The sequence below is a fragment of the Oryctolagus cuniculus genome, chromosome 5, assembly GCF_964237555.1.
Source record: "Oryctolagus cuniculus chromosome 5, mOryCun1.1, whole genome shotgun sequence".
In the NCBI taxonomy this organism is placed as follows: Eukaryota; Metazoa; Chordata; class Mammalia; order Lagomorpha; family Leporidae; genus Oryctolagus; species Oryctolagus cuniculus.
Window position 1 is genome coordinate 25,031,861 of NC_091436.1, and position 144,179 is coordinate 25,176,039.

The 144,179-nt window shown below is 40.0% G+C and overlaps 3 protein-coding genes across 4 annotated transcripts in view; 2 read left to right on the forward strand and 1 right to left on the reverse strand.

The window, feature by feature from the left end:
* The window catches only part of FUCA2 (alpha-L-fucosidase 2), a 20,316-nt gene extending 7,523 nt beyond the window's left edge, over positions 1–12,793 (forward strand). Inside the window, exons 3-7 of the mRNA XM_002714776.5 lie at positions 214–553; positions 1,906–2,116; positions 2,340–2,530; positions 10,445–10,553; positions 12,411–12,793. Coding sequence (XP_002714822.2) covers positions 214–553; positions 1,906–2,116; positions 2,340–2,530; positions 10,445–10,553; positions 12,411–12,551 — 992 coding nt within the window. The 3' untranslated portion in view covers positions 12,552–12,793. The remainder of the gene's footprint in view (positions 1–213; positions 554–1,905; positions 2,117–2,339; positions 2,531–10,444; positions 10,554–12,410) is intronic.
* A 16,894-nt stretch (positions 12,794–29,687) lies between these two features.
* Positions 29,688–71,686, reverse strand: PEX3 (peroxisomal biogenesis factor 3). Of its 2 annotated transcripts, none has more exons than XM_002714856.5 (12): positions 71,329–71,686; positions 60,242–60,373; positions 55,017–55,098; positions 48,625–48,668; positions 46,003–46,127; positions 45,644–45,710; positions 45,482–45,536; positions 44,775–44,943; positions 42,537–42,607; positions 36,851–36,973; positions 34,413–34,509; positions 29,688–30,598 (listed from the first exon to the last, which is right to left on the reverse strand). In XM_002714856.5, the coding sequence occupies exons 1-12, from the start codon at positions 71,399–71,401 to the stop codon at positions 30,515–30,517; spliced, it is 1,122 nt and encodes a 373-aa protein (XP_002714902.1). In that variant the 5' UTR covers positions 71,402–71,686; the 3' UTR covers positions 29,688–30,514. The 2 variants fall into 2 exon arrangements, with proteins under 2 accessions (XP_002714902.1, XP_051710220.1); XM_051854260.2 differs by lacking the exon at positions 71,329–71,686 and adding an exon at positions 60,659–60,771.
* On the forward strand, positions 71,622–88,117 carry ADAT2 (adenosine deaminase tRNA specific 2). Its single transcript, XM_002714855.5, has 6 exons — positions 71,622–71,865; positions 80,841–80,945; positions 85,221–85,371; positions 86,906–87,012; positions 87,394–87,466; positions 87,578–88,117. The coding sequence occupies exons 1-6, from the start codon at positions 71,767–71,769 to the stop codon at positions 87,619–87,621; spliced, it is 579 nt and encodes a 192-aa protein (XP_002714901.3). The 5' UTR covers positions 71,622–71,766; the 3' UTR covers positions 87,622–88,117.
* The last annotated feature ends 56,062 nt before the right edge of the window (positions 88,118–144,179 follow it).

Here is a 144,179-nt window from a genome sequence, read left to right on the forward strand (position 1 = left end):
CTCTCTTTCTATCATTCTGCCTTTAAAATAAATAAATAGATCTTTAAAACATATATATTTATACATATATATTATGAAAAATATTGCTATGAAATATTCATTTTAGAAGCAATTATTTATATATCACAGATACCAACATATTTGTTTTGGTGTTTGCACCAGTGGAACTTTATTCAAAATTGATATTACAAGAAATTTTATTACATTTTTTAGGCTTCACCTTGTGGGGTTCAGAGTATTCGTGGAACTGGAATGCTGTAGATGAGGGGCCGAAGAGGGACATTGTCAGGGAACTTGAAGTGGCCATTAGGAACAGAACTGACTTGCGTTTTGGACTATACTATTCTCTTTTTGAATGGTTTCATCCGCTCTTCTTAGAAGATCAATCTAGTTCATTTCATAAGCAACAATTTCCAGTTTCTAAGACGTTGCCTGAGATCTTTGAGTTAGTGAGCAAGTATCGGCCTGAGGTCCTATGGTCAGATGGAGATGGAGGGGCTCCAGATTCCTACTGGAACAGCACTGGCTTCTTAGCCTGGCTGTATAATGACAGGTGCGTATGCTATCAGATGGCTGTCATTACCTTCAACACTCTTAGCGTGTATGACTATTTATAACATTCTGATTCCCTTGCTTCTCAAATTACTTCCTTTTGGGCTCATTGGCAATATGTGGGGAAGAAATAATTGTAAATAAGGATTGTTAGGTATATCAGTATTCACTCAACATTATCAAGAATAAATAAATAAGGAGTCAAATAGAACTCAAATTCACAGGATCATGGACTTTAAAGGTGTTCACTCTGTGAGTTTTCCTTTTCATCTCTTACTCTGGTTTCCTGTGGTCCCTGTTCTGGGACAACTGTTCATGCATCATTGTTTCTCACGACGAGCTTTCACATTCCTCTAATTGCTTTTACCCTCGGATAACTTTTGCTGCCCGGTCACTATTGCCCTGCTTGTCTCCTCTTTTCCTTCAGCATCAGCATTCTAACTTCTTCCGATTGCTTCCTCCGGCTTCCTAGCACATTCAAGGTTGCCCCAAGAGAACAGAGATTTCTGACTGAGCTCCTCCACCAGGCTGGAACTGTAAGGACCATGTTTACATTGCTAACTAGAAAGCACTTGGTATGGTGCTGTGAAGCCAGGTAGCTGTCTACTTGTGCTTCCTGGGGCCCACAAAAACCACAAACACAAGTATTCTGGAGAAGTCTTAACACTGAAGACAGCAATGTGTCCATGTACTTCTTCCAAAGAAAAAGACGAGGACCCATTCACTTACCTCTGTGAATCAAAATGTCCCCTCTAAGTGGAATGGGGTCCCCTTGACTGTACCATCTACTATGATGAGTAATGTTGTATGGCTTTCTCACACGATATCAGCACTCATTTTTTCGTTTAGATCCTTCAAAAGTGAGCACAACTGGAAAAGAAAGGGGAAGGCTAAAATATATGTGCAAGATTGTTCAGTTATTGTAGAGAAAAATATTTTTGGTATAAATTCTGTTTTGGCAATTATTTTGAATATGGGGGCTTCAAATATTAGTATTTTACCACTCTTTATATTAGTATTTTATATTAGTGTTTTACCATTCTTTTAAGTGTGGTAAATTCTGGGTACTGAGCTAAGGAATTTATTTCAATTAATTTTTTCTAATAATAGGCCAGAAAATTTATTATTCAGTGGAGCTGGGTAATTAGCTCTAAGTCTGAAAGCTAGAAAGTGACAGAACCAGGACTCCATTTGACTCAGTTCTTGGTGGCTTCAAAACCGTGGGCTTTCTACCATGTTGTGCTATGGTAATTTTTCAGGAGTGGACTTTAGTTAGCCCTCTTTTCGGTAACGTTTTCCTTTTGTGTAAAAATCTTACCTTCCTTGTTTTAAAAATTGTCCTTTTCATTTCAGCCCAGTTCGGGACACAGTGGTCACCAATGATCGTTGGGGAGCTGGTAGCATCTGTAAGCATGGTGGCTACTATACCTGCAGTGATCGTTACAACCCAGGACATCTTTTGCCACATAAATGGGAAAACTGTATGACAATAGACAAATTTTCCTGGGGCTATAGGAGGAATGCTAGAATCAGTGACTATCTTACAATTGAAGAATTGGTGAAGGTACAGTGAACTATCTGGTGGTAATTATCATAACAGTCTTGGTGAGATTGTATTGGAATTATTTCTTCTGACTTGTCTAGCCCACTGGCCTAAAAACACAGGGCTCTATTCCATCCTCAGTGTTTCTCCTTCTAGGTATTGACTGTGTATGAGTATATACATAAAATGCATTAACATGTTGAAAGTGGAATTGCATATCTAAGAATGTTTATTTGCATTTTAGCAACTTGTAGAAACAGTTTCATGTGGTGGAAATCTCTTGATGAATATTGGGCCTACACTAGATGGCACCATCTCCGCAATTTTTGAGGAGCGATTAAGGCAAATGGGGGCCTGGCTGAAGGTCAATGGGGAAGCCATCTACGACAGCCACACCTGGCGATCCCAGAATGACACCATCACCCCAAATGTGTGGTAGGTCATTCTTCTTACCATGTCCTGTTGGATAGAGGGAGGCATTTAAGCATTCTCAGAGCAATAATGAAGAGTAAGATAAAAAGAAAAATTGGATGAATGCCAACCTATGCAAAGCACTTTCCAAACTTCATTTACTCCCCCCCCCAAAAAAAAAAAGGGAAGATGAAAGACGAAATTAGCAGGTTTTTGAACACATATGGGTTATCAAATTGAGCTTAAGTAATTTCTAGTTATTTCTAAGCACTGATAAACTTTAGCTAAAAGTAGCCAGTTCTTACAGACGTTTTATGCCATTCAGATAATTGAAAAGTGATAGGCCAGCGCCACGGCTCAATAGGCTAATCCTCTGCCTTGTGGTGCCAGCACACCGGGTTCTAGTCCCGGTTGGGGCCCAGATTCTGTCCCGGTTGCCCCTCTTCCAGGCCAGCTCTCTGCTGTGGCCCGGGAGTGCAGTGGAGGATGGCCCAAGTGCTTGGGCCCTGCACCCCATGGGAGACCAGGAGAAGCACCTGGCTCCTGCCTTCGGATCAGCGCGCTGTGCTGGCCGCAGCACGCTGGCCCCGGCGGCCATTGGAGGGTGAACCAACGGCAAAGGAAGATCTTTCTGTCTGTCTCTCTTTCTCTCACTGTCCACTCTGCCTGTCAAAAAAAAAAAAAAAAAGTGATAAGTGGTTGATCTAAATTCAGTTCAATAAACTCTACCTTTTGCAGATGTCACACCCATCAAATTAGCAATCAGGAGTCACCCAAGGGCATAGAAAAATATTAGGTTAAAAATTAGTCCAAAATACAGAATTGTGGAGAGATGACTAAATAGGAAGCACCAGGAATCTGTCTCCCAAGCTGGACATGAATTGCACTGGTAGAATGTGTCTGATGGCCAATAAGCACAAGAAAAGATAGTCAACATCGCTAATCATCAGGGAAATAAAAATCAACGGTACAGAGATATTGCTTGATATTCAACAGAATGGCTACTAAGAAAAAAAGAAAATAACAAGTGTTGGTGAGGATGTAGTGATTTAGAACATTTGTGCACTGTTGGTGGGAATGTGACTGGTAGAGCTATTGTGGAAAGCGGCATGGCAGTTCCTCAAACAATTGAAAGTAGAATCACTGTGTGATCCAGCAATCATGCTTCTGGCGTCTACCCAAAAGAATGAAAACAAGGTGTCAAAAAGATGTCTGTATACACATGCACACAGCAGCATTATTCACAGTAGCCAAAATGTAGTGTCCATTGATGGGTGAATGGATAAGCAAAATGCTGTACGAGGCTACTTCAAAAAGTTCTCGGTAAAGGAAATTAAAAAATAAATTTATTTGGATGCAGAATTTTGAAATCCATGCATACAAGGGGTCTTCAAAAGTGTTGTGAAAAATATACAGAAAAACTATGCATGGATTTCAATTTTTTTTCAGTAAAATCAACTTCTTCTATTCCATTTTCCCATGCACTGTTTGAAATACCATTGTACTGGAACATTATTCAATCTTGAAAAGGAAGGCAATTCTGAAATATGTTACAATCTACATGAACTTTCAGGACATTATACTAAGCTAGTCACACAAAGACATACAATATGCTTTTTTTTTTTTTTTTTTTTTTGACAGGCAGAGTGGATAGTGAGAGAGAGACAGAGAGAAAGGTCTTCCTTTTTGCCGTTGGTTCACCCTCCAATGGCCGCCACGGCTGGCACGCTATGGCCAGCGCACCGCGCTGATCCGAAGGCAGGAGCCAGGTGCTTCTCCTGGTCTCCCATGGGGTGCAGGGCCCAAGCACTTGAGCCATCCTCCACTGCACTCCCAGGCCACAGCAGAGAGCTGGCCTGGAAGAGGGGCAACCGGGACAGAATCCGGCGCCCCGACCAGGACTAGAACCCGGTGTGCCAGCGCCGCAAGGCGGAGGATTAGCCTATTGAGCCGCGGCGCCGGCCACAATATGCTTCTACCTACATGAGGTACCTAGTCAGCATCATGGGGACAGAATGTAGACTGGTGATTGCCAGGAGCTGAGGGGAGGGCAGAATGGAGAATTGTTACTTAAAGGATATGGAATTTCAGTCTCACAAGGTGAAGAGAATTATGGAGATGATTGCATAGCATTATGAATTTATTTATTTATTTTTAAAGATTTATTTATTTATTTGAAAGGCAGAGTTACAGAGAGGCAGAGGCAGAGAGAGAGCGAAGTCTTCCATCTGTTGTTTCTTTTTTATTTTTAAATTTTTTTTGCCAGGCAGAGTTAGTGAGAGAGAGAGACAGAGAGAGAGTTATAGATAGTGAGAGAGAGACAGAGAGAAAGGTTTTCCTTCCATTGGTTCACTCCCCTAATGGCCAACATGGCCTGTGCTGCGCCAATCCAAAGCCAGGAGTCAGGTGCTTTCTCCTGGTCTCCCATGTGGGTGCAGGGGCCCAAGCACTTGGGCCATCCTCCACTGCCTTCCCAGGCCACAGCAGAGAGCTGCTGGAAAAGGAGTAACCGGGACTAGAACCCGGGGTGCCAGCGCCATAGGCGGAGTATTAGCCAAGTGAGCCACAGTGCTGGCCCATCTGTTGTTTCATTCCCCAGATGGCCACAATGGCTGGAGCTGAGCCAGTCTGAAGCCAGGAGCCAGGAGCTTCTTCTAGGTCTCCCACATGAAGGCAGGGGTCCAAGGACTTGGATCATCCTCTACCTGCTTTCCCAGGGTATAGGAGAGAGCTGGATAGGAAGTGGAGCAGCCAGGACTTAACTGGCACCCATATGGGATGCTGGCACTGCAGGCAGCAGTTTTACCTGCTAAACCACAGCGCCAGCTCCATGAATGTATTTAATACTACTGAACTGTATATTTAAAAATAGTTAAGATGGTAAATTGTATGGTACGTATATCACACCAAAATAAAATAATTAGAAGAAGTCAGCCCAAAATAGCAGCATTTAAAAACTTATTTAAGGGGCTGGCACCGTGGCTCACTTGGTTAATCCTCCGCCTGCGGTGCCGGCATCCCATATGAACACTGGGTTCTAGGCCTGGTTGCTCCTCTTCCAATCCAGCTCTCTGCTGTGGCCTGGGAAGGCAGTGGAGGATGGCCCAAGTGCTTGGGCCCCTGCACCCACATGGGAGACCAGGAGGAAGCACCTGGCTCCTGGCTTCTGATCGGTGCAGTGCTGGCTGTGGCTGCCATTTGGGGAGTGAACCAACGGAAGGGAGACCTTTCTCTCTCTCACTGTCTGTAACTCTACCTGTCAAATAAAAAAAAAAAAAACTTATTTAAAAAAATTTATTCATACTACTATAATAAATCTCCACCTAGAATTTCTGTACATTATCTTGTTTTCTTTACTACTTCTTTAAAAGTCCTGCTTTGGATCAGTTGTTTGGCACAGCTGTTAAATCACTGCTTAAGTTACTCTCATCTCATGCTGGGGTGTCTGCTTTGATTATCCCTTTGACTTCTGACTCCAGCATTAACATTCCTGCTAATGTGCTCCCTGGGAGGCAGCAGCTGAGGGCTCAGCTACTTGGGTCACTGCCATCCATGTGGGAGAGTTGAATGGAAGTCTAGGCTCCTAGCTTTAGGCTGGCCTAGCTGTGGCTGTTGTAGGCATTTGGGAAGTGATACAGCAGATGGAAGATCCTCTCTCTCTCTCTCTGCTTTTCAGATAAAATGAAAATAAGTAAAAATAAAGTTAAAAAGAGAAAGTTCTCTTACATTAAAAAAAAAACCATGAAAAACTCTTGCCTTAAGCTTTGAGATTGGTAAGGTTCAGTGTTCCAATGTGTACCTGAATTAGAATGCAAATCTGATGGTTTCTGATGCGAGGTTTTAATGATATAAATAAGGGTAATATTAATGAAGCTTTCAAAATTTACTTTGTGTCATTACCTAAACAAGTACTGCCTGATCAAATGTAATTCAGGAGATTAAGGAATATTCTCCATTCTTACTTGACTTATGGCTTAAACCATATTGTGAACTTTTTAAAGAAAATAAAGGCAATCTAGACAGAAGCAAATAATTTCAGAATTATTTTATTAATTTATTGAACTTTAGAAAATTATTTATTTTAACGAGAGTAAACTTGCACTTTCTGGTGTACTTCTCAAATGCCTGCAACAGCTGGAGCTGAGCCAGAAGCTTGGAACTCCAAATGGGTCTCCCACATGGGGGCAGGGACCCAGCTGCTTAAGTCATCACTTCTGCTGCCCATGGTGTGCATTAGAAGGAGACTGGAATCGGAAGTGGAGGTGGGACTCAAACCCAGGCTATGGAAAGCAGGTGGCCCAAGTGGTGTGTTCACTGTTACACCTAGCACCTGCCTTAGTTGTAGAAGTTTAGCACACTAGATGTGGAAGAAGCCATAATGAGTAGTCAGTACCAATCTCTTATGTAACAGTTTGAATCCGGTTTTGCAATGTTTCCGTACTTCTTCTTTTTTTTTTTTTTTTTGGACAGGCAGATTGGACAGTGAGAGAGAGAGACAGAGAGAAAGAAGGTCTTCCTTTTTTCCGTTGGTTCACCCCACAATGGCCTTTACAGCCGGCACACCGCGCTGATCCGAAGTCAGGAGCCAGGTGCTTCTCCTGGTCTCCCATGGGGTGCAGGGCCCAAGCACTTGGGCCATCCTCCACTGCCTTCCCGGGCCACAGCAGAGAGCTGGACTGGAAGAGGAGCAACCGGGACAGAATCCGGCGCCCCGACCAGGACTAGAACCCGGTGTGCCGGCGCTGCAGGCGGAGGATTAGCCTATTGAGCTATGGCGGCGCCGGCGTTTCCGTACGCCTATTTGTATTTGAACTCAAGAGTGTCTGATCTGGGACTTCCAAATAATTATCATAAACACTATTCTATTAATGTGTATTTCAGTAAAGGTAAAAGGCATAGTATTTAAAGTGGCCTGTCAAGCTGGGTGTCTGGCTGCACTACCTACCTTCCTGCCGTGAGTGTCCTGGCTGTCCCTCCCCACTCTAGGGGCTGTCTTCCTCCAAAGGTTCACCTAGCTGCTTCCTCTCCTGCTTACAGTCATCCCAGGTCAATCTTTTGCAGTTTTAGCCCTGGCTCACGATCTCCGTCCCCAGAACTACTTTTAATGTAATTCTTAGTGATTTTTCTATCTCTAGTCATAGTTCTTCTAATTTGCTCTTCTGCGTCTCTTTAGGGACCTTGTCCACTGTACCCTTTGCCTCCCTTTCCTTCCATGATCCCAGTTTGGAGCATTCTACTAACTACCACTGTTCAGATTTCAGCTCACTGCACAGAGCAGCTTAGCTTCCAAGGGGATCTATAATCCAATGATCATATCCTCAGTAAGCCCATCCCCCTTTCCTTGTGCCTAGCCCCTCCCATGTCTTCCTTCTCCCTTGTCCAGGCCAGGTTCTGTGGCCCACCACTGTAACTGATCCTTTGCATATACCCTCAAATCCTTAACCCTCACTCCCTCTGTCATTCTCATCTGACACAGTATCAACCTTGATTAAATTCAGCTCTACTTGTTCCAGGCCTGCTTGTTGTCAGCTAGTTGTGACCAGTAACACACAGACACAATGTCAGATTATCTCCCTCTTGGCTTTAAGGCCAACCCTTGTGTTCTGGATCCCATCCCAAATCACGGACTCAAGGATTCTTAGAACAATTATGTCCTTCCCCTCATCACCTTCCATCTCCTCATTTGCTGCTTCCCCAGCACCATAAAAACATGTGAGTCCTTTCATCTTAAAAAAAAAAAAGTACTCTTGACCTACTTGTTTCCAGCTACGTTTCCATTTCTCGCCTTTACATTATAGAAAAACATCTTAAAAAATTGTTTTTATTTGCTTCTCCAATCTCTGCTCCAGCTTTTCTCTTGAACCCACACTAATCAGGCTTCTAGAGCCCCAGACTCCACACAATTGCTATGATCAAGGTCCATAATAACTTTTACCTCGCCAAATCCCAGTTCTTGTGTGTTTTTTTAAAAAGCTTTATTTATTTGAAAATCAGTTACACAAAGAGAGGAACACACACACACATACACACACACACACACACACACAGAGCGAGCTCACCTCTATCTGCTGGTTCACTCTCCAGATGGCTGCAATGGCTGGGAATGAGTCAGGCGGAAGCCAAGAGATTCATCCCTCCCATGTGGGTGGCAGGGGCCCAAACACATGGGCCATCTTCTGCTGCTTTCCCCAGACCATTAGCAGGGAGCTGGATTGGAAGTAGAGCTGCTGGGACATGATGGGATGCTGCCCCTATGGGATGCTGAAGTCGCAGGCAGTGTTACTCAGTACACCACAACTCTGGCCCCCAGTTCTCATTTTCTGAACTTGACAGCGTCTGCCTCAGTTGATTGCCAAGTCCTGGTTCTCATCATACCTGTTGGCTGCTCCTTAGCATCATTTCTTGATTCTACCCAGTTTTCTTTAAAAATGTTGCTAGAAACTAGTTCCACTTGCAAGCTATCTCTCCCCACATCTTCCCCATCTTAGTTATGGTGTCTTTATTCTTTCAGGTGGTTATTAAGTCAAGAACCCTGGAGCCCTTAACTTCCCTTTTATCTCCACAAAGCATCTGTCGGCAGAGACCATCATCTCTGTCTTTGAAATACAGCCAGAATCTGGGTCACTTCTTATCCTCTGTGTGGCTGCCCACATCCTTTTGTTCTCCCCTTGTGCTAGGATTATTTCAGTAGTTTCTTGACTGATATCTGTTTAATCTATTCTCCCCAAAGCAATCAGAGTAAACTTAAAAAATAAGTCAATTATACCATCACCATACTCCCATTCCTCCAATGGTTTCCAGGAGAGAAAAAGCCAAGGACTTAGAGAGGTTTGCAGAGCCTATCGACTTGGGCTCTGCTGTCTGACCTTGCCTGCTCTCATTCTCCTCGCCCTCCCTCTCCCCAGCACCCTGGCCTCCTGCTGTTATCTCCGAAGGCCAAGTACACTCTTGCATAGGTCCACCTGCACTTGCTATTCATTTTTGCCTGGAAGGCTCCCCCTTGTTTCTCAGGTCTCCTCAATGTTGCCTCCCCAGAGAGGTTTTCCCAGATTATTCTAAACAACTCCTGCCCTATATTTGCCTGGCTTCATTTTTCCCCATAGCATGTCATCATCATCTGACAAGTGTTCGTTCACTCTAATTTCTCCCACCAGAGTGGAAGCTCCATGAAGACAGAAACTTTATTCAATGCTGTACCTCTGGCCCTAAATCAGTGACTAGAATTCTAAGATTTCAATAAACATGGTTGAGTCATTGAGTAAATGAATGCTGTTTCGTCTACTGCATACTTCTTTTATCTTTCCCTTTGTTCTCATTCATCCTTTAGTCTAGATTCAAAGCCATTCTCTTGCAGAAACTTCTTTCTGATGATTTCATCTGAAAAGATCCCTTTGTTATAATTTCTCAGTTTCCTTTTCTTTTACAGTGTATATCAAAACTCATATTATTTGTGTGATTATTTGATGAGTGCTTTCTTATTCTAGTATAAGCTGCATAAGGACAAGAACTACACATGTTTTGTTTTTCTGTTGTATCCCTAACACTAGCACATTGCTGGCCTGAGTGTTGACTTGCGCATAGGTGTGGAATGGTTAATGTAAAGATTTGAATCAGCAGGTGGAAAGCTGTCAGCCTTTGTATCCTACCATCCTACATAACCTCAACTCCCCTTTCAGTCCCATGAGAGCAATCTGATAAGTAGAAATTCCACTCCAAAAAATGTTTCTTTTCCAAGAACTTACTTTTTATGTTGGAGGAATGAGAGGAGATTCTTTCTGTACCACCAAGGACTATTTTTCCTTTACTTCTACTAATAGATATTGGTAAATATTATTACATGGAAGTATCTCCTTTAAATAATTCCAGATCTGATTCATAAATAACAAGAAATATGGGCTGTAACCTGTTATCATGCTTTTTATTTTTTCTCTTAATCAGGTACACATCTAAGCCTAAACAAAACTTGGTCTATGCTATTTTTCTTGAGTGGCCTACCTCAGGATTGCTGATTCTTGGCCAACCCAATGCTACTCTGGGGGCAACAAAGGTAAAAGGGGATTTCTTTCTCTATTGTTTCTTTAAATTGCCTGCCAAGGGGGCCGGTGTTGGGTGCAGTAAACCACCACTTCCAAAACTGACATCCCATAAGGGCACTGGTTCCAGTCCTGGCTGCTCTACTTCCAATTCAGCTTCTGACATGCCTGTTAATGAGGAAGAAAAAGGCCCACCCGGGGCCTCTGCATCCATATGAGAGACTTGGATGGAGCTTCAGGCCCCTGACTTTGGCCTGGCCCAGCTCTGGATATTGTGGCCATTTGGGAGAGTGAACCAGTGGGTAGAAGATCTATTTATCTGTCTCTGCCAATCTCTCTATAACTCTGCCTTTCAAATAAGAAATATTTTTTAAAAAAATCACTGACTAAAATATCCTGATTAAAATATCCTAGTTTTATATGTGTTCCTCTCATACCTCCTAAGAGTAATTTTAGAATGAGAGCTTCATCAATAGCAAATGTTTGATCAAAACCTATGAAAATGTTCATAAGAAAACGAAACTTATAAAACAGCAACATTTTCTCCATGTATGTCAATATAAAATATATTTATTATTCTTCATAGTCATCCTGTGTTCAAGTTCACTGCATGCATCCAGAATGATTCCTTTCATAAACTGGAATTCAGGACACATCTGAATAGATGTCATGACTCTACTAAAATATTTTAGTAAATTTTTTTAAAGATTTATTTATTTATTTGGAAGGCAGAGTGATGGAGAGAGAGGGAGTGACAAAGAGAAACAGAGGGAGATCTTCCATCTGCTGGTTCATACCACAAATGGCTACAATAGCTGGGACTGGGCCAGCCAGAAGTCGGGAACCAGGAACTCCATCAGTCTCCCACAAGGGCGGCAGAGACTCAAGTACTTGAGTCAACATCTGCTGCTTCCCAGGCGCATTAGTAGAGAGCTGGACTGGGAAACGGAGCAGCTGGGACTCCAATATGGGATGTCAGTGTTTCAAGCAGCAGCTTAACGTGCTAAACTACAATACTTGCCCCCCTACTACAATATTTTAATCTGACTGTTGTAACCACCAAGTCTGACATTGAGTTCATTTTGATATGTTCCATAGCATATTCTTTAAGAAATTGATAATCCTTTGCATGGAGATGAATTGTCCAAATGGTGCCCTTTTATCATCTTTCAACATTTCATTTCTAACACTTGTGGTTGATCAGGCAGAAAGAAGGTTGAGTTCACATCTAATCAGAAATGACAGCTTAGTAGCCTGGATATGACATTGATTATATTTTTCTTTTATCCATGTTATTTTTGCTACCTATTAATATCACTATTTAAAAGTTTTTTTTAATTATCTACCTGATAAGCAATGTTTTATGGTTCAAAATAACTCTAGAATATGTATAGAATGACTTACTTGAATTCACTTAGAATAATCAAGACTAAGAATATAAAGTAATTACAGCAAAAATTGATTAACTTGTATTGATGATTGGAGCTTATTGGAAGATTGAGTGAGGAACATTAAGTAGCTGAATAAGACATGGGACACATTCTGTGTTAAGAACTGGGCAGGCCTTAGTTCCAGTTCACTGTCTACTTTTCAGTATTTTCTTCACTCTGACAATCCATTGAAAGTTGACAATTTTCCCCCAACCTTTGCACACTTTTATTTCCTTCTTGAGTAATACAGAAAACAAGAGATGTAGTCACTCAGTTAGATCAATAGTTAAAACATTTGGTAAACCACTAAATAAAGGTAAAAATGAATACCCTAAATACAGCCCTTTTTGAAAACAAATACCAATCACTCCTTCCCAATAGAACATGGGTGAGTCAAAGAGATACATTTGGAGACATGGGTATTTATGTTCTTTATTTCAGATAAAACTACTGGGACATGGACAACCACTTAACTGGATTTCTTCGGAGCAAAAGGGCATTACAGTAGAATTGCCACAGCTGACAGTTCATCAGATGCCCTGTAAATGGGGCTGGACCCTGGCACTGACGAATGTGATCTAATGTGCAGCAGAGAGGCCTGTGCTGCAGTTACCTCTAAAACTAGGAAACATAAGCTTTCTATAATTTTATCTGATGGAGATAGCAAATGTAAAATTGGTAGAGAAAAATCAAGTAATTACTTTGGCAATTTAGCCCCTTTTCCTTCTGTCTCCCTAAATTCCTTCCTAAACTACTCATACAACCATTTTAACTTTTCAGTGTATTTTGTCATTAAAGTCTCTTCACACTGAATGTGTTTCCAAGAGTGACTCAGAGGGAGACTTTGTTTTAGAGTATCTAGGAATTCATGGTGTTATGGACAGAATTGTGTCCTTCCCAGACTCTTACTTTGAAACCCTGGCCCCCAGTGTGAGTGTCTTTAGAAATAGGACCTTTGAGAAGTAATTAAGGCTAAATGAAGTCATAAAGTTGGGGCCCTAATCCAATAGGACTAGAGTCCTTCAAAGAAGGGAAAAAGACACCAGGGATACAAGAGCACAGAGGGAATCCATGTAGACACAGCGAGAAGCAGGCCTGGTTCATGACAATGAGAGAAGCCTCACAAGAAACCAAATCTATCAACACCTTGATCTTGGACTTCAGCCTCTACAATTATGAAACAATACATTTCTGGTGCTTAATCCACTCTGGCTGTGATTTCTGTGTTATTGTGGTCCTAGCCTTCCAGTAGAGGTGGCACATAACAAGTTTGGCCTAACATATATTTCCAATGCATCCAGTAATTGTATTTTTGAAAAAAAATTCTTCTAATTACAAAACTCATATGTTCACTGTATATATAAAATCACCACTCAGATCACCATTATTAATATTTTAGTACATATTTTTCAAGTTTTGGGGGGGAGCTGCTGGAAGGAGGTATGGATTGGAGGTATGGGTGTAATTTTTTATAGATGGGTTAATTTGAGTTCTAACTTAAATTTAGTAATTTGCTCACAATATTTGCCCACATGCAAATTAAAGTTGAAAACCTAGTTGAGAATTAAGAAGTTTACTCAGATCTTAATAATAAGGCAAAAGTGCTATTTATTTCAATGTAATTTTTTAAACTTTTATTGAGTAAATATAAATTTCCAAAGTACAGTTTATGGATTACAATGGCTTTTTCCCCCCATAACTTCCCTCCAGCCCGCAACCCTCCCATCTCCCACTCCCTCTTCCATTCCATTCACTTCAAGATTCATTTTCAATTCTCTTTATATACAGAAGATCAGTTTAGCATATATTAAGTAAAGATTTCATCAGTTTGCACCCACACAGAACATAAACTGTAAAATACTGTTTCAGTACTAGTTATAGCATTAATTCACATTGAACAACACATTAAGGACAGAGATCCTACATGAGGATTAAGTACACAGTGACTCCTGTTGTTGACTTAACAATTTGACACTCTTGTTTATGGCTTCAGTAATCTCCCTAGGCTCTAGTCATGAGTTGCCAAGGCTATGGAAGCCTTTTGAGTTCGTCGACTTCGATCTTATTTAGACAAGGTCATAGTCAAAGTGGAAGTTCTCTCCTCCCTTCAGAGAAAGGTACCTCCTTCTTTGATGGCCCCGTTCTTTCCACTGGGATCTCACTCACAGAGATCCCAGTGTAATTTAAAAGCAAAATTCATAAAAGAACTTACTTCCCTCAATAAAGGATGTTCAATATGGCCAAATCTTTATTTGAAGTACTAACTGGTTCCATATTTTGACAGTCATCAAATATAAACATTTCATTGTTTCAAAAAATCTTTCAAATGTGGACTTCAAATAGAGACTGAAATAAAATAATATTTTATTTATTTCCTAAAATAATGCTCAGGTTGAAATTTTTTTAAAAAAATTAATCACTGTTGAAGTTCCTGACAACTATCAAATATTTGAAAGCGTGACAAAGTATTTACATGGATAAGTACTTTAAAAGTCCTAAATCCCAATTAATACTTTATTAGAAATCCATTATACATAGATTTACATGATCCCACACACTGGACTAAGAAACAATGAAAAAGGAAAAATAAAACCAAGCAGAGATAAAGGGATTTTTAAAAATTTTTTATTTATTTTGAGGCAGAGTTAGACAGTGAGAGAGAGAGAGAGAGAGAAAGGTCTTCCTTTTTCCATTGGTTCACCCCCCAAATGGCCGCTACGGCTGGTGTGCTGCTGCTGGCGCGCTGCGCTGATCCCAGGTGCTTCCTCCTGGTCTCCCATGCTGCTGCAGGGCCCAAACACTTGGGCCATCCTCCACTGCCTTCCCAGGCCACAGCAGAGAGCTGGGACTGAAAGAGGAACAACCGGGACAGAATCCGGCGCCCCGACGGGCTAGAACCCAGTGAGCCGCAGCGCCGGCCCGAGACACACGGATTTTAACACAAAAGTAGAGTCTTCTGTTTGTTTGAAAAAGTATTTTTGATACTAGCACTTGTTAATCATTTAAATCCCTATTCTGACCATTATTATCTTTTAAAACAGAGAATAAAGAGGGAAAATGGAAATATTTAAGCAAATTACATTTAGGTAGAAGGTTTAGTTAATGAGTATCTTAGAGGGAGAAAAATGACAAAATTCAAATCATCATCCAAGGGAGCTGATGAACTACTTCACCAATAATCAGACACTATAAGGGAAAGTATGAGGACCTAAATTTAAATGTATTTAAGATGTAGCTTGCTCACATGTGAAATACAATAAATCTGTGTCTTAACAAAGATTCAAAAACACTCCAGAACTATAGTCAGGATAATTAAAAATCAGACCTTGCATTACCTACTTTAAGCTGATAGCTTTATCCTCCAATCAATTAATCCTTTCCCTAGAGTTACTATCAGGTACAAAATGCCTTGTTTGAATTTCTCTGACTTTCAACGACTACAGAAATATGGAAGGCAAACCAAACTAGACCTTTAGATGGAATAATCTAGGCATTGGTGTTGATTTTTACCATTTTAAACATGGAAATCACTTTGATAAGACTATTTCATTTTTTATAAATGCCTACGAAGCTACAGAATTGCTCTGAAAGGTCAGACTATTCAAATAACTATGAACGAGGACAACAGATGTTTTACTTCTATTCATTTCACTTTTGTAAGAAGACATGGTTAGATAAGAATCTTCCTAATTTCCAGCAAGTAAATAAATGCTGATGTCAAATTTAGTAGCATGTACTTACACAAGTTAGAAAGAGAAAATAAGCTGGCGCCGTGGCTCAATAGGCTAATCCTCTACCTAGCGGTGCCGGCACACCGGGTTCTAGTCCCAGTCGGGGCGCCGGATTCTGTCCCAGTTGCCCCTCTTCCAGGCCAGCTCTCTGCTGTGGCCCGGGAGTGCAGTGGAGGATGGCCCAAGTGCTTGGGCCCTGCACCCCATGGGAGACCAGGAGAAGCAGCTGGCTCCTGCCTTCGGATCAGCGCCGTGCGCCGGCCGCAGCGTGCCAGCTGTAGCGGCCATTGGAGGGTGAACCAACGGCAAAAGGAAGACCTTTCTCTCTGTCTCTCTCTCTCTCTCTCACTATCCACTCTGCCTGTAGAAAAAAAAAAAAGAGAGAGAGAGAGAGAGAGAGAAGCAATTTTAAATAGTTTCTATTTAATGAACTCAGTAGATTAACTGATGCTATTTCCTTGGAAAGCACGGAGATTGACTTCTAGGACAAGCTGTAGGCTTTCAGTTAGTAGGCATACCCTGCACTTCCATCTTTACTTGCTGCAATCTATATTTAGCAAGGTGTAGTTGAGTTTATGGCTGCAGTGAGTTGAATAGTGTTCCCCAACAATTTATGTCCACCTGGAACCTCAGGAGTGTGATCTTGCTTGAAAATAGTATCTTTATAGGTGTAATTAAGGTAAATATTAAGATAAGGTCAGATTATAAGAGAAAAAGACACAAAGACACACATACAAAGGCCATGTGAATACAAGGTAGAGATTGGAGTTAGCATGTATAAATCACAGACAGCCTGGAACCACAAGAAGTTGGAAAAGGCTAGGGAGGTCTGGAAAGTTCTTCCTCAGAGCCTTCAAGAGGGGGCATGTCCCTGTAACACTTGGATTTCTAGTTTTTGGAATGGTAAGCACATAAATTTTTGTTGCTTTAAGCCACCAAGTTAATGGTAATTTGTTACAGCTGCTCTAGGAAATGAATAGTTACCAAGCAAATTGATTACACTGGTTGAACTTCAAAAAAATTTTATTAACACAGAGAGAACAGATTTCACGTATTTCATAGGTACAAGTCTAAGAAGAAAACCAAACTGCCCTCACTCCCTCGTTCGCTCCCTCAACCTCCCTGCTTCCTTCCTTTTTAAATTAAAAATAATTACAGGCTTAATGCATCACTAACCATAATATTCAACAAGTAAAAAAATAGACCACAGTTCCACAGGAATATAAACAAGGGCTAAAAACAACAAATTTCAAGATGTCTGTTTTGTTCCTAAACTTTCTTTTGTATTACATATTAACTACTACACATCAAAGAAAACATATTTGTCTTTTTGGGACTGGCTTATTTCACTAAGCATTATGGTTTCCAATTATATACACTTTGTTGCAAAAGACAGGATTTCATTCTTTTTTGTGCCTGAGTAGTATTCCATAGCTTATATATCACATTCATTTATCCAGTCATCAGACTTTCTTGATTTCCTTTCTCATTTCCTCCATGACTCACTGTTCTTTCAGGAGCATGTTGTTCAGTTTCCATGTGTTTGCATATTTTCTAGAAATTCTTAGGTTGTTGATTTCCAACTCCATTCCATTGTCGTCAGAAAGATACACACACAAACACACAAAGAAAAGTTACACGGTATGATTTCAATTTTTTTGAATTTGCTGACACCTGCTTTATGGCCTAGCATATGGTATATCCTAGAGAAAGTTCCATGGATTAATGAATAGCATACACATTCTTCAGCTATGGGGTGAAATGTTTCGTAGATATTAATTAAGCCCATTTGTTCCATAGTGTAGATTAGCTCTATTGTTTCTTCCATTTTTATGTTTTAAAAATTTTATTCAAAGCCGGCGCCGTGGCTCAATAGGCTAATCCTCCACCTTGCGGCGCCGGCACACCGGGTTCTAGTCCCGGTTGGGGCGCCGGATTCTGTCCCGGTTGCCCCTCTTCCAGGCCAGCTCTCTGCTATGGCCAGGGAGTGCAGTGGAGGATGGCCCAGGTGCTTGGGCCCTGCACCCCATGGGAGACCAGGAAAAGCACCTGGATCCTGGCTCCTGCCATCGGATCAGCGCGGTGCGCCGGCTGCAGCGGCGGCCATTGGAGGGTGAACCAACGGCAAAGGAAGACCTTTCTCTCTCTGTCTCTCTCTCTCACTGTCCACTCTGCCTGTCAAAAAAAAAAAAATTAAAAATTTTATTCAAGTTATACAAATTTAGGAACAAAGTGGTACTTTCCCGCCCTCCCCCTCCATCAGATTCCCATTCTTAATTTTTTTTTATTTTTTTAACTTTTATTTAATGAATATAAATTTCCAAAGTACAGCTTATGGATTACAATAATGGCTTCCCCCCCATAACGTCCCTCCCACCCGCAACCCTCCCCTTTCCCATTCCCTCTCCCCTTCCATTCACATCAAGATTCATTTTCAATTCTCTTTATATACAGAAGATCAGTTTAGCATACATTAAGTAAAGATTTCAACAGTTTGCTCCCACACAGAAACATAAAGTGAAAAATAATAGATGATTTTTTAAATGAGGATGAAATCAGATCAGACCTATTGTCATGTTTAATCCCAGTGAGAGTCAAGTTGGGAATTGATAATTTCTTCTTCTTTTTTTTTTTTTTAACAGAAGATCAGTTTAGTATACATTAAGTAAAGATTTCAACAGTTTGCACCCCCATAGAAACTCAAAGTGAAATATACTGTTTGAGTACTCATTATAGCATTAAATCTCAATGTAGAGCACATTAAGGACAGAGATCCTACATGAGGAGTAAGTGCACAGTGACTCCTGTTGTTGACTTTACAAATTGACACTCCTGTCTATGGCATCAGTAATCTCCCTATGCACCAGTCATGAGTTTCCAAGGCTATGGAAGCCCCTTGAGTTCTCTGACTCTTATCTTGTTTAGACAGGTCATAGTCAAAGTGGAGGTTCTCTCCTCCCTTCAGAGAAAGGTGCCTCCTTCTTTGAAGTCCTGTTCTTTCCACTGGGATCTCGCTCATAGAGATCTTTCATTTAGGTTTTTTTTTTTTTTTTTTTTTTTTTTTTTTTTTTTGCCAGAGTGTCTTGGCTTTCCATGCCTGAAATACTCTCATGGGCTTTTCAGCCAGATTGGAATGCCTTTAGGGCTGATTATGAGGCCAGAGTGCTGTTTAGGACATCTGCCATTCTATGAGTCTGCTGAGTGTCTCACTTCCCATGTTGGATCACTCTCCCCTTTATTTATTCTATCAGTTAGTATTAGCAGGTACTAGACTTGTTTATGTGCTCCCTTTGACTCTTAGTCCTTTCATTATGATCAATTGTGAACTGAAATTGATCACTTGGACTAGTGAGATGGCATTGGTACATGCCACCTTGATGGGATTAAATTGGAGTCCCCTGGTATGTTTCTAACTCTACCATTTGGGGCAAGTCAGCTTGAGCATGTCCCAAATTGTACATCTCTTCCCTCTCTTATTCCCACTCTTATGTTTAACAGGGATCACATTTCAGTTAAATTTCAACACTTAAGAATAACTGTGTATTAATTACAGAATTAAACCAGTCATATTAAGTAGAACAGACAAAAAACACTACTAAGAGAGATAATGTATTAAGTTGTTCATTAACAGTCGGGCTATGCTGATCAAGTCACTGTTTCTCATAGTGTCCATTTCACTTCAACAGGTTTCCCTCTTGGTGTTCAGTCAGTTGTCACTGATCAGGGCGAACATATGGTATTTGTCCCTTTAGGACTGGCTTATTTCACTCAGCATGATGTGTTCCAGATTCCTCCATTTTGTTGCAAATGACTGGATTTCGTTGTTTCTTACTGTGGTATAGTATTCTAAAGAGTACATATCCCATAATTTCTTTATCCAGTCTACCGTTGATGGGCATTTAGGTTGGTTCCAGGTCTTGGCTATTGTGAATTGTGCTGCAATAAACATTAGGGTGCAGACCGCTTTTTTGTTTGCCAATTTAAATTCTTTTGGGTAAATTCCAAGGAGTGGGATGGCTGGGTCGAACGGTAGGGTTATATTCAGGTTTCTGAGGAATCTCCAGACTGACTTCCATAGTGGCTTGACCAGTTTGCATTCCCACCAACAGTGGGTTAGTGTCCCTTTTTCCCCACATCCTCGCCAGCATCTGTTGTTGGTAGATTTCTGTATGTGAGCCATTCTAACCGGGGTGAGGTGAAACCTCATTGTGGTTTTGATTTGCATTTCCCTGATTGCTAGTGACCTTGAACATTTTTTCATGTGCCTGTTGGCCATTTGGATTTCCTCTTTTGAAAAATGTCTATTGAGGTCCTTGGCCCATCTCTTAATTGGGTTGTTTGTTTTGTTGTTGTGGAGTTTCTTGATCACTTTGTAGATTCTGGTTATTAACCCTTTATCTGTTGCATAGTTTGCAAATATTTTTTCCCATTCTGTCGGTTGTCTCTTCACTCTCCTGACTGTTTCTTTTGCAGTACAGAAACTTCTCAATTTGATGCAATCCCAATAGTTGATTTTGGCTTTGACTGCCTGTGCCTCCCGGGTCTTTTCCAGAAATTCTTTGCCTGTGCCAATATCTTGAAGGGTTTCTCCAATGTTCTCTAATAACTTGATGGTGTCAGGTCATAGATTTAGGTCTTTAATCCATGTTGAGTGGATTTTTGTGTAAGGTGTAAGGTAGGGGTCTTGCTTCATGCTTCTGCACGTGGAAATCCAGTTTTCCCAGCACCATTTATTGAATAGACTGTCCTTGCTCCAGGAATTGGTTTTAGATCCTTGATTAAATGTAAGTTGGCTGTAGATGTTTGAATTGATTTCTGGTGTTTCAATTCTGTTCCATTGGTCTATCCATCTGTTTCTGTACCAGTAACATGCTGTTTTGATTACAACTGCGCTGTAATACATCCTGAAATCTGGTATTGTGATGCCTCCGGCTTTGTTTTTGTTGTACAAGATTGCTTTAGCTATTCGAGGTCTCTTGTGCCTCCATATGAATTTCAGCACCATTTTTTCCAGATCTGAGAAGAAGGTCTTCGGTATCTTGATTGGTATTGCATTGAATCTATAAATTGCTTTTGCCATGGCATTGTCTGTGTATACAAAGGCTGTTGATTTTTGTGCATTGATTTTATACCCTGCTACTTTGCCAAACTCCTCTATGAGTTCCAATAGTCTCTTAGTAGAGTTCTTTGGGTCCCCTATATAAAGAATCATATCATCTGCAAAGAGGGATAGTTTGAGTTCTTCCTTCCCAATTTGTATCCCTTTAATTTCTTTTTCTTGCCTAATAGCACTGTCTAGAACTTCCAGAACTATATTGAATAGCAGTGGTGAGAGTGGGCATCCCTGTCTGGTACCAGATCTCAGTGGAAATGCTTCCAACTTTTCCCCATTCAATAGGATGTTGGCCGTGGTTTTTTCATAGATTGCTTTGATTGTATTGAGGAATGTTCCTTCCAAACCCAGTTTGCTTAGAGTTTTCATCATGAACGGGTGTTGTATTTTATCAAATGCTTTCTCGGCGTCTATTGAGATAATCATATGGTTTTTCTTCTGCAGTCTGTTAATGTGGTGTATCACATTGATTGTTTTGCACACATTAAACCATACCTGCATACCAGGGATAAATCCCACTTGGTCTGGGTGGATGATCTTTCTGATGTGTTGTTGCATTCTATTGGTGAGAATTTTATTGAGGATTTTTGCATCTATGTTCATCAGGGATATTGGTCTGTAATTCTCTTTCAATGCTGCATCTTTTTCCGGCTTAGGAATTAAGGTGATGCTGGCTTCATAGAAAGAATTTGGGAGGATTCCCTCTTCTTCGATTGTTCTGAATAGTTTGAGAAGAATTGGAGTTAGTTCTTCTTTAAATGTCTGGTAGAATTCAGCAGTGAATCCATCTGGTCCTGGGCTTTTCTTTGTTGGGAGGGCCTTTATTACTGTTTCAATTTCTCAGTTATGGGTCTATTTAGGTTTTCTATGTCTTCCTGGTTCAATTTAGGTAGGTTGCATGTGTCCAGGAATCTATCCATTTCTGATAGGTTTCCCTGTTTGCTGGCATACAATTCCTTGTAGTAATTTCTGATGATTCTTTTTATTTCTGTGGTGTCTGTTGTTACGTTTCCTTTTTCATCTCAGATTTTATTGATTTGGGTCTTTTCTCTTCTTTTTTTAGTTAGTTGGGCCAATGGGGTGTCAATTTTGTTTATTTTTTCAAAAAACCAGCTCCTCGTTTGGCTGATTTTTGGAATTTTTTTTTGGATTCAATCCTGTTAATTTCTTCTCTGATTTTAATTATTTCTCTTCTCCTACTAGATTTGGGTCTGGTTTGCTGTAGGTTACATTTCCTTTTTCATCTCTGATTTTATTGATTTGGGTCTTTTCTCTTCTTTTTTTAGTTAGTTGCGCCAATGGGGTGTCAATTTTGTTTATTTTTTTCAAAAAACCAGCTCCTCGTTTGGCTGATTTTTGGAATTTTTTTTTGGATTCAATCCTGTTAATTTCTTCTCTGATTTTAATTATTTCTCTTCTCCTACTAGATTTGGGTCTGGTTTGCTGTAGGTTTTCTAGATCCTTGAGGTGAATTGAAAGCTCATCTATTTGGTGCCTTTCCAATTTCTTGATGTAGGCACCTATTGATATAAACTTTCCTCTTAACACTGCTTTTGCTGCGTCCCATAAGTTTTGGTATGTTGTGCTGTTATCCTCATTTACTTCCAGAAAATTTTTGATTTCTCTTTTAATTTCTTCTATGACCCATTGTTCATTCAGGAGCATGTTGTTCAGTCTCCATGTGTTTGTGTATGATCTAGGGATTCCTGAGTTGCTAATTTCCAACTTCATTCCTTTATGGTCTGAGAAGCTGCATGGTATGATTCTAATTCTTTTGAATTTGCTGAGACTTGCTTTATGGCCTAGTATGTGGTCAATCCTAGAGAAGGTTCCATGTACTGCTGAGAAGAATGTAAAATCTTTAGCTGTAGGATTGAAAGTTCTGTATATATCTGTTAGATCCATTTGGGCTATAGTGTCGTTTAAATCTACTGTCTCCTTGTTGATCTTCTGTCCTGTTGATCTGTCTATTTCTGAGAGTGGAGTATTGAAGTCCCCCAGTACTATTGTATTGGGGTCTAAGTCTCCCTTTAAGTCCGTTAACAAATCTTTTAGATAAACCGGTGCCCTGTAGTTAGGTGCATATACATTGATAATTGTTATATCTTCTTGTTGTATTGATCCCTTAATCATTATATAGTGTCCCTCTTTGTCACTCTTAACAGTTTTTGTGGTAAAGTTTATGTTGTCCGATATTAAGATGGCTACGCCTGCTCTTTTTTCATTTCTGTTGGCATGGTATATCTTTTTCCAACCTTTCACTTTCCGTCTGTATGGATCTTTGTTGGAAAGATGCGTTTCTTGTAAGCAGCAAATAGATGGGTTTTGTTCCTTAACCCAATCAGCCAATCGGTGTCTTTTAACTGGACAGTTCAGGCCATTCACGTTCAATGTGACTAATGATAAGTGGTAACTTTGCCCTGCCATTTGCCAAAGATAAGTTCTAATATATGCTTTGAATTCCCTGTGATCTTTTGCTGTGAGGTTTCCTTCCTTTACCTTCTTTCATATTGATGACTGTGTTTCTGTGTGCAACACATCTTTAAGCATCTTTTGCAGGGCTGGACGAGTGGCAACAAATTCTTTCAATTTCTGTTTGCTATGAAAAGTCTTTATTTCCCCTTCATTCACAAATGATAGCTTTGCAGGATATAATATTCTGGGCTGGCAGTTGTTCTCTCTTAGTACCTGGGCTATATCTCGCCATTCCCTCCTAGCTTGTAGGGTTTCTGATGATAAGTCAGCTGTGAGTCTGATTGGAGATCCTCTGAGAGTAATTTGACGTTTCTCTCTTGCACATTTTAGGATCTTTATGTTTCACTGTGGAGAGTTTCATTACAACGTGTCTTGGTGAGGATCTCTTTGGTCGTGTTTATTAGGGGTTCTGTGAGCTTCCTGTACTAGGATTTCTCTGTCCTTCTCCAAACCTGGGAAATTTTCTGCTAATATCTCACTAAAAAGGCCTTCTAATCCTTTCTCCCTCTCCATGCCTTCAGGAACTCCTAGAACCCGAATGTTGGTTTTTTTAATAGTATCCTGAAGATTCCCGACAATATGTTTTAGATTTCTAATTTCCTCTTCTTTTCTTTGATCTGACTGTATCCTTTCCTGTTCTCTGTCTTCTAAGTCCAATATTCTCTCTTCTGCTTCACCCATTCTGTTTGTAAGGCTCTCTATTGTGTTTTTCATTTGATCTATTGAATTCTTCACTTCATTATGATTTCTCGTCACTATCACAGTTTCCTGTTGTACTAGTTGTTTTGTTTTATTTTGATTCCTCCTTAATATTTCATTTTCATGAGAGAGATTTTCTATCTTGTCCATTAAGGATTTCTGTAGTTCAAGAATTTGTTTTTGAGAACTTCTTAATGTTCTTATCAATTTTTTGAGATCTGCTTCTTGCATTTCTTCTATCTCATCATCTTCATAATCTTGAATTGGGGTGTCTTTTTCATTTGGGGGCATCACAGTGACTTCCTTGTTTCTATTATCTCGGTTTTTGCGTTTGTTATTTGGCACATTGAAGATATTTGGTTTCTTCACTGTGGTGCTTTTTCTTGTTATACTATGACTCTAGATTAAGTGGACTGTCTGTTTTTGATGGAGCCTTAGAGGCTTGAGATGTGTGTGGCCTGAGAGCTCTGTTTGGTGTGCCAAAGGTGACACTCCCAGGTTAGGTGTGATAGATCTCTCTTTCTTTCTTTTTTTTGATTCAAAAGGGAAGTAATTCTGCACAGCTGAATGAAGTTGGAGGTAGTTAGCAGGCAAATGATATACCCACAGGAGCCAGAGATCAGAAGCTCTTTCCCAAGGACCACACAGGGAATCTGTTCTGCCCTCAGAGTGGGCTCAAATTCTCCTTCAGTCTCCCACTGGGTTGCCAGTTACGGAATTGTAGCGTCTCTGGAGAGTACTCACATGAATTCTGTGAGTTCTCTCCCCCACCGTCTCTTTTTTCACAGTCTCAGTTCAGTAGCACCACAAATTTACTAGGTCCTAATCTCCTGTTAATTTGCCCCGCCCAGAGTCAGGTTTTTCTGCTAGGCTCAGGGCCGGTGCAGACCTGAGGTCGCTCTGCTTATGACGTAGGTCCAAGATGGCGCCTGCTCTTTGTCTTGCTCGCCCTTGAGAGGTGAGCGGAGAGAGAGAAACCCGTGTCCGTACCAGTCACCTTTTTTTTCTCTCTCTCTCTTCCAGTTAGCCTGGTGAACTTCCTCCCCCCCCCCGGGAGGTTGTTCCCTCTAGTCTCCTCTGTTTGCCTGCCGGTGTCTCGGGCTATTGAGGTTCGGCTCACCTCGTGTTCCAGCGCTGGTGTGTTGAGTCTGCCGCTGGTGTCCCGAACTGTGGGCTCCCACGCTCTCCACGCAGGTCCACTGTGAATCACGTGTTCCGGAAGAGTTTCTTCTGCTGTTTCCTCCCCTACTCTTCCTTGAACCTGCAGTATCTCCACTGTTATTAAACTGTCTCTCCCCGGACTATCAGTGTGCTCCCTTCCTATTCCGCCATCTTGCCTCAAATCCCCCATTCTTAATTTTTACAATGATCTATTATCAGTTTACTTAGTGATCATATAGTTAACCCTACAGTAAGTAAAGGAGTTCAGCAAATAGTATGATGAGAAACAAAACAAAACAAAACAAAACTCTTCCTCAATGGAAGAGACAAGGGCTGTGAACAATCATCTAGTCTCAGAATGTCTGTTTTGCTCTAATACATTATGTTTCAGGTAGTCTAGTAGTCGTATCAGATTAGGAAAAACATGTATCTGTCTTTTTAGGATTGGTTTATTTCACTAAGTATAATGGTTTCCAGTTGTGAGCATCTTGTTGCAAAAGATGGGATTTCATTTTTTTTACAGCTGAGTAGTACTCCATAGCGTACATGTTATTCTCTGTTGATATTTTTTTCTGTCCATTGATGAAAATGGGGTCTTAAAGTCCCCCTATTATTATATTGGAGCTTATATATCCATTCTGATCCATTAACATTTGTTTTAAATAGCCAGGCACCCTTGTATTGGGTGCATATACATTTACTATAGTCACATCTTCCTGTTGAATTGATCCCTTAATCATTACATAATGTTCTTTATATATATCTTTTAACAGCTTTTGTGTTAAAGTCTATTTTGTCTGAAAACAGGATGGCTAGTCCTGCTTGTTTTTGCTTTCTGTTAGCATGGAATATCTTTTTTCATCCTTTCACTTTCAGTCTGTGTATTTCTTCTAGGCAGCAAATAGATAGGCCTTTTTTATCCATTTTGCTGGACTGCATCTTTTAATTGGAAAACTTAGGCCATTTACATTCCAGGTTATTATTGATAGGTAACAACTTGGTTCTGCCATTTTTCTATAAATGTTCCTATTGTCTGTTTTGGATTTCCTTTGTACCTCTACTAGATTTTCTGCCTTCAACATTCTTCCATGATGATGACTATCTTTTTCTGTTTTTCTGTGTTACACATCCTTAAGCACCATTTGTAAAGCTGTATAAGTGGTGACATTCAACTTGTTTGTTTTGGAAGGTCTTTATTTCACCTTCAGTTATTAATGAGAGCTTTGCTGGGTACAGTATTCTGGGTTGGTAGCTTTTTTCTTTTAAGACTTGGACTATATCTTTCCATTTTCTCCCATCCTGTAGGGTTTCTGATGAGAAATCAGCCATGAGTCTAACTGGAGATCCTTTGAAGGAAATCTGGCATTTCTCTTGTGCACATTTTAGAATCTTTTCTTTATGTTTTACTGTTGAAATGTGTTGTGGTGAAGATTTTTTCTGATCATGTCTTTTAGGAATTCTACATGCTTCCTGTACTTGGACAGCCCTCTCTTTCTTCAAATTATGTAATTTTTCTATTATTTCACTGTATAATCCTTCTAATCCATTCTCTCTCTCCACACCTTCAGGAACTCCTAAGACACATATGTTTGTCACTTGATAGTATACCATAAATCTTGAATAATTTTTTGTCTATTTCTAAGAATTTCTTTCTTCTGCTTTATAAAGGCTGTTGCTAAGCCTTTCCATTGTACTTTTTACTTTTTTTTTTTTTTTTGCCAGGCAGAGTTAGACAGTGAGAGAGAGAGACAGAGAGAGTTATAGACAGTGAGAGAGACAGAAAGAAAGGTCTTCCTTCCAATGGTTCACCCCCCAAATGGCACTGCACCGATCTGAAGCAAGGAGCCAGGTGCTTCTTCCTGGTCTCCCATGCGGGTGCAGGGCCCAAGCACTTGGGCCATCCTCCACTGCCTTTCCGGGCCACAGCAGAAAGCTGGACTGGAAGAGGAACAACCAGGACAGAATCTGGCACCCCAACAGGGACTAGAACCTGGGGTGCCAGTGCCGCAGGCAGAGGATTAGTCTAGTGAGCCGCAGTGCCGGCTGAAGTCTTCATTTCTAATATTTCAGGTTTTTTTTTCAGTATCTGTCTCCTGGAAGAATTTTTCATCCATGCTGTGTATGGATTTCTTTAACTTATGTATTTGCTTCTCTGTGTTTTTGAGTAATCTTATGATCATCCTTTTGAATTCCTTATCAGGCAGTTCATCAAACTGTTCATCCTCACATTCTAATATTAAAGTGTTATTGTGTTCCTTTTGGGGAGTTGTATTGTCTTCCTTGTTCATGTATTTTTTACATTTATTTTTATGCACTTGTGGAAACACCTGTTGGCTTTCTTCTCTGTCAGATTTTATCTTTGAACTATGCCCCTGTGGCTTAGTGGAGTATCTGCTCCTTCAGTGGATAACCAGGGGTGTATGTTGGGTGGGGCCAGGGAGCTCTGGCTAGTGCTCAAGGTTGGGACAAGAGTCCAGGCTGATACCCAAGCTGGGCGTAGTAGATCTCTATCATCAGCAGGGGGCAGAGTATGATAGTGTTGGCTGGAGTGATCAGAGCCTCAGCCCCTCTTTACCAAGGAGAACCAACCGCACTGGGTGAGCCCATAGTGTCCAGGCACCTCACCCATGCAGGTGAGGTGATAGTCATGTGGTTCCCAAAGTCAGCTGCCTATCTGATAGGGGTTGGTCAGTGCTCCGTCTTGGCAGATTGAGTCCAGGTGCTGTGATAGAGTGAGGGAAGGGGAGCAATTCATGGGCCCAAGTGGGCTCCCTGCCCCCTGCCAATCCTCTAGGCCAGACTCAAAGTCAGTAGGGACCACCGCCCTGGCTAGGAGGACCTAAGTTGAAAAATGAGAAAAGGCCAGGGCTTTTATTGCAGAAAAATTGACAAAGAATATTTTTGCATTAAAATATCTAAGAATATATATACATACATACATATGTATATATATGTGTGTGTGTGTGTGTGTGTGTATACATATATATATGATATCCTGCTTTAAATGACTTTTTGGATTAACTGAACAACTAAGAGTCCCAGATAAGAGGGCTCTTCCTGTACCATTAGAATGCAAGGTAATGCCTAAGACCAATTAACTTCAAATAGATGTGTTTTTAACTTGCCATCTCTCCAAGTGCCACAACTCCACAGATGCAGAAGATTCCAGGTGATACTTTTCATCCAATCAAACTTGTATCCTTATAAGACCATATTTGTTCATTCTCAAATTTTCCTTGGATGAAATCCTGGATTAACTCTCCTGGAAGAGATGCATGCCCTAATACACCCACACTCCCTAATTTCCAAAATGCAAGTTTCCATTCATCTATTAGAAGTGATAATATAATTATATTCTACCAAATTTTGAAATGAAGCATTTGCTCCCCATTCCAATACATATGTAAAAATTTCTTTCCCTCCTTTCCCTCCCTTCCCTTCAGAGGGAGAAGAGGGAGAGGGGGAGGGGGAAAGAGTGAGAGCAGGCTCTCACTTAATGGTTCACTCCTCAAATGTCCGCAATGGTAGTGGGACACTGAAGGCAGGAGCTGGGCAATCCAGGTTTCACATTCTTCCCTGTGAGTGACAGGAACTCAGTGACATCACCTTTGACTTTGAGGTTCTGCATTAGCAGGAAGGAGTAACTGGGCATTGGAGATACCAGGAATTGAACCTTGCTACTCCTATGTGGGATGTGGGCACTCAGTGTGTCAGTATGTTAATGTATAGGTCTCACGCCTGCCCCTATGCACTTGTTTTTTCTTCTTCTAAACATTCTGCACATAGACTCCCTACCAGGTAGCTCCAGGCATAGCCAGGACTTAGAAGAGACTTAATGATTCATTTTCTATTTTCTACTATTATCTGTAGGTTATGCTGGAGGAACATCGAATGATGTTACTGAAAATATTGGTATAACTGAAAATATATCTAATATGATATATAATTATTTATTTTGCCCTAATTACCTTTCTAAATGTAGAACTACAGATTTAATAGACAATGAATTAAGCTTTTTCAAAGCTTAATTTGTGGGGCTGGCATTGTGGCGTAATGGGTAAAGCTGCTGCCTGCAGTGCTGGCATACCATATCGGTGCTAGTTCGAGTCCCGGCTGCTCCACTTCCCATCCTGCTCTCTGTTATGGCCTGGAAAAGCCGTAAAGATGGCTTGTGTCCTTGGGCCCCTGCACCCACGTTGGAGACCTGGAAGAAGCTCCTGGCTCCTGGCTTCGGATTGGCAGGGCTCCGGCTGTTGTGGCCAACTGGGGAGTGAACCAGCGGATGGAGGACCTCTCCTCTCTCTCTCTCTTTCTCTGCCTCTCCTTCTCTCTCTGTGTACCTCTGCCTTTCAAATAAAAATAAAAAAATCTTTGAAAAAAACTTAATTTTTCAAAAAAAAAAAGGAAAAGAAAGCATCAGTAAATATATTACCAGTTAAAATGAAACCTAAAAACTAGCATTCTTTCTTCTACAATACCAGCAAAAATGTTATGAACAAATACACTAATGGCTGGAAAGTATAAACTCAACGAATCGTATTTTATTAAAATAGTTTATTGCCATAAGATATCCACTGTACTCGAAATCAATACAAAGTAAGTTATTAAGATTATTTACATAAAAATGAATAAGTAATTAAGAGCTGTGAAGAAACAGCACCAACACAATTTTAGCTTCTAAATCAAAATGTAACTTTCAAAGGCTTTTGAACAATGCCTTAGAAAACAGCAAAGAAATAGCAAGGAAAATATAGCAAAAAAAAAAAATACCCAATAATAATGGTTAAAATTCACTGATTTCCATAAGAAAAGTCTTTCACTAAGGTATAATTGAGACAAATAATTTATTTCTTTGAAGGGTAACTAGATAAAAGTCTGATTTACTCCAGGTTACTGCAGTCCAGGGAACCGTTTGATTAGTTAAGTAGCACATTTCTGAAGCTTCACACATCCAAGACCTATTTCTCAAACAGATTTTTTTCTTCAGTAGTAATGTCAAAGCACACTGCATTTTGTATTATGTGTGTGTGCAAGTATATCTATATCTGTACGTATATATATATATATATAAAAGTATCTACATCAGATTATAGTCAGTTTAGAATACCCACAGTGTAACAAACTATTAACAATTTTCATATTTGTACTCTGTGTGCACTCACATATGCACACAAAAACTGGTTTGTTGATGAATTTAAAAAAATATATTAAGATGCCAAATGAATGTATTTTCTTATGAAATGAAGTCTTTGATTAATAATATACTTTTATTAGTTATTTTGGTAACAAACTGTCATTCTCAGTATAGTTGATTTATTCAGTGTATACTTAAATGAATCCCATCATAGTTTTTCTTGAAGGAAAAATCATTTCTCCAGTTGTTGAGGGGTACTAAAGGCTTCGTACACATTAGCAGCAAAATCTTTCACTTGCTCCATCATCAACAGATCCTAGTAAAGGTAACCATATAACATTACAGTTTGTAAGAGGCATAGATAACTTGAATTCAATTCTGCAATCAAGTAATGAATTTGGATTTAGGTTTTGTAGTAGACAAAACCCAAGAGAAAATCATTTACGAAATACTGTTTCTTGTAGTAAACTATAGGGGATACTTATTATTTAGGTTCTTTTATGTAGGGTTATGGTATTACTAGTATTCAAATGTAACTTTTAGAAAAAAAACCTCAGTCTTCAAATAGTTTTTGTTTATGAGAAGTACTAGTCAAGGTCTACTGAATAAATACTTACCACTTTAAAGGTGTAGGATTGAGGGTACTATTGCTGGAAGTTGATCTAACATGGTTGAGGCATAATATTTCTTAGATCTACATATCACATATGATGTGTATATGTACTATGTACATATTATACACACACACACACAACAAATCACAAATAAACATAAATACTTCACAGAAATAGTTTGTGACCACCAAGGGATTTGTAAATGCTAAGATAAGGAAAAGGAATTATTATCCTTTATTTTCATTAGCCTCTAAAATTGAGCATTTTCTTCAAGTATGAATGTAGAAACAAACTGATACTACTAGCAGGATGTGTGACTTGTCTTCAGTAGAAATTACAGACATTTCCAGTTGTAGAAGTTATTAGAATTATCATTGCATATTATTTAATGCTTGACTAAAGAAGCAATATTGCTGCATCACCAATTTAACTTTAAAAGGTATTTTGAAAACTGTCTATAGATGAAGGCCTTAAAAATCTTATGAGTTTTACTATCTGCACTTACAGACATTATTCTTAAAAGGGTTACACATGCTTCATTTGATTGTGAAGGGGTCCATGACAGAAAAGGTTAGAGCCTTTGAGTGTCAGAAGCATGGGCCTGTGAGTCCTCTGTTATTGGAAAACCCAAGTGAGCCTTTGGCATGTCCTGATCTTATCTCATTGTTAATTCTCTCATTAGGGAATCTGGTATATTCAGTTTGAAGTATTCAGTCTGGGTCAATATTTCTCAAGCCAACGCTTACAGATACGCTTGTAGGGGCCCAAAAATTTGAGGGTATATTTTGCATTTTGATTTCTCTGAAAATCTGAAAGAAAACTCAAACACATTCTGTGTAATTTTGAAGATAAACACAGTACCTAATAATGTCCCTTATTTTAGGACATTTGTATTTATGTTTCTGTTCTTGATGGCTCTTAGTGGCATAACTTCAACTGTGTATTATGCTAACAAGACAAGAACAGAGGTAGAAAAATCTTTCATATGAAGGCCAAACTATGTAAATTCAGAATTATACTAGATTGAAGTACCCAGCAAGTCTGGTATTGAAGCAGGTTGAATACCCAACAATGTGAGCAGTAGTAGACAGGTCTACATTCACTTTGGAACAATGAATTCATAGCCATTAGCCATACTGCAGTAAAGAATTATTTTTTAGTTTATATTATATTTAATGATAAATATTTCTGGTTTTTGAGTTAAGAAAAAGTTGTAATCTCAATGAGTTTATAGTTTTTTAATTTATGCATTAATATAAACACCAGCAGACGATGATATTTTTTCCCCATAGTAGAGGTGTATGGATAAGTTTGAGATACACTACCACAGTACAAAAGCAAACATAGACAATTCATAAACCAACTGCATAGATGTCATACAATAAAATTCACTCAGACAGATAGCTGGCCCAATTTGGCTCATAGTCCACAGTTTGCCAATCCCAGCTTTAAAATAAGGAATTTAAATCTATTCAATTACTGTTTACTGATGAAATTTAAAGGATGTTGTCAGTAGATGAAGAAAAATTATGTATCACAGGGTTTGTTCAGACTACAAAAATTTTTTCCTTATGTTATCTGGAAACAACTTAAAAAGAATATTAAAAAATTGCTTCCTCTAGGCAGGCATTGTGCTACAGTAGGTTAATCCTCACCTGCAGCGCCAGCATCCCATATGGGCGCCAGTTCTAGTCCTGGCTGCTCCTTCTCCAATTCAGCTGTCTGCTAGGGCCTGGGAAAGCAGTGGAAGATGGACCAAGTGCTTGGACCCCTGCACCCATGTGGGAGACTCAGAAGAGGCTCCTGGCTCCTGACTTTGGATTGGCACAGCTCTGGCTATTGTGGCCATTTGGGGAGTGAACCAGTGCAGGGAAGACTTTTCTCTCTGTCTGTTCCTCTCATTGTCTATAACTCTACTTCTCAAATAAATAAATAAAATATTTAAAAAATATTTCTGCTTTCTCAGTTGTTTTCTGATTCTGCCATCTACTTTTCCAAGCTATACCATCATGCTAGTATTTGATACCACAGGGGTGAACAAATTACGGCCTGCCAGCCAATTCCTCCACTGCCTGTTTCTGTTGATTGAAACAGCCACACTCATTTGTTTATATATTGTCTATGATAGCTTTCATGCTGCAGGGCATAGTTGAATTATTTTCACACAAAAATGCATAGTGTACAAGTCCTGAAATATTTACCATCTGGACCTTTACAGAATTTGCCAACTCATGTTTGAAAGCATTTCCACGACAGGATCTCCTATATACCTTAGAGGTTGAAGTAGCAGCAGTTATATAAAGGATTAAATTTAAGTTAATTAAAGTATTCTAATCAAGGCAAAAGTATCACAGATTAATGGAAGTAATGGAGCATATGGTAGTTTATTAAGAAGACAACTTGATATTTTAATTCATATAAATTATAGTTTAAAAAATGGAGGGAAGCCTTATCAATTAATGGTCTAGCATATAAATTTAATCTACAGTCACACTAAAAAATTTTACTGAATATTAATACCAATGATGTTTTTACTAGATTGAAACTTCATTGTCAATTATATAGAGTTTAACTACAATGTTATATGTAAAATTACATAATCATTAAGGCTGATGTTGTTTCACACTTGGTTGTATTTCCCACTTATCTGTCAAAAGGAACAGTCAGAGACATCTACAGAAGTGCAGTTATATATAAAACGAAGGCTGGAAGTTACAATCTTTTTTTTTCTCACACAGGTACATATGTGAAGCTTAAAATTCAGTGAAATAGTATCAGCATTACTATTTCTTCTGCAATGTCAATGCCTATCAGTTAGAGGAGAGAATGATGACAGGCTGAAGAGAACAGTGAGGGAAAATACACGTGTGAAGGACAGGCTATTGCCATTAAAGCAAAAGGAAGAAATACAGCCCTCAGTCTCAGCACTCTTCACATTCCCATAAGTACAGTGTCTATAGAGAAGATATACTCAGCTGTCTGAGACAAAAGACACTAAGAAGATGCAATTTTACACAAAGGTCTCAGCGTCTCTTCTCACTGTACATGACTGCAGCAGTCTGCAACTGAAGCATATTGCAAGTAATTTTTTGACTCAGAGTTTCCAAGTTTGTAAATGGCTCAGAAAAAAAAGACTACATAGGGTTAAAGCTATCCTTTTTCATAATAGTTTTACACAAGACAAATCTAAGAAAGAAGATGGATGTACGTACTAGTGCAGTTTAATGCAAAAGATTAAGGCTAGATAAGTTCAACTAATCACTAAAATACATCCAGCCTAAAATGGAGTCCAACAGGTGCTGGACTATAGTATGTGGAAAGATATTCCCAACCTTATAAATTTGCTATGATACATTGTTTCTCTCGTGGGCATTCTACAAGTTCTAAATTTGTTTTTGTTTTTTTTTTTTCAAACAAGTATCACTGCAGGGAATATAATTTTACATAAGAGAAACATGACCACACCCAGAAGACAATTTGTTTCTAATAATTCCCTCTCCCCACTTTTGTTCTTACCTGAACAAAATGACTACGCGTTTCACTGCAAACTGAATGGATTTGTCCGTTTATTATTGGGATTATCTTAGCTAAAGGCAGGCTGACACTGGAAAGACTGGCAAATAATTACAGCAATAATTACTTTATGAAATTACTTCAAAAGATATAACATTTTAATTATAAAATCAATGCAAAGTGACTGAAGAATATATACAGAAATGTATCAAAAAGAAAAAAAAACATAATTTTATCACCTAGATATAAGACTGTAAATGACCTCATGGATAATTTCTTTCAGTAATTTTTATACATGACTATGCTTTATTGCGTTTTTCTTTTGGCACAAAACTCTAACCACACAAGCATACCATTTTGCATTTTTATTATTATAAGCATTCTTCTGTTTTTAAAAAAGTTCTTCTAATGTTTTTATCTGATTGTTTCTTAATGATTATATAGTAATCTATCCTGTAGCTGTGACAATGAATCTCTGCATGATACAAACACAGCTGGTTCAGGGAGTATGAATTTTTTAAAGTTTATAATACATGTCAAAAATCCTCTGCTTCCCTAGCAGTGTGTGAGAACTCCTGCTCCATGAGGACTTCTTTATTGAGCATTATCTTTTTCTTTAATCTTTGTATGTCTGAAACATGAAAACGGCATGTTGTATGCAGTTCTCTTAATTACTATCAATGTTGAATGTTTTCCCTTATACTCTGGTACAGCATTATCCATCTGGTGGTATAAGCAAGAATCCTGGCATTTACCTTGGCATTTTCTTCTGCTGCTTATACCCTCCAAAATTCTACATATTTGTTTAAAAAAGTGTCTACCTCTCCCCATTGCCAAGTCTAGTCTAAGCTAAGCATTTTCTATTGCTTGAACTACAGCAATGACTTTCTAACTTGTCAGTGCTCAGTAAACATTTGTATAGACTTAGTATTTTTACATTAAATATCTCACTTCATTCAATTCAACCTGGGAGTACACTAGAAATTTCTTTTTAAGTATTATGAAAATGCTGAGGCTATGTTGAGATTTGAAGAAATCCTTGAAAATAGGAAGTGGGGAGATTTTTGTATTCCTGAGGATATCAGGAATTATTCTTTTTCATTGTATCTTGGTGGCTTGTTTCAAAATTTTCCCTGATTTTGTACTTATTTTCTGTTATTAAACAGTCAATGAAATTAGGTATCATAATCATCTTACTCATTTAACTATCTCAGCACTTAGCAAAGGACCTGGTGTGCAGTGGATACTTTTTAAGCCTTAAATCAGATACTAAAAATATGAGGAAATTTCAAAAAATTCATGAAAAACAGAATTAAAAGGTAAGTTTAGGGATCAGCCTGTGGTGCAGAGTTAAGTTGCTTGTGTGATGCAGGCACTCCATATGGGTGCCGGTTCACATCCCAGCTGCTCCACTTCTGATCCAGTTCTCTGCTAATGCATCTGGGAAGGCAGCAGAAGATGGCCCGAGGTTTAGATCCTGCCATCCTTGTGGGAGAACCTGGCTGTTGCGGCCATTTGGGGAGTTAACCAGTGGATGGAAAATCAATCTCTCTCTCTCTAACCCTTTCAAATAAGTAAATATATATTTTAAAAAGGTAAGTTTTATTTTGGTGCAAAATTTTCATATTTTATTCAGTTTTTTCATAATATGCATTTTCCATGAACTTTCTGAAGACACAATGCATATCGTATTGCATGCTATTTTCCTAAACTTTAAGGGATGATTTTATAGTCAGTCAACATTGACTTAGAATGCATTATTTACTGAGTATAATATAAAAACATGCAAAACAGACAACCTTAAAGTATATAAATTCTAATATAAGACCAAAGGTGCCCAGGTTGAGGGGATAAAGATATATTAAACTCTTAGGCATCTTCTGTCATCATGAAACCATGACTTAGTAATAATTAGTTTAAAATTAATTTCAACTGTCCTAACTAAAAATTCCCAAGTCTTATACTAAGGACTGAAAAGGGTTACACTTATATTTAGAACTATAAAGAGATAATTAACCAAATGGGAGTCTACAACATGAATGCCTGGTTATTATAATGATCAAAGTACTGAATGATATAGGCCAATAATAGTTTGCAGTACATTACACAACAGAATAAAATGTAAGTACATTGTAAGCTTTGTATTCTAAAGAGTTAAAAAAAAAACAATTGGAATCAGGTTTATAGAAAGGTAGCTTCCCAATTTAAATATTTCAATACGTAATTAGTGGCAAAGCTTTTGGGAAGAATGCAAGTTTTAATATTGAATTTGGAAGGAGTGTATGCTAATGAAGAAGTTACTGGTTTAACAGAGTTTAATTTGTTGAAAGCGAAGCACATTTATTCTCTAAGATTTTTAAAAAACTAGAACAAAAATAAACATATCTGAAGCAATATTTTAAGAGCATTCATGAATATAACATTTTTAGATGTCATCTTACCTATTCATGGAGTTATCGTGTTGCAGATCCTGTTCAGTAGGTCGAAAGAATTCAGCCATATTGTCTAGAAGTCTACTAAAACCTCGATTTAAACAGGTATTCAAAACTGTACTAAAATCAGGACTATAAAAAAAATAAGAAGTTACTTTTCAGATTCCCAATGGAAAAGGAAACAACTTCAGCAATTATGTTTTCCTTTCAGAGTCATCAACATTTTGACTATTCAAAATCTATTTTTTATAGCTTAAAACAGTACAAAAATATCAAAGAGATGCAGTTTAAAATTAAGCATAGGGGCCAGCACTATGGCGTAGTAGGTTAAGCTTCTGCCTGCAGCACTGGCATCCCATATGGATGCTGGTTTGTGTCCCAGCTGCTCCTCTTCCAATCCAGCTCTCTGCTGATGGCCTGGGAAAGCAGTGGAAAATGGCCCAAGTGCTTGGGCTTCTGTTACCCACTTGGGAGACCTGGAAGAAGCCCCTGGCTCCTGGCTTTGGAGTGGCTCAGCTCCAGCCGTTGCAGCCATTTGGGAAGTGAACCAGCAGATGGAAGATCTCTTTGTCCTTCCCTCTCTCTGTCTGTAACTAACTCTCCAATAAATAAATAAATTTTTAAAAAAATTAAGCATAAGAATGAGTTTATTATTTAGCACAACATAATGAGAATATTCACTTACATCACTAGATTTTAATATTAGGGCTTTAACGGTGTATTTTTTTAAATATCAGCACTGGTATTAGTTCTCTTGAGGAAACTCTTGAAACCCTTCATAGTCACAGATTATTGGTTTTACATACTCTATCAGGACACCCAGTGAGATAGAAATTATTACTATCAGTATAGATGAGAAACTAGTTACTTGAGGGATGAAGAAGCTTGCCCATGTAACTAGTAAATGGGCTCAAATATGATCCTAGACCTCTTTGATCTTAAAGTTCAAGCTCCTTTCCTTATACTGTTAGTACTTCGTAAAAACTCTTACAAAAATAATTATAAAAGTACTATGAAAGTTGGAAAATGTCTATTTATGTTCAGCTTTTGAAATCACAATGTGCACATATCTACCTTTTCTGCCATTTTCTCTCCCTTCAGAAGCTTAGATGCTACAAAATTCACACCTTTAAAATGTATGCTAATAGCTTTTAGTAAATTTATGTAGTTGTACAATTATCACTAAAATCTAATTTTATGAATTTTCTTTTTAAAATATTATTTTATTTTACCTTCCGATCCAGCTCTCTGCCATGGCTTGGGAAAGCAGTAGCAGATGGCCCAAGTCCTTGGGCCCCTGCACCCACATGGGAGACCCAGAAGAAGCTACTGGCTCCTGGCTTCAGATCAGTGCAGCTCTGGCTGTTGCAGCCATCTGGGGAGTGAACCAGTGGATGGAAGACCTCTCTCTCTCTGCCTCTCCTCTCTGTGTAACTCCGACGTTCAAATAAATAAATAAATAAATCTAAAAAAAATTTTTTTTTATTTTACTTGAAAGAGTTACACAGAGAGAGAAGTCCGAGAGGCAGAGAGAGAGAGGTCTTCCATCCGCTGGTTCACTCCCCAGATGGCCGCAATGGCCAGAACTGCACTGATCTGAAGCCAGAGACCAGTAGCTTCTTCCTGGTCTCCCATGTGGGTGCAGGGGCCCAAGGACTTGGTCATCTTCTACTGCTTTCGCAGGCCATAACAGAGAGCTGGATAGGAAGTGGAGCAGCAGGGACTCAAACTGGTGCCCAAATGGGATGCCGGCACTGCAGGCGGCAGCTTTACCCGCTATGCCACAGCACCAGCAGGAATTTTCATTACCTTTCATGCCCAGTGGTAGCCAATCCCAATCCCATTCATAATCCTACATAACCACTATTCTATTTTCTGTTGCTATAGTTTTCTGGACATTTCATAGAAAGAATCAAACAACATGTGGTCTTTGACGCCTGACTTTTTTTGCTTAGTATAAGACTTTTAAGGTTTATCAATGCTGTAGCATGTATCAAAGGTTTGTTCCTTTTTATTGCTAACTGTTATCCCATTTTATGAATATATTACAATTTATTATTCATTGAGGATGACGGACACCTGGGTTATTTCCTTTTTGGCTAGTATGAATAATACTATTATGAAATCTCTTATTTTTGTGACATGTATTTTCATTTCTCTTGGTAGATACCTAGGAGTGGAATTGCTAGATTATAGCAATTTCATTCTCTTTTAAAGGGATATGATAAAAGTTCAAGGAAAAACAAAATGATTAGGGGATGGAAACTGAGTAAATATAAACTGAAGAAAAAACGTCATTATAGTACCCATCTAATCAGTAAAAATATAATGCAGTAGAGAACAATGTTTGAAGCCCAAATGCTCAAAAATTTTAATTTCTATTCTCATTAAAGTAAATTCATTTTTAGGCCAATGAAAGAAATGAGGGTAGCTTTTTGAAATAAGTCACCTGGCTTCCTATTTCATATACATATAAAATAAAAGCAATGAGAATTCCCATAAACTTACTTGTCCCCACTGTATTTATTGCCTTACATCTGTACCTATCATTAGCCAATGCTCCCTGACTCCTAAAACCAATCCTTCTTACTGTATATTGAATCTCATTCCTTTCTGGATTCAAGACTCTTTGCTAAAATTATCCTGCTTTTCTACATCAATTTCTCCCTCTTCTGTCAATTTCAGTTAACTCACTAAACACCTACTGAATGTTTACTTCATGCAAGACACTATTCTAAGAGCAAAGGATACATAGATGAACTCAAAAGTGAAAAATTATTAATCTCATGGAGTTTAGTCTACTGAAAGGTGTGTTTTAAAATGCTTAAAAACCAAAACCAAAATCTCGAGGCTGGTGCCGTGGCATAGTGGGTTAATCCTCCCCCTGCGGCGCTGACATCCCATATGGGCGCAGGTTCTAGTCCTAGATGCTCCTCTTCCAATCCAGCTCTCTGCTGTGGCCTGGGAAAGCAGTAGAAGATGGCCCAAGTGCTTGGGCCCCTGCACCAGATTGGGAGACCAGGAAGAAGCACCTGACTCCTGGCTTCGGATCAGTGTAACTCCAGCTGTTGTGGCCATTTGGGGAGTGAACCAAAGGAAGGAAGACCTTTTTCTCTGCCTCTCCATCTCACTGTCTGTAACTCTACCTCTCAAATAAATAAAGGAAATCTTAAAAAAAAAAAAAAAGCCAAAATCTTCTGGATCCCATATTCCCCTTCAAATACTATCCAATTTGTTGCTATCTCTCAAAGCAAAAAAATAGTTTCCTATCCTCATTGTCTCTACTTCAACTCTAATTCTTTCGAATCAGGTTATCTCCATTACTCCTCTGAAACTTCTGAGCAAGATCACCATCTTGACCCATCTTATGTCATTTCTCTGTCCTTATCTGACCTTTCAGAAACATTTGACTCAATTAATCAGTTTGCTCCTTGAAATATTTTTTTCAGTTGTCTCCTAGGACACCTCACTCTTCTGGTGTTCTATTTCACTGGCAGCTCCTGTCAGCTTATTTTGCTGGTTCTTTCTTCCTTTCCTAAACTCTTAATTGTGATATGGTCTATGATTCAGTCTTGTTTAAAGCTTCTATTTCTTTCCATCTCTGTAACTCTGAATACCATATACCAGTTGATTATATCCAAATTTATATCTTTATATCTTCTCAAACTCAACAAGGCCGAAATATAAATGGCAATTCTTACTTCCTCAAATGCTCAGCTTCAATACCTAAGAATCATCTCTGCCTCCTCTTTCACAACTCACATCAAATAATTCCACAAATACTGTTAGTTCAACTTTCAAATGTCAAATGATATCTCCTCAGAGAGGACTTTTCTGATTAACCTGAAAAACAGCACCAGTGGTCATTTTCTCACTCTCTGTGTTTCATCAATGCAGTTATTCTCTGCCATTAAAATATAAGTTCCAGGAAGGCTGAGGAGCTAATATCTACCACAAGTCCTAATACGCAATAGATGGCCAATATATAGTTGATGACTAAATTATTCCATGAGATAAATGAATAATTATATGAACAAATTAGTTTTATTGCTGACATACAGAACATACAGAATCCTCAATCCACACCACTTTCTGAGTACAGGACTGAGGTTGTAAAGTTTGGGAATCTTCGGCTGGCGCCGCGGCTCACTAGGCTAATCCTCCGCCTAGCGGCGCCGGCACACCGGGTTCTAGTCCCGGTCGGGGCGCCGGATTCTGTCCCGGTTGCCCTTCTTCCAGGCCAGCCCTCTGCTGTGGCCAGGGAGTGCAGTGGAGGATGGCCCAGGTGCTTGGGCCCTGCACCCCATGGGAGACCAGGAAAAGCACCTGGCTCCTGGCTCCTGCCATCGGATCAGTGCGGTGCGCCGGCCGCAGCGCGCCGGCCGCGGCGGCCATTGGAGGGTGAACCAACGGCAAAGGAAGACCTTTCTCTCTGTCTGTCTCTCTCACTGTCCACTCTGCCTGTCAAAAAAAAAAAAAAGTTTGGGAATCTTTAGCATACACATAATAGTAAAAGCAGAGTAGATCTAACTGTCTGGGGTAGCTGAAGATGAAATAATAACAAACACTCAGGAAACACTAATGGTTAAAGGAAAGGCAGGGATAGGAATTTGGCACAGTGGCTATGATGATGCTTGGGGACACATGCACCCCATACTGGTGTGCCTGGGTTTGAGTCTTGATTCCATTCTGCTAATGCACACCCTGGGAGGCAACAGCTGATGGCTCAAGTAGTTGGGTCCTTGTCACCCATGTGGAAAACCTGCCTGAGTTTCTGGCTCTTCAGCATCTGGGAAATGAGCTAGCAGATAAGAGATGTGTCTGACTCTCTTTATGTGTCTGCCTTTCAAATAAAAAAAATAAAAATGGAAAGAAGGAAGGAAAAATTGCAGATTTCCTTGATGATCACAAAAAATTATTGGAAGAGGATATCATTTCCTCAGAAAATAGTAATACAGAAAATAGGCTTAAATTATCCCACAAGTGTATATAGTATCATCAATTTAAAAGGGACTTTAATGAATAATCTGGTTTTTCTTCCATTTTAAACAACCTGGCTCTCTTTTAGATGACTTTAAAAAGTAATAATATTCAATTTAGGGAAGATGTGAAAGTTTTACTACTCGAAGTTTTTAGGAACATTATAGTCTTTCCTAAAAGGGCAAACAGTTCTTACGATGCAGTGTACATGTTTGGGTCTGTGCCTGGGTTTGCATGTATATGTATACAGTTGAGCACTTGTAGGCATGCGTGTGTAACTGAAAGTTAGCTGAAGCTGGCTAGTGCTGGCTTGCAAAGATAACTCTTCCCAATTCCCCAATTTGGGATTCAAGGACTTCAAACTGGTAGCCTGAGATCTGCTATGGCAATTTAATTTTTTTTTTCCTTGAAGAGTCGGCTGTTACACATTTACCAGTATATACAGGGTACATCAGAATTACCTCTGAAAGCTTTTTTTCAAAATAGACATGCTAACTACCTTCTGGTTCCTCAACCACAATACCAGAATCTGTAGGTTTGGGAAGTAGATGGGCAAATCATGGGTATAATGAAAAAAATTCCTGCTTCCTTCCAGTTTAGGCAGGAAACTCTATTACATGATATCATATTGAGTATGTTTTAGAAAAACTACAAAACAATGTTAAGTTCATTAGAAACATAAACATATTTTGCATGTTACATGCAGTACACATACCTTTCTAACATGTCTCTAGTTTCATTGAGAAGTTTAATAGTGGTCACATCTCTAGGAGAAAGTCCACAGGCCTGTAAAATTAAAATGCCATCCTTCAGCATTTCAACTATCAGAATAGGGATATGATAATCTTATAGACTCAAGAGTTCAGGAAATCTAAAACTCTTTCAAAAATCAAAAAATGTGAAACTCAAAAGGTTTATGTACATAGGCACCGGTGAATAGTATTTAAAATATGAATCAAAGTGAAATCATGCTTTTCAAGATCTTTGTTTATCTGGCCTTTCTTGGATTGAGTTCCAGCATATATAGACAAAAGCAAAAACAAAAAAACAAAAAAAAAAAACAAACCAAGAACAACAGCAAAAAATATGGGCTTTGAGATTGCAAAGGTTTGGGATTAGTTTTTGTTGTTTTACAACTAAGAAATTTTATGAGGCTATGCATTTTGTCATCAGTCTATCAGAGGCTCTGTGTGTTCTTTCAATCTATTTCAGGTTTTAATTCCGTTCAGTAAGACACAGTTGTTCATTCCTCGCTTCACCTGTTCCTTTGAGTCATTTTTGTTTTTAGTTTCACTATTGAAATTTAAAATTTGGGGAGCTGGCGCTGTGGCGCAGTGGGTTAACACCCTGGCCTGAAGCACCGGCATCCCACATGGGCGCCAGTTCTAGTCCCGGATGCTCCACTTCCAATCCAGCTCTCTGCTATGGCCTGGGAAAGCAGTAGAAGATGGCCCAAGTCCTTGGGCCCCTGCACCCACATGGGAGACCAGGAAGAAGCTACTGGTCCCTGGCTTCAGATCAGTGCAGTTCTGGCCGTTGCGGCCATCTGGGGAGTGAACCAGTGGATGGAAGACCTGTTTCTCTCTCTGCCTCTCCTCTCTCTGTGTAATGCTGACTTTCAAATAAATAAATAAATCTTTAAAAAAAAGAAATTTAAAATTTGGATAATTTAAAATTATTTTATAGCCCCAGAAAGCAATTTTTAAATGTTTTTCTTACTACAGCTCTTTGTGATTCTGTTTCGTAAGTTTTCTCCTATAATTTTTTCCCATTAATTCTGTCTTACATGTTGTCCTTGTTTAGTAGTTTAGACTCTACCCTTCAATCACAGGGACCCCTTAAATGTACTACAGGGCTGCCATACTGAGGCATGGCATAGGGACCTCTATGTTCTGAGGCTTCTCCCAATTACAAAGAATGGGTTTAATCCAGTTTACAAACGAAAAGTGATTAATTTTAAAAAATGAGTTCTATAACCTGTAATCTGTGGCATTTTTACTGTTTTTAAACGATAACATATGTAATAACTGCTTAGGACACACACCACTGTGTTGCAATACCACAGTTGATAATTATTAGACAGGCCTTCTTTGTTTCTCAACTAGATGACTAAAATGTCCTCAGTCCATTATCATACTACAACTATTTATTTTATTTTTATTTATTTATTTATTTTGACAGGCAGAGTGGACAGTGAGAGAGAGAGACAGAGAGAAAGGTCTTCCTTTTGCCGTTGGTTCACCCTCCAATGGCCGCCGCGGCCGGCGCACCGCGCTGATCCGATGGCAGGAGCCAGGAGCCAGGTGCTTTTCCTGGTCTCCCATGGGGTGCAGGGCCCAAGCACCTGGGCCATCCTCCACTGCACTCCCTGGCCACAGCAGAGGGCTGGCCTGGAAGAGGGGCAACCGGGACAGAATCCGGCGCCCCAACCGGGACTAGAACCCGGTGTGCCGGCGCCGCTAGGCGGAGGATTAGCCTAGTGAGCCGCGGCGCCGGCCCTACAACTATTTATTTTAAAAACCAAATGTGATTGTGACTAGTCAGGTTAAATTTATCTTTCTTTGTCTACAGAGTTAAATTCACATTTCTTATCTTGGCATATATAGCTCTTGATAATCTTGCAAAACTGGCTCTTGCTCTGTGCTCTCTATACTTCTCTTATACAAATAAGCAGTATTCACTTTGTCTCTTGAGTCCTAACGTATATTCATTTTATATCCCTTGGCACATATTATAACTACTCAAAAAGCATATAAAATTATCAGTGATTCTAACTAGAAATTAGCAACCACTGCAGTTTGTTTTCTAAATTAATGGAGTTTAATTTCAGTTATTACAACATAAATCTTTCTATCACCTTTCAAGAGAGTCAGAAATTTAAATTTAAAGAGATAGTAACAAATTTCAAAAATATAGAATAATTGGTTTGGTTAAAAGGGTATGAATTAAGCACCTGAACTGCTAATGGAGTTTCTTCATCTGGCATCATATAATGGCATAATAAAGATTTGGATTCATCTTTATTAATCCAAGAAGAAGACTTATGCTGCTCAACAAGATTTCTGATTTCTTCTAGTTTTTGCTCCAAGTCCAAAAGAGATAAAGATTGTTTAAGAGAAACACTAGAAATGGAGAAAAGGGAATCAGAATAAATTGAAACTGTACAACACATCCTATAGACACTCTTCTTAATAGGCTACTATCTGAAATCTTTTTTTATCCAGTCAAACCTGAAAATGCTGACCGGACTAGAATGAATTAAGAAATCAGTGATCAGTTAAGGGTCATTATTACAGAGCCAAGAAAAAGCTTGCTGAAGATTTCATAAGAAAATTTCTATTGAAATTGTATATATTACTAGTATAAGTGGAAGGAAAAAGCCTCCAAAGATTTTAAAGGAGGACTTCTATCTCATGATCCAAATATTTCTAATGTTTGGAAATCAATAAGTAAGCAGGGAAATATTAAAACTTTCCCCGTAGTATCAAAAGGTTGATTCTGATGAAGAAATGGGTTTTACAATGCAATACCCCAAGGTGCTATCTGTATTAGACTACAGAGAGAATTTCATAAGCTACTGTTTGTGAAATCTTAGCTTCACTTGAACAATTCGAACTTATCTTATATTCACCATAATCAAGAAGTCAGAAAACGTCTCACCTTCCTAAAATCTTCTGCACAGCTTGTTTAATAACAGTGATCAATTCTGTCAGGCCTAATAAAGGAAAAACGCATTGAAAAGCTATGCCCACATAAAAAACTCCTCAATCACACAAATAAATGAATTAAAATAAATACACAGGTCACAAATAAAAATCTTACCATCTCCAAGAAGGTGTTGAATACTTGATAAATATTGTTGTTGGACATCTGGAGGAGCAAGAACAGTCTGTATAAAACAGAAATAAGGTTAAATTATCAATGGTTTTGTTAGGAAAGAAGTAACATTTTAACCATAATATGACCTGAGGTTTTCAATGTCTAGAATGATAGGACAAAAAAGTATTCTTTGATATATCAGGGAGTCTGGTATCAAAAGATGAAAAGTATTAATGCTAAAAGTTTACAATCACAGGAAATATAAATATATTTCTTTCATAGAAATTATTATCCAAATAAATAATAAACTTTGAACCTCTTGAAAGGAAGGGCAATATCTGCTTTAAATCTATTAAACTTACAGTGCCATTTTTGCCAACTGCTGCATTATCCAGGTAAATATATCCACCAATTATATTTAACTGGACTCGCAAAAGAACAACCAGCATACAAGTACTGTACACAGCCACGATACTTCTTGTGAAACCTTCATAGAAAAAAGAAAACCATTTGGATTTGGTACTGTTATTAAAACACCAATAACTGTGGAAAAATCATAAAGCATCCTTATGGTGATTTTTTATAAGATTACTCTTAAAATTAATTCATTAATTTTGGTTTATTTGAAAGGCAGAGAAACAGAGGAAAAAAGAGGTAGACAAACGGACAGAAAGAGATCTCTAATCCACTGATTCAGTTCTAAATGCCCATAACAGTCAGGATTGGGCCAGGTTGAAGCCAGGAGCTGGGAACCTAATCTAGGTCTTCCATGTGGGTAGCAAGGACCCAAGTACTTGAGTTATCATCTGCTGCCTCTCAGTGTGTGCATTAGAAGGAAGCTAGAATGGAAAGGGCATTCAGGATTTGAACCCAAGCACTCTGATACAGGATGTGGTTATCCCAAGCAGCTTTTGTCTTTTTTATCCTAACAACTTTTCCAAATGCCTGCCCTATATGATGACTTTTAAAAATATATTTGTAACTGTTTCAAGTACAAAAATATACCAATTGAAAACATTTCATGATCTCTGTGAGTAAGATCCCAGCGGAAAGAACTGGCCATCAAAGAAGGAGGTACTTTCCTGTGAAGGGTGGAGGGAACTTCCACTTTGAATATGGCCTTGTCTAAATAAGGTTGGAGTTTGTGAACTCAAGAGGCTTCCACAGCCTTGGCAGTTCATGTCAAGAGCCTTGGGTAATTACTGACATCATAAATGAGAGTGTCAATTGTTAAATCAACAACAGGAGTCACTGTGCACTTACTCCCCATGTAGGATCTCTGTCCTTAATGTGTTGTACTATGCAAATTAATGGTAAAACTAGTATTCAAACAGTATTTTTTATACCTTGTGTGTCTGTGTGGGTGCAAACTGTTGAAATCTTTACTTAGTATATACTAAGTTGAACTTCTGTATATAAAGATAATTAAAAATGAATCTTAATGAAGAATGGGATGAGAGAGGGAGTAGGAGATGGGATGGTTTCTGGGTGGGAGGGTGGTTATTGAGGGGAACCACTATAATCCAAAAGTTGTACTTTCAAAATTTATATTTATTAAATAAAAGTTTAAAAAATAAAAAAGAAAACATTTCATAATCTATCTCCTTACAACTTGTTTGAAGTAGATTAGGTATCTTCTAATTGAAAAAAATAATATATGGGGCCGACGCCGCAGCTCACTAGGCTAATCCTCCGCCTGTGGCGCTGGCACCCCGGGTTCTAGTCCCGGTTGGGGCACCGGATTCTGTCCCGGTTGCTCCTTTTCCGGTCCAGCTCTCTGCTGCGGCCTGGGAAGGCAGTGGAGGATGGCCCAAGTGCTTGGGCCCTGCACCTGCATGGGAGACCAGGAGGAAGCACCTGGCTCCTGGCTTCAGATCAGCACAGTGTGCCAGCTGTAGTGGCCATTTAGGGGGTGAACAAACGGAAGGAAGACCTTTCTTTTTCTCTGTCTCTCTCTCTCACTGTCTAACTCTGCCTGTCAAAAAATATATAATATATTGGGTAAGAGAGTTCAATGTTATTGGCTTAGAAAAGAAAACAAGGAAGGAATGGAAAGCACAGAAGCTTTGGTTGTAGCCTCAGAACTCTGAGCGGTTTTGATAGCCAGGTTAGAGTAAGAGGAGGAGGCTGAATATAGAACTCCAGCATTCAATGGCAGGCAAAAAAGGATGAATTCACAGGACTGGAGGAAAAAAAGTATAGGAAGACAGGAGAAAATCCATGGATAGATTTCCCAGCAGTACAGAACAGAATGTTCAAGACAGGGAGAGAGAAAAGGTATTGGCTGCTGTCTAGGGATCTAGCAGGAGGAAAATGTGTAATGGATTTAGGAACAAAGAATTACTACTAATCCCAGTGAGATCTGTGTGGGTGAGGATAAAGGAGTGGATGCCAAGCTGTAGTGTGTCAAAGAGAGAGTAGGAGTGAAGAAGTAAGGGAATGTAGAAATCTTTGGTTGTAGGAGTGTGAGAAAGTACAATAGCTGAAAGGAAACACAGGGTACTAGAAGTTTAACTTGTTTTCAGGTAGGTAAGGCATATGCATCATTCAGTTGATAGGACTAGTTGAATGTATAGGAAACTAGGAATAGTTGATGATATGAAGTTTTGAGACACAGGCAGATACACAACCCCCAGAAAGCTCTGTTTCAAATTTTTATCACTAACAAAAGTTTACATATAATATCAAAGCAAAGTTACTATTTGTCTTGTAGTAAAAACTTCTTTTAAAGTATTACATTAGAGAAATCAGTGAAAACATTGGCATGTGTAGTCCAGGAAATTTTACCTATCATTATGACAATAGTAAAATCACCACCATAACTATTTACCAAGTATTTTCTATGGCCAGGCATCAATCTACTTGCATTATAAGTATTATTTTATTTAATTCTGATAACACCACTATGAGGAAGTATATTACAGTACAAAAATTTCTGTTTATAATTATCTTAAGGGATTCCGTCACACAGAATATGTTCTTACTTATTATCTTCAAGTCCTCCCATATTTCTACCTTGTTTGAAGGCCTAAAGAGATCAGAAAATAATAATTTAGTATAATAGAAAACTTGATCTATATTTACTTTCTTAAATTAAAAACAATATAGGATAACTGTAGAAAGCAATGACCATAACATACAATAAAAACAAATATAATTCCACTAACCAATGATAACCATTTTCACTGGTGTATATTCTACCAGTCTCTTCCCTCTTTCTGAGTGCTTGCATACATGTTTTAGAAATTCATATAGGCAAAGCATGAAAAATGTTTATTTCTTTCCTTTATTTACCATTTTACAAATAATGAAGTGGGCTTTGTAATCCTTCAAAAGTAAATGAGGTGTTTTTTTCTTGTTAAAAGTGTCGTTATAAACACATGAATTTAAAATACTTGATGTGTCCCAATGCCCCACAGTTATCCTTAGTCATGTTCAAACTGCACAACTTTGATGACTGGAAGGCTACTTAGGTTGGCTCTTGAACCCTTCTGACATTAACCATTAGTTTTTGGTGGCTTCCTCAATTTCTGACACCAAATCTGTTCCGGGTTCATCCTTTTCAATTCTTACTACAGATCTGAAATTACCTCTTTCTCCAAGAATTCTGGTGTGAAACAGTAGTTAAGTATGTTCCCTGCTACTGGATAGGTCATTATTTCTAATCCTTTTTAGTGGATTAAGCCAGTAAATATGTGTATCTGTATTATTTATACTCCTATGTATTTAAAAATATTAAATTATTACTGATACTTGCAGTTAAAAATTTGGATCACAGAGTTTTTTTTTTTTTTTTAAAGATTTTATTTATTTATTTATTTGAGAGGTAGAGTTATACAGTGAGAGGAAGAGACAGAGAGAAAGGTCTTCCTTCCATTGGTTCACTCCCCAAATGGCCGCAAAGGCCGGAGCTGCACCGATCTGAAGCCAGGAGCCAGGAGTTTCTTTCTAGTATCCTATGCAGGGGTAGGAGTGCAAGCATGTGGCCCATGTTCAACTGCTTTCCCAGACCACAGCAGAGAGCTGGATTGGAAAAGAAGCAACAGGGACTAGAACCGGTGCCCATATGGCATGCTGGCACAGCAGGTGTAGGCTTAACCTACTGCGCCACGGCACTGGTCCTGTATCACAGAGTTTTTTTTTTTTTTTTTTTTTTTTTTTTTAATGACAGGCAGAGTCAGACAGTGAGAGAGACAGAGAGAAAGAAAGGTCTTTCATTCGTTCGCCCCCCAAATGGTTGCCATGGCCGGCGTGCCATGCCAATCTGAAGCCAGGAGCCAGGTGCTTCCTCCTGGTCTCCCATGCGGGTGCAGGGCCCAAGCACTTGGGCCATCCTCCACTGCCTTCCCAGGCCACAGCAGAGAGCTGGACCAGAAAAGGAGCAACCGGGACAGAATCCAGTACCCCAACCGGGACTAGAACCCGGGGTGCCGGCGCCACAGGTGGAGGTTTAGCCTAGTGAGCTGCAGCACTGGCTGGATCACATAGTTTTTAACTTAATCTTGTCGATTTTACATCTGTACTTCATTTTGCCCACACTGCAATCAGTGAAACATAATTACTAATTTGCTTCATTCCTCATTCTATGTACAATAGTCTCAAAACAACAGTATCAGTATTAAAAAGTTCAACGTTTTTGGGCCAGTGCTGCGGTGCAGCGGGTTAAAGCCCTGGCCTGAAGCGTCTGCATCACATATGGGTGCCAGTTCTAGTCCTTGCTTCTCCTCTTCCGATTCAGATCTCTGCTATGGCCTGGGATAACAGTAGAAGATGGCCCAAGTTTTTGGGTCCCTGCACCCACATGGGAAACCCAGAAGAAGCTCCTGGCTCCTGGCTTTGGATCAGCACAGCTCCGGCCATTGTGGCCATCTAGGGAGTGAACCAGCGGATGGAAGACCTCTGTCTCTGTCTCGACCTCTCTCTCTAACTCTTTCAAATAAATAAAACAAATCTTAAAAAAAAAAAGTTTAACATTTTGTCTAAGTTTTTATTTGAAAGGAAGACAGAGAGAAGAGATAAGGGAGGAGGGAAGGTAAGTTTGGGGGAGATTGGAGAGAGAAGAGAAAAGAGAGAAGAGACAGAATTGATTCTTCTAGATAAGAGTCGGAGAACTCAAAAGGCTTCCATAGCCTTGGAAACTCATGACCGGAGCATAGGGAGATTACTGATGCCATAAACAGGAGTGTCAATTTGTAAAGTCAACAACAGGAGTCACTGTGCACTTACTCCTCATGTAGGATCTCTGTCCTTAATGTGCTGTACATTGAGATTCAATGCTATAACGAGTACTCAAACAATATTTTTCACTTTGTGTTTCTATGTGGGTGCAAACTGTTGAAATCTTTACTTAATGTATACTAAACTGATCTTCTGTATATATAGAAAATTGAAAATGAATCTTGATATGAACGGAAGGGGAGAGAGAGCGGGAAAGGGGAGGGTTGCAGGTGGGAGGGAAGTCATCGGGGGGAGGGGGAAGCCAATGTAGTCCATAAGCTGTACTTTGGAAATCTATATTCATTAAATAAAAGTTAAAAAAAAAAGAATTGATTCTTCTACCCATTGGTTCTGGGACTGGTCTAGGCTGAAACTGAGAAAGTGGAACTCAGTCTGGGTCTTCGATGTCGGTGGCAGGAACACAGATACTTGAGCCATCATGTGCTGCCTCCCAGAGAGTGTATTAGCAGGATGCTGGAAGCAGGAAGCACTCAAACTCAGGCACTCCAATATGGGACATGAGCATCCTAACTGGCATCTTAACAGGTCAAATGCCTGCCCCTAGACTCTTTAATGTCACTGAAATATGATTAAATATTATATGAGTTTATCTTAATTCTGTGTTTAAGAATTGAAGATTAATGACTTTAAATCTTTGATAATGTTCTCTCTCTTGTAATGGAATGCATTTAAGACTGCCTTTGAAGCCTTACCAGGCTCCAATAAGAATGCTAAGCATTGCAACCAGTGAGATTTTTTTCTTGCTATTAGGAAATCAACAAAGAAGGCTATCAAAACATTTATTTCAATTAGTTATATGAAATTAGTTTAAAGAGAAAATTAACTGGCTTAATAGGCTTATATGAGCCCAGCACTGACTAAAGTCATGAGACTGGAGACCTTATTTAACTACACTTTACAATGGCCCAGACCCTCTTCAAATGGATATGTTCCCCCCAAATTGCAAATAACTTCAAATCAAAGAAATGCAAGAGAAAATAACATTAATATATTTAAAGAGGAAACAGTGAGTAAGGAGAACTGTGAACCATCTCAGACTCTTTAGAATTTAAGAAATTCTCTTCACATTTTGAATAAGGGAATGATAGCTTTTCTTTAAAATTGTCCAGAATTATTAATTAAAATTAATCCTTTTTGTCTCTATATTCCCACATTTTCTTCCCAAATTTTATTCTTTTTACCATAGCATTAATATAATAGGTCTTGAATTATAAAAAAATTGCTTAGTTTATTTCCTTCTATGGATCACAATGTCTTAAAGGGAAAGGAACCTTTCTTAATTATCTTGAATCTCCAAAACATATGGAACATAGGGCCTTCCAGAAAACACAGCTTCACCAAGAATGAAGAATGATACCATATTTATTATGTTGCTTATTCACTTACTTCCTTTACCTTTTCTCTTCAATAACAATAAAACTTAAGGCAATTAACATCTGTGTCTTTTCTATCTCCTATTTATGTACAGATAGGTGGTAATTAAGTATTAGTTTGATGAAGAGCAATTCCTTTTTTTTTTTTTTTTTTTTTGACAGGCAGAGTTAGAGAGAGAGAGAGAGAGAGAGAGAGAGAGAAAGGTCTTCCTTTCCATTCGTTCACCCCCAAAATGGCCGCTACGGCCGGCACGTTCCGCCAATCTGAAGTCAGGAGCCAGGTGCTTTCTCCTGGTGAAGAGCAACTCCTTTAACTCCTTTATATGTTTCTTCTTTACATAATTATATGAACTATCTATAAATCAAGCCCTACCTACTTCTAAGAATGAGGGAATTTACAGGGGGAAATCCTTCATCACTAGTATCATATTTAAATCAAATAAGAAAAACTCCAAGTACACAAAACCATTGTTATTTTGGCCGTTTGGATTTCCTCTTCTGAAAAATGTCTATTGAGGTCCTTGGCCCATCTCTTAAGTGGGTTGTTTTGTTGTTGTGGAGTTTCTTGATCTGTTTGTAGATTCTGGTTATTAATCCTTTATTGGTTGCATAGTTTGCAAAGATTTTTTCCCATTCTGTTGGTTGCCTCTTCACTTTCCTGACTGTTTCTTTTGCAGTACAGAAACTTCACAATTTGATGTAATCCCAATTGTTAATTTTGGCTTTGACTGCCTGTGCCTCTGGGGTCTTTTCCAAGAAGTCTTTGCCTGTGCCTATTATCTTGCAGGGTTTCTCTGATATTCTCTAATAATTTGATGGTGTCGGGTCATAGATTTAGATCTTTAATCCACGTTGAGTGGATTTTAGTCTCTGGGTGTAGAAAATGTTTGAAAGAAATTTTCTAGCTTGCTATTTAGTTTGTATGAGTGCTAAATGCATATCTGCAAAACATATATAACTGACCCACAAGGATATTTGGAAATGGGAGCATATCTGTATGAAAAGTACCTAGCAACAGACCTGGCAGAGAGAAACACTCTGGGAATAGCACTTCCTTTTCTCCCTTCTTAGAAGGGCAAGTAAATAATTCAGGGGCTCACAATGATTAAACTCTATTTAGGGAAACCATATTGCTTCTTATCATGTTCATTAAAAGAAGCCATTTTCTTCTGAAAGTCTTTTTTTTTTTTTTGACAGGCAGAGTGGACAGTGAGAGAGAGAGAGACAGAGAGAAAGGTCTTCCTTTGCTGTTGGTTCACCCTCCAATGGCCGCTGAGGCCAGCGCACCTTGCTGATCCAATGGCAGGAGCCAGATACTTATCCTGGTCTCCCATGGGGTGCAGGGCCCAAGTACTTGGGCCATCCTCCACTGCACTCCCTGGCCACAGCAGAGAGCTGGCCTGGAAGAGGGGCAACTGGGACAGAATCCAGCACCACGACCGGGACTAGAATCCGGTGTGCTAGCGCTGCAAGGTGGAGGATTAGCCTAGTGAGCCACGGCGCCAGCCCTGAAAGTCTTTTCAAACTAACACAGCATCATACCAATTTATGGTACTCCTGTACATACTGCATGCCACATGTGAGGTAATATATGTGAAAACACTTTGTAAACTGTTATGATAATATAAATTATTAGTGTTAGATTTGTACTTCATGTTAGATTTGTATTTCATTTTGTTAGTAATTTAAAATATAAACTCATTTGCTCTACTTATTTAAAATGTAACTTTATGGAAGAGGCATTTAGTACAGCAGTTAAGATGCTACTTGGGGGCTGGTACTGTGGCTCACTAGGCTAATCCTCCGCCTTGTGGCGCCGGCACACCAGGTTCTAGTCCCGGTTGGGGCGCCGGATTCTGTCCCGGTTGCTCCTCTTCAGTCCAGCTCTCTGCTGTAGCCCGGGAGGGCAGTGGAGGATGGCCCAAGTATTTCAGCCCTGCACCCGCACGGGAGACCAGGAGGAAGCACCTGGCTCCTGGTTTCGGATCATCACAGTGCACCGGCTATAGCGGCCATTTAGGGGGTGAACAAATGGAAGGAAGACCTTTCTCTCTCTCTCTCTCTCTCACTGTCTAACTCTGCCTGTCAAAAAAATAAATAAATAAATAAAAAAAGATGCTACTTGGGACTTCCATCCCAAGTTGGAGTGCTTAGGTTAGAGACTTAGCTACATTTCCAATTCATGCTTCCTGCTAATGTCTACCCCTGGAGGCAGCTCAAGTACTTGGGTCCTGCCACCCACATGGGACACCCAAACTGAATTCTGGATTCCTGGCTTGGTCTGCCCTTTCCTGGCAGTTAAAGACATTTGTGGAGTGAACCAATGCATGTATCTTTCTCTGTGTGTCTCTATCTTTCAAATGAAATGAAAATAAAAATATACATTTTAAAAAACAGATGTTCACATGGTTAACTATTACACTGTAAACTCATTGAGGAGTATAATATTTAACCTAACTCTTGTTAGTATCTGGTTTAGTAATGCATTTCATAGGTACTCAATAATTAAATTCCTGAATAATGTCAAAATGATGTAAAATGCATTTATGAAAAATAATACATACAAATATTGCTATCCTAAATGCTTCGTGTAACAAAGGAGAGCATAAAAAGTGGATTCGATGATTCAGTTATTTTTTCTAACTGAATCTATTGTTATAAGCTTTAATTAGAAAGAAAAATAACAAAGATTTTTGCAAAATATTTGTTTGTTCTGTAAATGTTGAGAATAGTACAAAAACAAAACTGCTGTAACTTGTATTTACCTGTTTTTGAGCAGAGCTGTAAGGCTCTCAGAATTGAGTTGCTGCATCAAAGCCTCTCTCAGTGTAGGAAGCATGGACAGCACTGTGATACAAACAGACAATACAGTAGCTCACAAGTGATATGCCCACCCATACGGAGAAATGCACATTGTTTTAGACTGTATAAAGAGACTAGTGAGAGCAAGGGTTGGGGAAGGTCAGGGAGATTCAAATTATTAATAATAATATAAAACTAGTTATTAGTAAATCATTACTTGCTTACATTCACTGAACAAAACTGCACATATGCTATGCTCACAGCAAGGTGAACAAGCCACACAGAAGAAAGTATGGAAAGAATTACTCCTGCATGTTATTAATGGTGATCTTTGGGATATGAATTATCAGTATTTCTGTTTTTTCTTTTTTTTGCTTTTAAATTTACAATAAATGTTTATTTTTGATATAATGAGAATGATCAAAACCATTTTAATATTTAGTAATTTATTTATTTCTATTTCTAGAAAAAGTTTATTAAATACTACAAAGCAAAAGCACTTACTATAACCTAGACAAAAGTGCATAAGGCTAGGAACTGAAAGCTTCTGAGTATTAGTTTTGGTTATGACAATGGCTGTTGCTTGTTTCTTACTCCTAGAAACAATGTGAAGATAAAATGTTTTATGTGATTTATAGGAGTTATTTTATGGTATAAAAATTTTGGAGAAATACCCATATGTAAGTTTAAAATGAATTTTTAACACTAAATGAGTAATGAAAACTTAGCCGGCGCCGTGGCTCAATAGGCTAATCCTCCACCTTGCGGCGCCGGCACACCGGGTTCTAGTCCCGGTTGGGGCACCGGATTCTGTCCCGGTTGCCCCTCTTCCAGGCCAGCTCTCTGCTATGGCCAGGGAGTGCAGTGGAGGATGGCCCAGGTGCTTGGGCCCTGCACCCCATGTGAGACCAGGAAAAGCACCTGGCTCCTGGCTCCTGCCAGGATCAGCGCGGTGCGCCGGCTGCAGCGGCGGCCATTGGAGGGTGAACCAGAGGCAAAGGAAGACCTTTCTCTCTCTGTCTCTCTCTCTCACTGTCCACTCTGCCTGTCAAAAAAAAAAAAAAAAAAAAAAAAAAAAAAAAAAAAAAAAAAAAGAAAACTAACAAACACCACATTCTGAAGGGGAAAACTTTAGTGTATCATTTTTACTTCTTGACTAGACATGATATATTAATTTTAGAAATCCATATTATTTTTTCTACATAAAATTCAGGTTTTAATCTACTTGACATGTATTTCAGTGCTGTATTTTGTAGATTTAACATATTTCCTCAGGCTGTATATTTAAATCACCTAAGTTTTCAGATTGTTATCTATAGTAGCAGTGTAAAACCAAGGTAAGCTTGTCTCTTGATGTACTACTATATATATCAATTGCATTATAGTATGTAGTATTTAGTCAAAACAGTGTTAATTTTACAAAGAAAAGAGCAATACTAGAGTCCTATCTTCAGAAAATGGAGTTAATGGGAAACTAATTTACAGATTCTGTGGTATAATGAAACAATTTGTGAGATGTCTCATTAATAATTCTTCTGAAAGATAAGAGACTATCATTTTCTAGCCAACTGTATTAACATTACCAAATGTTTCTGTATCTAGTTCAAAACAGCATTCACATCATCCTATCGCTATCTGATCTCCGACATTCTCAGTCCAAACACAAATCACAAGACTGTCTTTTTTTTTTTTTTAATTTTTTGACAGGCAGAGTGGACAGTGAGAGAGAGAGACAGAGAGAAAGGTCTTCCTTTGCCATTGGTTCACCCTCCAATGGCCACCGCGGCCAGCACACTGTGGCCGGCGCACCGCGCTGATCCTTGGCAGGAGCCAGGTACTTATCCTGGTCTCCCATGGGGTGCAGGGCCCAAGCACTTGGGCCATCCTCCACTGCACTCCCTGGCCACAGCAGAGAGCTGGCCTGGAAGAGGGGCAACCGGGACAGAATCCAGCGCCCCGACCGGGACTAGAACCCGGTATGCCGGCACAAGACTGTCTTTTAAACTCAAATCTGTATGCCCTTGAGCAAGTTACTTAACCTCCTTATGTCTCAGTTGCTTGGTCTGTGAATTGAAGATAGCACAGGATCTACCTTAAAGGATTGTTGCAAGAACTAATTGAGACATAGAAAACAATCAGAACGGTGTTTCTTTGCTCATGGAAATATTCTGTAAGTGTTGGCTCTTGCTTTTATTGTCCTTATTTGGTTTCTTGGGATACACTCTATATTGTAAGCATATTCTTTATATATGAAAGGCAGAAATGACCCTGTATTCTGACTATTGAAAGGCAGAGTATGCTGCGACTCTGAGCTGAATCCAGATCTTATTAGTCTAAGAATAAATTAGTATTTCTAGAAGTCACACCACACTGTCTGCTCACAACAAACTTAAAACTCAACTACACTACCCAATCCTTACTCAAACATCCTGCTTTCAAGCAAACTTAGATAATTCTGTATCTATACAATCAGCTCTTAAGGCAGAACAATTCATTTTTCCCAGTATAGCACCTAAATAAATCAGACTATTTTTTATCATGAAACTTTATTTGTGGTGTCACTTATTCATCCAAGCATAATGTCATGTGTAAACCTGACAATCATCCATTCAAAATCTTACGTAATGTCACAAAGACAAAGCTAAACAGCAAAGCAAAGAAGTATTCCATTAGAAGCTATCTTTCAAGTTGGGTCCAACTTCTTTGGTAAGAAAAATAGTTACATTTACTTGTAAGTACTAAATCTTTCTTGTCTACTCATTATATCTTAGCCAAAAGGACAGAACTATAATCCTATTATTTGTAACCCTATTATCAGTGTATATCACACAGAGGTTTGGAAGTTTTTCAGTAAACCTATATTTTTGTCTTGTGATCACCACATTTTTATTTTTAATTTCCTACAGCCTGTTATTTGCTAATCTGAGGGTTATAAAGGTTATAGAAATGTACCACCCATACCTCTTGCTAGGAGAAGCACTGTTAACTGACAACCATTTCTCTGGATCCATTACTATTTTTGCACTGCTCCAAGCAAGGACAGTGCTCAAGTAGGGACACTAAAGTTGCCCATTTTCACTGGACTCCTCTACCAGAGAAGTCTGGCTTGCAAATGCTTCGTTGTGCTGTAGTCTGAGGTTCTTCTTACCTAATCTTCTCTCTTTCCTTCTTTAAAGAATTGTCAGACCTGTAAGTGGTCTAAAGGCTTTCCTTGCCTATTCCTGCTCCCTCCATTTTCCTCTTCACAGGCATTTCCCTCAAGAAATCTCTCCCACACGTAATCCCACCTTAGCATCTGCATCCTGGAGAACCCAAACTAACACAAGGATCCATGTCAAGCTGAAATCACAAGAGTTACCATTTTCTGAAAATCTCAGTAATAATCTGAAATGGACCATTCCATATTCTCTAAAATTCATTAAATTGCCTTTGGCTATATCACTATGTTGAATGCTTAATGTTAATTTAAGGAATTATATAATTTTTAAAAAGTTATCATTTATTAATTTATTATGTGTCAAGCACTTTCTGTGCATTACTTCACCATAGGACATTTCTGAAGTGGGTTTCATGATGCTCATTTTATAGAGGAGACAGTAGAGATTTAGACTAGCCCAAAGACACATTGATATCACAAGGCAAGCTGAGATTTGAAACAGACCTGCTTCAGGTGAGAACCTGTGCTTTTACTCACCGTATCACATCATAGTTGTCACTATATACTATCTTTATGATGATCCTTTGCTTTATAGAATGAAGGTATTTTTCTAGGCATTATTATTTCAAATATTAAAATCGTATTCTAGGTCGGCGCCGCGGCTCACTAGGCTAATCCTCCGCCTTGCGGCACCAGCACACCGGGTTCTAGTCCCGGTCGGGGCGCCGGTTCTGTCCCGGTGCCCCTCTTCCAGGCCAGCTCTCTGCTGTGGCCAGGGAGTGCAGTGGAGGATGGCCCAAGTACTTGGGCCCTGCACCCCATGGGAGACCAGGATAAGTACCTGGCTCCTGCCATTGGATCAGCGCGGTGTGCCGGCCGCAGCGCGCCGGCCGTGGCGGCCACTGGAGGGCGAACCAACGGCAAAAGGAAGACCTTTCTCTCTGTCTCTCTCTCTCACTGTCCACTCTGCCTGTCAAAAAAAAAAAAAAAAAAAAAATCGTATTCTAGCTATAATTTTGGATGTCTATACCCATTTTGATCTCAGCCTCTTCATATGTACAATTGAGGCAAGTGAACTAATTATAAAGTATTTACAATTCTAGAAAAAATTCTAAAGTTGAAGAAGATAATTTACCTTTATAAATTCTTTCCAAATTATTTTTTCTTAAAATAAATGTTCCAGAAAAGATTAAGCTTCAAAGAATGAAAAAGAAAAGCAGGTTTGACATAGACTTGAGAACTAATTCTTTCAGGATGCCAGTTAGAATCTAACACATGGTTTTCTTCAAACGGGCACACTGACTTTGTCATGGCATTCTCACAGTGGGATTCTAGCTCTGGAGACTGAATTATAACCACTAATCAACACTGGTTGTGTGTACATTACTGTGCCAGACTTATAGTCTGTCATTGCCAACTGCAAACTTAACAGACTAGGATGCTCCTGTGATCTACAGGCCACAGGGATCAGGTCTGCCTCCACAGCCCTGCTTCCCACTGCTGCCCACTGTTCCTTCCTCTTTGCTCTACAGCCTTATTGTTGTTTCCCCAAGCTTTTTCATATCTCAGGCATTTTGGATGGCTCCCTCCATCGGACCATTTAGTGTCTCCTCAAGTGTCACCTCAAAGACAGCTGAATCTCTTGATCACCCTGTTTTAAAGAATGCACACACACACACACACCCACACACATACACAGCTTTATTCTTCTATGGTAAATAGTGTGCCTAAGGTTACTTATTTGTTGTTTCTCATCTTGTCCTCTCTATAGAATAAAAAACCTAAAGATCCAGGATATGTGTATTTTTTAAATTGTTCACCGCCTGCTTTTTCAGTGCTGGGCTCTGCAAGTATCTACTGAATGAATAAAAGCAAATGAATGAACACATTTATATTGATTTTTAAAATTCATAATAAAATGATATACTTTAGTTAATGCAAATATTTGCTATATTTATCATTCTTTGGTCCTGGTGACATGCAAGTTAATATGAATCATCAAACAGCTTTATACAATTCTTTTTGCCTTACCTGTCATATTGCAAGTCCTCTGGTTACTTTCAAAATGATACTGACGTCGTGCCTGGGCAATGTATTCTGCAGCTTCCCTTTCTTGTATTTCTCTGATTTTCCTCTGTCCATATTTTCCCAGGATATATACTCCTAAAATCATTTTAATAAATAAGCTAGTATATTAGAGTACTAACAACCCCAAACAAGATTTTAAACCCAGTTTATCAACTTAAAGACTTATATTATTGAAAAGCAAAACATTTTCTTTTAAAAAACCTAAACAAAAGAACTGTAAGATTGACCAAAAGAGAAAGAGCAGCATTTTTAAAAAAAGATGTATTATTTACTTATTTGAAAGTCAGAGTTACAGAGAGAAAGGGAGAGATGAAAGAGATCTTCCATCTGCTGTTTCACTCTCAAGATGGCCACACTGACCTGGGCTGGGCCAAGATGAAGCCAGGAGCCAAGAGCACCATTTGAGCCTCCCATGTGGGTACCAGGAACTCAAGTACTTGGGACTTCGTCTGCTGATTTCCCAGGCCACTAGCAGGGAGTTGGATCAGAAAAGGAGCAGTTGGGACATGGACCGATACCAATATAGGATGTTGGGGTCTCAGGAGGAGGTTTTACCTGCTAAGCCATCAAGCTGGCCCCAAGATTAGCATTTTAACATCCAATGACAGAGGCAGTGATGGATGTGTATGAAGCAGAAAATAATCACATCTAGAAGGGATTAAATCTATCCAGTGCCTTTAATAGTTAGCTAGGGCTACTCTAAAGGTCCAGCAATAGGGAATGGTTTAAATAAGTTGTGGTTTATGTACACGATGTGATTTTTTTTTTATTTGACAGAGTTAGACAGTGAGAGAGAGAGAGAGAGAAACAGAGAGAAAGGTCTTCCCTCCATTGGTTCACTCCCCAAATGGCCGTCATGCCGGTGTTGCACCAATCCAAAGCCAGGAGCCAGGTGCCTCCTCCTGGTCTCCCATGCGGGTACAGGGGCCCAAGCACTTGGGCCAACCTCCACTGTCCTCCCAGGCCACAGCAGAGAGCTGGACTGGAAAAGGAGTAACCGGGACTAGAACCCGGCGCCCATTTGGGACGTCGGTGCCACAGGCAGAGGATTAGCCTAGTGAGCCATGGCGCCGGCCCCACGATGTGATCTTAAGTAGTTATTAAAAACCACACTCCATGGTCTGGCATTGTGGGTAAAACCACTGCAAGCACCACTGGTATCCCACATGGGCGCTGGTTCATCTCCCAGCTGCTCCACTTCTGATCCAGCTCCGTGCTAATGTCCTGGGAAAAGCAGTGGAAGATGGTCCAAGTGTTTGGACCCTTGCCATCCATGTTAGAAACCCCAAAGAAGCTCCTGGTTCCTGGATTTGGACTGGCCCAGTCCTGACTGTTGCAGCTACCTAGAGGAGTGAACCAGTGTATGAAAGATCTCAGTCTCTTTGTCTCTCCCTCTCTCTGTAACTCTAATTTTCAAACAAATAAATAAATCTTAAAAAAAAACCCATACACTCCTAAATATTTAATGATTCAAGGCAATGTCTACATCATATGCTTAGATGATAAAGTAAGTTCTCAGATTTTTTTTAATGTAATAAATAGAAAAATAGATTGGGGGAGGGGAGACAGCACTGTGTCATAGAGGGTAAAGTTGCCACCTGTGATGCTGGCAGCTCTACTTCCAATCCAGCTTCCTGCTAATATGCCTGGGAAAGCAGCAGCAGATGATCCAAGTGCTTGGGTCCCTGCACCTGTGTAGGAGACCGGAAGAAGCTCCTGGCTCTGGGCTTCAGCCTGGCCCAGCCCATGCTGTTGTGGCCACTTGGGAAATGAACCAGCAGATTGAAGATTCTCTCTCTATCTCTAACTCTACCTTTCAAATAAATGAATAAATCTTAAAAAAAAAAAGAAAAATAGATGGAATTAAATTTTAACATATAATAAACAATGATCCTTGTTGAATGGTGGAATAATAGGTGATTTTTTTCTTCTATTTGCTTCTCTATATTTTCCATAATTTCTTCAATGAACACATTCTTTTAAAATATATACATTTTTTATAGAAGAATGAAAGTAAGTAATCAGACAACTATTTACCCACCCACATGTTAGAATAATCTCTGAGGAAAGGAGAGAGGATGAAACTCAAGCCATCTAAAAACTAGTACCTTAATTGGAAGAAAGAAGAGCATATTAAAACAATACAGTAGAAAAACACAAGTGGTATCATGGCCCTGCAATTGAATACATTCCAGCTTAGAGAGTATGGCACAAATATGTATGTTTTGGTCTATACCCAAGGGCCTGTCAGTGGTTCTACTTGAGAATGTGAACACTCCACGGTGTTTACTTAGTACTGGGTCAAAAGCCACACCCCTGAGACTTAAGGGCTTCAATTAACTTTTATCTCTGATCAACACCAAATACTTTAATTAGCACAATGAATATCAGCAATATATATTCCTAGGTCAAATTAATGGTGTTCCAGATATCAGGCTAACTGAAGCATTTTAATAATATTTGTGTTAACTAGAATATAGAATCTAGCAAATACTCTATCCTTAGCAACGGCTTAGCTTGGAATCCTCAGCTGCTAATCTGAAGGATTCTTAGTCAAATGAGTTAACCAGATGGCCAGCTGGATCCTACAGCTCTAATGCTGTTGTACTGGCTTCAGGTAAATCTTTTTATACAGGGTTCTGTGGTAGCACCAAAAAGAACAGAAGCTTGAACCTCAAGGAGCTCATAGAACAGGCTGTGTTTCAGTTTTGTCTCTGCTTGCTAATAAATGTTCTGTGTGCCAGAATTTGGCTGCATTGGAACCTAGCAGCAAGCTTGTAGGGGAGTAACTAATCATCACCTACCCCTATCTGCCTGTGGATCCTACTATCTACCAAAAATAACCTGAGAATTGTGCATTACCTAAATAACTGGATTGGTTTGTTTGTCACAAATGAGAAAAGGGAAAACCTCTAGGAACTGTAAAGCAGAACATTCCCTGAATTATTTTTACTAATACAGATGCTATGGATAAACTGATGCAACATAGTCTTAAAAATAATAGTTCAGTAAAAGGGTATGTGTTACAAATAATTAGAGGACTAGTGTTGTGGTATAGTGGGTAAAGCCACTGTGTGCAATGCTGGCATCTCATATGGGTGCCAGGGCATGTCCCCGCTGCTCCACTTCTAACCCAGATCCCTGATAATGGCCTGGAGAAAAGCAATAGATGATGGCCCAAGTGTTTGGGCCCCTGCTGCCCATGTTGGAGACCAGGATGAAGCTCCTGGCTCCTAGCTTGAGCCTGGCCCTGGCCATTGTCATCATCTTGAGAGTGAACCAATGGATGGAAGATCTGTTGTCTCTCCCTCTCTCTGACTTTCAAATAAATGAATCTTTAAAAATTAATTAGAATAAAGTATGATTGGTATTGCAATGTTTGTATGTGTTATAATCATGCCTAAAGAGTAAATAAATAGGCTGTATAAGGGGCTACATGGCTATCTTTCCTGTAATACATCCTAAATAAACTGATGACGGGGACACAGTATTAAGAGAAACAAGAAACTGACTTATATTTCACAAAGTAACCCTTTCACAGGCAATTTTGACACATTAGTTTTGAAGGAATTTGCATGTATCTTATTTGTGCAACAGATTTCTGAAAGTCATATGTAAAATGATTATCTTTCAAGTTATACTGTAAAATGAAACATTGAAAACACTGAAATGGTACCCACTACATTGGCAAGACTTTTTCTGGAGTAATAGCAAATTAGACTGGTGCATGTTTTTTCCTGAAGAGAAGGTCTATCGTTCTCAAGAAATCTGATGAAGCAAATTTTAGGAACTCCTGTATCAGTTAAGTGCATCTTAACTGAAGCTAAAAAAGAAAATGAATTGTTATGGGTTGAATTGTGTTCACTCCCCTTTTCTACCCAAAATTCGCATGTTCAGCACTAGTGCCTTATAATGTGCTCTTATAGAGGTAAGGTCTCTAAAGAGGTAATCAAATTAAAATGAGGTCATCAGGGTGGTGTCTAATCCAATGACTGGCGTTCATATAAGAGGAAATCTAGACACAGACACATGAAGAGGAAAGATAATGTTTAAACAAATAGAGGAGAAGGCTATCTACAAGCCAAGAAGAGAGGCCTGGTACAGATCCATGCTGACACCTTGATCATGGATTTCTAACCTTCAGAACTCCAAGATAATAATTTACTTTTGTTTAAACCAGTTGGTTTGTGGTATTTCGCTATGGCAGCACTAGCAAATCAATGTGTGGAATTAGGCTAAAATCCCCCAATCTACTTTTTTTTTTTTTTTTTTTAGTTTGCTTGTTTTCATTTAGCACTGAAGTTCCTCCTATACAAGGTCTAATTCACTAAGGCTTTCAATGCCAAATTCATAAATTCTCATGTAGTCAAATTTATCTCCTTAACAAAATAAAAATAAAAATGACAGAGAATTAATTATCTAAAATTTATAACTGAAAACTATTTATTCACTAGTAGCTTGAATTCTGGCATGGAAGAGAGCAGACATGGATGGCACTGGCACCAACAAATTAGATGACTTCTGAGCAAGTTCCTTCCTCTCCCTGGATTTAAATTTCATCATCCATATAGTGAAAGACTGGAATTACATAAGCCTTAAAGTTTATTTGATAGCTATAACTTCATTTATGAATTTAATGTATTTACCAATTACCTCATGAAATAAATGTTAATTTATTTTGAGGTTAGAACATTGGTGGTACAGGAAAATATCAGTTGGGCTTTCCTAATCTAATGTGGTTATCTTTATTTTTAAAATATTTTATTTATTTATTTGAGATGCAGAGTTACAAACAGTGAGAGGGAGAGACAAAGGTCCTCCATCTGCTGGTTCACTCCCTAAATGGTCCCAACGGCTGGAGCTTGAGCCAATCCAAAGCGAGGAGCAGGAGCTTATTCCAGGTCTCTCACATAGGGGCAGGGGCCCAAGTGCTGGGTCATCTTCTACTGCTTTCCCAGGCCATAGCAGAGAGCCAGATCAGAAGAGGAGCAGCCTGGACTCAACTGGCACCCATGTGGGACGCCAGCGCCACAGGCGGAGGATTAACCTACTGCACCACAGCACTGGCCCCTTAATGTAGTTATCTTGAGATCATCTCTTAGCCTTCTCCTGGGGGAGAATTTCTGCAATGCAACTATTTTACTGGGTTAGTAATTTCAATAGCAGTTTGAAAATAATTTATTAACATGATTCCCAGTACAACAGATCCCCACATTCTGTTAATCTGATCTTTAGAAATGATTTTCTAAGTTTTGCTACTTTCCTACAATCCTTTTAGCATTGTCTTTTTTTTTTTTAAGCTTCTATGTAATGAATACAAATTTCATACGTACAGCTTTAGGAATATAGCAGTTCTTCCCCCCATTCCCATCCTCCCATCCCCATTCCCATCCCACCTCCTACTCCCTCTCCCATCTCATTCTTCATTAATATTTGTTTTTAATTAACTTTATATACAGAAGACCAACTCTATACTAAGTAAAGATTTCTACAATTTACACCCATACACAAACACCAAGTATAAAGTACTGTTTGAAAACAAGTTTTACAGTTAATTTTCAAAGTACAAGTCATTAAGGACAGAGGTCCTACATGAGGAGCAAGTGCACAGTGACTCTTGTTGATTTAACAATTGACACTCTTATTTATGTCAGTGATCACCAGAGGCTCTTGCCATGAGCTGCCAAGGCTATAGAAGCCTTTTGTGATCACAAACTCTATCATTATTTATACAGGACCATAAGCAAAGTGGAAGTTTTCTCGTCCCTTCAGAGAAAAGTACAGCCTTCTTTGATAGTCCCTTCTTTCCACTGGTGTCTCACTCTCTTCTTATTAATGCTCTTGAAGTGGTTAAACAGCTTAACTCCTCTTTTGCTTTTGGCTCACACCCTTGTAATTCATTTTTTATATCTAAAGTGATTTCCTAAAACATAAATCCAACTACATCATTCTTGTGTTCAGAATTATTCCACATCCTGCCATCATTTTTTTCTAAATATTTTATTTATTTTAAAGGCAGAATTACAGAATTACAGAGATGGATGTGTATATGTATGTATATATATATATCTCCCATATATATGTATCATATATATCTTATATATATATATATATCATATGTATATATGAGAGAGAGGAGAGAGATGGATCTTCCATCCACTCATTCATTCCCCAAATGTCCGTAACAACCTGGGCTGGGCTGGGTCAAAGCCAGGAGCCAGGGTCCTTATTTTGGGCCCCCAACGTGTATGGAGGAGCCCAAGCACTCAGGCCATCCACCACTGCTTTTCCAGGCCATTAATAAGGAGCTGGATTGGAAGTAGAGCAACCGGGACACAAACCAGCACCCCTATGGGATGTAAGCATTGCTGGTGGAAGCTTTACCTGCTATGCCACAACATCAGCCCTGCTATCATTTCTTAATGCGGAGTCTCTTCCAGAATTACTTGGGGGTACCTGTTAAAAATGTAGACTTTAAGGACATTCCCAATGTCATATCTTGTATGATGCTGCATGCTCAGTACAAAAAACTCTGATACATAATGGGCCCTCAAGAAATAAGTGCTGAATGAATTAAGGAATTCTCAAACTGCACTTCAGTCCCAATTAAAGAATTCTTGAATTGTACCCAAATCAGGATCTGGAAAAACAGATTCAATATTTTATTAAGCTCCTTTTATCTAGAGAAAAATCTGAGAAGCCTTCACACATAGGATAGTGTCCACATTATGAAGAATGATGCAATATCGAAGGCCTTTCACAATTTGCACTCTAGCTACTTGACCCAATTCATGTTTTGCCACTCCCAAGCTTCGCCACACTGAGATACACTTTGATTTATCAAAGACATTGTTTATGAACCTCTTGGGCAGCCACTTTTCTTGTGTTCCATAATCCCCTGTTAGTTTTACAACTTAAGTGAAGTTCTTCCTCTCTGGAGCTTGCCAGAAATCACATGACCCCCTTTCTTCTAAGCTCCCATAGTACCTGTTCTACTTTTATAATATTAAACTATTAGTGTAATATTTTTATTTATTCCATTTCTGTTTTCCAGACTGCACCACGAGTTCCTCAAAGTCAGGAATTATATCTTACTGCTTTGTATCCTCAGAACCTAATATATTCACAGTAGGCAGTCTTATTCAAATATTTGTTGAAAAAGAATAACGGAGACATCTGAAGAGGCAAGAAATTAGAGTTTATCTGTATTTCATAGGTTAGGGTAGGCACGTGGCACAGCAGTTAAGTTGCCATATGAAATGCCCACCTCCCGTATTGGACTTCCACCTACTCAGGTCCCGCCCACTCGGCTTCCAATTCAGCTTTCTGCTAATGTGCACCCTGGGAGGCAGTAGACAATGGCTCAAATATTTGGGTCCCTGCCCCCCATGTGGGAGACATGGACTTAAGTTCTGGGTTTCTGGTTTCAGTCTGGCCAACCACTGGTTGTTGTGAGCATTTGGGAAGTGAACCAGGGATGGAAGATCTGTGTCTCTCTGCCTTTTAAATAAGATAAAAATAAACAAAAAAACCAAAATCATAGGTCAACATTCTATGCTTTTTAAAAAACAAGCAAGCAAAAAATATGAATTTGGTTGCCCTCTGTTCTCCAAGACTTTCTCTAGGGCAAAGGGTCTCAATCTATTGTGAGCAGGTCTGAGGGTCATTGCAGGGGATCTGTAAGGTCAAAAGTATTTTTGTAATAATATTAAAATGTTATTTGCCTTTGTGATTCTCATTCTCTGAGGGTACAATGGAGAATGCTAAAGGCTTCATGATATGGGGAAATCACAACTGATAACAGGCAGAAAGAGATGAGAATCGAGCTTTCTTTAAGTAAGCCAAACATTGTGGGGATCTATTTGCAAAATGTAAAACCATGCCATGCTCTAAATTTTGAAAATATGTTATCTATGTTAATATGCAATGAGCTTATTTTAAAAAATAAATATTTTAGAATTTTTATTATCAAAGATTGTAACTACTAATAGATACAAAATTTAGAAAGCACTTTAGGGTTTCTAATTTTTTTTTTTTTTTTTTTTTTTTTTGACAGGCAGAGTGGACAGTGAGAGAGAGAGACAGAGAGAGAAAGGTCTTCCTTTGCCGTTGGTTCACCCTCCAATGGCCGCCACTGCAGCCGGCGCACCGCGCTAATCCGATGGCAGGAGCCAGGATCCAGGTGCTTCTCCTGGTCTCCCATGGGGTGCAGGGCCCAAGCACCTGGGCCATCCTCCACTGCACTCCCTGGCCATAGCAGAGAGCTGGCCTGGAAGAGGGGCAACCGGGACAGAATCCGGCGCCCCAACCGGGACTAGAACCCGGTGTGCCGGCGCCGCAAGGTGGAGGATTAGCCTATTGAGCCACGGCACCGGCTTGGGTTTCTAATTTTTAAGAGTGTAAAGGAAACTGCATTTCAAAAATTTTGAAAATCACTGTTCTCATCTTTCAACAAACTGATCAAATCATACAAACTGGTCTAATGCAATTAATCATTTAAAATGCAGGGAGAGAAATTCCTACTTCAGAAACTCTGTGATTCAGTGTCACACTTAGCTTACTTCCCACTCCCAAATGGCCAAACTTCTCTGAACATGCATGTTGACATCTTAGTCAGCTTTCAAACCTGAATATGCCACCTCTTCTATAAAATCCTTCCTAAATTTTTACAGCTGCATATGCTATCTGCCAGTTTGACCTGTATAGTATTTTTTCACATCTCTAATGGCCTTTTTTTTTTTTTTTTTTTTTTTTGACAGGCAGAGTGGACAGTGAGAGAGAGAGACAGAGAGAAAGGTCTTCCTTTGCCGTTGGTTCACCCTCCAATGGCCGCCATGGCTGGCACGCTGCGGCCGGCGCACCGTGCTGATCCGATGGCAGGAGCCAGAGGCTTCTCCTGGTCTCCCATGGGGTGCAGGGCCCAAGTACTTGGGCCATCCTCCACTGCCTTCCCGGGCCACAGCAGAGAGCTGGCCTGGAAGAGGGGCACCGGGACAGAACCGGCGCCCCGACCGGGACTAGAACCTGGTGTGCCGGCGCCGCTAGGTGGAGGATTAGCCTATTGAGCTGCGGCGCCGGCCTCTATTGGCTTTTAATTTTAATTATCCATATACTTGTTTTTCCTTCCTATCAGAACATATGAAGGCACAGTGATTTAGTGTGGAAAAAGGCTACACTTTGTGGTCTAACACACCTGAGCTTGAATTCCAGTTTCCCTATTACTGAATCTGAGACCCTAGGAGACTTACTCAAATTCTTAGGGCTCCAGTTCCCATATTTTTTGAATGAGGACAACAATATCTACTCCATTGTCATCCCCACTGAACAGAAAATGTTTAGTACAATGACCAGCAGACAGTGGGCACCAACAAATGGTAGCTGCTACTATTAGATATCTGCAAATCTTACACCTCCAATCATATTATCTTCAGCAGTCAGGCACCATGATAAATCTTTCTTAAATTAGATTAATAGAAGCCTAACGTGTTACAGGACATTCTTTCTGAATCAGAAAAAAAAGTAGTTCAAATGCCAATCACAGTCATCTACTTTTCTGTTTTCAGATTTTTTTGCTAGAAAATACTAGGACTAGTTTCTGTTTCTATTCTTCTGAACTATTTCTTTTCCATTCTCTTAATTTCATAATATAAAGATGTCAATTGATTGTATAAAGCTACATTTTTGTGTACGCTCTTTCTTGCCTCTGACTTTTTCTAATCCACCATTAGGTTGTTCCATAAGCCTGGAAGGGTATGCTATTCCTTCTGAGACTGATAAAGAGATAATTTTCTTTCCATTAGCAGTGGTAACAATATTTTATTTATGCATCTTCCATCATATATATATATCTCTAGCTTTTACAAATAAAATGGACTCTGTGGTTTCAGCATAACTTATACATATTTTAAATACCAGAGGCTTACTTCCCACTGATATTTCTGAAAATATCAGAAAACACATTTACCTATAAAAGATTTCTCAAAGAAGTTGATCCAAACTCACACACGCTGTCAATTTGTGACAGACCTCAGAGACATAAGAACCCCATCTTTGCCTTATTAGCAAAAATGCTAACTTTCAAGAATCATCAAATCTGAATTATTAAAGTTCAGAGTACTGTCAATTTCCCACTGAGCATAGTAAAACATGAACTATTGACAAGAGAAAAGCAACTGAACTCTTTGGAAAACTTCTGTTCTTGATTTTTAAGTACTTCTGTAACCAGAGTGGTAAAAATACTGCTCAAAGACTCAAGTTCCCAAATTTCCCTCTAAAAGTTCCTGGAATTCCTTCTCACTTAATTCACCAGGCTTTTCATTCTTCAAATCCCTGGATATAATGGGCGAGTGGCATACAATGAAAAGGATCTCAAGAGTTCTTTTTTAATCTTATCTGTTTCTAAATCTCCTTTCAGTCTGTGCAACTCGGTTATGCCAATGAGATGGGCAATGATCCCAACCTTGGATCCTGGGAAGATTACACAACATTTCCCAAGCATTTGCTCACCGCATAATCTGCATTCTAAAATGGCAGAACCAGAGCTAAAACATTGCTCCCTTTTGCCTAGTCTATGACTTCCAGACTTTCAGTACCCGTGAATTGCTTTTTTTTCAAGTGAACTCTCAACACCACCTCGAGTGCAGGTTTTAGGGAACTCTACCCGAATGTGATCAAACTCCCGCGAAGGGTGAAAGCCGAAGTGCTGAGAGTTCCAAGTAGAATGGAGAGTCACAGGGACGCAATAGAAGGGAATTAAACAGCACGTGTCGCTAGGAGAACGGTGCCCTGAAACTGAAACTTCATCGTGGTGGGTTCTCCCAACGTCCGCGGGAACAAAGGGTCGGCAAAGAGGCGGTGCGGGGGCAAAGGGCACGGCGACTGCAGGGATGAACACACCTGGGGCCGCCCCGCTCCCCAACCCCAACCCCACGCCGGGCTAGCATCGCCCGGCCTCTCCCTAGTCGAGCAGAGAGCCCTTTCTCTCCCATCCCCTTCTCCCGGTGCTCCTTCCAAGAAACGCTGTCACCCACCTCCGAGGACCGTGCCCAGGAAGATGCATTTCTTTTTGTGACGTTTCAGAAAATTCCACGTAGATCTCAGCATCGTCGGGCCCCGGGTTGTGTGGGCTGGCTCACCGGGCCCCGGTGTTTCTTCGTCCCCCGGCCCGGGCCGCCCAGGTAGGAGATCCCGGGTGTCGCTCAGCGCGCTCCAGAAAGCACGAACGCCGACTTCCCGCAGAGGCTGTCACCGGAGCGGGAAGGGGGCGTGGACTACAGCCGAGCAGCTGCGCTTTCTGTTGCGGCCGCCGTGCCGCCGTCGCCGCTCACTGGGCCGGAGCGCTCAGGTCCGTTCGGAAATCGCTCCCGGGTGCCTTGCCATTCGGCTCCCTCGGAAACGCAGCCCGCGCCCGCCACGTTCCGCCACCAGCGCGCCGCCGCCGCCGCCGCCGCCGGGTCGCCTGGTGCTGAATGGAGGCGAACGCTGCGTCCACGCCCGCGACGGGCGGCGCCACGTGCTGCGTGTCCGCGGAGGAGACGGAAAAGTGGATGGAGGAGGCTATGCGCATGGTGAGGAGCCGGCGAGGGGGCTGCTGCGAGTGGAGACTTTTTCCCGCCCTCAGCCGGGACCTTGGAGCAGACGTCACTTTGTCCTCACCGTGATCTCGGTGACGCTCACGTTTTCTGGGTAGACAGCTGGCTTTGCTACCATGACATTTTCTGTAGCCCGTTCTCACGGTGGCCCAGGGGCAGCGTGGTGGCCCTGGTGTGGCGTGTCAGTCCCGCCGCGCGCCCTCACCCACAGTCATGGCGTGGGTGTGTGGGTCTCCGTGGGCGCAGCCGGGGAGAAGGGAGGACGTGGAGGCTGCCTGGGTGGTCTCTGCACCCTGCAGTGCTTGCCCCACCGTCCGCTCCCCGCCCGTGCTCCGCTTTGGGGCCGCCGGGCAAGGAGGGCTCTGCCGAAGAGGTTGGCGTGAGCCGGGCTGGGCGGCCTCCGCGCGTGCCGGGTGCTCCTGGAGAGGAGCAAAGTTTTTCTGGCGTCGGTGCAGCCCTGGCTGGTGCCTTGTGATTTCAGCCTTGTGGGAACACCAGTGGTCTGGCCTCCTGCGCCTTGAGCCCGTTGCTACAGCCTGGAGACTCTAGGCTGTTGCCGCACCGGGGTACTCGTGTATCTGAACAAACCGGGACGTGGAAATGCTACGGTGGAGGGGATTCAACACGGTGCGCGTATACGGGGTTATCCTAGTCCTGGATGGAGTTTGCAGCCCTGGAGAGTGAGCCGCGAGTCCCTGTGGATGCTCAGCCCCTCCCTGTCCACTGCTGCAGACTTTATACTCACTGCACACTGAGGCTACACTATGCTTGTAAGATTTTTCTTTTATTTTTAAGGTTAATATATCAACCTTAGCTCACTGTAACTTTTTTACTTTATAATCTTTAGGTTTTTTGTTTTTTTTTTTACTCTTTATCTTTTGTAGTGACTCTTGGCTTTATGTTTATAAATACTTTGTGCAGCTGCACAAAAAATCTTCTCTATATATCCTTCTTCTGTGATTTTTTTTTTACTGTTTTACTTTTAAACCTTTTTTGTTGATAACTAAGACACAAGCACACATATTAGCCTCGGCCTACCCTGAGGCAGGATCACCAGCATCTCTGTCTTCCACCTCCACATCCTGTCTCACCAGAAGATCTTCAAGGGCAGTAACATGCACAGAGCTGGCGTCTGAGATAGGAGCATTTTCCTTGAGGGGCCTGCCAGAGGCTGTTTTACAGTTAACTATTATTTTTTTCTTAATAAGCAGAAGGAGTACACTCTAATAAAAAATTTTAGTATATTAAACTCATAAACCAGTGACATTGTCATTATCAAGTATTAGGTACTGCACGGAACTGCATGTGCTATACTTATATGACTGGCAGCACAGTAAATTTGTTTATAACAGATCACCACAAACATGGGAGTAATGTCTTCTATGCTGATATTAAGCAATAGCAGTTTTATTTTTTTATAGCTCCATTGTAATCTTATGGAACCACAGTCTGTCATTGACCAAAATATCATGTGGCACATGACTGAATATGAATATATATGTTATACACATATACATATTACATATGTGCATTTCTATATAAAAATGTATGGGATGGTACTTCAAAAAGTTCGTGAAAAATGGAATTAAAAGGTAAGTTTATTTTTGTTCAAGAAAATTGAAATCCATGTATAGTTATTCATAATATACATTTTTTGTGAATCTTTTGAAGACCCTTTGTATGCATGAATTTCCAAATGTTTTTCCCACCAGAATAAACTTATCTGGCAGTTCCATTTCTGATGAACTTTAAAGAAAATTATTTTGGGAGGCAGAGAGACATGGAGAGAGAGAAAGAGAGGGCTCCCATGCCCTGGCCCACTCACAGATGCCCTCAAGGGCTAGAGCTGCACTGGGCCAAGGCTGGACTGGCCTGAAGGTGGGAAGCAGGAAGTCAATCCAGGTCTCCCACATGGGTAACAGGAACCCAGTTTCTTGAGCCATCACCTCTGCCTCCTGGAGTTTGCATTGGCTTGTAACTTTATTTAAAGTTTAGTAACTTTATCAAAGAATAGCAACAACAAAATAACAAGGACATTACTTTTCACCCATCACATTACCAAATATTATAGAATAATTTCAGGGCTAGTGGGAAGAATAGGACAGAATACTTCTGTATAGTGGGGATGGAACTGTGACCACTACAGAACTGTGCTGTCCAGCAGAACCTTTTGCAGTGATGGAAATGTCCTTGGGTCTGGCTGTCCAATTCAGTAGCCACTGGTGACATGTGGCTTCTGAGTGCCTGAAGTGTGGCTGATACAACTGAGGAACAGAATTTAATTTTATTTCACCTTAGTGCATTTACATTAAATAGCCAGCATGTGGTTAGTGGCTACTGTGTTGGGCAGCACAATGTTAGAGGACAATACAGCAGCAATACCTAAACATTCATATATCCTCTGTCTCACTTATGGGTGTCATTCATTGTAATAAAGTACTATAAAGAAATAATAAGAAACTAAAAAGAAAAGCATTTAAGACTATAAAATAACTAATAATCAAGAAAGAATGTATGATTCCATTTATGCAAAAGTACACAGATATGTGACTTTTCCACATGGACAGACCTATGGAAGGCTGCCCTCAGAGTGTCAATACTGTTATCTCTGATAGTAGGACTGCTAGGTAGTTTTCACATCTTAATAAACATTTTTATAATAGGAATATCATGCAAATATGAATTACAATATCCTGAAAAAAATTAAAATGTTTTCATTTTGAAAAAAAAAAGAAGCCTATTACCAGGTCATTATGTTTTTCCTAGTATCTGTAATGATTTTAATAACAATATACTATTTAAACAATAATGCACCACAATTTAATTAACCATTTCTCTTTAATGAAAGTTTTAAATACTTTCTGATTTTCATGGTTATATATAAAATTGGAATAACAATCATTATCTTTCAGTATCTTAATCTGTTTCCATAAGTAACCATCTTACTGGCTCAAATACTACAAACATTTTTGGAGGCTGTTATTTGTATTATGCTAGTTGCTTTCCAAAAATGTACTGGTTATACTGGTAGAACTGTATTGACCTTTGTCTGCTGTCATTTGCTTTGGATGATATATATCTTAAATGTTTAGTTTTATCTACTTGAAAGGCACAGTAAGAATGAGAGCATGAGCAAGAGAAAGAGAGAGCAAGAGAAAAAAGGATCTTCCATCCACTGATTGACTCCCCAAATTCTAAATGCCAGGACTGGGTTAAGCCAAAGCCAGGAGCCTGGAACCCCTTCAGGGTCTCCTACATGGATGGCAAGGAGCCCAAGAATGTGTTAGTAGAAAGCTGGATCAGAAGTGAAGGTGCTGGGACTTGAACTAGCACTCCAACATGGGATGCAGACCTCCCAAGTGGCCAGCCAACCCACAGTGCCACAATGCCTACCTTTAGGTGACACTATTTTATTAGAATTTGAACTTTCTAAAGAACATTTTCCTTTCTTTTTATGACCTAGCATATGATTTCTTGCTTTTTTAGTAAAATAAAGAGAATAGAAATTTTCTGGTGCAACCCTTTTACTTTAAACACACAAAGTGGGATCCAGAAATTATGTGACTTGGCTGTGTTCACCTGCCTGCCCCATCAGAAGCAGCCATTCTAGTAATTTATACTGGACAAATAAGTATGTCTGCTATGCACCTGTGCCAGCATCCTCCGTAATACACATAACACTGGACATTTCACTTCCAAATTCTCAGGACGAATTAATCAGAGATTACCTTGCTGCCTGAATTTGACACTAGTTATGCTTCTGATCTTTAAATGTTCTCAGAAGACATGATTCTTCAAAGTAAGAGTAACTTAAGATTTGAAGTTTCTTTGAGGGTTGGGGGATCGTTGAACAAAGAACCAGATTTATGATAAGTACTTTTTTCACTTTGTTTGAGACCTAGAAGAAACATGTGCAGGCCAAAACCAAAAAAGCAGGTGGTAAATAAAGGCTTCCTTAACTCTGTGTAGGAGGAAGTAAACTGTCACCACACCTCTAAGGTGTTTATAATTCAACACGGCCGGCGCTGCGGCTCACTAGGCTAATCCTCCACCTTGCAGCGCCGGCACACCGGGTTCTAGTCCCGGTCAGGGCGCCGGATTCTGTCCCAGTTGCCCCTCTTCCAGGCCAGCTCTCTGCTGTGGCCAGGGAGTGCAGTGGAGGATGGCCCAAGTGCTTGGGCCCTGCACCCCATGGGAGACCAGGAGAAACACCTGGCTCCTGCCATCGGATCAGCGCGGTGCACCGGCAGCAGCGCGCTGGCCATGACGGCTATTGGAGGGTGAACCAACGGCAAAAGGAAGACCTTTCTCTCTGTCTCTCTCTCTCACTGTCCACTCTGCCTGTCAAAAAAAAAAAAAAAAAGGTGTTTATAATTCAATTAAGAGACACAAATGTCAAGGCCAGAGGAGTAGAAATTCTCTGAGGCACAATCACCTCACTTTACAGAGTAGAAAGGGAAGCTCTTAGAGGGATGAAGTGATTTGCCCCCAGTCACACCACAAGGCAGTAAAAGCACTTACATAGTTCAGAGTCTACAGGTGTTGCACAAAATATTCCTAGATATTAGTACCCAAAGATGCCTAAAGGGAGTTGTCCAATTAGCCTGGCATTTGAGTCTGGTTAAGACAGGATCCCATATAGGAGTCCCAGAGTTCCATACGTGTTTCCAGCTTCTAACTCCAGCTTCCTGCTACTACAGACCATGGGACATGGTAGTGATGGGTCTCTGTCCCTCTCTGTCTCTTTCTCTCTTCACAAACATAAACAAACAACAAACAAACATCTGGCTTAGCAGTTGAGCTGCCTGTTGAAATGCTCACACTCTATATCACAGTTGCGAGGTCCCCGATTCTAGTTTCCTACTAATGTGCACCCTGAGAGGCAGGGTCCCTGTCACCCATGGAGACGACCTGGGTGGAGATCCTGGCTCCTGGCTTTGGCTTGGCTTTTTCATGTATGTTTCATTGTGAGCATCTGGAGGGTGAACAAGCACGTGCTACCCAACACAGTAGCCACTAACCACATGCTGGCTATTTAATGTAAATGCACTAAGGTGAAATAAAACTAAATTCTGCTCCTCAGTTGTATCAGCCACACTTCAGGCACTCAGAAGCCACATGTCACCAGTGGCTACTGAATTGGACAGCCAGACCCAAGGACATTTCCATCACTGCAAAAGGTTCTGCTGGACAGCACAGTTCTGTAGTGGTCACAGTTCCATCCCCACTATATAGAAGTATTCTGTCCTATTCTTCCCACTAGCCCTGGAATTATTCTATAATATTTGGTAATGTGATGGGTGAAAAGTAATGTCCTTGTTATTTTGTTGTTGCTATTCTTTGATAAAGTTACTAAACTTTAAATGAAGTTATGAGCTTTATTTTTTAATAAAATCACTAGATCTTCATGACAGTTTTATTTTAGAGAGCTAGGCATATAATAAAGTTTATTGTTTTAGTCATCATAGTGTTATAATTAATCACTACAGCATGCTTAGCATAGCATTCTAAAAATACAGGCATGAAAAAATATGGCTAAGTTCACTTGCATTCTGGTTATGTTCTAGACAGTGTTTTGCACAGTGTTTTATGGAGGTTTCATCATTAAGACAAATAACCGCCTTATGAGGTGATTATTATTTTTCCCCATATTCAGATGAGGACACTGAGATTACTAATTAGTAAATTCCACCGTGTTAGAGAGCTACCTAGGATGGAGCTGTTATCATTTGAGCCCAGCCATCTGCTCTTAACCTTGAGCCTCTGCTACCTGCCTGTCTGCCTCTCAGTGCTGAGTTGCTCATGCTTGCCAACATATACCCTCTTCTGTCACTGCTTACTCTGTGTGGAGCATCCTAATATCAGACATTTAGATTTTTTTCTCTTCTGTGAACTGTTTCAGCATATCCTTAGCCTAGTTTTACTGTTTTCTTTCTAAAATCACACTGCAGGAACTCTTTGTGATGTATAACTATTTCTAGGAATAATTCACAAGGAAGTGGTAGAAATAGTTTATGGAGTAGTTCTTCACATTGTATAATGGTGAAAATTTTTGAATCAATGTAAATGCCAAGCAGTAGGGGACTAATAGATAAGTCTGATGTGTTTGTAGAGATTGTAAAGATTACTGTGTAATCTTTCAAGTCATGTGATGAAAAAATGTTACTCAACATATTAAAATACTTATAATATCTAGCATAATGTCAGTGCTATGTAAATAATTGTTATTCTGTGACAATAATGACAAGGGGAAAAAACATGTGCATACTCAATACATATGTAATTTTTGAAAAAAATTTCCATTTCCCTATCAAGATCCTCAACAAGTATTTGTTGCATTCCTGAGTGACTTGTCAGTTATGTGTACCTGGTTTATGTGTAATGATGAATGTACTTTACATCGCACTCTTACTTGTGATGGTTGCTGTAGCTGTGCAGAGGCTTAGCATCTCCCTCTTCCCTATCTGTTTGTTCTCCTCTTGACTCTCCTTTCTGTGATTGCCTCTGGTGCATTGTAAATATTCATCAAATCTTGGGGCTCATCAGGCTTTCAAACTTTACATAAACTGGACATTATCACTATCACAGAAGTGGGGCAGAAGCAGCCTGTGAGGGAATCATAATACTTTCTGGGAGAATGCATTCTCCTGTTGGTGAACACCTGTGCTATGTCCATGTTGTGGCTATTGTGAACATTCTTTTTCCAAGGTTTTTAGACATACATTCCCTTCTCTTAAACAAATACTTAGGAGTGGAATTTGTTCATAAATTATTTGTATGTTTACTTTTTTTTTTTTTTAAAAAAGCATTTAATGCAAAGGATTTGACAGGCATTTTTCAAAAGATGAAATTCAAATGGCCAACATATGAAAAAGTGCTCAGGATCACTAGCAGGCAGGGAAATGCAAACGCAAATAAAAGCCACATTGAGGCTTTACCTCACCCCAGTTAGAATGGCTCTCATACAGAAATCAAACAATAAATGCTGGTGAGGTTGTAGGGAAAAAGGTACCCTAATCCACTGTTAGTGGGAATACAAACTAGTACAGCCATTCTGGAAGACAGTATGGAGATTCCTCAGAAAGCTGAAAATAGATCTACCATATGACCCAGCCATCCTACCCCTGGGAATTTATGCAAATGAAATGAAATCAGCATATGAAAGAGCTATCTATCTCCATGTTTATAGCAGCTCAGTTTATAATAGTTAAGATATGGAATTAACCCAGATGTCCATCAACCAATGAAGGGATAAAGAAAATATATATACACTATGGAATACTACTCAGCCATAACAAGAATGAAATCTTGTCTTTTGCAACTAAATGGATGCAACTGGAAACCACTCTACTTGGTGAAATAAGCCAGTCTCAGAAAGACAAATATCATGTGTTTTCCCTGATCTATGGTAACTAATAGAGTATACAAAACAGTAAGATATATGAGTTAAGATATATGAGTGAAGTTGACATTTTGAGATTTGATTATTGTTTATAGCCCTGTCTCTGCTGTTACAGAACAGTGTTTTGTTGTTTTTTTTTTCTTTTTGTTAAATTCTTTACTTAGTGGAGGGTTAATCTTATGATTATAAAATAAACTGAAAGTATGTCATTGTAGAAATTAGAAAAGAATAAGAAAGGAAAGAGGGAGGGTAGAAAGTATCTTTATGGTTCTAAATCTTTATATATGAAATTTGTTCACTTATATAAATAAAAAACGTTTTAAAAAAAAGTATTTAAGCGGCCAGCGTTGTAGCATACCAGATTAAGCTTCAACCTGCAATGCCAGCATCCCAAATAGGTGCTGGTTCAAGTCATGGCTGCTCCACTTCTGATCCAGTTCCCTGCTAATGCATCTGGGAAAGCAGTGGAAGATGGCCCAAGTGCTTGGACTCCTGGACCCACATGGGAGACCTGAGACATGGCTCAGGCCATGACATTGCAGCCATTTGGAGAGTGAACCAGTGAATGGAAGATCTCTCGCTATGTCTCTCTCTCTCTGTATATATGACTCTATCATTCAAATAAATAAGATAAATCTTCTAAAAAATTTTGAAATTTTTATTTATTAATTTCAAAGGCAGAGAGAGGCAGAGATCTCCCATCTGTTGATTCATTTTCCAAGTGTTGGCAATGGCTGGAATTAGATCAGGCAAAGCCAAGAGCCAGGAATTCAGTCCAGGTCTCCAGCTTGTGTGGCAGGGACCCATGTATGTGAGCCATCACCCACTTGCCTCTCAGGGTGCCCATTAGCAGGAAGCTGCAATGGAGAGCGTGCCGGAACCTGAACCCAGGCACTCTCATATGGGATGTGGGCATCCAAAATGGTGATTTTACCACTGCATCAAGTGCCCACCTCTGTTTACTTTTTAAATAAGCTTCGAAATGATTTTTCAATGTGGTTATGCCATGTTTACATAGAGTATACCTGAATTTTTATTTTCTCATTTTTATTGTATTTTCTGAATTTAGAAATTCTGGGACAGAATTTAGTCACCTTTGTGCTACTGGGACTCTGGGTGGATAATTTCTGTCGGTTTTAGAGAAGCCAAAAAAATAAAATTAAGAAGAAAAAGGCAAGAATTTTGACAACAAAAGGATTCTAATAAATATTCTTTATTCTCCTTCTTCTTTGTGAATATGTGTATCATCTATGAAAGGAGCATTTTTAGAACAGTGGTCAGTTACAGTCCTTTAATCATGGTCTCCGTTTCCAGTGAGAAGAAATCAGGGTCCTTGAAGAGAATTGTTCCCCAATCTCTCTTAACATACGTGTACAAGAGAGAGCATAGGCACTGAAAACTGTAATGCAAAAAAACTGCAGCTATGGAAAGGGGAAACTCAGCTGCATCTCTGTTCTAGTGTTCATGCATGTGTATCCCGTATCCATTTCCTTCCTACAGTCTTCTAAAGTACTGAATATTATATTGTACTGTTTCTGTTGTGTTTCAGGCCAAAGAAGCCCTTGAAAATATTGAAGTTCCAGTTGGTTGCCTTATGGTCTACAACAATGAAGTTGTGGGGAAGGGACGAAATGAAGTTAATCAAACTAAAAATGTATGTGAGTCGAATGGTTTAGTTGCAAAGGTACCGTGGTGCTGGTAGGAGTGGTGTGATGAGACAATGCAACTGAACATAACCCTGCAGCTATCGTGGTAGGGTACTTTTCTTCAATATCTCTTTTTATGAGTGCTGATGTTTTTCTGATTCTAAAAGTGAAATGTTAATTTTTTTCAAATGTGGGAAATTCAGAAAAATTCAATGAAGTAATGAAATTTTATTGGATAGTTTTCTATTACATAGACTTTAACACTTAGCTGAAACCCAGGAGTGGGTTTGATTACATCAGAGTGTCATCACGAATGCAAATCTGATTTGAAAATGCCGTGTTACTACATGATCAGTTTAACTCAATCTGTTCTTTAGTATCTTTAAACAATATTTTCCTCCTATCGAGTTAGAAAACACCCTCCTTTTATTTCAGAGTGAGATATTAGAGAATTTTATAAAGGAAGCTATTTATATATCAGATGATTCAGTGGAATAAGGGCTCCAACACCAGCTGTCTCCATAGCTACATGTCATACTCATGTACACACTTTAATAGCTTGTGTGACTTGTGTTGACATCAGATTAGGAAATGCATGGTTTAAGGCAACACTTCACAACAGGGTGTTATAACAAATGTACTTGGGAAGTATCATTGATGCCATGTTTATTGATTATGAGGATTATTATAAGTGGACTTATAGTAACTTAGAACTGTCACACCATTCACACAGACCTTGATCTTACCATGTGTTCTCAGGAACCAGAGAACAAGCCCATCTCTCTCTCTCTCTCTTTTTTTTTTTTTTTAAGTATTTACTTGAGAGTTAGAGTTACAGAGAGAGGGGGAGACAGAGAAAGGTCTTCTATCTGTTGGTTCACTCTCCAAATGGCATAATGGCTAGAGCTGGGCCAATGTGTAGCCAGGAGTTAGGAGCTTCTTCTGGGTCTCCCACATGAGTGCAGGGAGAGTGCAGGCCATAGCCGAGAGCTAGACTGAAGAGGAGCAACCAGGACATGACTGGAAGCCCATGTGGAATGCTGATGCGGCAGGCGGAGGCTTAGCCTACTATGCCACAGCACCAGCTCCACAAGCCTGTCTTGGTACTAGTGCCAAGGTAACTTTGAAGTTCCTCTCTAACATCTATCAATTAAAAAACAAACCAACCAGGGGCCAGTGCCATGGCTCAGTAGGTTAATCCTCTGCCTGTGGCGCCAGCATCCCGTATGGGTGCCGGTTCTAGTCCTAGCTGCTCCTCTTCCAGTCCAGCTCTCTGCTGTGGCCCGGGAAAGCAGCAGAAGACGGCCCAAGTGCTTGGGACCCTGCACCCACGTGGGAGACCAGGAAGAAGCACTTGGCTCCTGGCTTCGGATTGGCACAGCTCCAGCCCTTGTGGCCATTTGGGGAGTGAGCCAATGGAAGGAAGACCTTTCTCTCTGTCTCTCCCTCTCACTGTCTGTGACTCTGCCTCTCAAATAAATAAATAAATAAAATCTTTAAAAAAAACAACAACCAGATTTAGCAAAACAAAAAGTAGGAGCTCAGATTCATAAAGCAGTTATTATGAGAATATTAAAATGTCTGTGAGATGACTAATAAACATAATATAGAAATTAGTAGATATACAGGTCCTTATTTGGGAGTGGATTTCTCTATTTTAAATAATTGCCATGCTTTCAATTTGTATTTTGTGGTTTAGTATAATATTTTTACAGGAGACCTTTGGATGTCCTAATAATTCCTATGTTTGATATTAAGTTATAGAAGACCCTCCAACCCCTGCCAATACCTAGTTTCTTAAATACCTTGAAATTAACCTGGGTTCATTTTGATACAGGTTGAATCTTCCCTATCTAAAATGCTTGGGAGCAGAAATGTTTTTGATTTTTGATTTTTTGTTTTAAAATTTTGGACTATTTGATATACAGAATAAAATATCCTGGGGATAGGACCCCAAGTCTACATATGAAATTCACTTATATTTCATATACAAGTTACACACACATAGCCTGAAAATTTATATGTTATTTTTCTAATATGTTTTGACCACAACTAATCACCTGAGGTTAGATGTGGAATTTTCCATTTATGACATCATGTTAGTGCTTAAAAAGTTTCTTATTTTGGAGCATTTTGGATTTCCGATTGTGGTGTTCAATGTGTATTTTGTGTCATCTAGATTACTTCATGCATACAGCATAAAAAGGCTTTTGACTACAAGTGAGGAGACTTGAGTTCCACTTTGGGCTCTGAAATCCCCACTACACCACCACCATCTCCTTGTCCCCACTGTGGGTCTTTAATATATGTAAACTTCACTTTGCTTTTCTTATTGCCCCAGTAAAAGAAGAGATTGATGGAGATGTTTCTTTCTTTTTTAAAGATTTATTTACTTATTTGAAAGAGTTACAGAGAGAGAGAGAGAGAGAAGGAGAGGGAGGGGGAAAGGAGAGAGAGATCTTCCATCTGCTGGTTCTGTCCCCAGATGGCTACAACAACCAGCCCTGGGCCAAGCGAAAGCCATGAGCCAGGAGCTTCTTCCAGGTCTCCCATGTGGGTAGCAGGGGCCCAAGCATTTGGGCCATCTTCCACTGCTTTTCCCAGGCCATTAGCAAGGTGCTGGATTGGAAGTGGAGCAGCTGGGACACAAACTGGCACCCGTATGGGATACTAGCATTTCAAGTGGTTGCTTTATCCTCTAGTCCATACTGCCAGTCCCAGTGAAGATATCTGAGTTCAACCAATATTAAGAGCTTTGGGGAGACTTGATTTAGTAATCTAAATCTGATTTTTAAAAAGCACCTAAAATGGGGAAATTTTTTAAAGCTCTCCAGTTGGTTTTGCTGTACAGTTAGATTTGGAGACTGCTTCCCTAAAATATCTTCCACTCTGAGTTCCTAATTCTGGGATTCATTACATGGCTCCCTTGGCATCTTGGCTTGCAGCTGGTTCTCACTTTGCATGGCATCGTGGGCCCCTGTGGCAGCACTTTCACACCCTGCTCTAGATTACAAGTAAATTAGCAACTTTCTGTTGGCCCCACCAGAGGTTATGCTTGTTGAGGGCAGAGACTTTTCATCCTACACATAATTTATTTAGTACAGTGGCTTGTACATCGCGACCAGTATAAATTATTGATAAATGCTTTTGTCTTGAATAGTGTAAGTAATTATTACAAGGGGATCTATGATTCACATGTTATTTTAGTAACAGAAAGTAAAGAGGAAGAGGGCTACCAAAATATATGTAGGAATAAAGTGATGTGCAGTGTGTGGTCATTTTGGTCAGTGGTGAATCACATATATGATGGTGGCTCCTGAAGCTGACAGATCCCTGTCTGCTGGAGCCATTTTAACACTGTAGCCTAATGCATTACTCATACATTTATGGTGCTGAAACCTATTGTGCTGTCAGTTGTGTGAATGTATAGCATATAGGATTGTGCACACCAGCTGTATAGAAGGCTGTATCAACTAGGTTTGTGCAAGCACACTCTGATCACATGACACAATCTGCTAACGATGCACTTCTCAGAGTATATCCTATCATTAGTAACATGACTGTGTAGTAGTACGTGGCACTCTGCATCATGGGACTCAGATTGCCTTGTGAGGTGTATATACAAGTGTACCCCAATTTGCATGTGGGAAAACCAAGACTTAGAGAACTTAGGTAACTTCCTTAGGCCACATAGTTACTGATGTCACCATCAGGATACAGGTATAATATGGTCCATTCTTTATGCTGTGCAATTTCTCCTATACTGCACTCCTCGCTAGAGGTATCTGAGACCAATATCAAGTCTCTGCTTCTCCAGACTCTGCCAGTGTGTAAATTCTTAACACCCAAAAATGTAAATGATGACATCCTAGTACACTAAATGTAGATTTGCTGCCAATGAGGTCACTGACAGTTTTGAAAATATACTTAAAACGGGAGTTCATGCTTGTGAAATTTCAGCTTCCCTTAGAATCTTCAGAAACCATCTTTTCACTCTTTTTGAGACTTGCTGTCTTTATAGCATTTTAATTGAGAGTTTCCTCCCAGACATTACGTATTTAACTAAACATATAGCGTCTCAGACAAGGCATCTTTAGCTGTGAGGTTAACTGCATTGAACTGTGGGGATGTGTTGCCAACTGCTAAGGGTATTCTGAAACCTTATTCATTCAAGTGTTATCAAAAATGTTAAGTACCTTCTTTTGTATTTGTTTTTGGTACATTTACACAAGAGCATTTAGAGGAAGCAAACAATATCATAGCGGACACTTCTCCCTTCTCAGGCTACTCGACATGCAGAAATGGTGGCCATCGACCAGGTCCTAGACTGGTGTCGCCGAAGTGGCAAGAGTTCTGCTGAAGTTTTTGAGCACACCGTGCTGTACGTCACCGTGGAGCCGTGCATCATGTGTGCAGCAGCCCTCCGCCTCTTGAGTATCCTTTCTCTCCCTGGGTTCCTGTCTTGTACAGACATCCTGTTCTCTCGTGTTTGAAAACACAGACTTATGAAACATGGTGTAAAATATGATGTCTCTAGACCAAAGAGACAGAAAGATTTCTAAATAGTAAAAATGCCTATTTCTTTTTATATTAATAAATACAGACCTGTTAAGTAAGCTATAAAAATAAAAGATTAGAAAGAACATAAACTGTTATATGAAGATAAATCATAAATTAGATTAAAGTAGATTATGAAAGAGTGCATCTAGGAGAAGTTCTGAAGAATGTGCACCTAAGTTTTGCCTTTGGATAACAAATTATGTGTGATTTAAATTTTTTCTATTTATCTGTTGTTCTTTATTTTTTTTTATGTTTTTGGCCATGAACACCTCTCAGAATGTCTAAATAATTTTAGTCAAAAGTTAATGAGTAAGATGATGTAAATTATGATACTGTGATTGTAAGCAAGTGGAAAATTAGTAAAGTGACAGCTGTTTGGGATGTATTTAGTGTAGAGTAAGCAAGGTAAACACTGAGTGCAGTCAGTCTCTGAAGACCTTTGCAAAAATCACTTGAAACTTTAAAAACTCAAATTCACACTTGCACACCTTTATATGTATAAATAACTATCACTTTAAAAATAACACAGCAGTTTTTGAGTATGAGAAAATGTTTAATCTCTATAAAAAAGGTAGATAGGGGCATTTTAGAATTCTTTCTTCATCCTGTGCTTTGAAGTGACTTAGCTTCAGCCTGTTTTGTATTGGGGTATAGGGTATATATTTACTTGGGGAAATAATAGGGAACAACCTGTTATTTTTGAAAGGTGAAAATCCCAGGCCGGTGCCTCGGCTCACTTGGCTAATCCTCCACCTGCGGCACCGGCATCCCGGGTTCTAGTCCCGGTTGGGGCGCTGGATTCTGTCCTGGTTGCTCCTCTTCCAGTCCAGCTCTCTTCTGTGGCCCGAGAAGGCAGTGGAGGATGGCCCAAGTGCTTGGGCCCTGCAACCGCATGGGAGACCAGGAGGAAGCACCTGGCTCCTGGCTTCAGATCGACGCAGCGTGCCGGCCATAGCGACCATTCGGAGGGTGAACCAATGGAAAAAGGAAGACCTTTCTCTCTGTCTCTCTCTCACTGTCTAACTCTGCCTGTCCAAAAAAAAAAAAAAAAAAAAAAAAAAGGTAAAAATCCCTGGATTAAATTTCTACCTCCTTTCTGGCTCCAGCTTTCTAACGATTCTGAAAAAGTGATTTAGAAAAGACCACAGTACAAGTACAGAACCATGAATGGTAAACGTTATGCTCAGTTTTCATTCTATTTGCAGTTGTTAGATGTTAATTTCTAAGTACTTTTACCTTTTTATATCCTGTAACTGGATTATATGATTTTTAGTGTTAGCCTTAAATCTGATTATTTTGAAGAGTAGCATGAGCTTTTCCCTCCAGAATAGCTAACAAAATTACCCTAAGTTTGTCGTGATACTGACTTGAACTGCACGTTCTATGCAAGACCTTAATTCGGGCCTATAAATCCCACTGGTTGTCTATGGCTGTCAGAATGAACGGTTTGGTGGTTGTGGCTCTGTTCTAAACATTGCCTCTGCTGACTTACCAAATACTGGGAGACCATTTCAGGTAATATGAACTGCGTATGCTTGTTCTTTCTTAGTTTGATAACCTTACCTCTATAGTATGGAACACTTAATGGGCCACCAGTGCCTAACAGCAGATAAAAACAGCTAATGCTTAATGAGCACTTATATTATGGGAAGTATTATCCAGTAACTTCAGTGACAGTTGGCTGATAAATAATGATCAGTTGATGGGGAGTATTGTTTGGCTGAGGCTATATGTGTATTCTTTTGAAAATGTACTTCCTCACCCATGACACTAGTATTTCCAGAGTGTATTGTTATCTGAAATCGGTTCACATAATTATGTATATGCTGCTGTTTTTGTGGGATAGAACATGCATTTGCATTGGCACATTCATTCTCGACTTCCTCATTTCATCAGTGCCTTCCTGGATATCGGGCTGAGGAAGCAGTGGAAATGTTAAAGACCTTCTACAAACAAGAAAATCCAAATGGTCAGTTTCCCCCTTTTGTATATAAAGTTTCTTCCTTAAATCAAACCTTCAAGAGTCTGACATGAAACTTTTCATTTCATTTTCTCCTTCTCTCTTCCATTATTTTCACAGCGCCCAAATCAAAAGTTCGGAAAAAAGAATGTCAGAAATCTTGAACTTATTCTGATGAAGGACTAATGTCCCAAAGTGACCTGGACAAAATACTTGGACATCATTGAATCAAATGTTTATATATTGTTGTTAATCTCTGGGAAATGGTATATCTCATCACTTATTCTGTTAAGGAAACAAATTGGCACGTTTCGAAAGGCTGACAATTGTAAACATCTGAAAGGACATTTTGAGAAGTGGGAAAATCAACATTGAGGTTTTAGAAGTCAGCAAACAGTGCCTGCCTTTCCAGCCATAGCATGTACAGTCCAGGGGAGGGCTGACTCTCCAAGAGTGTGCATCCAGACCCAGTGACGTGGCATGCGTCTGTATTGGAGTGTGCTGTGCCGTGGACATGTTCCCATGACTGTCATTTCAGAGGCTGGTCTCCATTTGCAGCTGCTATGTTCTCCCAAGGAACTGGGAGCCTGTGACTTCTGTACATATCAGGATTATATATGGTCCTTGATTTTTTAAAATAAAACATTTGAATAAAATGCATATTTTGTGTCCTTCTTAAATTTTAATTTTTTGCTATAATAAACCTACTTATGCCTCCTTTGAATATGTTTATTCTTACACCTAAACACAGAAATGGGACAATTCCTTGTTATTGAGCAACTGTACTATGCTAAGGCCCATTTGTTTCCAGGATCGATGAACAAAACAAAGGATCCTGTCCTTTGTTTATATTGAATATATGGAACATATTTGAATATGTAGAGCTTATATTGTAGTCAAGGGACACAGATAGCAAAAGTAATAGATTATGGTGTTTATTGGAGGGTAATAAGAGTTACAGTAAAACAGAAATGTGCAGGGCAAAGGAGAGGAGTGTGCCAGTTGGAATGCTCATTGTAGAATTAAATAGAATTGCACATTTCATTCCAGTTATTTATTTTTAAAAATGCAGGTAACAGGGGCAGACATTGTGGCTTAATGGGTAAAGCTGACCTGTGATGTCGGCATCCCATATGGGTGCTAGTTTTGTCCAGTTGATCCAGCTCCCTGCTAATGGCCTGGGAAAGCAGTGAAAGATGGTCCAAGTGCTTGGGCCCCAGCCACCTATGTTGGAGACCTAAAATAAGCTCCTGGCTCCTGGGTTTGGCCTGATCTAGCCCTGGCCATTTCAGCCATCTAGGGGGTGAACCACTGGATGGAAGATCTCTCTCACTCATTCTCTCTCCCTCTCTCTCTGTCTCTCTAACTCTTTCAAATAAATAAACTTTAAAAATACAGATAGTAAATTTTTAAATTTAAAATTTAAAAGTGTAAATACAGGAAAAGGTTTCCACAGTCCACGTGCCAGATGTCCACCTCAGTGACTGTGCCAAGGGTCTAGGTGGTGAAGTGAAGCTTTTAGGTTGGGTGCACTGTGCATGTCTTCCCAGAAGGGGGCCTCGCCGTTCCATGAGAAGCCCAGCTCCTCTGCAGCATTTCTTTGGTGTATTCATTTCCTTGATGGAAAGCATCTGTATTTGTTGGTTCTGCCATTTGAGCGATGTCTTTGACTTGTTTGTTTTGAATTACTTTACAAACTGGAACGTAATTGTGGTGGAAGTATTTTTGTATTGCTGAGAGTAGCAGCTAATCACAGTTATATGCTTCAGAAGATTTATATAATTGCTTGGTTTTGTGCTTGTGTTTTTAGCTGCGTTTGAGAAGTTTTATGGAGAGGAGGCATGATTTCAAATCTGCGATGATGTTACAGGCACCTTTTCAATTTCACCTACTTTAAAAATTATCTTCTCATTAAATTTTAGTGCTCTGACTTGTTCCTTTCTGCATTGGTCATAATTCATTTCTGCTCTTTATGCTTTACTGCATACATACTTCACTGTGTTTATTGTCTTCATATCATTTTCTTGGTACTAACTTGTAGGACAAACAACCTGGAGTCTTTCCTCCTTAAAGTACCACCCAGTAAGTCTGACTGCGCATCTTGTGCTCAGTAGGTTCTTGGTAAACATCTGTTAAATAAAATTGTTGATTGAAATTTGGGAGAAAATGAATAATAAGGAGATTCTGAAGGATAAAGAGCTGAAGCCAAAAATGGTATATGGGTATTTTAGCCTAGAGGCATTCCACTGAAAGAATCAAGAAAGTAATAAAATGATAAATAGGAAAGGATAGAAAACTTAGCAATGTATATTGGTTCTGTCTTTGCTGGGTTTCAGAGAATGAGTAAGTAATATTTCTTGATTCCCAAGTATGGCTGAATAGTTGAATTTTAGTTTACTACTTGTTGGAATCTCCAGTAATTGGCTCACAGAAGAGTCTGCTCTCAATATTTGGATTTAGGACAGTTCCTTCTATCACTTGGTGGAAAATCTATGGAGCTGCCTGCAGGTCAGCACTTTCGGCATTGACGCAGAACCCTTGTGGATACTGTGGACACTGAGTCTACAGGACTCCGATACCAATTCCAAAGTGGCAGTGAGGAATTGTGGGTCTAGATGTTATGATAAAGTGATCTCACACTCTGGGCACCCCGTTCTCTAGATACTTAGACTTAGCTTAAAATAGTAAGGCATCCTATCTGGTAGTGCTTGCCTACTAGACCAGCTAAGAGACTTGTGTATGAGACAGTTCTGGAAGTTGTGAGAAACAAAAAGAAAAAAGAAAAAAAAGGTTTTAGCATCATGGCCCTGTTAAGAGAAATTAGGGGGAAGGGATTATTCTAAGCTGCTGGCAGATCTAATGCTTGCTGGTCTGCTGGTCTTTGCCACAAACTTGCTGAGAATGGGTGGTGTGTAATGCTTTGGCAGGCTTCAATCACTGATAAAAGATCATGTTAAAATATCTTTGTGCTTCCTTGTTACTTGGCACAAGCATCTCTTCCTGTGTTGTATTTAGAATAACAGAAAAAGAAAATACATAGCCAAGAGCACCACTGTAGATGAGAACTGTTAATTTTTTATAAAATCTTATCTGAAAAATTGAAACTATCATATGTCGCAGTACTTTACCCTGAAATTTTCATTATTTCATAATAATAAGATATTCTCTTATCTAATCACAGAACAGGTGTTGATTTTAGTAAATTTAACATTGATACACTTCATTGGCTCTACCATTTGCATTCTCAGTTTTGTTAGCTGACTCAACAATGTCCTTTAGAAAATTTCTCCCATCCCACCACCCTTGGCCCACAATCCCAGATCCATTCTAGGGTCAAGTGTTGCAACTGATTGCCTTCTATCTTTAGTTTCTTCTTCTTCTTCTTCTTCTTCTTCTTCTTCTTCTTCTTCTTCTTCTTCTTCTTCTTTTTTTTTTTTTTGACAGGCATAATGGACAGTGAGAGAGAAAGAGAGAGAAAGGTCTTCCTTTGCCGTTGGTTCACCCCCCAATGGTCACTGTGGCCGGCGCACTGCGCTGATCCGAAGCCAGGAGCCAGGTGCTTCTCCTGGTCTCCCATGTGGGTACAGGGCCCAAGCACTTGGGCCATCCTCCACTGCACTCCTGGGCCACAACAGAGAGCTGGACTGGAAGAGGGGCAACTGGGACAGAATCCGGCGCCCAGACCAGGACTAGAACCTGGGGTGCCGGCACCGCAAGTGGAGGATTAGCCTAATGAGCTGCGGCACTGGCCATAGTTACTTTTAATCTATAATATTTCCATAGCTCCCATTTTTTGTCTTTTATGACACTGATTTTTTATTTTTAAATACCTTTAGTTATATAAGCTGAACAAATTTCATGTATTTCATACATACAGATTTATGAGCATAGTGATACTTAACACTCTACTCTCCTGGCTACAATCCCACCCTCCCTTCTGCTTCCTTTCTTATTCTTTCTTTTAATTTTTACAATTGACATACTTTATTTTCTAATCATAAGCTTAGCCGTCCACTAAGTAATTCAACTAAAAGTATGAAGAAAAAAACACTGTTCCTCAACAGTAGAGATAAGGGCTGCAAACAATAATTCTCAAAATGTCAGTTTTGTTCATATGCTTTTTTCTTGTACTCTATTAGTTACTGCAGATCAGGGAAAACATGTTATTTGTCTTTTGGGAGTGGCTATTTCACTAAGTATAATGGTTTCCAGGTGTATCCATTTTGTTGCAAAAGACAGGATTTCATTTTTTTTAATTTACACCTGAGTAGTATTACATAGTGTATATATACCACATTTTGTTTATCCAGTCATTGGTTGATGGGCATCTGGGTTGATTTCATATCTTAGCTTTTGTGAATTGAGCTGCAATAAACATGTGGGTACATATAACACATGCTGATTTCATTTATTTTGAGTAAGTTCCCAGGAGTGGGATGGCTGTGTTATATGGTAGATACATTTTAAGCTTTCTGAGGAATCTCCATACTGTCTTCCACAATGGCTGTATTAGTTTATATTCCCACCAACGATGGAATAGGGTACCTTTTCCCCCACGTCCTCTGTTGCATTTGTTGTTTGTTGATTTCTGTATACGAGCCATTTTAACTGGGGTGAAACTTCCTTGTGGATTTTATTTGTATTTCCCTGATGGCTAGTGATCCTGAGCATCTTTTCATGTGTCTGTTTGCCATTTGTATTTCATCCTTTGAAAAGTACCTGTTCATGTCCTTTCTTAATTAGATTGTTTGTTTTGTTGTTGTTGAGTTTCTTGAGCTCTTTTTAGATTCTGGATATTAGTCCTTTACCTGTTGCATAGTTTGCAAATATTTTCTCCCATTCTGTGTTGGTCGCCTCCTCATTTTGCTGTTTTCTTTGCAATGCAGAAGCGTCTTAGTTTGATTTAATCCCATTAAACTGATTTTGCTTTGATTGCCTGTACTTGTGGTTTTTTTTTTTTACAAGCAGTCTTTGCCTATTCCAATGTCTTACAGAGTTTCCCCAAGGTTCTCCTGTAGTAATTTGATGGTATCAGGTCATAGACTTAGATACTTAATCCATTTTGAGTTGATTTTCCTATAAGATGTAAGGTAGGGGTCTTGTTTCATACTTCTGGATGCAGAGATCCAATTTTCCCAGCATCACTTGTTGAAGAGGCTGTCCTTTCTGCAGGGACTGATTTTAGTTCCTTTGTCAAAGATCAGCTGGTTGTAAATGTGTACATTGATATCTGTGGTTTCTATCCTGTTCCATTGGTCTACGTTTCTATTTTTGTGCCAGTACCAGGCTGTTTTGATTATAACTGCCCTGTAATATGTCTTGAAATCTGGTATTGTGATGCCTCCATCTTTGTGACGTTGATAATTTTTAGTAGTATGATTGTTCTCACTCTATCTGTCATCTATCTATCTATCTATCTATCTGTTTTTGAGATAGAGTTCTCATTTTGAGTTTTCTTATGATTAGATTTTGGATATGCAGGGTCTTACGTTTGGAGGCACACAAACACCATCTGTCTCCTGTGGTGATGTTAATTTTGGTCACCTGATTTCTTTACTGTGTAGTAATTTGTTTTCCTCCATTGCAATGAATCTGCAGTCTGTGAAGAGAAGATCTGTTGTGTTTTTAAAAGAAAATGTATTTGACCATGATGGAAAGGAGGGGAGGAAAATTATGCATTTCAAAGCAGCTGTTAAATTCTTTGATTGTATTCCCTCTCTTTTACTATATCTGCCAAAATTTACAAAATTCTTTTCCTAATAAGAGTATTTTAAATAGCACTTTAATAAAAATTAGAAGAAAGTATCAGAAATAAGTTTTTTCCTTCCTGATTTCCTCTTCATGAAAAGTAAGAATTATATAAAATTTCATGATATCTGATTTTAGAAAAAAAGGTCTAGGATATTTTGATATTGCAAGTAGCCCTTAGTAATAGCCCATGGTAATCCAATAAGATGTACAACTGTAGGTAGGTAGTCATTAGGCCATAAATATGAGGTGTTTGTTTTTCGGTTTCCATAGAGACATCTAGACAAAATGTTTTAAGCACTGTTACTTTCAAAATGAGTGTCAGTAAAAGGTAGCAAAAGCCAAGGTTCTTAAAAAAATCATTTAAATTCTTTAAGAAGTAGTATTGGTTCCCTTTCCTTCCCAGTCATTCTGCATCAACTGGCGTGGAATAGCCCCAGGGAAGAGCGGCATCAGGAACTGGTTTCCCAGTCCTTTGGCAAAGGAATGAGACTACATTGACTTCATCTATGGAGGCAACTGCCAACTATGTCCTTACTTCATAAATTGCTAATTGTCTAGTGAGGAAAGGAGTGATGGATGACGTTATTTTTATGGGTAAGACTGGCATAAGTTCTGGTCAGAGTTTGACATCTTTAAGATCTTAACGTTTTTCTAAGTTGAGCTAATAAAAATAGGCTCATGTGATTATTTCCCACCCTAATGTTTAAGCGGATATGCTGGGCTTAACACCATGTACCCGTGACTACTAAGGAAGCTTTGTGTCGTAGTTTGACAAAGGCTTTGGTCAGGCTCTGTGCCTCTTGACGAGGCCTTTTACCTTGGTCCCCATCCTTGCCGGGTCTGCATAGCCCACTTTCAGCAAGAATCCTGTCAATTTAGAGAGAATTCCCACTCTTGATATAGGATCAAATTTCTCATCCTCGCTGTTTGACCTGTAAGTCCTCAGCCTGCCTTAAGCCAGAATCCTGTTTTGCTTCCCTTGATGTCTCCTCTTAGTAATTTTCCATCCACTGATGCCTCATTCTGCTTGGTATTTAGAAATTTCTACTTGCTCTTGGATTAGGGATCTAGCTCCATCTCTCTCCCGTATTGTGATAGTCTTGACACGAATCTCAGTAGTCTTAAGCAAAGTCTTTTTTTTTTTATATTTATTTGAAAGAATTACACACAGAGAGGAGGAGAAGGAGGGGAAGGGGGAGACGGAGGCAGAAGAGGAGGATGAGGAGAAAGAGAGAGTGAGAGCGAGAGAGAGAGAGAGAAGTATTCCATCCACTGGTTCATTTCCCCAATTGGCTGCAATGGCTAGAACTGTGCTGATCCAAAGCCAGGAGCAGGTCTCCCATGAGGGTGCAGGGGCCTAAGGAATTGGGCTGTCTTCTACTGCTTTCCCAGGCCATAGCAGAGAGCTGGATCAGAAGTGGAGCAGCTGGGACTAGAACCAGCACCCATATGGGATGCCGGCACTGCAGGCAGCGGCTTTACCTGCACTACCACAGCGCTGGCCCCGCAAAGTCTTTCTTATCATTTAAAATAGTGTCAGAATAATTTTTTCTTTAATGAGTTGAAGCATGAAGTTGACAAGCTAAAACCAGGAATCTAGAAAGCAGGAGTGTTATTTAGTGACCCATGAACTTTATACAAATGTCTGATCTTAGTATCTATAAATAAATCTTTTCAAATTACATCCATGCCTACATATTTCCATACTGCCCGTGGCTGCTTTGGTGCTACAAGGCCAGAATTGAGTACTAATGCCAAACCACGTGGCTAACAAAGCTTAAAATATTTAGTGTTTGGCATTAAAAAAAGTTTACTGCCCCCTGGTGTAGAGTGAGTAAAATGATGAAGTTGGATCTCTGAGGTGCTTGTTCAAAATGCTGAGGCTTTGGAACTGAATAATGTGGGTCCTTAAGCAGTTGGGGTGGATTGCTTCAGTATTGTGATTTCTTTTTTCTTCAGTTGGTCTATAAAAATGGAGAGAACCAAGACACTAAAATATTTATTCTGACTTGGAACACTTTATTTCCTTATATGGAGAAAATTTACTACCTGAGCTTAGAATACATGATACATCTTATTGATGTTCATATTAAAATGTTATTAAGTATTTATCATCTTTAAGAACAGTTACTGGGGTGGACATTTGGCCTAGCAGTTAAGATGCCATTTGGGATGCCCACAAACTATAACAGTATATGGGCTATGGGTTCGATAACCTACTTCGGCTCTTAACTCCATTTTACCACTAATGCAGACCCTGGGAAGCAGTATAGATAGCTCAAATACTTAGGTTTCTGTTACTCGCATGGGAGACATGGACTGGGTTCTGAGATATCTATTTTAGCCTTGCCCAGCCTTGGCCAAAGTGAGCATTTGGGGAGTCCATGGGTAAATGTGAGCTCGCTCTCTCTTGCTCTCGTTCTCCCTATCGCTCTCACTCTCTCTCTCTTTCTCTCTCTCTCAAATAAATGAATAATGAAGAACAGTTACTATAATGTAAAAAGTCTGTTGGGCCTCTTTAGAAACCAAGACTTAAAAAATCCATCGCTATACCACCCTCAATATTGTGCATTCCTGCAACAGGTCTAGTCAGCCTTTGGTATTAGAATCACACACAATGGATTTGAAGAAAATCTAATACAATAAAAAAAACCTCATTAGGTTTTTTAGTGTTTTTTTTTTTTTACTCATCCTTGAGTTCAAGACAAAATCTTAATATGTGTGGTAGACAAGTACTGTGTCTAAATTCTAAATTGTATGGTAAGGAAGTGTGGGATTGGGAAGGCAGGTAAGAAGGCAAGGAGTGGGATATGCAATATTAAAGTATTGGGAACAAGCATGGTGTGAAGACACTGGCAAGGGAAGCTTGGCTCTGTTACAATAAAGATCTCCCACTTCTTTTGGATAAAGATCAATTTTTCATTCTCCTTTGATGTGTGATTCCTGGATTGTGTGTGGTTTGGGTGGGGTATTAGCAGGGATGAAGTACGCGACACCACAGTCACAGAGATAAAGAAGCTGAAATTACACATGTTGGGAGGATTTGAGGTGTGGGGAGGGAGTGTGTCGATAATACAAACTAATATTGAGACAGAACTTGCTATGTGCCAGGCTCTGTTCTTGCTAACCAGCATAACAACCCTCCCAGTAAATGCTGTTGTTACTGCCCTCTTCTATCGAGGAAGCTTAGGCATAGGGAGATTAAGTAGTTTGTCTAGGGTCACAGAGGGCTAAATGATAGTCAATCAGAACAGGCCAGGTTATGCCACATCTAGTGGCTTAGAATAAAGGTTTCTCTCACGTGTCACATTTCATTCATCTCAGGCCAGGCCAGGGGCCTAGATTGAAGGGAAACTCTGCCACCTGGAACATAAGCCACTGGGACCAGAGAAGAGAATATGGTAAGTAAAGCTCTGTATCCTAGGGCAGGGCTTTGCAAACTTGAATGTGCCTGTGAACTTCCTGGGGAGTTAATATGAGAGCACATACTCTCACTCAGGAGATTGGGAAAGTCTGGAGTGCTGCGTTTCCAGCAACCTTCCAGGTGGTGCCTATACTGCTGGACCATGGACCATACTGGGAGTAAGGAAGGCATACTGGTTGTTGCTCATACAAGAATTAAAGCAAATCACGTGACCATGCCCAGTTTCAAGGGCAGATGTTATAATTCACCATGTCCATCAGGAGGAGGAATGCTTGTGAACAGCTCCAAAAAGAGTAAAAGATGTGAAGCTATGATTTGAATCCAGGCAGGCTTGCCATGGAGTCTGCTGTTGCTCGTCACTCCACAGTCGCAGGTATTGGTCCATTCTCTATTGAGAAAGAGTCTGATGGCATCTGCCAGTCGGGCAGCTACAGTTCACTTGTGTGACTCTGATGCTGGGTGCTCCAGGCCTCTCAGTGCCTAAGGCACTAATGCCCACAGAGAGCCCTGTTTCATGGCTACAGCAGCCCACTTTGCTCTCAATTCCCAGGCTGAAATGTAGAGGAACTCTTCAGAAAGATGGGATTAAGTGGGGCCTGTGTCTGCCTTCTGGAAAACTTGATCTGCCAATGATTCTTGGAATGAAATGAGATTGTTTTTCCTCATTTAACAAAAAGCCCTCCCCAAAGAAAGAAATAGCAGTATATTTCAGTTTTACATAATAATTAATTTAAAGTAAGATTTCAGAATTAGCCCACTGTACTAGTCGAATCAGTCAGCAGTATAGCTAAATGTAGAGCATAAATGGGCTTTGACTGGTTTCCTTCTGGAAAATCAAGTTTCCTCTGTTGAGAAATGCATTCACCTCTGCCCACTGCTCCTTCCTTCATCGTGAGAAAAGCTGATCAGAGTTGCTTGTCTCTCTAGAGACACTTTTGTTGTTTAATACAACACATTTAAAACATACAGATGAATACAAAGTTAATAATTAAAGGAAAATAATAAAGCAAAGTATTACTTTTTCCATTAGTTACTTAGATTAAAACAAATAAATAAAAAGTAAAAACATGCAAGACATTTAGACATGCAAGATACTTGGAAAACTTCCAATGAGCTGTCTTCCTAATTTTATAAACTTTAAAATAACATTATTATTAGACTATAGAAACCATAGGCATTACCATCATTGTCATGACACAATACTTGCATTGTGAATTTTCCAATTTTAAAATGTATTTGATTGGTCATATCGATAGAATGTTAATTCATCCTCTTAATTTTGATGTCCTATTTTATAATTCTCTGTTCAAAAAAAATAAAATAGGTAAAAACATACTACAATAACACGCAGGCTAGAAATCAAGTGATTTTATTTAATCAAATACCCAAAATATCTTATTTTAGGTGCATTCTATTAAGATAAATAACATGTTGCTTAGTCCTCCCCCCAAGGTGGGGAGGGGAAACATACAGTGTGATTTTAAAATGAATGGAGAAGACAGAATGCTACTGTTTGATGGTTCTAATCCTAATCCTACAAGGTATTACCCAGTTATCTCTCTCGGCTGTTTGTGCCCTTCAGAAAAAGACCTGTCGCTCCAGCAGTCATCCTGACTTCACATAAAAGTGTTCTCAGCTTTTGATCTGCTCTGTGCTGGCATTAGTAGAAAGTCATTTCTTTCAATGACATTTCCGTATTGGAGGTCTAAATAAGTTAAAGAGGTTTGATTTTTATGTTAGAATGTCACCATATAGCGCTAAGTGATTTCATCAAAGACTCAATTTCTCTTGATTTTGGAAGAATCCCATTTTCTCAGTGATGAGCTGCTGTGGCAAGATGCCAAGGGAAACCCACATACCACCTTCCCCTGTGGGCCTCCTCTGCAGGTGAGCCCCATATGCCACACACTGTCCTTTAATCCTAAGCCCATTTGTCAACTTCTCAAACCTCAAACATTATTTTGCTTTTCCCCTCAAAGTTCCACAATCTCTATGAAATCTTCCCAAATGACTCCAACCCACAATGATCGTTTTCTTCAAACTCCTACTTAGTGTCACATAGTTTAATACCCAATTGGTCTCTAATTATAGTAATTAGATTGTAAGGGGCTCAAAAGCAAGGATTTAGCTCAATGCTAGGCCCAGAGGCAGTCTCAGTAAATGCTCACTGAGTGATGGATTTGCAGTTCTGGGTGGGTTCCAGGCAGCAGGACAGACGGTGAATTAGTGCTGCTGGGGAGAATGCCGCGGGGTTACTGAGCAGCCCCTGTGTCACCCGGCACAAAGGCCCTCGCTGCCAGCCAGTTGGACAGCCAAGGTAGCATGACTTGAACTCCAGATGTTTTCCTCCAGCTCATTTCTGCTTATTGGAAACCTACTTAGGCTTGCGATTTACCATTATCACGTCTGGAAATTCACGAAGGACAGGAAGTAGAGAGGCAGAGAGGTAAAATGTGTATATCTGCTTTTGCTAAAAGTTCTAGAAGCTAGCTTTCTTGTAGAGGCATAAAAGTAAAGGGCAGAACACGTTACGTATTTAACAGCAAGTGAGTGCTGTGTGGAGATTTATGTAACTCTTGGTAGATTAGTCCAGAAGCTGGACTAATATTTTAATCATGTTCTCTGGAGAGGAAAAGGCAGCTGGTGAAATTGTTGGAGGTGCCATGCCAATCTACATGGAAACCCAGTGTGGTTTGGAGACCACCATGGAAATAATAACTTCAGCCATTAAGTGGAGAATGAAAGGAAGAAAGAAACCAGATAAGTTTTCCAGGATCAAGAAGTTATTTTTATTATAAACTAATCTTAGGGAGACCGTAGAGTTTTAACATTTAAATTCAAATACTGGTGGCATTATCTCTTCATTGTGATTACTCCTGGCAACAGCAGAATTAGCAATGAATGTCACAGAACACACTTTGTCTTCAAGTTGCCATTGTAATTGTGCACATTAGCTCGGTTGTGCAGGCAAGTGTGGCAAGGAACACAGTTCATGTCTGAATGCACTCTTTCTCTCCTGTGAGCTTGACATCTCAAGGTCTGAATTCTAACAATTGGTACAGATTTATTGGCATCATTCACTGGAGAGAAAATAATTTTCTCCTTGTTTGTTTCCTTGCAGACCTGGGTAACACCAAGTCTCTACTATAGTCTGTAACCGGCATTAGCAGTGGGATCTGGAATATAACATGCATCAGGCCCTGGGCAATGCTATCTTTTGCTTGGGAGCTGCGACCAGATGGAAATCGATGTTTATATTATTAACTGGGAATTTGCGCTTCTGTGTTTTGTGGGATTAAGGCTGATGCTGTGATAGTCTCATGTGTTCTGTCAACTCTTACATATTTTAGAAAAAAGGGAAATGAGAGTCTTAGGATCGAAATAATCAAATGTTGTAGATGCTAAGGCTCTACTCGGATTATATTGGCACATGGCCCAGGGTGCAGCTGCTGAAGGAGCCCAGGTTCCACCTGGATCCCCAAACGTCATCTCTTTCTTCTCCCTGTAGCTGAGCCAGTAAAAGAAAACAGGGTAGGGCAGGACTTTGAACTGAGGTTTCTCTGTGGGAGCAACAGATTGAACTGATAATGGGAGAAAGTTTGTGTTGCTAACTTTTATAAGGTGGCAGTGATTTCAGGAATTTTACAGTGCTGGCATATATTGGGGCTGTATTTTCATTTGGTGCTCATTGTTCACTCTGCATGGTTGGGTAGTGTAGCTGAGCAGAATTCACGATGAGAAAGAGAGCTAGGGCTGACTGGCATTGGAACTAAAGCAATTAACATCCTGTCCTGTTTGAACAGTTTCCAAGGACCACAACACTGAGGCATTCCTGAAAGCCCGAGTGGTGTGTCGTCTCCGTGTCTGTGACATCAGGAGGGCATGGAGGAAGAGAGGTAAGAAATGGGGGGTGGGGGTGGCTCCAAGGAGGAGAGGGAGAGAATTTTGAGGTTTCTCTGCTGATCTTCTTACCTGGAGAGGACAGCACTGGAGACCATAGCTCCTGTTAATTTCCTGTTAATTTCACTGAGACAATAAGAAATAGCCAGAAAAAGAAGAATGCCAGTGTTGGAAGGAGGGAGGATCTGGTCTTGTTATGGGTTGGTCATCAAACGTGGTTGGGTCTGTCTGTGCTGATGGGCAGACATACAGTGTGAGGCTGAAGGTCACTTTGAACTCTGTCTGCTCCTAAGAGCCTTGTGAAATGGCCTGGAAGCAATGCAGAAACATCAATGTTGGCACTCTTCCAGACTCTCCCCTGCTGCTTTCTTGGGTGTGGCTTTTCCTCAGATTGGAGTGTAAAATCTGAGATTCTGTTTTTGATCTGGACTTGCAAAGGCTGTAGGCAGTTAAGTTCTCATGACCTGTTTTGAATTCAGGGCTATCGGACTCACCTGCCTTAGATAGTGGTTTTGCCCGCAGAATCTAACCTAGGTAGAAATCAAGTTGACAAAATGCAGACTCATCTGTTAGAATAAGTAGTAATTGCTAATATTTATTGACTGTTTATTGTGTGTCAGGCATAGCTCTAAGGGCTTTGCAGCTATAATTTTTATATGATCCTTGCAGCCACCTTAGGAGGTTACTATTTTAATTCCCACTTAAAGAGTGAGGTAATAGAGGTTTATAGAGTTTAACTTGCTTAAGATTACAGAGCTAGTAAAGGGCAGAACCAGAATTTAAACTGTAGTGCTCATATTTCTTAACCATCATGCTGCACTGTTTCAAGAAGATAACCCAAATAGGAAAAAGAGAAAAAGGATAATAATGACCATCATTCTCAGCCCAGCCCTCCACAGGAACAAAACTCCATAACTTGGATTTTTTCATGATGCTTTGACTTCTCTCAACAGCCTAGGAATTTGAATATGTTTCTGTACTCTGTGTGTGGGCTTTTTTTTAATTAACAAATTAAATCTAAAAGAAAAAACTGTTTATCTTACAAAAACAGATCTCAGGATATTTATAAGCTTAAAAAACACAGTTGGACCCCCATCTTGATCATTTGCAAAAGCTAGAAATAAAATTGTTTGCTTTTGTAAAAATTTTCAATAATACACTTGTATTATAATAGGCTTCTTCTTCATTCAAAATACACAGATGAATCTCCAGTAATTTTGCGTATTCTGTAATTACTTCTCCAAAAAGAAACCTATATTACATTATATTATTGTTATTATTAGGTACTGAACAAAGTGATTTACAGATGTTTTCCCATTTAAATGGATAGGTTTATGATAGGTATGCCCATCATTGAGTCAGTTATCTATTGGCAAAATATTGTGTAAGAAAAAAAATCCATCAAACCTCCAGGGCTTATAAAAGTAAGTATTCATTGCTTACATGTGTGGCATGATTGGCTAAACAGATCTGCTAATCTTGCCTGGGCTGGCTCCTAACATGTAGAGTTCAGCTCACTGAAGACTGATCAGCCTGACTTTGGTTGGAATGAATGGGACAGTTCAGCTCCTGCATGTTTTTTGTCCTTCAGTGGGGTAGGGGGAGGAGGGCACTCATTATGTCCTCTTGGCAGTTGTGGAGCTACCAGCTGTGATCACAGGCTCTGGACAGATCTACTTGCACACGTCCATCTCAATCTTCCACTCATACTAGATCTCTCTCTCTCAGATTTATTTATTTATTTGAAAGGCAGAGTTGCAGAAAGGGAGAGAGGTCTTCCATCCCATGCTGCACTTCCTATGTGGCCGCAACAGCCAGAGGTGTGCTGATCTGAAGCTAAGAGCCAGGAGCTGCTTCCGGGTCTCCTACATGGGTGCAGGGGCCCAAGCACTTGGACCATCTTCTACTGCTTTCCCAGGCCATAGCAGAGAGCTGGATCAGAAGAAGAGCAGCCAGGTCTTGAATTGGCACACATATGGGATGCCGGCACTGCAGTCTGCGGCTTTACCCATTACACTATAGTGCTGGCCCCCATGCTACATCTCTTAATATCCAGCTGGCCAAAGCAAGTTACATGACTGAGCCAAGGGATATGGCTGAGATCCCTTATGCATGGCAAAAGGCAGGGAATGGTGAGCAGCTGGGCCTCTGTTTACAACTTATGACATGGACTCATGTTAAAGATAGAGAAAAGAGCTCTAGATAGTAAGTGGCTTCCCAAAGCTCACATAGGTATTAAGGGTCTGAGCAAGAATTTGAACCTTGGTTTGTCTTTCCTCAATGCTGTTAGCTCTTAATGATGTGACATAAAAGCATGATTTAGAAACCAGCTTTAGATATTAACAATGTTTTAATTCTCTTTTTATGCATCTTCCCCAGGGAACACAAAATACAGCTGTTGATATTAGGTAACATCGTCAGAAAATTATTATGAGTAGTTAATGTTAGCAGATTCTCAGGAAAAGTGCTAGGTATCATGATCAAAGAAATCATTGCTTGACCTTATTTTATGTTTCATTAATTTTTCAGATCTCTCTCACCTGCCATTGTTTAGATATATTAGGAGTATAAAAATCTCTTAATGCTTTTCACTACCCTCACCAAAAAAATCAAGTCATCCCAAATTTGCCTGAATCTGCCTATGTGAGCAAAACTATAAATGAAAATGCTATCTTGTACAAATTGTTTTGAAAAAATTATTGTGACATCTTTAACACAACACTGGACACAAATGTCCAGAAAGCAGTACATTTAAGTAATTGACAAAGGTACATTATAAGTGGACAGAAAATTCAGTCTTCATATCATCTGCCTTTCAACAGACCTCCTGCTCTCACTTTGCTTTGTAATTGCTTGCCAGTTTTGTAATTCCTTTTGTGAAGCCAGTTTCATGGCACGTGTTTTGAAGAAGGTTAAAAAGCTTCATATACTTTTGTTAATCCCAAAAGCAGAATAGCAGAAGTGGGGGGACACATTCAGACACACTGCTTGCTAAACGTGCATTCCTAAAGAGGACATTCCTTGGTTTGCCCTTTGACTCTTGGCCCTCTGGTCCTGTCCAGGACCACTGACAATGTAACAGAGATGGAGTCCTGCTTTTCAGCAAGGGAAAGTTTTCACGTGCTCTGAGGACCACTGAGGGCCCATCAGAGTGTTTCTGGGTACCCTGTGGATAAGAAATGTGTTGAGGGAATCGCCTTTGAAATATGCCATTAGGAAATACCTTGGAATAAACTTAACCAAGGACATTAAAGATCTCTGCAATGAGAATTACAAAACATTAAAGAAAGAAATAGAAGAAGATACCAAAAATGGAAAAATTTTCCATGCTCGTAGATTGGAAGAAGCAATATCATCAGAATGTCCATTCTCCCAAAAGCAATTTATAGATTCAATGTGATACCAATCAAAATACCAAAGACATTCTTCTCAGATCTGGAAAAAATGATGCTGAAATTCATATGGAGGCACAGGAGACCTCAAATAGCTAAAGCAATCTTACACAACAAAAACAAAGCTGGAGGCATCACAATACCAGATTTCAGAATATACTACAGGGCAGTTATAATCAAAACAGCATGTTACTGGTACAGAAACAGATGGATAGACCAATACAACAGAATACAAACACCAAAAATCAATCCAAACATCTACAGCCAACTTATATTTGATCAAGGATCTAAAACCAATTCCTGGAGCAAGGACAGTCTATTCAATAAATGGTGCTGGGAAAACTGGATTTCCACATGCAGAAGCATGAAGAAAGACTCCTACTTCACACCTTACACAAAAATCCACTCAACATGGATTAAAGATCTAAATCTATGACCCGACACCATCAAATTATTAGAGAACATTGGAGAAACCCTGCAAGATATAGGCACAGGCAAAGACTTCTTGGAAAAGACCCCGGAGGCATAGGCAGTCAAAGTCAAAATTAAGAAATGGGATTACATCAAATTGAGAAGTTTCTGTACTACAAAAGAAACAGTCAGGAAAGTGAAGAGGCAACCAACAGAATGCGAAAAAATATTTGCAAACTATGCAACAGATAAAGGGTTAATAACCAGAATCTACAAACAGATCAAGAAACTCCACAAAAACAAAACAAACAACCCACTTAAGAGATGGGCCAAGGACCTCAATAGACATTTTTCAAAAGAGGAAATCCAAATGGCCAACAGGCACATGAAAAAATGTTCAAGGTCACTAGCAATCAGGGAAATGCAAATCAAAACCACAATGAGGTCTCACCTCACCCCAGTTAGAATGGCTCACATTCAGAAATCTACCAACAACAGATGCTGGAGAGGATGTGGGGAAAAAGGGACACTAACCCACTGTTGGTGGGAATGCAAACTGGTCAAGCCACTATGGAAGTCAGTCTGGAGATTCCTCAGAAACCTGAATATAACCCTACCATTCGACCCAGCCACCCCACTCCTTGGAATTTACCCAAAGGAAATTAAATTGGCAAATAAAAGAGCCGCCTGAACCTTAATGTTTATTGCAGCTCAATTCACAATAGCTAAGAACCTGGAATCAACCTAAATGCCCATCAACCAAAGACTGGATAAAGAAATTATGGGATATGTACTCTATGGAATACTATACAGCAGTAAAAAACAATGAAATCCGGTCATTTGCAACAAAATGGAGGAATCTGGAAAACATCATGATGAGTGAAATAAGCCCGTCCCAAAGGGACAAATATCATATGTTCTCCCTGATCGGTGACAACTAACTGAGCACCAAAAAGGAAACCTGTTGAAGTGAAATGGACATTATGAGAAACAGTGACTTGATCAGCCCTTGTTCTGACTGTTGATGAACAACTAATACTTTATCCCTCTTAGTATTTTTTTTATTCTACTTAATACTATTGGCTGAACTCTTTAATTAACACACAGTTATTCTTAGGTGTTTAAATTTAACTGAAAAGTGATCCCTGTTAAATATAAGAGTGGGAATAAGAGAGGGAGGAGATGTACAGTTTGGCACACGCTTAATCAGACTTGCCCCAAATGGTAGGGTTAGAAACGTGCCAAGGGATTCCAATTCAATCCCATCAAGGTGGCCTGTGCCAATGCCATCTCACTAGTCCAAGTGATGAATTTCAGCTCACAATTGATCATACTGATAGGTCTAAGAGTCAAAGGGATCACACAAACAAGACTAGTGTCTGCTAATACTAACTGATAGACTTAAAAAGGAGAGAACGATCAACATGGGAAGCAGGATACACAGCAGACTCATAGAATGGCAGATGTCCTAAACAGCACTCTGGCCTCAGAATCAGCCCTTAAGGCATTCGGACCTGGCTGAAGGGCCCATGAGAGTATTTCAGGCATGGAAAGCCAAGACACTCTGGCAACAACAACAACAACAACAACAACAAACACCTAAATGAAAGATCTCTGCGAGTGAGATCTCAGTGGAAAGAACAGGCCATCAAAGAAGGAGGTACCTTTCTCTGAAGGGGGGAGAGAACTTCCACTTTGACTATGACCTTTTCTAAATAAGATCAGAGTTGGCGAACTCAAAAGGCTTCCATAGCCTTGGCAACTCATGACAAGATTACTGTCAGTGATTACTGAGGCCATAAACAAGAGTGTCAATTGTTAAATCAACAACAGGAGTCACTGTGCACTTACTCCCCTTGTAGGATCTCTGTCCTTAATGTGTTGTACAATGTGAATTAATGCTATAAGTAGTACTCAAACAGTACCTTACACTTTGTGTTTCTGTGTGGGTGCAAACTGTTGAAATCTTTACTTAATATATACTAAATTGATCTTCAGTATATAAAGATAATTGAAAATGAATCTTGACGGGAATGGAATGGGAGAGGGAGTAGAATATGGGAGGGTTGCAGGTAGGAGGAAAGTTATGGGGGGGAAAGCCACTGTAATCCAAAAGCTGTACTTTGTAAATTTATATTTATTAAATAAAATTTAAAAATAAGAAATGTGGCATTATGGAGGGAGACTGGAGAAAGGGAGCAATTTAGAGAGAAATGGCACCTTGAGGAAGCAGAGGCATTGCCTCTAGAATGAGGGATAAGAATAAGGCTGATAAGTTTCAGCCAGTAGACAAAAGATGGGGACGACTGAATTCAACTCTGATTCTTTGTGAAGGTAAACGTTGCAAGATTCTGAGTATGTGCAATATCTTCATCCTAGCTTACCAATCATTTGGCACGACCTGTTCTCCCACAAGACTACATACTCAGTGAGGACAGGCCTGTGTATGTCCCCAGTGATGTTGCTACAAGGTAGCTCAGTGTGTTGCTCTTAGCGTGTGCTGAATGAATAAGTGTTTGTTGGCTGTATATGCTAGTAACCAAATAGTATTTCTGGTGTTTTCCTCACCCCCAAAATCAAAAACTTCCTTTATCTTCTGTGTCAAGGGAGTAACTCATGCATTGGATGTAATACAGGATTTAAATGAAATGTAATTCTGGTATTTAATTGTGTCCCAAAGGAAGTGTTTATTATTTGATGGAGAGGCAAGGAAGGAACATCCTTGCGCATCAAAGGACCTGTCTTCTGGTTGTAGCTCTGGTTTTGATCTTAGTCACATCTCCCAATAGTAGCACTTTCATGTACACAATAGGAAAAACAAATGATATTTTATAAATGAAAAGGCTTTAGAAATAAAAGTATCAAATTAATACAGGATAAGAAGTTAAACTAAAAAGAGCATGGTCAATAGTTGACATTCAGGATGTGTTTATATAATTAATGAAAGATCCTCAACTGTAACATAGAATCATAAAGACTATATCAGATAATTATTTCAGTCCCTGTGTTATATAGATTAAATTTTTTGCATATGTTTATCATGCAATTACGGGAGCTACATAAAATAAGGAAGTAGTTGAATGGGAAAACAGCTATTTTTGCTGAAACAGTAATGGCAGTAGTGCAACTTGTTGATTCAGTGGAATTTTATAGTGTGATTGTGATGTACATAATTTATGTAAGATATTTAGAGTCATAAGACAGAGTTCTCTTTGTTTTCTAAATTTTTATGTATTTACTTGAGTACGGGAATGGAGGGGGAGAGAGAGGGGGAGAGAGAGAGAGAGAGAGATGCTGTCCACTCTTTTTCAATCTACAACAGCTGGGACTGAGCTGGAGTCAAAGCTAGAAACTTGGGACTCAATCTAGGTCTCCCCCATGGGTGGCATCACCGCTGCCTCCCAGAGTTGGTTTTAGCAGGAAGCTGGAGTGAGGAGTTGGAAGTAGAGTTTGAACCCATGTACTTCCAAATGGGATGTGGGCATTCTAACTTGTATCTTAAATGTTAGGCCAAATGCCTGCCCAAGAATTATTGCTCTTACAAAATTTTCTATCTCATTGGTTCATAAGACATCATTAGCCCCTCCTTGTTCAAGTTAAAAGGTTATAAGGAAAACAATAGAAGAGTCCTAATTCAGTTATTTTTGGATTGTAAGGGACAGACATTGACTCTGACTTGCTTTTGGGGAAAATGCATGGTTCACTGAAATGAAGGAAGCATCAAGATCCTGGGGCCAGTGCTGTGGCACAGTGGATTAAAGCACTGGCCTGCAATGCCAGCATCCCATATGGGTGCCAGTTCGAGTCCCAGCTGCTCCACTTCTGATCCAGATCTCTGCTATGGCTGAGAAATTAGCAAAGGATGGCTGAATTGCTTGGGCCCTGCACCTGGCTCGGAGACCCAGAAGAAGCTCCTGGCTCCTGGCTTTGACCTGGCCCAGCCCCAGGTCATTGTGGCCATTTAGAGAGTGAACAAGTGGATGGCAGACCTGTCTGTATCTGTTTCTACTTCTCTCTGTAACTGTCTTTCAAATAAATAAAATAAATCTTAAAAAAACCGACAAGACCCTGTATACTTGTCAGGATCCAGGAGGTGAGACTAATAGATAGGCTCACCAGGAATTTGAAGCTGGGATGACTTAGATGTAGTTGTTCCCTTCTTGGTCAGCCCAATTCAACATCTATATTCCTGGAAGAGAGGGTCCAGTTGGCATGGCTAGTGACATATACTCACTCCTTGTCCAAGGAAGAATAGATAGGTAGACTGCATAAAAGAGGAACTGTGTGAATTCCCCAAAGCACAGCTGGGGTGCAAATAAGGATGCAATGGATCTTACCAAAAGTTAGCATTCCAAGGGCTCAGAGAAAGGGGATTCTGGTGAGACTTTGCAGGAGAGAAGAGGCTCAAACTGGATCTTGCAGGATGAGGAGGCATGCGGTAAAAGAGGAAGAGGCAAGATTTCTGGTGGTGCTACATGAAGAACAGAGGCCTAGAGTGAGGATGAGCCAGATGTCACCAGAGGTAAAAGTGGCAAAGATACAGAAGATGGGTGTGAATGAAAGCCCTGGAGTTTGTTTCCGTAGAAACGTGGGGATGCTGGGTTTAAAAGATAAACAAATGACTTGTGCAGGGAATAGTGAGTGTAGAGCTAACTGAATAGAAAATGTGCAGGCAAAGCATAAAGGAGACCTGTGTATCTTTGAAAGAAAAACAGAAAAACAAAGGACTTATTGGAAGAAGTTTCTGGACATAAGATTGAGAACCCAAGAGAAAAGGAGAGTCTTTTTTTTTTTTTTATTTGAAAGACAGAGTTACAGAGAGAGGTAGAGATAGAGAGAGGTCTTCTATCTGCTGGTTCACTCCCCAGATGGCCACAATGGCTGGAGCTGAGCCAATCTGAAGCCAGGAGCCAGGAGCTTCCTTCAGGTCTCCCACATGGGTTCAGGGGCCCAAGGACTTGGGCCATCTTACACTGCTTTCCCAGGCCATAGCAGAGAGCTGGATCAGAAGAGGAGTAGCTGGTACAAGAACCGGTCCCCATATGGGATGCCGGCTCTTCAGGCCAGGGCATTAACTCGCTGCACCACAGTGCCAGCCCTGGAAGAGTCTTGAAGAAGGATAGAGTCTTCAGTATTTATTGAGCCCTGTAGATACCAGGCAATGATCAGATGATACTTACTCTAGATACACCAGATCTTAGCAAGATAAAGCAGAAGTCACTGCCGAGTGAAGAAGTGCAGGGTTGGATGAGGACTTGAGGACAGAGTGCACAGGAACAAGCAAAGGAGTCAGAAAAGGATGAGGACTTGAGGACAGAGTGCACAGGAACAAGCAAAGGAGTCAGAAAAGAATTACAAAACAGTATCTCAGCGTAAGTTAAAATTAGCATGAATCTGAAGTGCTTTTCCAAATGACTATATGGAAACTCTTTTTGTTTAATGTCTAAAAGCTAGGGTTTCGGGTACTTTGAAGCAGATTTTAAAGATAAGAGAATTTATTCAGGAATTTGGCCTTTGTTCCTAATAAAAGATTGTTGGAAATATTTGGAAGGAAGAAGAGTGGCATATTTAGCTTTTGATGGTTTGCACCCCTTGTTTATAAATGGAGCAGTTGCCACAGAAGTCTCTTGATCTTATATCCTTTTCATAACACAAATGTATTACTAGAAACACTGGGCATTTTAGTGTTTGACTTAGCACTGAAACAGGATTCTGCTCAGCCATACTCAACTCTTCTTCTGTACTCATGCTTTATTTACCCTGGAGTTATCTCAAAAATGGATTAAAGGAGAATGTATGAACTTACAAGCAATCCTTAACCTCAAATATTTGATCTATGTCATCACATTTAAGTAGTTCTGAATCTGCTTAGAGAAGACAAACCAGGGAATCTGACTTCTTTTTGCTCCTTGGGCAGAGTCAATGTTGTGAAGGCTTAATAGTAAGTCAGATTCTCCCCATGCCCAAGCCACCCAGCAGTGACCCTTTTCCTGTTTCTTTAAGGCAATGCACAATGCTCCATGTCAGAGATCTGCTTCTGCAAAATTAGAAGTAAACCGAATGTTACTTGTTCCAAAACTGTCTTATGGATCATGCTTTAATAAAAATAATTACCAAGCACTTATATTTTTGTAGGTTTATATTTTCATCAATTGGTCTTATGTCCCATGAGGTACATCAAAACTTTAGTAACATGACCTGTGGAGTGTTCATCTCTGTGGTCGTAAAGAGGTCCTTTAGTGCACAGTGTGTAATTTGTTCACAAGGAGTTAGCTAGTCATGGTGTGGTGAATTGTGACAACCACAATAACACCTACTACAAATTGTATTGGTTGAATTTGTGGTAAGTTCTTTACAAATTTTACCTACTGGGTATGGATAATTCTAATATAAATAATTAAAATCAACCATATAAAGCAGGTATTATTATGAAGATGTACTGTACAAGTGAGGAAACCGAGACTTAGGGAGCTTAGGTAACTAGCCTGGCATCACGCAACCAGTAATTAACAAGGGCAGGGTCAAGGCCACATCTATATTGTTGTAATGCCCTTGATTTTACCATGCAATAGTGTCTCCTTATTTAAAAAAATGCTCTCATGTGTGGCATTGATCCAGCTTCTCTCTCTTATTCTCCTTAAAGATCTATTTATTTACTTGAAAGTAAGAGTTACAGAGAAAGAGTGAGAGAGAGAGAGAGGGAGAGAGGTGTTCCATCCACTGGGTGAGAGAGAGAGTGTTCCATCTGCTGGGCCCTCCCAAATGGCTGTAATGGACAGACCTGAGTCAGGCCAACGCCAGGAGCCAGAAGCTTCCTCTGGGTCTTCCTCCTGAATGATTGGCAGGAGCCCAAGCACTTGGGCCATCTTCCACTGCTTTTCCCAGGCTATTAGCAGGTGGCTGCATTGGAAGTGGACGGCGCTGGGACAGAAAAAGACACCCATATGGGATGCCAGCATCACAGGCAGCAGCTTTAACTACTACACTACAATGCCAAATGCTACAGTACAATTATCAAAATCAGGAAATTAACATTGACATAATTCTGTTACATAGTATACAGACCTTATTCAAATTTCATTGATTTTTCCCATTAATGTCAAGGATGACATGCTGCATTTAGTTGTCATTCCTCTTTGGTCTCCTTCAGGGCGAACCCTGTAATGCAAAACCGTAAGAGTGAAGGCCTCCCTAAATCTGCCCCCTTGCTGTTTCATTTGCTTTCTATCAGTTGTTTGAATCTAGAATAGTTATTCAGTGTTTTTTGTCTTTTATGACATTCATAATTTTAAAAAGTACTGGTTAGTTATCTTTGCGAATGTTCCTCAATTTGGATTTATCTGTTTTTTCATGAATTGATATGGGTTTGTATTTTTTGATAAAAATAATATAGAGGTTATATTGTGTTCTCAGTGCATGATACCAGGAGCCACTGATGTTGACTGTTCAATCACTGTCGACATTAATTTTGATCATTTGGTTAAAGTGGTACATGCAGATTTTCCCTCTGTAAAATAACCACTTTACCTTTGTATTTAATAAATATTTTATATAGTAGATATTTTGGGACTATAAATATCCTATTTATTTTTTAAAAAGATTTATTTTATGTATTTGAAAGACAGAGTTACAGAGAAAGGTAGAGACAGAGAGAGAGAGGTCTTCCATCCGTTGGTTCACTCCCCAAATGGCTGCAACATCCGGAGCTGTGCTGATCCAAAGCCAGAGCCAGGAGCCTCCTCCGTGTCTCCCACGTGAGTGCAGGGGCCCAAGGACTTGGGCCATCTTCCACTGCTATCCCAGGCCACAGCAGAGAGCTGGATTGGAAGAGGAGCAGCTGGGACTAGAAACGGCGCCCATTGGGGATTCTGGCGCTTCAGGCCAGGGCGTTAACCTGCTGTGCCACAGCACCGGCCCCTAATATCCTAATCCTTACCCACTAATATTCTCACCTACTAATTTTATCATTTATTGATAATTCTTGCCTAAAGAAATTATTATGTTGTTGGAAAATATTGATGATTTTCCTACATTATTACTTCTATACTTACTGTATGGAATTCCATTGTAAGGAAAAGCTTTCCTTTTCTCCCCATTTTTTGTTCAATTATGTTATGTAATTATGTATTATATAGTATGGACTCATAGATTTTTACATTCTGTAGGTTATAGCTTATTTCTATTATTATTTGTTTTGTTTGTTTAAACTATTCCATATTTGGTCAAGAGTCCTTTAAAGTTGGTTGCAATATGATTTTTTAAATTTAAATTTATTTATTTGAAAGACAGAGGTACAGAGAGGCAGAGGTGGAGGCAGAGAGATCTTCCATCCACTGGTTTACTCCCCAAATGGCCACAACGGTCAGCTGGGCTGACCCGAAGCCAGGAGCCAGGAGTGTCTTCCAGGTCTCCCACATGGGTGCAAGGGCCCAAGGACTTGGGCCATCTATTACTGCTTTCTCAGGCCATATCAGAGAGCTAGATCAGAAGCGGAGCAGCTGGGACTCGAACAGGTGCCCATATGAGATGGTGACACTGCAGGCAGTGGCTTTACCCAGTATGCCACTGTGCCGGCCCCATCCTATATCCTTTTGACATATCCTCATCCTTCCTTTGTTTCTGGCAATGTGAGATGTTCCAGGCTCATCTTGTACTTTTCCTGCCAATTGCTGGAATCAGCCATTTATCCAAAGACCCCTTGTTGTTTTTGTTGGAGAATTGTATTTAGAAACCAAGATCTGGGTACTGGATATAGTTATGGCTACTAGAATGTCTGTGCCTCTAGTCTCCCTTAACAGAGAAAGCTAGGACTATATGTGAATATATACTCATATTTCATATCTATTTGTGTATCTGTCACTCTGAATATGTTCTATGTAATAATACATGGTAATATATTATAATTTCATAGTGATATCTCCACTCAAATCGAACACCAGAGGCTTTGTTCTATATTTTAGTTGTAGCTCCTTTCTCTGAGAGTAAGAAAACTGCATTTCACTTGCCATATGTATTTACTTATTTATTCCAAACTAGAACTCACAGAAAGTGGTTTGTAATACTCCTGTAATATTTGCATATAGTTTAGTATACTGTTAGTGTATGTGTTAAAACACTGTTTTTCAAAGTAACTTAAGTTCACCCCCCCTTTCTGTGTGGTCCTATTATTCCTTTGTTATTATGTAGTTAGGGTTTTGTGTGTGTTTGTGTGTGTTCTCTGCCAGTTATCAATTTATTGCCCCTTATCTCCAAATGAGATCACATCCCAGGGAATAAGGTTCTTCTGAGTTTGTTCTTTCCTTGAGTACGTTTTCTCTCTCAGCCCTAGAGTATACTGTAGAGTTTTCTTTATACCTTAGAGTTACTCCCCCATTGTAGTTTACATGAAACTTCTCTGTTCAAATTACTTTGTGATTTCTATCTTTTGATTGGACCCTGATTCAAAATAATCTATTTTGAATTCTCTTTTTTTATCCTTATTGATTTAATCTATCGAAATATCTTGAGTAAGTGAATCACTATTATGGTGACCAACAGAATTATCTAAGAAGGCTTACTCAGAATAGAATTATTCCTTTGTCCACTACACCCATTACCCCATCCTTTCCAATCCATTTCTACATACTCCTTATATGTAACCAATCTCATTAGTTCTCAGTTAATTTTTTATTTTTGTACTATTGAGCAGATATTTGTATGTTATTTCTTTTTTTTAAAGATTTATTTTATGTATTTGAAAGACAGAGTTACAGAGAGAGGTAGAGACAGAGAGAAAAGTCATCCATCCACTTGTTCACTCCCCAGATGGCCAAAATGGCTGGAGCTGCGCCTATCCAAAGCCAGGAGCCAGGAGCTTCTTCTGGGTCTCCCACATGGGTGCAGGGGCTCAAGGACTTGGGCCATCTTCTACTGCTATCCCAGGCCACAGTAGAGAGCTGGATAGGAAGAGGAGCAGCGGGACTGGAACCAGCACCCATATGGGATGCCGGCACTTCAGGCCAGGGTGTTAACCCACTGCCCCACAGTGCTGGCCCTGTATTTGATTTCTTTTTTTTTTTAAAAAAGTTTCATTTGAAAAGCAGGGTGAGAGTGAGAGTGGGAGCAAGCAAATGAGAGAGAGATTTCTTTCATTCTCTGGTCCATTCCCCCAAATGCCCACAACAGCTGGGGCTGGGCTAAGTCAAAGCCAGAAGCCAGAGATACGACCTGGTTATCCCATGTGGGTGGCAGGAACCCAAGCATTCAGGCCATCCTTTGTTATCTTGTTAAGTTCAATTGAGAAGCAGGGAAGTTGGGAATTGGACAAGTACTCTTACATGAGATGCAGATGTCCCAAGCAGTGGCTTAACTTGCTGTGTCACTACACTCACCCGTGTGCAATTTCTTATTTCCTTTATCTTTACACAAACAGGAACATGCTAGTGTTTTTAAATTTTTTTTTCATTTAATATATCCTAGTAGGCATACCAAGTTGGTTCATAGAAACCATTCTGTTTAACATTTTTGAATGACTGTAATTATACATATGAATTTGCAGGGTATAGTGTAATTAATTTTTTTTTTTTTTTTTTTTTTTTTTTTTTTTTTTTTTTTTTTACAGGCAGAGTGGACAGTGAGAGAGAGAGACAGAGAGAAAGGTCTTCCTTTGCCGTTGGTTCACCCTCCAATGGCCGCTGCAGCCGGCGCACCGCGCTGATCCGATTGCAGGAGCCAGGTACTTATCCTGGTCTCCCATGGGGTGCAGGGCCCAAGCACTTGGGCCATCCTCCACTGCACTCCCTGGCCACAGCAGAGAGCTGGACTGGAAGAGGGGCAACCGGGACAGAATCCGGTGCCCCAACCGGGACTAGAACCCAGTGTGCTGGCGCCCCAAGGTGGAGTCTTAGCCTACTGAACCGCGGCACCGGCCGTAATGTTTTAATGTATGCATACAATGTGTAATGACCAAATTAGAGTGATAGCATATCCATCACCTCAAAGAAATATCATTTCTTTGTGTTGAGAACATGAAAAATCTTTTCTTTTAAGTAATTTGAAATATATAATACGTTATTGCTAACTATAGTCACTTTACTGTGCAACAGAGCACCAAGACTTGTTCCTTCCATCTAACTGTAACATTATACTCACTGACTAACCTCTCCCCATTCCTCCTGTCCTTCTCCCATTCACTGGTAATCACAGCTAATCCTCTGGTAATCAGAGTTCTACTCGCAACTTCTAAAGGATCACTTTTTAGAGTTCACATGTGAGTGAGATCATGTGGTATTTTTCATTCTGTGACTGGCTTATTTTACTTAATATACTATCCTCTAAGTTCATACATTGTGTCATAACTTGCAGGATTTCATTTTTTATAGATAACTAGTATTCTATTATGTACATATGTACTGTATTTTCTGTACCCATTTATCTGTTGATGGACATTTAGGTTGATTCCATATTCTTTGTATGTTGTAAATAGGAATGCAATAAACGGGAATATGTTTGTCTCTTTGACAGACTGATTTCCTTTCTCTAGATATATAAAGCCTGTAGAAGGATTGCTGCCTCATAGAGTAGGTCCGTTTTTAATTTTAAAAGGTTATTAAACAGTTTTATACCAAACATTTTTGGTAACTTAGGTGAAATGTGCATATTTCTTCAACAATACAAATTTAGAAGAAAACTGACCTGGAAAGGAAAAAAATTGAATAGTCACATATAGATTTAAGAAATTAAATTAATTTTTAAAAATTTCCCCTAGAGATACTAAAGGCCTAAATAGTTTCACTGGTGGTTTCTGCTAAACATTCAAAGAAGAAATAATATGTTCTTTAAGAAAATAAAGAAAGATCAAATACTTTCCAACTCGTTAAGAGATCAACATAATCCTGATAGCAAAACTTAATAAGTAAAAGAAAAATATAGAATAATATAGAACTAATTAATACAGGTAAAAAACCATTACAAAACATGTAGCAAATCTAATCCAGAAAAAAGTAAAAACTGAGTCATTAGATTTTCCTCCTATTTCCTTTTTTGTGAATCTGCTTTGCTGCTAAAATTTGCACTTCCTCATATTTTCATGATGGTAGTTGCCCTTATTTCACTTATACTGTAAGACTCAAGCATTTGTTGTAGGATCAATCTGGTGGTTATAATTCCTTCACTTTTTGCTTGTAATAGAAAGTTTTTATTTCTCCTTTTTTTTTCTGATAGTTTTGCTTGGTATGGTATTTTTTTAAGTTTATAGGAATTTCACAATGAAAATTCTTTTTTTTTCTAGATTTATTTATTTGAAAGGCAGAGTTACAGAGAGGCAGATGGAGAGAGAGAGAGAGAAAGAGAGAGAGAGAGAAGGAGAGAAGTGCCTTCTATCTGCTGGTTCATTCCCCAAATGGCCACAGCTGGGCTGATCCAAAGCCAGGAGCCAGGAGCTTCTTCCAGGTCTCCCACATGGATGCAGGGGCCCAAGAACCTGGACCATCTTCCACTGCTTTCCCAGGCCATAGCAGAGAGCTGGATAAGAAGAGGAGCAGCCAGGACTTGAACTGGCACCCATTATAGGATGCATGCACTGCAGCTGGTGGCTTTACCTGCTTCACAACAGCACCAGCCCTGATATGGTATTTTTTAGGCTTATTATATATTATTTTTAATTTTAATTTTTATTTATTTTAAACCTTTTATTTATTGAATGCAAATTCCATAGGTACAATTTTAGGAATATAGTGGTTCTCCCCACATACCCTCCCTCCTATCCCCACTCTTTCTCCCATCCCATTCTTCATTAAGATTAATTTTTTTTGACAGGCAGAGTGGACAGTGAGAGAGAGAGACAGAGAGAAAGGTCTTCCTTTTGCCGTTGGTTCACCCTCCAATGGCCACCGCGGCCGGCACACCGCGCTGATCCGAAGGCAGGAGCCAGGTACTTATCCTGGTCTCCCATGGGGTGCAGGGCCCAAGTACTTGGGCCACCCTCCACTGCACTCCCTGGCCACAGCAGAGAGCTGGACTGGAAGAGGGGCAATTGGGACAGAATCCGGCGCCCCGACCAAGACTAGAACCCGGTGTGCTGGTGCTGCAAGGCGGAGGATTAGCCTAGTGAGCTGCAGCGCTGGCCAAGATTAATTTTTAATTAAATTTATATACTGAAGACCAACTCTATACTAAATAAAGATTTCAACAGTTTGCACCCAAACACACACACAAGGTATAGAATACTGTTTGAGAACAAGTTTTGCAGTTAATTTTAATAGTGTAACTTATTAAGAAAAGAAGTCCTACTTGGGGAGTAAATTCACAGTGACTTCTGTTGTTAATTTAACAATTAACACTCTTATTTACGACATCAGTGATCATCTGAGGCTATTTCCATGAGCTGCCAAGGCTATGGAAGTCTTTTGTGACCATAAACTCCGTCAGTATTTAGACAAGGGCATAAGCAAAGTGGAAGTTCTCTCCTCCCTGCAGAGAAAAGTACATCCTTCTTTGATGGCCCCCTTCTTTCCACTGGGGTCTCACTTACAGAGATCCTTCATGTGTGATTTTTTTTTTTTACCACAGTGTCTTGGCTTTCCATGCCTGAAATGCTCTCATGGGCTTTTCAGCCACATCTGAATGCATTAAGGGCTCATTCTGAGGTCAGAGTGTTATTTAAAGCAATTATCATTCTGAGTCAGCTGTGTGGATTGCGTCCCATGTTGGACATTCCCTCCTTTTCAATTATGTCTATTATTATTACCAGGCACTCGCTGCTATTTATATGATCTCTTTAACACTTAATCCTATCTATATGTTCACTTTAAATGATCACTTTAACAATTAAGATGGCATTTTTATCACCAATGTTAATGGGATTTGGAGTCCCATGATAAGTTTTTAAATTGTACCCTTAGAAGTCTGTAGGACTGTATACAGAACTATACAGCTGTATAGTTACAAACTTCCTCCTCCTCTTTATTTTTTACTGAGATCTATTTTCAGTTGACTTTATATACATATGATTAAAGAGTTCAACATATAGTATGAAGAAAAGAAAAAAAGAAAAAGAAAAAAACTGTTCGTCAGCAGTCAAGATGAAGGCTGTTCAAGTCATTGTTTAACAAAGTGTCAATTTCACTTCTACAGCTTTCATTTTAAATGCGCTATTAGTTCTCACAGGGAGAACATATAGTATTTGTCCTTTTGGAACTGGCTTATTTCACTAAGTATGAAGTTTTCCAGATTCATCCCTTTTATTGCAAATGATTGGATTTCACTTTTTTTTTTTTACTGCTGTGTAGAATTCCATAGTATACATATGTCATAATTTCTTCATCCAGTCTTTGGTTGATGGGCATTTAGATTGATTCCATGTCTTAGCTATTGTGAATTGCGCTGCAATAAACATTAAGGTGCAGATAGCTCTTTCGTTTACTGATTTTATTTCCCTTGAGTATATTCCTAGGAGGGGGATGGCTGGGTCATATGATAGGTTTATATTCAGATTTTTGAGGTATCTCCATACTGTCTTCCATAGTGGCTTTACCAGTTTACATTCCCACCAACAGTGGATTAGTGTGCCTTTCCCCCCACGATCTCACCAGATTTTGTTGTTTATTGATTTCTGTATGTGAGCCATTCTAACTGGGGTGAGGTGAAACCTCATTGTGGTTTTGATTTGCATTTCCCTGACGGCTAGTGATCCTGAACATTTTTTCATGTGTCTTTTGGCCATTTGGATTTCCTCTTCTGAAAAATACCTGGTAAGTACTTTGCTCATCTCTTAAGTGGGTTGTTTGTTTTGTTGTTATGGAGTTTCTTTATCTCTTTATATATTCCAGTTATTAATCCTTTATCAGTTTTATAGTTTGCAAATAATTTCTCCCATTCTGTTGGTTGCCTCTTCGCTTTCCTGACTCTTTCTTTTGCCATACAGAAGCTTCTCAGTTTGAATAATCTCATTTGTTAATTTTGGCTTTGACCGCCTGTGCCTCCGGGGTCTTTTCCAAGAAGTCTTTGCCCGTGCCAGTGTCTTGTAGGGTTTTTGCAATGTTCTCTAAGAATTTGACGATGTCAGGTCATAGATTTAGATCTTTAATCCATGTTGAGTGGATTTTTGTGTAAGGTGTAAGATAGGGGTCTTGCTTCATACTTCTGCATGTGGAAATCCAGTTTTCCCAGCACTATTTATTGAATAGACTGTCCTTGCTCCAGGATTGGTTTTAGCTCCTTGGTCAAATATAAGTTGGCTGTAGATGTTTGGGTTGATTTCTGGTGTTTCTATTCTGTGTCATTGGTCTATCCATCCGTTTCTGTACCAGTACCACAGTGTTTTGATTATAACTGCCCTGTAGTATGTCTTGAAATCTGGTATTGTGATGCCCCTGACTTTGTTTTTGTTGTGCAAGATTGCTTTAGCTATTTGAGGTCTTCTGTGCCTCCATATGAATCTCAGCATCAATTTTTTCTAGATCTGAGAAGAATGTCTTTAGTATTTTGGTTGGTATCACATTGAGTCTGTAAATTGATTTTGGGAGAATGGACGTTTTGATGATATTAATTCTTCCAATCCATGAACATGGCAGATTTTTCCATTTTTTTGTATCTTCTTCTATTTCTTTTTTTAATGTTTTGTAATTCTCATCGTAGAGATCTTTGAAATCACTGGTTAAATTTATTCCAAGGTATTATTTTTTTGGTAGCTATTGTCAATGGGGTTGATCTTAGAAGTTCTCTCAGAGCCATGGCATTGTCTGTGTATCCAAAGGCTGTTGATTTTTGTGTGTTGACTTTATATTTTGCTACTTTACCAAACTCTTTTATGAGTTCCAATAGTGTTTTAGTGGAGGCTCTTGGATCCTCTGTATATAGAATCATTTCATCTGCAAACAGGGATAATTTGACTTCCTCCTTCCCAATTTGTATCCATTTGATTACTTTTTCTTGCCTAATGGCTCTGGCTAAAACTTCCAGGCCTATATTGAATAGCAATGGTGAGAGTGGGCATCGTTGTCTCATACTGGATCTCAGTGGGAATGCTTCCAGCTTTACCCCATTCAATATGATCCTGGCCGTGGGTTTGTCATAAATTGCCTTGATTGTGTTGAGGAATGTTCCTTCTATACTTAATTTGCTTAGAGTTTTCATCACGAAAGGGTGTTGTATCTTACCCAATGCTTTCTCTGCATCTATTGAGATAATCATATGGTTTTTGTTCTTTAATTTATGTACTACATCACATTGATCGATTTGTGAATGTTGAACTGTCCTTCATATTAGGGATAAATCTCACTTGGTCTGGGTGAATGTTCTTTCTGACGTGAAGTTGTATTTGATTGGTCAGAATTTTGTTGAGGATTTTTGCATCTATGTTCATCAGGGAAACTGGTCTGTAGTTATCTTTCTCTGTTGCATCTTTTCTGGGTTTAGGAATTAAGGTGATGCTGGCTTCATTGAAAGAAGTTGGGAGGATTCTCTCCCTTTCAATTGTTTTGAGTAATTTAGGTAGAATTGGAGTTAGTTCTTTTTTAAATTTCTGGTAGAATTCAGAAGTGAAGCCATGAGGACCTGGGCTTTTCTTTTTGGGAGGGTCTTTATTACTGTTTCAATTTCTGTCTTTGTTATGTGCCTGTTTAGCTTTTCTATGTTTCATGGCTCAATTTAAGTAGGTTATATGTGTCCAAGAATCTATCCATTTCTTCTAGGTTTCCCAGTTTGTTGGTGTATAGCTCTTTGTAGTGGTTTCGGATGATTCTTTTTATTTCTGTGGTGTCTGTTCCATTTCCTTCTTCATCTCTATTTTATTGATTTGAGTCTCTCCTCTCTCTCTCTCTCTCTTTTTTTTTTTTTTTTTTTTGCTTATTTGGGCCAATGGTGTCTCAATTTTGTTTATTTTTTCAAAAAACCAGCTCTTCATTTTGCTGATCTTTTGTATTTTTTGTTTCAATTTTGTTGATTTCTTTTCTAATTTTAATTGTTTCTTTTCTTTTGCCAGTTTTGGGATTTGTTTGCTATTATTTTTCAAGATCCTTGATGTGCATAAATAGTTCATTTTTTTGGTGCCTTTCCAGTTTCTTGAAATAGGCTCTAATTGCTATAAACTTTCCTTTTAACACTGCTTTTGCTGTATCTCACAAATTTTAATATGCTGTATTGTCATCTTCATTTGTTTCCAGAAATGTTTTAATTTCTCTTTTGATTTCTTCTTTGGCTCACTGTTCATTCAGAAACATGTTATTCATTCTCCATGTATTTGCATATGATGTAGAGATTCTTGAGTTGTTGATTTCCATCTTCATTGCATTGTGGCCTGAGAAGATGTATTGAATGATTTTGATTTCTTTTGAATTTGCTGAGACTCACTTTATGGCCTAGCATATGGTCAATCCTAGAGGAAGTTCCATGCACTGGAGAAAAAAATGTGTACATTGTGGCTGTAAGGTGGAAGGCTCTGTAGATATGTGCTAGGTCTATTTGTTCTATGGTGTCAATTACCTCTATTGTTTCCTTGTTGATTTTCGTCTGGTTGATCTGTCCATTGCTGAAAGTGGGGTATTGAAGTTCCCCATTACTATTGTATTTGAGTCTATACCCCCCTTTAAATCCCTTAACAATTCTTTTAAATAGCCAGGTTCCCTGTAATTAGGTGTATATACATTTATAATAGTCACATCTTCCTGTTGAATAAATCCTTTAATCATTATGCAGTGTCCTTTGTCTCTTTTAATAGTTTTTGTGTTAAAGCCTATTTTTTCTGATATTAGGATGGCCACACTTGTTCTTTTTTGGTTTTTGTTAGTATGGATTATCTTCTTTCATCATTTCACTTTCAGTCTGTGTGCAACTTCGTTGATAAGGTGTGTTTCTTGTAGGCAGCAAATAGATTTTTTTAATCCATTCAGCCAGTCTGTGTCTTAACTGGAAGTTGACCATTACATTCAGTGTGACTATTGTTAAATACTGTCTTTGCCCTGCCATGTTTCCTTCATTAGGCCTGTTTATGCATTTTGGATTTCATTTGTACTTTTGCTGAGTCATTCTATGTGTTCATCTTCTTTTGTAGTGATGTTCCTGTTTCTGTGTGTAGCACATCCTTGAGCATCTTTTGGAGGGCTGGGCAAGTAGTTAAAAATTCTTTCAAGTTCTGCTTGTTGTATAAGATCCATATTTCTCTTTCATTCATAAATGAGAGTTTTGCAGTGTACAATATTCTGGGTTGACAGTTTTTTCTGGTATGGTATTATTGACAGGCAATTTTTTTTCTTCAGGAAAAAATATGACAATTGTTTTGCCTAAGAGGTCGGCTATTAACATAATGGGGCTTTTCTGATAACTGACTTGATACTTTTATTTTTCTGTTCTTTGAATTCTCTATCTTTTATTTTGACAATTTGACTATAATGTGCTTCAGAGAGGATCTTTTTCCTGGAGTTAAATATCTGTATCAATCCTGAAATTTGAACATTTTCCACGATTATTTTATTGCCTTTTCTATGCCTTTTCCCTTTTCTTCTGCTTCTGGAACACACATAATAAAAATACTTGCTCTTTCATGGTATTCCAGAAGTCTTGAAGGCTTCATTATTTTATAGGTACTTTTTCCTTTTCTTTATCTGATTTAGTGATTTGAAATGACCTGTGTTTACACTCAGGAATTCTTACTTCTGCCTGATCAATTCTGCTGCCAAGTCTATCAACTGTATTTTTAATTTTGTTTATGAATATTTTTATCTCCAATATTTGTAACTGATTCTTTTTTATGATGTTTATCTCTTTGCTGAATTTTTCATTTATATCCTGATTGTCTTCCTAATGTTTTTGAATTGTCTGTCTTTGTTCTCTTGTATCTCACTAAGTTTCCTTAAATTAATTCTTTTGAATTATTCATCAGACTATTCATCAGTTTCCATTTCTTTGTTGTCTGTTGTTAAAGATTTGGGGGCATCATCTTATCTTGCTTATGCACATTTCTTGTGCCCCTACATTGACTTTTGTGCATCTAGTGGATCAGTTGCTTCTACCAATTTTATAGAGTTAATTTCATAATAAAAAGTCTTTAATATGTCCTAGGGTGTTGGTTGGGTATACTGTATTGGCTTTGGTTCCAGGTGGGAAATTTAATGTAGTATCTGTGTAGCTTCTTCAACTGTACTCAGCATTGGTGATGTCTGTGTTTCTCTCAATGGCCTAGGCTGCAGGTGGTGTGGAATTGTACCATCAGTTATATGTAGCTCCTGTAGGCATAGTAGGTTCACTGGCTGCTCTCTGAATGGTGTACCTGCCTGTAGGTATGGGGCTCCTGACAGTTTCTGTGAGTCATTGTAAGTAGGGATGTGACATAGCATGCCCAGTATGGGGTGGGGGTATTGATCAGTATGTGAGGACAGGCTGCAACAATATGCTCAGGTAGAGCACTTAGTAGTGTCTGAGGACTGTACAGGCAACTTCATGGGGCCTCTGGAGCTCAGTCTGCTTGTGGAAGTCTGCCAGATGTTTCTTGGTGCTGGGGATGGGTGGATGAGCAGAGCATGTGCTTCTTAGGGCCTCTGTGGGCTGAGCTCCTGAGAATTTGCTACTCAGATGCCTCTGGAGGGCCACAGAAGGGTCTATGGAGCTGCCCAGTTGGTTTCTGGGGATCTTGATGAGCCAACCCACTTGGAAGATTTGTTTGGTTGTTTCTTGAGGTCATTGATAGGAAAGTGGGCCTGCTCATCTCCTTCCCTGGACCTCTGTGAACCCAGTTATTTACAGCTCATTGTTTGCTTACTTCCTTGGGCCAAAGGTGCCTAAGTGGGCCCACTTGGCTGCTTCCAGGGAAGTAGGAGAGTGGACAGGGATGCCCAACTGTTTTCTGGAGACTTCCTCAGGCCAAGTTGTCCAGGGCATGCTGCCCGTGTTCTTCCTGAGGCCATGGGTCATAGGAATCTCAATATTCTTTTTTTCATAGCTGCTTAATATTCTATTGACTAGATATTCCATTGTATATTTACCTACTCTTTTAAATATTAATATTTATGTTGTTCCAACAAACACAACAAAGAATCATATGTATAATATATATTTTTGAAGAAGTAACCTCAGCATGGCTTCATCGAAGTTGGATTACTTGTTGAAAGATAAGTAATGAATGGTTTTGTTAGTCATTGCCAGATTCTCCTCTCAAAGGCTTGTTCCAATCTATATTCCCACAGCAGTGCATGAGTATCTGTTTACCTCTAGCCTTGCCAATAAAACATAATGTCATATTTGTAAATTGTTACTTTTCTGGGGTCAGCACTGTGGCAAGTGGGTTAATGCCTTGGCCTGAAGTGCCGGCATCCCATATGGGTGCTGGTTCGAGACCAAGCTGCGCCACTTCCTGTCTAGCTCTCTGCTGTGGCCTTTAGTAGAAGATGGTCCAAGCGCTTGGGCCCCTGCACCCACGTGGGATACTGGGAAGAAGCTCCTGGTTCCTGGTTTCGTATCGGCACAGCTCCAGCCATTGCAGCCATTTGGGGAGTGAACCATCAGATGAAAGACCTCTCTCTCTCTCTCTCTCTCTCTCTCTCTCTGCCTCTCCTCTCTCTGTGTAACTCTGATTTTCAAATAAATAAATAACTGTTAAATAAAATAAATTGTTACTTTTCTGATAGGTGAGAAATGCTATAGTTTTCATTTGCATTTATTTGATTACGAATTATTTGACTATCTTCTCATGTTTAAATGCCATACCTATGTTTTTAAGCGAATTGCCTGTATATTAGTTTTTTCTATTGATTTTGGTCACCTCCTCCTCTTTAAGAATTCTGTAAATACTGAGGATATTGGCCTCTTGTCTGTGGTATGAGTTAAAAAAGTACTTTTCCCACTATGCCAATTACTTTTGACTTTGTTTATGGTGCCTCTGCCATAAAAATGTTCTTTATAATTTTTTATGGCCACATTTATTGATCTTTTATTTTTTCTAGATTTAAACACTCTTTACCAAGTTTCAAGAGGAATTCATCCATATTCATTTTTGTACATGTACAGTTTAAATATTTATGTTCTGATTCTTGATCCATTTGGAGTGTTTTTTTGTGTTTGGTATGAAATATAGATTTTATCATTTTGCAGTGGCTGTCCAATTTTCCCTGTCTTTCACAGTAATTGAAGATGCCCTTTAGTCATATACTAGATTTCCATATGTACCTGGGTCTCTGTTGGGACTTTATATTCTATCTCATTGGTCTATTTGTCTACTCACAATGATCAATAGCAGGCTGTTTCAAATGCAGAGATTTCATGGTAGGCATTAGTCTCCAGTAAAGGTGGTTTCCCCCTCACAGTTGTACTTTTTTAATGATTTCCTGCTGATTCTTGCACGTTTGATTCTCTATGGTAACAATAATAACTTGTACTTGACAGTTCATGTGATTCAGTTGAATGATGCCAAATGGAGGAAGCAATTCAAGGGCCCAGAGGTACATTGGCATTAATAGGAATTAACAACACAGCCAAACAGGAGTCCCTAGTAGAGACTTGAGACCCTGAGAGAAGTTTGAGGACCAAACATCAGTAGCCCCTGATGAAGTGAAGGAAATAAGAAACAGGACAAAAACTCAGGAGACATCCACATCCTGAAAGTCACTGGTGGGTACAGCATCAGAAGCAGTGATGAGTCCCAGAAGGGGTGGGAGAAATCATGGCCTTACATGACGGCAGCAAAGGCTCAACATATTTGATGTGGGAGTCCACCACTAAGAATCCTAAGGTGAAGGGATTTTGTATTATATTCTGGGAAGAAAAAATGTCCACCAATATAGCTTTAAAGAGTTTCCAGCATACTTAAATGTTACACATTTCTGAAAAAGGATTGTTTTATTTTATTCCTGAAAAATCTAAGTTCCTCTTTGGAGAGTTCAACAATTTGAAACTAAAAGTTTCAAATGCATTTTAAACAGCCCCCTTCCCACCCCTACCCACACATTTACCAAAATAAATAAGGCCACCGCACAAGCCACTCTAATTTGCATAGCAGTGAGAACTGATGTAAATCCTCACATTTGGAGCTATTTCAGCACTGTGGAGATGGCAAAAAGTTTATTTCCTTCAACCATCTTGAGCATGATATCTCTGGATGGGTATACAACTGTTCTATAAAGTGGAAATATTTGAAGAAATAAAATGCTAATGATATCAGAAAAATTAGGGATGGTGTCAGGTTTGATTTTTGCAGTAAGAAAACATCCCAGTTCTGAGTGGAGAGATAGAACTCATAGCCTACTCTGGGCTGTGGCTCCCACCTCACTGCCAAGGGGGACTCTACCATTCTCCCAAAACACATTCACTTCTCTCCCACCCACAAGGAAAACAAGTTCAGACTTCCTTTGTACCCTCCCAAGTCTGTGAAACATATTTCTTTCTCTTTTTCCTAAAGTAAATTCCAGGACCCACTGTTTTTAGTTTAGTGATTATGATGTGGGCATAAGTGTATTAATTTTTCTCAAGGCTCTTGTCTCAAACAAAGATAAGATTTCTAAGAACAGATATTTACATCGGTGCACAACAGGAACAGGAGTGCGAAAATGTACATTCATATATGAGTGTGGGCCACCCTACATAGAGAAATACCCATTGTGAGTAGGCCAGAAGATTAACTGAAGTCAGAAGGGGTGGAGGATGAAGAGAGAGAAGCACCTGTATGGCACCTCCAACCATAATCTTTGGTGAGAAAAAAGAGAGAGAGAGAGAGAGAGAGAGAGAGAGAGAGAAATTCTGCTCATTTGTTGGTCTCTTTTATGAGGTAGGGAGTGGTGGCTCTACTGGTGTGAAGCCACCAGGGAGTTTTATGATTCCTCCACAAGTTTCATGTGGACTTAACATCCATATTTTCATGGGCTCCCCCTTAGGTGTAACCTAAGGATGAAGCAGGTGTATCCTGGAAGAGGAGGTATTTTGATTGACAGGTAGGAGGATAGCATTCTAACTGGGGGCTTGCAGAGACTTCTAGCTCATGCAGACCTAAACTAGCTGCCTTGTTACACCACATCAGTTGCACAGAATCTAAGAGCACAGCAAATGCTCATAAACAGGTACATGGTAAGCCATGGTTTGTCTCACTGGAGATAAGGCTGTGAAGTAAACAGTTTGTCCTGGCCTCACTCATTCTCATCCACAAATGCCATCTCACCCCAGTCCCCAGTTCTGTGTCCCAGTCATGGATGCTGTTTAGTTTACAGTGATTGATAATGGCTGATGGCTCCCAGCCAATGGCCTGGGCAAGCAGTGGAGGATGGCCCAGATGGTAGGGCCCCTGAACCCACATGGGAGGCCCCAAAGAAACTCCTGGCTTATGGCTCCTGCCTTCAGATCATCCCAGCTGCAGCCATTGTGGCCATATGGGTAGTGAACCAGCAGATGGAAGACCTCTGTCTTCCTCTGTAATTCTGCTTCTCAAACAAATAAATCTTTTAAAAAAATATGGCTGATGAATATTAGAAGAGGGGTAGCGGACTCATATCTGCAGAGTACCTGCTTTGCCTAAGGCAAAAACACATTGAGAACCTTGTTTCATTTAATGATCACATATCTCTAGGAACTGGGCATTTTTATCACCATTTTTTAATGAGTCAGGATTCCTCTGGCCCCTGACCTACAGCCTGTGCTGCATCACCATGCCTTTTGATTTACTCAGATCCCAGGATGGTGGCTAACATAGTCAGGGCTTGACAATCTTGGATACTTGTAGTTTAATTTGTATACTTTCAAAAATTCAAAGCCTGACACCCCAAATAATTACTTCCTAAAGTTTTGGGTTCTGGAAGGGATATCTGGCCAATTATCCCAATTTCACAGCATAGAGGATTGCCTCGTCCTACCCTGAGTAAACTTTCCCTGATTTCTTTGTTTCTGTTTCTTCTCCTTTCTGTGCCTTTGTCTGACTCCACATTTAGAAAATCTCACAATCCAATTTGGCCTTCTACATTTTCTCAAAAGTCAGTCTGTCCCTAAGGACTGAGCTTACTCTACACTAAAATGTCAGTAAAATCTGACCTCAAAAATACATCTGCGTCTCCACAATTGAGAATGCCATTCACATTTCCTTTAGGAATTCTTCCCAGCACAAAAGAAATTGTAGATGCAAATACACATGACCAGTAAATATCCATAAACAAGCTTGGCCTTACCAGTAAGCCAGGAAAGGTTCACCGAAATGAGAGAAGCCATTGTTTTTATCCAACAGATTATGCCTGCATTAAGAAATGGATAATATCCAAAGGCAGCACTCATGTAGGAAAACTCTCCATATTTTTTTTAAGGGGAAGGTTTATTTCAGGTAGGGGAAACCCAATGGGCCCGGGAGAGAGCGAGAGAGAGTAAGAGAGAGAGGAATCAGGAGGACACATGTATGGGAAGCAGTTCCTATTATACCTTTGCAAGGGTCAGAGAAATAGGAGCAGCAAATCCCATTAGGGTAGGGGCAGAGCCGACACCTGTGGTTGGGCCATCTGGTCACCTGGCTTGTAGCAAATGGTGACAGGGGCCAGAGCCTAAGATGGTGTCCGGGGCATAGCTGGCACCACAGATAAGATGGCACCATTTTACTAACATTCCCTCCTTTTTTTTTTTTTTTTTTTTTTTTATAAAGCAAGAGTTATATGGGATTACATTGGCATAAAAGTCCAGGAGGGGTGGAGGGATGATGATGTCTTTAGAGCTACTTCCTGCTGACATGGGGTGATGTCTCAAGCCCTAGTCTCCTGGGTGGTGAGCCAAGTATATCCCTGTAGCAGCATTTGTGAGCTTACTCTACATTTTAGTGTACACTAAAGTGTAGAGTAAACTCAGTCCTGGTTGGTGAAAGCTTTGGTTTGTTCTCTTATCACTTCCTGTAAACACTTAAACAGACAAGATAGTATAAAGGCCACAGTGAAAGCAGCCAATGGTCCCAGGAGTGGCATTAACCAAGTAATGGGAAGATTTTATGGAAGAGAGGAAATGGGAGGGTCTCTGCATCCTAGTGAAGACTGTTAGATGGATGTGGTTTTTTTTTTTTTTTTTTTTTTTTTTTTTTTTTTTTTTTTGACAGGCAGAGTTAGACAGTGAGAGAAAGAGACAGAGAGAAGGGTCCTCCTTCCATTGGTTCACCCCTAAATGGCCGCTACTGCCGGCATGCTGGGCGGATCCAAAGCCAGGAGCCAGGTGCCTCCCCCTGGTCTCCCATGTGGGTGCAGGGTCCAAGCACTTGGGCCATCTTCCACTGCATTCCCAGGCCACAGCAGAGAGCTGGACTGGAAGAGGAGCAACTGGGACAGGATCTGGCGCCCCGACCAGGACTAGAATCCTGGGGTGCTGGCGCCACAGGCAGAGGATTAGCCTAATGAGCTGGCCTGATTGGTTAACATATTAACACTGTTAAGGTCAATCTGTTCTGTAGTACCATGCCTGTTAGTGAGGTGACTTGGCTTTGGAGACCTTGGAAGGTGTCAGCTAAGGTCTTAGTGGACTTAGTGACCTCCTCTTGTAACTGTTGGAGTTGTTTTGGAGTCAGTTGGTTGAGATAACATTGTGGCCCAAAGCTATTTCTGAGATCACTACTGAGGAGAGGGAGGCCATGAAGCTGATCCCAACCAAGACTGGGAGAAGGGTCGCTCGTCTCTTATGTGTAGAGGGGTCTTTCTGTAGAAAAATTCTGAACAATTATACTACATTAAGTGGGGGAGAGGACCATCAATACACACATGTTGGGAGTAGAGTCATTGATGTAAGAGTAGAGGTTATGATCACAGAGGAATGAGGCCCCATGTGGGCTTGACAGGGTCTAGTACAAAGGACAGAGTCATTAGTAGAGGACCTAAGAAAGACGCTATCTAAACTGTGAATAAGTTTTCCGATTGAGAGGCAAATTGAAACTATTGACAGAAGGGGCTTGATAATAATTAGGTGTGCTTTAAGGCCTTGCCAGTTATGAGGTGCAGGCCTATCTATATCTTTACATGGAGTACATTGTAATGGAGTTATGAACCTAGTTAGGGAACACACCCTATTGACTTCCATTACCCAGCTGGCCTGGGAGGAGAGCTGGCCAGGTGAAGGCAGGTGGCATCTGTATTGGGAAATTAACAGTTCTGCCTGCAATGTTATTGACCCTACTTGGCCAGCCCCTCCATAGCAGTGGTTACTTTGGAAGCTGGGCCAAGTGAAGGGCTTTTCAGCTTAGAGCTAAGAAGATCTGTGGCTCCTTCAACTCCAGGGCAGTTCTGCTTCCAGTGACCAAACTCTTGCTAGCAGAGCTGCCAGGGCTGTTCATAAGCTGACTTCTGCTGAAGCCCTGCCTTTCCACATCAAAACCGCTGCAGTGGATTGGCCTGTTGGGTCTCCTCGATGGCAGATCACTGCACAAAGCAGCTGATAATTGGCCTGACACCTATCTTTACATTGCTTCTGAAGCCTAGCTTTCTTTTCCTCTTGGTTTTTGTTAAAGCAGATCAGAGGATACAAGTCAAAGGGGTACTCAAGTCCCATGTCTAATCTTTGGTGGGCTAAAGTAGAAGTCTATAGTCAGAAGCATGTTCTGATAGTGGTTTTTCTTTGAGGTAGACAATGCCCGTGAAGAAAGCTATGTCTTCACTTTAAAACTTTCTCTCCCTTTCGTTTGGTCTGAAAGGGAGGTTTTGCCTGTTTACTGTGTCCATGATGAAGTAAATCTAGCCATGAAATCATAATTTAAGCTATCATTTCAGCTATGCTATTATTACAGAAAAGGGTTAGCCATCCATTTTATAAGGTCTAAAGATCAAACTGTACATCCTGGAGAGTCCTGCAATATAGAGTCAGTTTCCCACCTCAAAGAGAATAGAGAAATGAGGAACAAGTCAGGCTTCCAAGATCGCTTACTGACAACAGCAATATCAAATGAAAACTTAGCAAACAATTTTAACTGTTATATAACAACTTATGAAGACGTTTACCAGAAGATCCAATGCCTTCTATAAATTTAAAAATATGAATACATGTATTTGGAAACATCTCTTAAATATCTAACACAGTATGACTTGTTTGACCAGCAAACTCAAGCACAAATATGTCAGCGACTTAAATAACTTTAATTTCTTTCTACCAACAATTTTTTTTTTTTTTGACAGGCAGAGTGGACAGTGAGAGAGAGAGACAGAGAGAAAGGTCTTCCTTTGCCGTTGGTTCACCCTCCAATGGCCGCCGCGGCCGGTGCGCTGCGGCCGGTGCACCGCGCTGATCCGATGGCAGGAGCCAGGAGCCAGGTGCTTTTCCTGGTCTCCCATGGGGTGCAGGGCCCAAGCACCTGGGCCATCCTCCACTGCACTCCCTGGCCACAGCAGAGAGCTGGCCTGGAAGAGGGGCAACCGGGACAGAATCCGGCGCCCTGACTGGGACTAGAACCCTGTGTGCTGGCGCCGCTAGGCGGAGGATTAGCCTAGTGAGCTGTGGCGCCGGCCTCTACCAACAAATTTTAAACATCCAATATAGAGAATCAGGCCACATGACCCACATGTATCTTCAATTAACTTAGCAGTTTAAATTTATGAGCAATTTTTTATCTATAAGCCAATTAAAACAGAGTTCTTAATAAATTTTCCCATGTAGGCATACAATAAGTATACACAGATAACATACAATATAGAACAATAAAGCCGTTTTAGTAATAGTTTTTTAAAATCTTTAACTGTTTTTTTAAATTACCAATTCATTTGAATTACTTTATGCTCTTAGTCTTTTTTTTTTTTTTTTTTTTTTTTGACAGGCAGAGTGGACAGTGAGAGAGAGAGAGAGACAGAGAGAAAGGTCTTCCTTTGCCGTTGGTTCACCCTCCAATGGCCGCTGCGGCCGGCGCACTGCGCTGATCCGATGGCAGGAGCCAGGTACTTATCCTGGTCTCCCATGGGGTGCAGGGCCCAAGCACTTGGGCCATCCTCCACTGCGCTCCCTGGCCACAGCAGAGAGCTGGCCTGGAAGAGGGGAAACCGGGACAGAATCCGGCGCCCCGACCGGGACTAGAACCCAGTGTGCCGGTGCCGCAAGGCAGAGGATTAGCCTAGTGAGCCACGGCGCAGGCTACTTTATGCTCTTAGTAACCTTGATTAACCATACTTTTTCTCAGTTGGAACCTGTACTACATTATTGGCTTCATTTGCTTACAGAGCCATCCCAAAGTACTGAATACAATAGAAGTCGCTGGAAAAAGCCCATCAGAACCCATAGGAGGACACAGCTAAACACAGAACCAACAATGTTTTAGTATTATGAGCAGCAAATCTGATTTTTAGTGTTTGGAAGGGAACACAAATTGTGGGTGACAAAAGACTTTAAATAGCCATGCTTAAAATTATAAACTTTAACCAACAAGAGGCATTTGCTTATTTCACACAATATTTTAAAAAACCTGTAGGATTTTACAAAACATTTAACCCTTTTAGGCCTCTGGGCCCTTCTCATTAAGATAATCATCTTGTCTGGTAACACAAGATCATTAGACATTTTAACTTTTGCACATTCATTTGTATCAGTAGTATTTTATATTATCATAACTTAAAATTTAATACCACTTCACATCTTGACAGTCCTGTAATAGAATTCAAATAGTCTGATTAGTTGGTGTGTCTACAAGATGAGAGACACTTAATATTTCCAGGGGCCCAACTGGGAATATCGAAGTCTAAAGAATTTGGAACTTTGATTTTTTGAATGCCTCTCAAAGATGCCAAAATGCTTAAAAATATCAGGTTGAAATAAGATTCCTTAGCATCATGACATAATATAGACCAGATTTGATCATTGTTACAATGTGATTACCTAAATGCTTTAGAATGAGTGTATATTCAGACAAATCATAGCTCCTTTAAAACTCAGTTGTTCCTAAACAATAGAGAACACAATAGATTACTTCAACATAACACAAAATCTGTGTCTCTTTAGTAGTTCCAAAAATTGGAAATAAAACCTTAAATTTAAGAGCTAGTGCATGCGATCAAATCCTATAACTTGGAGCAGTATTAACAGAGTCAGAATTAGGGAAGAGAGAATAGTTTACTGGAGCTGGCTAGAAAACTGGCAGAGAGTTACCAATTAAACGAAACTATTAAAAGGAGATGCTGCAGGTTTTAAACAGATTTAAAAATATTTACTAACATATAAGCATTGCAAAAAACCTCATTGCTTTAACAGAGGATCAGATTCTAGTTCTATGTCAAATAATAGCTTTTGCTTTCCATCTGTTGATTTCCTTGATGTACATTTTGAAATAACCCTTTAGAAATTTTCAAAGTAAGGGGCTGGCACTGTGGGATAATAGGTAAAGCTGCCACATTCAGTGCCAGCATCACATATGGGTGCTGGTTCGAGTCCCTGCTGCTCCACTTCTGATCCAGCTCTCTGCTATGGCCTGGGAAAGCAGTAGAAGATGGCCCAAGTCCTTGAGCCCCTGCACCCTCGTGGGAGACCCGGAAGAAGCTCCTGGCTCCTGGCTTCAGATTGGCACAGCTCCAGCCGTTGCGGCCAATGGAGGAGTGAACCATCGGATGGAAGACCTCTCTCTCTCTCTCTACCTCTCCTTCTCTCTCTGTGTAATTCTGACTTTAAAGTAAGGAAATCTTCAAAAAAAATTTCAAATTAAGATATTTTCTAAATAAAACATCAAATTTTAACCTTAGTTACTTTTAAGCAATGTTGAACTATTTTTATATGTATAAATTATGAAAACATGTTAGCAAACTCAAGAATTTTTTCCATAGAATATAAGGTGCTAAGAATACCAAAGTTTACATTTAGACACATTTATCTCATTTTCTTTACCCAATTTACATTTAGCAATTACACCTAGCTGGCTGAAGATGCTGATATTATCTCATACCTCTATTTGAATTAAGGTCAGTTACATTTGTATCGAAGTATACTCCTTTTTATGAAACTCTAGGTATAAATCAGTGACATTAAGCCAGAGATGGCAAAATCCACCTTAGGGGGGCCATAACAAGCATTACTTACCCATTGCTATCAGAACCTGTCAAAGTAAGTTGCAAATCAAGTTTGGCAAGTTACAAAGCAATATTTTTTAAAGGCAATGATCTTCCTGGATTCAAAAGAGAAATTTCTTTAAACCAAGTGTCCAGTTTACAGCTGAGCCAATTTCTCATGTATGAGATTGTTATTTACCAAAGACATCTTTTAGATTCTAATTGAATTTGAGTCTATGTTTCTTTTCACCCAAAGAACACCTTAGGCCAATGATGCCCTAGTCAACAGTCAGCTACTTGGGACTGCCTCTGAAACAAAATGTTCAAGTCCCAAAGGTGACTGTGGGCTAGGGGCTGATATGCCTGGGACAAGAAGCCCACAGGAGATTATTCACCATTATGTTAGGTTTAATGCGGGAGGGCATCCATAAGAGTAGATGACCACCCCTGTGGTTGGAGAGAGATTTTTAAGGAGAAGAATCTGATAGGTGATAGAGTAGGTGGAATTAGGGAAAAGGAGATATGTCTGGAAATAGTAGTTAACCCAGTGAACTGGCTGGTTTGAAGGGCCTGTCTAGGAAATGCTCACTAGTGGGACCAGGAAATCAAGTTTGTAGGAATTGAAGAGATTTGGTAAGGTCAGCTTGACATAGAGTTACAAGGCAGGGATAAAACTACCAAAAGTCCTGATGATCCTTTCTGGCTAGCTCATGATTAAAAAAAGAGAGAGAGAGAGAGAGAGAGCGAGCCATCAAAAGGATGGGATACTTAATTTATTTTGCAGTAAACTGGGATCTCAGGAGGATGGAATCACCACTCCCTTGCTATTCTTATGGTAAAATTGGAACAGGAAGGAGAGGGGCAAAGACCAGTCGGAGGACCAGGCTGGAGGGTGTAGGCATGGAGACAGGGAACATTTCCATGTTAGAGAGGATCATAGATAAGGCAGGGGGAGTAGACTTTGCACAGGGATGCTTCTGAGATAAGGTTGGAATTCCCAGGCAGGAGGGGGAGGAATAGCTAGACAGTGAGAGCTAGAGTAGCAAAGGTAGAAGAATGGGGTTTTGGCTTTTTAGCAAGAGCTTTGTAAATTAAGAGAACTTGAGCTGGAGAAGATTTAGAGCTGAGATAGGAGAAAGCTTAGACATAGGAGATTTCCTTCCATTTTCCCAAATGCTCACAGAAGTGATAAAGATCTTGAATAGTGTCGGAGTCAAACGTGGACTAGTTGTCGAGGTAGGAGACAACCGAGAGGAGGGTTGGAGAGAACGTGGGACCGAGAAGCTCCTATTGAAATCAGACATGACCCCCTAAAATCTATACAAAAATGTGGCCCTTTAAAGTTCCCCAGAGTGATATCTGGGGTGCCACATATGCTACTGGAATTTGGGGTGCCATATGATTTCACCATATGCTTACTAATAAATCCCCAATATTAATAAGCCCAAGAGGGTTCTTGCCTAATATTTAGAGAAGAATTCTAAATACCGGCACAGATAAACGAGGCAGCATGGTACATTTAAAGCTTTATTTAGTGTGAAAGATGCATAGGAGAGTGAGAGCTTTATTAGAGAGAGATAAATCTGGGTTCATACTGAGCACCAGGAACCAGCCATGTGGAGGAGCATCTAAAGGCCACGTGCCCTGGAGGCCCAAGGCTACAGCAAGCCCCTTCCTGGAAAGAGGCCAGGGAAGAAGAGAAGGGCCGGAACACACCGTGTCCCAGGCTTTTAACCCACTTCCAAAGGGGAGTGGTTAATTAACCTGATTGGCTGGTGGGCACCCAGGTGTATCCAGGTAGAGGGATGAGGTCACACAGGGGCAAGGTGAAGGTATCAGGTAGAGTGTGAGGTCACACAGGGGCATGGTGAAGGTGTGGTCTTCCAGCTCACAAACCTAATAGATTTTAACCTGTATGCCTGCCTACTTCACTGTGGCAACCCGTAGAGTCAGATTGGCAGATATCGGGCATCCCCGAGAACATGACCATCTGACAGGATGATATGGGAACAGAGGACGGAGGTCATCACCTGCGTACCCACTGGAGCCCAGGCCTTAGGGCTTAGCCTATAGAAGGGAAACAGGAGGTTGTGTCTTCACCCACACCTGCTGTTGCCCAGACATAGAGTCTATAGGGGCACAAGGCTGTAGGAATTGTGGTGCCTGGTACCAGGACTTTGGAACAAAGTCGAGCAAAACCACCAACCTGTAGTAGAGGTTGCCATGACATGGAAAGCCAAGACACTGTGGCAAAAAATGACCTAAATGAAAGATCTTAGTGAGATCCCAGTGGAAAGAATGGGCCGTCAAAGAAGGAGGTAACTTTCTCTGAAGGGAGGAGAAAATTTCCACTTTGATTATGGCCTTGTCTAAATAAGGTTGGAGTTTGTAAACTCAAGAGGCTTCCACAGCCTTGGCAGCTCATGACAAGAGCCTTGGGTGATTACTGACTTCATAAATGAGAGTGTCAATTTTTAAATCAACAACAGGAGTCACTGTGCACTTACTCCCCATGTAGGATCTCTGTCCTTAATGTGTTGTACTATGCAAATTAATGGTAAAACTAGTCTTCAAACAGTACTTTATACTTTGTGTGTCTGTGTGGGTGCAATCTGTTGAAATCTTTACTTAGTATGTACTAAGTTAGTCTTCTGTATATAAAAATAATTAAAAATGAATCTTAATGAAGAATGGGATGGGAGAGGGAGTAGGAGATGGGATGGTTTGTGAGTGGATGGGTGGTTATGGGGGGAAAACCACTATAATCCAAAAGTTGTTCTTTGGAAATTTATATTTATTAAATAAAAGTTTTCTAAAAAAAAAAAAAAAAAAAAAGAGGTCACCATTAGAGAATTCCTGTTCCATGTCTTACCTCAGGACTTTAAAGGCCAACATGTGGATGGAGATCACAGAGTGTTCGGTGGCGTGGAAGGAGGTCCAGGGATGTGTTTTGTGACTGGCATAAATCCAGGACCCTAAAGCAGCTCAGATCTCTGAAGGGAGCGCAAAGTCGATGAGGGAGCCTGGATTTGAGTCACAGCACCAATGGTAGCCTGCCACAAAACACACCAAACTCCAGAGCTAAGGGGAAAGTTTATTGTCGGGTTGGGGAAGCTCAGGGGAGAGGGGGAGAGTAGAGAGAGAGGAATCAGGAGCTCACTATTTTAATGGGAATAAATACTGATGAATATTTTTAGATGCTCAATTAACCAGTCAACAGGGTTGATTAAAGTTGAAAGGTGTGTATTTGCTAGACACTTTTGGGTTATTTTCTAATCTTTCTTTGAGTTTTGGTCTCCCTTCCTTTCTCCCTCCCTCACTCCCTCCCTCTCTCCTCCCTTCCTCCTTTCCTTTCTTCTCCCTTCTTCATTGTATTCCTCCCTCCTTGCTCTTCTGTTTTTGGCTTCCTTCCTTTGTTCTCATTTTGTTTTTTGGTTTATAGCTATCATCCCTTTCCTTAGGTGAGTCTTGTGATGTATGCCCATCACCTGCTTGCACCTTTGTCATTTCTTCACTTGCTTAGTTGGAAACAGGGAAGTACATATAACCAGGGTGACTTTTATGTAAGGGACTTTCCTGAGAGTCTCCTTTGTTCTTGGGACCCCAAGACACGTGGGAGATCTATCTCCAAGGAAAGGCAATTGCAGCTTTGAGAGGCCTCCAGCACAGCCTGACTTCATGCCATCTGGAGTCATGAGACTGGACCTTGACATGGACATTCTCTTCTTCCCCAGAGCCTGCCTTCTCTCTCTAACTGAAGACCCAGGGCAGTCAGTACTTCATAAGGGTCCTTCTGTGAATTACAAGAAGGCATTGCCTTTGGGTAGAAGCCACCCTACTGGTCAGTGCTGCATTAGATGGTGTCTTGTATATTGTGGAAAGGACTTAGATTTGCTGGGAGAGCACTGTAGGACTTTGATCCCAGCCTCCTTAGTCTACCCTCTAGGACAGGTATGGTTTTGGGAGCCACTTGTGCAACCTTCCCTAGGGGACCTGCAAAGGATGTTACAATTATTCTTCAGATCCAGCATTTGGGAAATAGACACTTGGAGCTGTAATAAGGTCATCCCTACCTGAGCTCAGGTTTTGCAGTTGTTCCTCAGATTTTAATATGCTCTGTAGCTTTGTTTGGGGCATGGTCATCCTTTGTTTCATTGAAGATAGTTTTCTTCTGTGAGTTTTAAGCCATGGTGATAAAGTAAAAGCCATGCTGCTTCTACCATGTTTAATGGAGAAATTTGATTTCCAAAAACATAATATTGTGGGCTCATCCCGCAAGGCTTGCACACTGTTGGCATGGGTGGGGCGACAGCACTCTTTGACAAGAAGCACCGGAAACAAGTTTCAGTGAACATGTCTGCTTTATTAATGAGCAAGCACAGAAGGGGCGTAACTAATTAAGGGCAACACTAATTCTATAGGATAGAACCTATATTGGTGCCGCTATGCTTCTCCAATCAGCTTGAAGGTCACATAGGCTATGGTAGCTTTCTTGATGGGCCTGGGCCACTCCCAGGAGCAGTTTACTTGATTGGTGGGGTTGGGGGGAAATGTGCTTAGGGCTCCCACCACCTGCCAGCAGCCAGGCTGCAGGGTCCCTACCCGGAGCCATGGCACACCATGGTCTCTCAACCTCATGAATAGGCTGGGTAGGCAGTCTCATGGAATCACCCACATAATATTACAATTTTGTTGAAGTTGTCTTTTGTTTTACACATTTTTGATGCTCACTCACTCATAATTGGCTTGTGTTAGTCATGCACACCCACCACAGAGTAAACAAGTACTTAGATTGCTGAAGTTACACAATATTGCTCAAAAACACTTTTTTTTTTCTTGGCTTTCATGCCTGCAAAAATGTTTCCCAGTCAATTTTGGTTTTTACACTCTTTTCAGTGTTGTTTTGTAGTTTCCCCAAGAATGAACTGACTGAGAATGCATACAAAAACACCCAACATTTAAATCATGGAATAATTCATTCATTTTTAGTAAACAGCACCAAATCATGCATTAGTTGGTTTCAGAATGCCATCTGACTATGTTGACGATTTTAGCTGTACTATCAGCTGATGAGTGCCATGGCCTGAGATAGGCTGTGACATTTGTGTGTCCATTTAAGGGGAGGTAAAAGAAACAACTGCAATACCTGGTAAAGACCACTTTTAGGGAGCAGGTGTTTGGCCTTGTTGTTGACTCCCATCTTTGACATTGGAGTACCTGGGTTCAATGCCCAGCTCTAAATCCTAACTCCAACTATCTGCTAATGCAGGTAGTGGTGATAGCTAAAGTGATGGGAGCTGCTGCCACTCCATGTAGGAGATGTGGACTGAGTTCTTGGCTTTTGGGTCCAGCCACTGGGGACACCTGGAGAGTTAACCAGAATTTGAGAGCTCTCTCTGCCTCCCAAGTTAATTAATTAAATTAAAAAACAAAAAAAAAAAAAAAGAAAGGCCAGTTCTGTTTTTTAACTAAATATTTATTTTTGAGATAATACATTTAATTTACCTTATAGTGAAAGGCTTCCGGTGCCGCGGCTCACTAGGCTAATCCTCCGCCTTGCGGCGCTGGCACACCGGGTTCTAGTCCCAGTTGGGGCGCCGGATTCTGTCCCGGTTTCCCCTCTTCCAGGCCAGCTCTCTGCTGTGGCCAGGGAGGTGCAGTGGAGGATGGCCCAAGTGCTTGGACCCTGCACCCCATGGGAGACCAGGATAAGTACCTGGCTCCTGCCATCGGATCAACGCGGTGCGCCGGCCGCAGCGTGCTGGCCGCGGTGGCCATTGGAGGGTGAACCAACAGCAAAGGAAGACCTTTCTCTCTGTCTGTCTCTCTCACTGTCCACTCTGCCTGTCAAAAAAAAAAAAAAAAAAATAAATAAATAAAAAAGAAAGGCTTAATGGGTCCACTGACTAGAGTTCAGCGAATAAAAGGTAAAAAAACCATATAGTCCAGGCCAGCGCTGTGGCTCACTTGGCTAATCCTCTGCCTGTGGTGCCGACACACTGGGTTCTAGTCCCGGTCGGGGTGCCGGATTCTGTCCTGCTTGCTCCTCTTCCAGTCCAGCTCTCTGCTGTGGCCTGGGAAGGCAGTGGAGGATGGCCCAAGTGCTTGGGCTCTGCACCTGCATGGGAGACCAGGAGGAAGCATCTGGCTCCTGGTTCGGATCGGCGCAGCACACCAGCTGCAGCGCGCTGGCCATAGCGGCCATTTGGGGGGTGAACCAACAGAAAAAGGAAGACCTCTCTCTCTCTCTCTCTTGCTAACTTTGCCTGTCAAAAACAAAAACAAAAACAAAAACAAAAAAAACCATAGTCCAGCAGGAGAATTAACAAGGGCTATAAACAATAATCAAATAAAAAAGTTGCATTTCCCTCATATAAAGTAAATTTTTAAAAGTCACAAGCCATTAAATCTACAGTAGTATATAATTCCTATCAATTTGTTTGATGAAGATTTAAAACAAAATTTGATGAAGCACTGTATTTGAAGCAAAACTAATATATACAAGCTTTTCTTTCTTTTTTTAAATTTTAGATCCTATATATACAGAAGAAAGTGCAGTGTTTGTCTTCTGTGTCTGGCTTATTTCACTCAAAGGATGTCCTCTAGTCCCAACCATTTTGCTGCAAATGGTAGAATTTCATTATTTTTATAGCTGAATATTATTCATATCTATATATAAATATAATGCTCTCCCAGCAAATCTAAGCAAATGTATATATATAATACATTTTCATTCATCTGATGATGGACACCTTGGTTAATTCCATATTTGGCTATTGTGAACAGACTGGTATCCGTATGATTTCATGTATGAATTCATGTCTTTTATGTATATACCCAGTAGTGGGATTGCTGAATCTTATGGCACGTCTATTTCTAGTTTTTAAAGAAATCTCCATCCTGTTTTTCATAGTGGCTGTACTAATTTACTTCCCACCAACAGTGTAACTAGTTCTCCTTTCTCCACATGCTCACCAGCATTTATTGCTTTCTGTCTTTTGGATAATAGCCATTCTGACAGGGATGAGATGATACCTCCTTGTGGTTTTGATTTGCATTTCCCTAATGGCTAGTGATATTGTGCATTTTTATCATATATATGTTCGCCATTTGTCTTTCTACTTTTGAGAACTGTCTGAAGTCCTTGTCCATTTCTTAACTGGGTGGATTGTTTTTTCTGTTAAGATTTTTGAGTTGCTAATATATTCTGGATAGTAATCCTTTGTCAGATAAGTAGCTTGCAAATATTTTCCCATTCTGTCGAATGTCTCTTCATTCTATTGTTTCCTTTGCTATGCAGTAGCTTCTGAATTTGATATAATTCCCGAATGTCTAGCTTTGCTTTTGTTGCCTGTGCTTTGGGGGTCTTGTTGAAGAAGTAGTCATCAATGTCTTGAAGTTTTTCTCCTACATTTTCTTACAGCAATTTTGTAGTCTTAGGTCTGAAATTAGGATTTTTTGATCCATTCTGAGTTAACTTTTTTATATGGCGAGAGATAGGGAACTAATTTCTTTCTTCCACATAAATATGCCCAGTTTTGTTAGCACCACTTGTCAAAGAGACTGTTCTTTATCCAATGTATGGTCTGTCTGGGCAAATTTGTCGAAAACCAGTTTGGTGTATATACATGAGTTACACTTGGTTTATTGATCCATGTGTTGGTTTTTATGCCAATACCATACTGTTGTAATTACTCTAGTTTGTAGTATACTTTCTTTCTTTCATTCTTTTTTTTTTTTTTTTTTTTTGACAGGCAGAGTTAGACAGTGAGAGAGAGAGAGAGAGCAGGAAAGGTCTTCCTTTGCCGTTGGTTCACCCCCCAATGGCCGCTGCGACCAGCATGCTGTGGCCGGCGCACCGCACTAATCCGAAGCCAGGAGCCAGGTGCTTCTCCTGGTCTCCCATGGGGTGCAGGGCCCAAGCACTTGGGCCATCCTCCACTGCACTCCCGGGCCACAGCAGAGAGCTGGCCTGGAAGAGGAGCAAGCAGGACAGAATCCGGCACCCCGACTGGGACTAGAACCCAGTGTGCCAGCACCACAGGTGGAGGATTAGCCTAGTGAGCTGAGGCGCTGGCCGTAGTATACTTTCAAATCAGGTATCATGATACCTCCAGGTGATTTTTTTTCACTTAGGATCTCTAACAATTCTTTTTTTTTTCTTATTTTTTTTAACTTTTATTTAATGAATATAAATTTCCAAAGTACGATTATGGATTACAATGGCTTCCCCCCCATACCGTCCCTCCCACCCACAACCCTCCCCTTTCCCATTCCCTCTCCCCTTCCATTCACATCAAGATTCATTTTCGATTATCTTAATATACAGAAGATCAGCTTAGTATACATTAAGTAAGGATTTCAACAGTTTGCTCCCACACAGAAACATAAAGTGAAAAATAATTGATAATTTTTTTTAAATAATGATTAAATCAGATCAGACCTATTGTCATGTTTAATCCCAGTGAGAGTCAAGTTGGGAATTGATAATTTCTTTTTTTTTTTTTTTTTTTTTTTTTTTACAGAGGATCAGTTTAGTATGCATTAAGTAAAGATTTCAACAGTTTGCACCCCCATAGAAACACAAAGTGAAATATATTGTTTGAGTACTCGTTATAGCATTAAATCTCAATGCACAGCACATTAAGGACAGAGATCCTACATGAGGAGTAAGTGCACAGTGACTCCTGTTGTTGACTTCACCAATTGACACTCCTGTCTATGGCATCAGTAATCTCCCTATGCTCCAGTCATGAGTTTCCAAGGCTATGGAAGCCCTCTGAGTTCTCCAATTCTTATCTTGTTTAGACAAGGTCATAGTCAAAGTGGAGGTTCTCTCCTCCCTTCAGAGAAAGGTACCTCCTTCTTTGTTGACCTGTTCTTTCCACTGGGATCTCACTCGCAGAGATCTTTTGCCAGAGTGTCTTGGCTTTCCATGCCTGAAATACTCTCATGGGCTTTTCAGCCGGATCCAAATGCTTTTAGGGCTGATTCTGAGGCCAGAGTGCTATTTAGGACATCTGCTAAGTGGTGCTAACAAGTGAGTATCTCACTTCCCATGTTGGATCACTCTCCCCTTTATTTATTCTATCGGTTAGTGTTCGCAGGTACTAGACATGTTTATGTGCTCCCTTTGACTCTTAGTCCTTTCATTATGATCAATTGTGAACTGAAATTGATCACTTGGAATAGTGAGATGGCATTGGTACATGCCACCTTGATGGGATTGAATTGGAATCCCCTGGTATGTTTCTAACTCTACCATTTGGGGCGAGTCAGCTTGAGCATGTCCCAAATTATACATCTCTTCCCTCTCTTATTCCCACTCTTATGTTTAACAGGGATCACATTTCAGTTAATTTTCAACACTTAAGAATAACTGTGTATTAATTACAGGATCTCTAACAATTCTGAGTCTTTTGTGATTGCATATGAATTTTAGGATTTTTAAATTTAGAATATCATTGGCATTTTGCTAGGGATTGCACTGAATCTGTAGATTACTTTGTGTAGCATAGAGATTATAATGGTATTAATCCTCCCAATCCATAAGCAAGGAATATTTTTCCATTTTTGCATATTCTTGATTTCTTTTTTCAATATTGTATAATCATTGTAGAGATCTTTCAAACTTTTTTTTACATGAAAGGATATTTAATGATTATTTTACTATATAACATATAAGCTGAGATACCAGATTGCATTTTCTTTTTGAAATATCTTATTTATTTGAGAGGTACAGTTATAGACAGTGAGAGGGAGAGACAGAGAGAAAGGTTTTCCTTCTGTTGGTTCACTCCCTAAATGGCTGCAATGGCCAGAACTGTGGGGATCTGAAGCCAAGAGCCAGGTGCTTCTTCCCAATCTCCCATGTGGGTACAGGGGCCCAAGCACTTGGGCCTTCTTCCACTGCTTTCCCAGGCCACAGC

Bases quoted from the DNA above. Each gene is read 5' to 3' on its own strand.
- PEX3 (XM_002714856.5), bottom strand. From the start codon at position 71,401: ATGCTGAGATCTACGTGGAATTTTCTGAAACGTCACAAAAAGAAATGC. The intron at 34,510-36,850 runs GTAAGATGACAT...ATTATTTGCCAG, and splicing joins CACGATAACTCCATGAATAG to TCTTTCCAGTGTCAGCCTGC. The intron at 30,599-34,412 runs GTAAGAACAAAA...TACCTTTACTAG, and splicing joins CGCGTAGTCATTTTGTTCAG to GATCTGTTGATGATGGAGCA.
- ADAT2 (XM_002714855.5), top strand. From the start codon at position 71,767: ATGGAGGCGAACGCTGCGTCCACGCCCGCGACGGGCGGCGCCACGTGC. The intron at 87,013-87,393 runs GTAATATGAACT...TCATTTCATCAG, and splicing joins ATACTGGGAGACCATTTCAG to TGCCTTCCTGGATATCGGGC. The intron at 87,467-87,577 runs GTCAGTTTCCCC...TTATTTTCACAG, and splicing joins CAAACAAGAAAATCCAAATG to CGCCCAAATCAAAAGTTCGG.